Source organism: Falco biarmicus, chromosome 1 (assembly GCF_023638135.1).
Source record: "Falco biarmicus isolate bFalBia1 chromosome 1, bFalBia1.pri, whole genome shotgun sequence".
Taxonomy (NCBI): Eukaryota; Metazoa; Chordata; class Aves; order Falconiformes; family Falconidae; genus Falco; species Falco biarmicus.
Window position 1 is genome coordinate 73,767,435 of NC_079288.1, and position 144,179 is coordinate 73,911,613.

General features: G+C 38.1%; 1 protein-coding gene across 2 annotated transcripts; it reads left to right on the top strand.

Annotated features, from left to right (window-relative positions):
- The first annotated feature begins 14,718 nt into the window (after positions 1 to 14,718).
- On the top strand, positions 14,719 to 80,933 carry RAB28 (RAB28, member RAS oncogene family). Of its 2 annotated transcripts, XM_056347538.1 has the most exons (8): positions 14,719 to 15,169; positions 22,497 to 22,593; positions 27,769 to 27,857; positions 36,542 to 36,671; positions 69,944 to 70,047; positions 72,868 to 72,945; positions 79,238 to 79,338; positions 80,230 to 80,933. In XM_056347538.1, exons 1-7 carry the CDS (start codon positions 15,092 to 15,094, stop codon positions 79,331 to 79,333), a joined length of 672 nt encoding a protein of 223 aa, XP_056203513.1. In that variant the 5' UTR covers positions 14,719 to 15,091; the 3' UTR covers positions 79,334 to 79,338; positions 80,230 to 80,933. The 2 variants fall into 2 exon arrangements, with proteins under 2 accessions (XP_056203513.1, XP_056203517.1); XM_056347542.1 differs by lacking the exon at positions 79,238 to 79,338 and having other exon boundaries at positions 14,723 to 15,169.
- Positions 80,934 to 144,179: the final 63,246 nt, after the last annotated feature.

Sequence of the window (144,179 nt, forward strand, 5' to 3'; positions counted from 1 at the left end):
TGGGTCTGGACATACTGGTGTGATTAAAGGGTCTTTAAAGGTTGTTTCCTCACTGAGGCTTTGCCAGGTGTCTGGGCTCCAGATAGCTCAATTAATGCCAGGTTTGGTCTGGGGCTTTTGCCATGTTTTAGATCATGTTTGCACCTTCTCCACTCTGACCTTCCCATGCTCGCCCTCATTGATTATAGCGAGTTTCCTAAAACAAGCAACAAGGCAAAAACGTGGCATTTAAAAACTAATAAATTTTCCTGTATGTCTTTGACAAAGATTAGGCTCTTACTATATGTGTCACTCTACCCAGCTACAGAGACTGGTGATATATTTATTTTGAATTAAAAAAAAAAATTAAACTGTGTTTCCATGCTCTGCTAGGACAAACCCAGGGAAAGAAAAAAAAAATGTTCCAGCGACAGAAGGTCCATTTTCCTTGATAAGTTTGTATGATATGCATTATTTTACATCTTAACACACCATCTTAAACCTGGAGATGTCAGAGATCTTTGTGGGAGCAAGACCTGTTCTGCAGAGAATACTGTTTCTTTATTCCTTCTGCAGGGTATTTTCTAGGTATTGTTGGAACAGAATTTTCTAGGTATTGTCTCAGCTTCCTAGCAAGAGTTCCATAGGGATATCAAGGAAAGCAGGAGGACCTCAGTGCTGCTTGCTTCTGCCCCCACTCCCAGGAGACCCGGCTGGGCCAGGCGGCATCTCCCCGCTGCCCGGCGCTGGCCTGGTGCCTGACACCGCCACCTTGTGTCCCACAGTTTCAGCTGTTGTTCACAAATTCTATTTCAACGAAAAGGTGTAATTTGCAAAGAAAATGGTGTAGCTGAGTCTGCAGACAGTTGAACATACGCTCTCAAAGGGAGGTGCCAAGTGCCTGTTTTAAGACGCTAAATTTGAGTGTTTTGGCTTCTAGATAAAGAACAAATGTTAAGCATAATTGAGCCCGCTGGATCTTCTTCAAGGATGAGTAGGTTTTTCTGTGTCTATCATGGAATAACTCTGGCTTTGGTGATCGCTCAGGTCTCTCCAGTGAGGCTTTTCTTCTAGTTATGTTTACCATTCTCTAGGAAGAAACTAGCAAAGTTTATTTATCCTTTGTAGACACAAACATGAAGGTCATGTCAACAGTTTCTTGCATATTTTCTGCCTTTGCTACCACCACTGTAACCTCAGACAAATCTCTGCAGGCTCACCATGCAGTTTGGATGAATGGCTTCAATAGGTAAAACTGCATGAAAGCGAAAATCTAAGGAAAATAATTCAGATGAGGCAAGACAAGGAAGTTTTACCCTAGTTTAATAATTTGAACTGACTGGCACAGACATCTGGACAGTAAGGACAGATAGAGGTGAGCTGAGGGCAATATATCCATTTTATATCCACTAATAAACACAAAAATATTTGGGGGAGCTGGTAAGGGAAGGCTAAAATGGGGACAATAGAGGTATCTCTGAAATTGCAGAAGGGCTGTCAAACTGTTTTTACTTTTAAATCATCTAATTTTTTTCCTTACAGAGGAGGCCTAGTGGGATGTTAAAGACAATGACCCAAAGTTTATTTAATGTGTCCCATCCCGATCTTTTTTTTCAGGTGTGTTATGATCAAGTTACTTCAACATAATTTTCTTTCTCAATTAAAGTAAGTATAGATTGCTAATCACTGTATCCTTTTAAAAGTATTAAAGTCATATAAGAATAGTGTAATTAGAGTAAGTGATGAAATCTTTCTAGTCAGGACTTCAAAACATGTCAAACTAACAACGAACAACTTGAATAAGGTGTTGCGAATAATGTTAATTAAAAATGTCCGCATGCAGTCCCTTTGAGGGCATGCGAATGGGCATGTGAATAAATATCTAACAGTTTTTGCTGGGGTTTCAGTTTATACTGAAAATGAGAAAGTCTTTATAATTCATAACTATTACAGAGTCTTTATGAATGGTCTTTCTCATATTTCCCACTGGAAACCATTAGATAATCTGTTTTTATTATACAGAGCCAAACATTTGGCTTAATATTTTTGTTTTAGAACAGACCACAGAATCGTGGGGATATTAGCCATCTCATAATTTTTAGGGGTGCCTTAAAACCATGTACATTTATTCCTGTCTCAAGAGTTTTCTTAAAGTTACAATCTTTGATCCTTGTTCTCCTAAAAATGTTACCCAAGATACATATAAAACAGGCATTAAAGGAGTTTCCTACTCTACGTTTCTTCATTAACCATCTACTTTACCACCCACCAATGCTGTGGATTTAAAAGTCTACATAATTGAGTCCGTAAATTAACAAAAAAAATCCAGACAGCTGGAGCAACCAAGCAGTAGATGGTACATTGGCCTTAATGTTCTCATATTAGCACATTAAACAAGCAGAAAGGGAGCTTTTAATTATGCCTGTTTTTTTTTTTTTTTTTTTTTTATGGCAACAAGATACATGTTTTCCTTGACTGTCCTGCAAATTCAATATATTTTTGGGGCCAAAGCTGAATTAAGAGAGATAACATGAGTGCATGGATTGAAGGGTTATTCTGAGTATCTAAGAAGAAAGATCATAAGTAGGAAGCAATGAACTTCAAGCGCAATCCAACTGCTGTTCAGTGTTCTAAACTATGAGTTATTCAGCATTTCAAACTGACAGCTTGTAAATGTAAATTTTATTAAATGTAGAGCAATAAAATTTTGTAAGTTTCTGTCATTTTGAATTTTAGTGGCTCACATTGAAGCCTCCAGCCCTTTAAATCACAACTTGTACGAGCACAGCTCTAAAGTATGCACATTCTTAAATGTGTGTTTTTCAAAACTTCATTATTGCCTTTGCTCACAAAATATCCTTGTCAGGATCCAGGTATGCATGTCTCATGTCAAGGATAGGCTGACAGGCTCATGCCCTCTGTTGTGTTTACATTGTATACTGTATAAAGCTTTCTTCTCTTCATTCTCACTAGGCAGAAAATAAAACAGGGTTAACAGTGATATCACCCTTCAGACTAGCCAGATTTTCCCCTTTGATCTCCAAAAAATTTCTTTGCATGTGCATGGCAAGAGTCTGGCTCAAGGATCTTTGTTTTACACTTGAGACAGACATCGAATGATTCAGGACAAATGAAAACATACTAACACCTATCAGTTAAAGCTGAAATCTAGCAGGGATTATTTTGGAAAAATTCCTGCATGACAAAGTGGGATCAGTGGAGATCTCTGGCAACATTTTAATGGATAACAGAGCTTGAGGAGAAGGCAGTTTTGTGTAGGCAAAGGATCACAGCAACTTGGCCAAACAACTCAGACATTTATGAGACCAGTTTTTTTTCCAGAAAATTACAGCTGCCACTGAAGCACCAAAGCAAAGTGACAGAATTGCACAGCATCCAGCAAGTCTGTGTTTGCCAGTGGGGATCTAAAATCCAGCCACTTCACTTGATGTACTCCAGCAGTCACAGATACATACATCAGCGTGTGTGGCTGTGGGTGTGAGTGTACATTTGTCCATTTGAAAGGAACACTATCAACTTGAATATCATATTTTCTTCTAAAAATGCATACTCTAATTACAAGTAAGCATAGAAAATCACTCCAAAATTTCAAATTGTGTTGCACGGTGAGAAAGATCAAAGATCCAGCATCTCTAATTGTAAGTCTGAATCTGGGTTCTCATAGAACTCTACATGTGTATTTTTCATATCATTTCATCAGGTTCATGCAATAAGCCATGAAAACTCTTAATTAATTTAATATATTGCCAAGCTGAACACGAATTTTAGTCTATTATTAACCAGCAAGAATTTTGCCTGAGTGAAGTAAACCCAACAGGATCTGATCCACTATTAGATGCTAAAAGGACATGTCGCGGAATCCTCAAGACACTGCAAATAATACTTAATCTCTTATTAGTAACAGTTGCATTTTCTCAAAACCTTAACTGCAAGGTTTCATCTTGGTGTACTTGAGTACAGATTTAGATATGCAAATTCTGTCACAGTTGTTGCTTTTAAGTTTTCCTGGTATGCTTCTCCAAACCATCTCTTCCTTTCTATTTTCTATATTTACTGGTTTGCTAATACATCTCTACAGTTTGGCTAAACATAGATCTGAGATAATCATGCCATAAAGCTACTCCAGCTCCATCAAGAACGCCTATAGTTTTGGCAGCAGTAAATGAACTGCCCTCAAAGATGTAAAATTTCCTGGGAGGAAATTAGTTTGGGAGCACATAGGCTAGTGTTGAGAAAAGCATTTTGGGTGAGTCATAACTTTTGATACCACATCAGACAAAAATCAGTCCAAAGTAGGGTTTTGAAAATCAGTTATCCCAGATACGTAATTCTGATGGTCATACTCACTTATGGATTATTGGCAGTTAGTTCTGATATTAGTTTGTCATATGCAATTACAGAGATGGACAGGAAAAGTATATGAAATTTTAGCCCTTGTCATTCCAGCTGAGACACATTACCACTGAACTGTGAGCTTTACTGTGTTAAATAATATCAATAATATCCAAGACAGTATGTTTATTAGAGCTATGACGGGCCAGCTGCTGAATCAGACTGTGACGCCCAGCTGCCCTGCCAGGACATCAGCTCTCCACTTCACTGGATGTCACAGTAGCCGAAGCGGCAGTGGGGGTTTGTGCCCGGCCTCACTGCCCTTGTTATGGCTTATGTCACTGATGAAGATGAGTTCATGTGAAGGCATGAGGCTGTGGTGTGGGTGAGGTGTGGGTGCACATCCGTTGCTGCCAGATCTGTCATTGTGGTGGTAACCACGGGCAGAGGTGTGGTAGCAAATAACAGAGGGGGTGGGGATGATAAATAACATCATGAACTGCTGCAGATGTCTGCTCTCTGAATGTGAGTCAGAGCCCTCTGCCACGCTGGGTAGTGACATGAATGCCTGTCGGGCACAATAGACATTTCAAAGCTGATTGAGACATGTTATATTTAATTATTCAAATGGGGATCATTTTCTGGCAGAGTACACTGGGGTAGTTAGTGCTTCAGTCATCTTTGCCATCACTTGCTGACATGTTGCAGTGGAATGGCACAGCTGATGAATGGCTGGATGGTTTGTGACGGTAACGCAAGGCTCCATCCCTTCTTGCCCTGTATCTTATATGAAGTCTAACAGCAGCACATAGCTGAGTAGGAGGCTACTAAATGACACTTTACAGACATTTCAAATTCATTTTGGACTGTAATAGTTGCCTACTCAAGAAAATCATGCCCAGGTATCTGCAGTCAGTGCAAACCCACCTTTCCCATGAAAGTATCACAGGAAAGTGTGCATCCAGCTGACTAATTTCAGACCGAGGGGTGCACCTAACTGTATGGCTCGTATATTCACAGCAGCTAAAATCAGTAGTCAGGCATGATGATCTCAGTTTACTAAGTGATGTACACAGGTATAGCCAATAGATCATATTTGTTCCTTAAAAATTGCAAATTGCAATCTAGGGATAAGGAAAGAAACAGAAACTTGCCACAGTCATGGGGAAGAACCAAGAAACCATGAGACAATTCTATTCAATATGATAGACAACTGTAGTGGATCATCAGTACTTTCCAGCTGCCAAGATACTTATAGACAAGGAGGTCAAGCAGTGAAGGAGCAGAGGAGTAGGCTCTCTTCACACCTGAGTCCTTGTGTAATTGGGCTGGTAATGTTTTTTCCCATGCAGTATGGGAGCTTCTTGAAGAGCTATGCAGACGCATAACCAAAATAATTCGAAGTCTAGAGAAAACTCTTTCTGGAAAAAAAGCTCCTGGAACAGGGATTCAAGTTTTGCCAAGTGATCACAACCCAGAATATTTTTCTATGCTATACAGAGACTAGTAAAATAAAGCCTAGGAGTCTGGGGAACTAATTAGGCTTGAGCACACTGAAAGCATGGTTGGTATGTACTGCAGTGAACACAGAACTGCATGTTTAGGTATAACAGTCATGACTATAACATCTGCGGTTTAGTGTTGGAGATAAATGTATTTTTGTAGAAGTGGAGGTAGGAAACCCTGAGATCTAATCTTGCCTTTGAGGCTGATGTCGTATATAACTTTGAACAGGTCAGCTAGATGTGGCAGAAATGGGATTTCAGTGGGTTTCTCATGTCAGGATTCATTCAGCTTGTGTATGTGCTGTTCCTTGGATGGAGATCAATAGCAAATGATTATTGTTGGAGAGGCTGATCATACAAATGCTGAAAGGGATATATTCACTATCATGGGAGTCCTAAAAATCGTTTGCAATTAATAATTTATTCAGAAAATTGAGTTTGTTTGTCTTCTTGTGAACTGATCACAAATAGATCATATCTCCACAGTTTGATAGATTATATAAGGCATTTACTAATGTACTTCCAATGGATTTCTCTTGGCATAAAGTTCAACGCAAAAAAGAGTATTAATAAGGACCTCCAGGCAAGTGTAAAATAGGATACATTGCAACACAGGTTTACTTCATCTGTCAAATTAATGTGAATTTTCTTTGCTGAAAGATTTTTTAGACAAGGGTGACATGGTAGTATATTCGGTTTGCGTGGCAAGGTTTTGGTAGTGGGGGGGCTACAGGGTGGCTTCTGTGAGAAGTTGCTAGAAGCCTTACCTGTGTCTGACAGAGCCAATGCCAGCTGGCTCCAGGATGGACCCGCCGCTGGGCAAGGCCGAGCCCATCAGTGACAGTGGCAGTGCCTCTGGGATAGCAAATTTAAGAATGGAGGGGGGGGGGCGGAAATTTTGCACAAAAAAAATGCAGTGGAAGAGAGGAGTGAGCAGGTGTGCGAGCAGCAGCCCCGCAGACACCCGGTGGGTGCAGGCAGGGCCGGAGGGGCTCCAGGCGCCGGAGCAGAGGTTCCCCCCCAGCCCGCGGTGAAGGCCGCGGCGAGGCCGGCTGTGCCCTCAGCCCATGGAGCCCGCGGGGAGCAGGGACCCACCGGCCGCCCAGGGAGGGCCCCAGGCCGGGGCAGGGGGTGCCCAAGGAGGCTGCGCCCCCGGGGGGGGCCGGGCTGGGGCAGGGGCAGCGTGTGGGGACCCTCCCCCTGGGGGGAAGGGGCGGCAGGGGCAGCTGTGAGGGACTGACCCCAGCCCCATTCCCGGTCCCCTGTGCCGCTCGGGGGGAGCAGGGAGAGACATCGGGAGTGAGGCTGAGCCCGGGAAGGAGGGAGGGGTGGGGTGGGGTGTGTGAGGGTGTGAAGGTGTTCTTAAGATTTGGTTTTAGTTCTCATTATCCTATTCTGATTTGATTGGTAATAAATTAATTTCCCTAAGTCAAGTCTGTTTTGCCCATTACTGTAACTGGTGAGTGATGTCTCCCTGTCCTTATCTTGACCCATGAGCTATTCGTTATATTTTCTCTCCCCTGCCCAGCTGAGGAGGGCAGTGATACCAGCAGCTCTGGTGGGGTACCTGGCATCCAGCCAGAGTCAGCCCACCCCAGGCAGGTATCATCTGTGTGGACTTCGATAGAGAGTAGCTACTAAGTCAGAAAGGTACAAATCAGCAGGTAAAGTGAAGATGGGGAGAACTAGCTAAAAAGAAAATCATGATATATACTACTGAAAGAAGTATCAGGTTGCAGGGGATGGGCTACCTCAATGATAAGCTTCAGGTACAATCTTGTGTGATGCATTTCTTAATGAGCTGCCCACTAAGAGCAGCATCAGGCTGATTAACCAGTAAGAGGACGTTGGGAAGCTATATAGGAGGCTCAAGGTATTGGGCCAAAAGAACTGGATAACTCTGTGCTCTGAAACACTTGATGTGGGGTAAGATTCAGCCATATAAAGTGCAAGGTCACACACTTGGACACTACCAACTATATCGTCAGGAGAAGATATTATAGCTAACAATTTAAGAGGAGAATAAGATGGCTACTAGATCTATTGGAAATGTGATTTATTTGTAAAAAAAGCAAATGCAATTGTAGTGCTTAGTAATAAAATATGAGGGAAAGGAGAAGGAGGGACATTTGAGGTTATGGCATTTGTCTTCCCAAGTAACTGTTACGCATGCTGAGGCTCTGCGCTTTCAGGAATCATCTACACATCTACCTGCTGATGGGACACAGTGAATAAATTCCCTTTTTTGCTTTGCTTGTGTGTTTAGCTTTGTTTCACTTATTAAACTGTCATTATTTCAATCTTCATTTCTTGCTTTTGTCCTTCTGATTCTGTCCCCCATCCTGCTGAGGAAGAGTAAGCAAGTGACCAGGTGGAAGTGTATCTGCCAGGTGGGTCAATCCACCACATGGAGTCAAACCACTAGGCTCTAGAACAAGTAAGAGTGGTGGGGGCAAATGACTTCCCTGCTTTTGTGATGGAACTTGATGGTTTCCTTCAGGAATTCAACAACAGGACACCAGTGATTCAGGTGGGTCCTTTCAAACCTGCAGTTCTACATGTTAGAAAATAATCCTAGAATTATTTTCCACATTGTTATAAAAGGAAGAAAAAATTAAGGACTTTTTATTGGATGGGTAACAGGTCAACACTGTGAGAAAGACAGCTTTCTCCGTTATTCTAATGAGCATTGTGGTTTGGAGACAGAACAGTTCACAGTGATCCTCTGTGTTCAGGTGGGAAACTTCAAATTTACACAACCCTCTCGGCAGAAGTTAGTTGTACTTTGTGTAAATTCCAGTTGTCTCTTTTATAAATTAATTCTTGTTCTGAAGATCTTTTTCGCCTCTTTACTTTCTCTAACTTATTTAGACTGGCTATTGCTGGATTTTCTACTTTGAGCTGGTGAGTGTGCTTTCCTTCAACAGTGATAAAAAGTGTTTACCACACTGAAAATGTGGTGTGGCTTTACTAGTAAATTCAGCTAGTGGAAAGACCAGAAAACATGTTTGTGCATTCACACAACTGGGGAGCAAGTTTCCAATGTGGGTTTTTCATGTTAGCTGTGGCCAGAATTACTGTTCATGTCTTTAATATTAGCCAAGTGTCAGCTAGCTACTTCCCTTTCCACAATGCAGGGAAAATTTAGCACCTTACACAAAGAAAAAAGCTACTACTTACTTTACTCTTCTCTCCCCAGCACAGACAGTATAGAAGGAGGTACTTTTTTTGGGACCACATGCCTTGGTCACTCTTGCAGGAGGGAGGATGCGGTTAGCCTTCTCCCAGACACTTAGCTTGGCCTTCATAGCCTCATGCTTGGTGAACCTCACTGGTCCTGTTTTACTGGATAGTTTGTGGGGAACAGCTGGCTAGTGGTTCTTCCCTGTTTTATTAGGCAATGTAGTTCATAAAACTTGTGGCCTTCAGTTTAACCATATTCCTGTGTGGAAAGTCTTGTTCACTGCAGTGTCTGGGCCAGAGACGTTTATATCACTGTAATCAACAAGCACTTAAAGCAGTTATTCCTTAAATGACCTTAGGCTAGCAGGAAGCAAGATGGAGGAATGCCCTTCCAAAAGCAAGGATTTCCAACTTGAGCAGGAACTGTTTTTTACATGTATAAAAACAAGTGATTATTTACCATTTCTACTCAGTCGTCAGTCTAGTCAGCCACATTAATCATTGAGTCTCACTCAGGGCACAGTAATCAAGCAGTGCAAAAGAAAAGACTATCTGGTAAAGACATTAGAGATGACACTGATGAAGAAGAAACAGTTAATTTTTTATTTGCAAATTTCTAATGCAATTAAAAGTAATAGCTGCTTTCTACTCTGCTCCAGAGTTGAGTGGCAAAATCAACACAATAACACAAGTAAATCTCCTATATATTTTTTAAAATGCACATTGCACTTTTTTTGGCAACAACTTTGCTTTTCTTTTCAAGAAGGACACTTCCCTTCTTCAAACATATGTAATGGCAATTTTCACCTTGAAGAAAGGGAGGGTCTGTGGATCCCAGCTATAGAGACCTGAAATAGAAAACCTGATATGAATGAAACACAAAAGAAATTGTGTTTGTATAAGCACAGGAAGAAACAGCAGAACAGAAGTTAAAAGATTGGCTTGTATTGGTAACAGAAGACACAGCTCCCGTTGACCACTGCACAATGTGTTGTTTCCATTAAGTGCTGAAGGCACAGATGACTTGCTAGCTGACGACCCCTGCATTCCTGACGAGGATGGCAAAAAGGTTGCAGGCTCTCACACATGCCGTTCCTTTTTCTGTCAACCCAGAATTCCACCTCATTCAGCTTGATCAGCACCTTTTCTCAGAGCTTGGGAGAAGCATATCGCTATTCCCTATGTAAATAGTAATTTTTGGTTCTTTTGTAGATACTTGCACGTAAGAAATGCAACCTTATACTATAGTTTAAAAAATTCACACCTCCACAAAAGTCTAGTTTGCATTTGTACAATGTGCACTTGCAAATATAGTAGACTGTGTATGCCACAATTATTTAGTCAGGGTAGCTTAAGAGCAAGGGAGCAAAGAAACCAAATCTGAAAGTGTGCTATTTCTCCTTCAAACTGAAACTGATTACCAACAATTGTTTTCTAATTAAACTGGAACAAAATGCTGGAAAAAAGGAGTATTTCTGATTGCCAGCTCAAAACAGGAGCAGAAATGAAAAGCAATGGCTTGCATCAAAAAATGTGACCAGGGGGTGTAGGGAAAGATGTGAAAGAGGGAGCTGGTGGCATCCAAGAGAGGCACAGAAACAAACAGGTGCCAGGAAGGAAAGTTTCTTTGATCCAGATGAGGAGTAAGCTGGGTACGTGACTCTGTCTCCCACGATGGAGGAAGATGTTGCACTGGAAGGGTGGACTGCAGAGGGTGAATAGTAAGACCCCAGCACTTGTCTCTGGCCCTCAGAAATTCCCATAGATCTTTCCCAGCACTAGATTCCTTCAACACCCACTCAACACTTCCAGCCCCACTTCCCCACCTACATAAAACCCAACTCCTCCAGCACTGCCTGTCTCCTCTCCTAAACCTCTCTGGCCCCTCCTGTCACACTTTATTACCTCAGTCACCCCCAAACTCAATTCAGCAGTTATAGTGATTCCACTTAGGGAGAGCTGTCAAGCCTTCAGATACTTGGGCTTTTTCAGCTAAACTGAACTGGAACAATTTTAGTGATAATCTGAAGAACTAAATCAAACGAAAACATTTATTAAACTCGCTGCCCATCTGATAAAGGTGGAAGATTCAGCAGTGGCATACAGCAGCAGCAACCATCAGTCTTACAGACTTAAAAATCCTCAACTGAAAGTGAAAATGCATGTAGGCTAAATATAAGCCTTCTGGGTTTGCTTTTCTCAGCAACCTTCCATGGACTCCTGCGAGGTGTTTTCAAATGCCCAGGGGTCCACTGATCAAGAAGCGTTGGTTCAGGGAATTTATACCAAGTCATATAGCTCTTCCCTCCCTTTTTCTGAAGTATAGAGATAGGAAACTGTCTATACCATTTGGTTTCACATATTAAGAAGTCAATTTAATTCAGTAGAAAATGCTCAGGCCAAGTAATAGGCCAACACGTGACAGAGAATGGGAATACAATTACTTCCTTATTTGAAGCCTAAATGAAATATGAGAATTTTTAAATTGTTGGCATCTCACTTACCACTTTTTCAATTATATTTTCAATTATCAGTGGATTATCAGTGAAATTTCTTCATAAAGAAATAATATAAAGAATATAGAAAATACAATGAAAAACAAAAGAGCAAATATCAAAATATTGATTCAATGACCACTAAACAATATGCATTTATTTTGTTTCATTGGGTGACCCAGGCATTTTTCAGTGAAAGCTCTGTTCAAAGGCAGTGCTCAAGGACTTTTTTCTTAGTATTCTAAAAATGCAAAAGAGCTTCAAATTATTTGCATACTGCCATCAATGCAAAAAAAAAAAAAAAAGACTGCAGTGCATTTTTTTAAATTTCACTGCTTTTCAACATACTTCACTTATTTCCTTTACCTGTAAAGGATCAAGCAGTTCAAGACTAGTTTCCTTTAATCTATAAAATGTTCTTATTTAGCAAATAGCAAACTATTTAAGATTGCAATGACAAAAACATTTCAGTGGGAAAACCTCCCTAGGGGGGCTGTGCTGGTACCAGCAATCTGTACCACTCCACATAAAATAACCACACCACACCGTTAATGTGTTTGCTGAACATCAACAAATAAGATGTATAAAGATTTGTAGTCTGATTTCTCTGCTATGCTAGAATAAAGTGAAACAATGGTAAATGACACTCCATTGTAATGTTATTGTTAATTAAGGCATTAACTCCACCAAGCAGCTTTAATCTTGAATACCGGGACCGAGTTGCCTGATTACATTACTATGCTGTCTCCTAGGGTAGTTTCCAGTCATCTTGGCACTCAACAGCAAACATGCATGTTTATACATATCAAGTATTCTTTGTATTTCCAAAATTATGCCTTAATATCTAAGTGCTTATTTAAATAGATCAGATACACAGCCTCAAGACATCTTTAAACCCATGAATGACATATTCAAGATGAAACATTGTTTCTATATTGTTCACTCATTTACATGATGATAACTTTTAACAAGCTCTGGTGATTTGTCGAGGAAAAATGAATATATTCTAAGAAGAAATTTTTCTTCTTAGTTTGGGCATGTGTATTATAACACATATTCCTTTATCATATTTTGAATGAGAATACATGGAGACCTAGAGAACCTTCCTTTCTGATCATTCTGCTTTTGCACATGCAGCCCAGACCCTGCTAATTCTCATCTTGAAGGCTGAATAGAACCCTGTTTCTCCCTAAAAGTGCCAGGAGTCTTTGAATTAATAATTTGTGTTTTTTCTTAATGTGACTGAGGCAGGATAGGCAGAATGTGAACAGTTGTATCAACAGTGGTTTATCGATCACGTGTATTTGAGATATGGAGCTTTTAAATGTCTAATGCCAACTGTACAACTGTTCAGTATGTCAGAAATCATAAAGGAAAATTCCATGTTTGTCCCTGTGGCTCTTCCTTCCAAGAAATGCTGTTCAGCTGAGTCCTGAAGCTGATCTTGCTGAAGATCGTAGCTGAGAGAGCTTGCAGTACAACTAGGCTAAAAGATGATTTGAAGTGGAAAATAGTTGATGAGTAACATGCTTAATTTGTTTTGAAGTATGAAGAAAGTGAAAAAGATGTGTGTCTGGTTTTCCATCAGAAATTAAGGGGGTTTTTTGCCTTTTTTTGCCTTTTTTCAGAATGTCATTGGGAAAACATTTGGCTTCAGTTCTGCAAACACTTGAACACATGAGTAATAAAGAGTCTTCTTGATCCTGCTGAGGATGGAGCGAAATGGTGCATTTTTAATATTGGAAATTTCTGACATACTTTTCAAAAAGAAAAACTGAAAGACTGAAACAGCAGTGATTTCTATTCAGGCATTACATAAAGTTGTTTTAGAAATTCTTAGCTTGATATTGAATCCATTAAAATACATCTACACTTTAAACAGTTCTAGCTGTCTCTCTTTTGTTCAAATTGTGTAAACTACTACGCCCCAAGAATTGCTATCAGTTGTCATATGGGAAGGATATGTCAAATAGGGGCTTGCTGAGTTGTGGTACTATTGGTTACCATTATCAGAGACTTTGGAATAGAGAATGTGATTCTTAAGGTGGCAGATACAGCCAAGCTAGAAGGGACGGCATGCATTTTGGAGGACAGTATTATAAATAAAATTATATTGACAGATTGTGCAAGTATCCTGAAATATAGGATGAAATTCAACAGGGACAAGCAGAAAGCACTACAGTTGAACAGGAATAAAACCTCAGAGTGCCTGAAGTTCTGATAACAGGAGGGGATTCAGAAGTTTTTTAGTAAATCAGAAACAGTATGAGTCAGCAATGTCATACCGTGACAAAACCAAACATCATACTGGGATATAAAAACAGAGGTCTTGTATATAAGACACATGAACTAATACTTACACCCTGCTCAGCAAGGCCTCAACCAAGGTACTGTATCCAGTTTTTGGCACACCACTTCAAGAAAGTGGAGGGAGGCCAAAAGGCAAGCAAGGAGAACAATCAGAAGTCCAGAAAAGACAACCGCGGGGAAAGACTGAATGATGAGTTGTTTAGTTTACAGAAGAGGACAGACCGATGACACCCTAACAGCTTTCAAGTATGTGAAAGACTGCTGCAAAAGATGAACTTACACGCTGTCCTCCATGGTCATTGTGCACAATAAAATAATGATTTAAAATTCAGTTAGGGCTATGTCAACAAATTTTCTTACTGCTTGCCGGCATGGGTAGAAAAGTTTGTCGCAGATCACATAAGAAGGCTGTCGCATCCCTGTCTGGTGGGTTTAGGGGAAAGTCAGGCAAAGGGCTGTCAGGGCCATGGGGAAGGTAGGCTGGGCTCGGCTCAGCGCTTGCTGTGCAATCTGCTTGCTGTATTAGCAATTTCTTTAAAAATATTAATACATCTTGTTGCAGCGCAGAAGCCCAGCCAAGAAAGGGACTCGCCACGGACGTAGCGAGAACGCACGCAACTCCTTGGCAGACGCGGCCCGCCTCCGCCAGGCAGCACGGCTGCGCGCGGGTTTTCTGCTCGCAGGGGAAACCTCCTCAGGAAATTGCCCGGCCTCTCCTCTCCCCCGTAAGCCTCCCGGTCGCCTGCCGCAGCTGCCCTGCCCAGGAGGCCTGCGGCCAGCGCCGGCAGCAGGGCGAGAGCCCCGCGCAGGCCGCCCCGCCCCGCGCCGCCACCAGCCCCGCCCCCCCCACCTCTGACCCCACGTTCCTTAGTTACCGCGCGGGGCGTCACTCCGGGGCTATGCCGCTGCTGCGCGTGGCGGCGAGTCGGGCTGAACCATTCACCCCGCCGCTGGGGGGACAGCGGAAGTGAGGGCGCGGCGGGTACTCCCGGCTTGCGCCGGCAGCGGCGGTTGGACTCGTTGCTGTAACTCCCTCCTGCGAGCTACCCTCTCCCCCTCCTCTCCGCGCTCTCGTTGGTTTCGTCCCGTAGGGGCCATAGCGACGGCGGGCGCGCTCGGGGAAGATGGCGGCTCCGGCCTCTGCGCCGCTGCCCGCTCCGTGAGCACGGCGTTCGCTCCTTTCCCCCTTCCCCTCCTGGCTCCTGCACCCCGTCCCTCCCGGCTGCCCTCCGCCTCTTCTCCTTCCCCTCCGGGGGCGTAGGGATCATGTCGGACTCGGAGGAGGAGGAGAGTCCGGACCGCCAGCTCAAGCTAGTGGTGCTGGGGGATGGCACCACTGGCAAGGTCAGTGCCGGCCCCCGCCGGCGGCACCCCGCTCTTCTCCGTCGCCGCGGTGCCCCGATCCCGTTCCCTGGCCGCCCCCCTCAGCGTTTCCCGCCAGCTCTCCTGCTCAGGAGGGAGCAGCCCGCCGCGGCTTGCAGTCTGTCGCGCAGCCGTTGTCGCGATACCCGGCGGCGTGACGCCGGCTGACCGCTCCCCCTTCACTCCCGGCCCTGCGCTTCTCCCTCTCCGTAGCGTGTGGGGCGGGGGCGTAGCGGAGCGCCGGGACGGGCCCCGCCGCTGCCCGGCCGGCGGGCTGAGGCGGGCGTCTCGCCGGGGAGCTGCGCTGCCGGGCCGCCCGCACCTGCTCCGTGCTCGGCAGCGAACCCCCTGGCAGGGCGTCCGCACCCCCGCGGAACCCGAAGAGGCTTCATCAGCCTTTAGACGTGTACGACTTTAATCCAATTTTCTTGAGCCTTAATAAAAGGAGCGGCTAATAACGTGACTGACGGTGGGGCTGCCTGGTACGGAGTTTCCGGCTGATCCGCGCAGAGCGGGTGCCTGGAGCGGCCGGAGCGGCCCGCGGGTGCTGCCGGTGCCGGCGGGGGCCGAGGCCGGGCCAAGCACGGGAATTCGCGGTTCCCACCGAAGCGAGGAGCCGGGGAGCTTGTTTAGATGGGTCTCCACGCTCTCCTCATTTGGGTTTCAGAGCTCGTACCCCCCCCCCCCCCCCCGAGGTAGACAGAACAGTTTGCATCGGTTTGAGTTACTGTTTCAAAGTTTGGAAAGGTACTTCAGGGTCAGTTTGCTTTTTTGTTTGTGACTTTACGGTTTTTTCCTATCTATAATAGACATAATTAAGTACTATTCATAAAAGCTTTTTCATAAACAAGTTATACTTGTCTTCTTAAAAGAGAAATTTTGACAGAGACCAAAGAAGGCAAAAGGGAGGCTGCTTTCTTACCCATTTAAATAGTCACTGTACTTTACACGCATGAACATACCTAGTGCTGTATGTAGCCTGAATCCTTTTGTGAGATACACCTGAAAAGAGCAATACTATTGTGTGTGTGAAGGAATACAGTTTTTCTTCCATCATTAACTTTTGAAAACGTGGGGAGACAGAAAGTCTGCCAGCATCACAGTTTATATGAAAAGTAGAGGTATTAGTAGAGGTGGTTTAAATGTACTGCCTGCCATTAATAGAAATAAGCTCTTAGGGAAAGTTCATGCGTGGTTTTGCTCACTTACTTATGCAGAGCTCTATGAGGAAATAAAACATGTTTTTATCTCCAGTGATTCTAAACCCAGTCTGAGGTGGTACTGTATTCATCTGAGTCAGTAGATGGCAATTCCAAGCAGCTATGTGATCACAGGATTGACAGCTGAAGTGCTGTTTCATTGGTAGCATTCCCCAGGAGTTTTCAGTTCAAACTGAGGAATCCTTTCTCTACTGCTGTTTAGCACCTTGTGACAAGACCTCTCGCCAAACATGGATTTTCAAGCGTTCTTGAGTTTTGATGTATATTCCTTCTGGTTCCTACCTCTCTCTTGGGAGCTGCCACTCACTGGATCTCCTACGGGCTCTAAGAATACTGTGCTTCAAGTGCAGTTTATCTTGCATGAGGAGCAGCTGTGCTATGGTGGGCTGCTTTTCCTTCTGTCCCCCCTAGATGATGCTGTAATAGAGGCTTCTTCCAGCCATCCTGATAGCCTAGCAGCAAACACTTGCAGTAATAGATTTATTGTAAGATCTTGTAAAAATACAAGAAGTGATTGGGTCATAGAATGGAAGTGTAAAATGTACCTAGTACTATTTGAAGCACCTCAGAAGATGAAATTGTTGAGGTTCCTCTCCTTTGTTGGCTACCTGCTCTGCTTACCTGTTGAAGTGTGTATGTCTGTATGTCTTCAACAATATAAATAGTCTGCCTCATATCTGGTTCACAGCTGATCTTTACATGGCTGCATACTTAGCCTCGCATTTACTGTGCAAGACATTGGTTTTTCTCTTCTGTCACTGGGATCTTTGAACAGGAGGCGTGTGGGAAACAATGGAATATATCTTAGAAATATGTCTTGTGTTTAGTGGGAGATGTTGATATTTGACTTCTTTCTATTGTTTGCCTTCCTGCCAAGAAAAGAAAAAAAAGTTTTATGTTCTCCCATTTTTCTCCCATTTGGCCATCTGGGGCTGCCTTGTCTTCAGTTCTCCGGGGGTGGGGTGGGGGGGTGGGGGGGGGTGGGGGGGTGGGAAATGTCCTTGTGAGTCAGCTGGCTGAAGGTGTAAACTTGTTTTCTTTTTCCTTGCTCATTGTTTAGACAAAACGTGATTCGGGTTCTATGCAAGGGTTGGTAGCAGTTTAAAAACAAATCAGTGTCAGTTCAAGCTAAGAGTAATGTTTACATTTCCAGTAACTAGGGATTGCTCTATCCATGAGGCAAGGGAGCGGTATCATGCTGCTGTTCATTTGTTTTGTGGTGGCTGAATGGATAATTGGATTCTTCAAATTTTAAGGGTAGGAATAAGCACTGCTGGAGCAAGCTGTAAGAAGAGAAGAGTAAAAAGGGAAGAAGCAATGAAAGGAGTGAGACAGAGTAGAATCTGAATAAGTATTAGGGTAAAAGAGATGGTAAGGGAACAGTAAATTGTTGAAAAGCTGATGAAGGCAAGGTTGGTTAGTAGGAAGATAATAGAGAATGATTTTAATGAACTAGACAAACTAGGAAAAAAATCTGAAATCAGAAGTAGGAAAAATATGAGATGAAAATAAACAGCAGTTATTAATAGCAGTTGGCTCTTTGATTTTGATTACAGGAAGGAATGTATGCAACACAGCAGCCTTATGCATCTAGATTTTAAATCAACCCACTCTTTCTGAGCCAAAATGCTTTTCCTTTAAAATAAACCAGCAGTACTAGTATGGATTGAAAAAAAATGACATTATGGTCCAGGTATTTCTACTCTTGCTATGAACAGGTTGGCTTAGCATTGTTATATACTTCAGTATTCATTTGAGCTAGAACTACTCTGATTTGCTACTGTTGAAAAAGTTTTGGGCCTCTGGAAACAAATCTTGGAGCTATTCATGGGAAGGGAGGTACTGAAAAATAGGTATGCAGGAGGAGCAAAGCAGCCAAGGTTCTGCCTTTCTGCCATCAGCTGCAGCTGAGACTAAACTATGGTAGCAGAAACATCCTACCTTTTCCTTCTTTTAACAATGGATGGTGAAAATGAAAGAGCAAATGCTTGACCTGGTATGAGAATTTGCAGGAGCAGAAGCATAGGCTGGAATACAGAGTGGTGTCCTGCTTGCTTTAGGATTTTTTAGGATGTCAGATTTTTAAGCATTGAGCCAATTTTGGATCTTGTTGTTGCACATGGTCTCAAAAACTTAATCAGTGTTGACAAAAACATTGTTACTGTTCAGTCTTACAAATGGAAAATTGCAAGTGTCCTGTGCGGATTGGCGTAGCTTCATAGATCCATGTCTAACGTAAAAAAATCTTGGTAATTTTCTCTTTATTCAGTACTTGGGAGTGGGGTGGAAAGACATCAGCTTCAGATGACAGAGCTACTTCCTTTGTTTGCAAGATATTTTGTCCCCCCATAAAGCCAGACTGTTCTCAGTGAGAAGTTCCCTTGTGTTGGACAGTTAATGCGTTTTTATGCTAGTTAAAGCATTGTTACTTAGTCTAGCATTTCTTTTCATTTTGCTTGTCTTAAAATTCTTGCCAGTAGGGATAGGACATGACTGAGGGATGAATGTTGCTGTTCTTGGAGAACAGCAGTGACATTCTGGAAGGGAGTGAGGGAAGGGATGGATAGATGTTTGCTTTTTGGAGAGTGGGTTCTCAAATGGCTGGTAAAGTTGGTATATGAATAGAAATTCATAGCTTTGGAACTATGTGCTTGTATCCCATTGAATTTTGGTTTTAGTTTTCTTTCAACTAAGATGCTGTACTTTGGTGTTGCTTTCTGAAAGCTTTCTTCTGTAGGATTTTACTCTTAAGAATTGTCATTGATGGGGTTTCCTCTACAAGCTTCCCTGTTGACCTGGTGAGTAGTCAGTGTCAGTTAGAACTGGCTGTTATTGCTTGTTCTGTTTGATTTTCAATTTATTTCATAAATACTGTTTGCTATTTTTTTTTCAATTTACTCTGTATGTAGGTGTTTAGGAACAGCGTGTCAGCAGTTTGTACTGTTGATGTTGTAAAATAGAAGCAAGAAATTGTCTTGCCTCACCTGTGAGGTTTAATTACATCTGTTTCCAAAAGAACCTTCCCAAATATCCCATTGTATTTTGCACATAGAATAGTATAAATGTTATGTACTATTTTTTATAGCTGTCTTGATTGCTGTATGTTAGAACCAAAAGATTATTTTTTTTGTCTGAAAGGAGAGGGTTTGTAATGCCAACCTTCAGTAGTGTATTGCTATTTAGAACAGCATGTGAGTGTTTGCTTTGAAGTATTCAAGACAAATGTGTGAACCTGCCAAACTTGGTCTCATGGAAAGTTTGCTATGAAAGATGGCGTCCTGTTTGTCTTAGTAGAGATTTGAAGGAGCAAGGTCTTCTTGATATCATGCTGTCCTCTGATCTCTACATTAATGGCTGAAATTTTATGGATAGATGATAATTTTTTTATAAATGGTCAGTGATCACTGATTACTCTTTACAGCTACAGTTCTACTGAAACATTATTTAACTTTAGTTATTTTTTATGTAGATTGTACTCAACATATCCTTACAGGCAAAACTGTCATGCAGAGTCTTTTATGGCAAGCATGGCAGAGAACAATTTTAGGATTAAAGGGAGTATTTGTATTGTAGGGGTACTTGAATATGCATTGACATAACTTCTTTGCTTACTGTTGTGGAGAAGTTTGAACTGTTGCTCTTAGCTTAGTATTTTGTGGACAAATACTTGTTCTGTGAATAAATAGAGGACTCTACTCTGGTAATTCAACACCTTCCTTGAGCTCTAAGGTTTATTAGAAAAAAAAAAAATTAAAAAGGAGTTAGTCAATGATTTTCTGCTATAAATTCCTTTGCATTCAAGAGCAGAGGAAAACTGTTTAATAGAACTTTGCCATGCTGTTGATTACTTGCTGCTCTTATTGGTTGGCTGTTAATTGAATGTATGTTGTTTGTTTTTACTAACACCCCTAGAAGCCCTCAGGGAATATTGAGTGTCACAGAGTGATAAAGCTAACATTTACTGAGCCCTTAAAACAAGAAGGGAGTGGTTGCTTATTTAATGGGGATCTAAATTAGTGTGTTGGAGAACGTAGAATTCCATGATATAGTCAGATGACATTTTAATCTGTACTCTGGGTACTGGTTACTTTTCTGAAAAGGATAATTTCAAGAAGACTGGTATACTCCTGCAATGCTTTTATTCTTATCTACATTTTTAAGATCATGATGGATTAAAAATAATGTCTTTGTAATCTTGACATGCTAACTACTGATTAAAAGAATCAGTTCTACTGACTTTTTCAGGGCTACAGTCTAAATCTGTATTGAATTTTATTTTGTGCATGTTGTTAGTATTACTGTCACATAGCTGTAGGCAGAAGAATCTTCTCACGATTCATCCTCTGTGGTCTTCACCCTCTCCACAGTGATCTAAATATATAAGCATACTCATGCTATTTCTAGTTTACTTGCTTTTTTTTCTCTATTTATTTATTTTTTTTTAATCCTCTTGGGGTTTGAGTTCAGTGAAGTAAATGAAAATGTTGCCATAATCTTTAATTGATTTTTTGCATTACTTCCTAAACATATCTTCTCATATCAAAATATATTTTTTTAAATACATATATATATATGACAATGGTAGGAATATAAATGTGAGATAGAAACAAGAAAACAGTAAATGTTATGTTATTTACTTAACAGATAATTTAATAGTTGAATAAATGTTTGCCTATTCGTACTAGAGCTTTAATGCTGGAGCTCTGGTGATCGTGTTTTCATGCAAAAAAAAAGTTACAATTTCTTCCTGTGTACATTTGACATTATCAGTATAATTTAGATCTGTGTTATAACTGTTCTATTAATAGAACTTGCCTATTCTAATTTTTCAGAACTATTGGCATTATTTTGCTATTGCATTTTGAACTAAATGTGCTCCAACAATAATTTTTAATAAAAATTTATGTGACTTATCTCTTTGGATCTTGGTGAATGGAAAGCTGACAAAAAAAATTCCTTCTTGCCCATTTTGAGTTTTCTCTGACAGTGTGGTTTTTTTTGGGATGTTAGGATTTCTTTCCCCTGTTTATATAAATGCATATTTAGATTTTTTTTTTCTGCAATTACTTTGTTTTTATAATTTCACATCATGTCAACATGAGATTTTTAAGTGTATGCCACTGATTTGATATAGGATGTATTGTATCTGTGTCATTCATTTTTAATATAGTATTTAATTTTCTCCACAATACAAACCTTTGTATGCTTTAGAATTGCACCTCTCTTCCCCCTTCCCTGCCCCCCCATCCCTTTTTTTTTTGGCTTTAAACTTTAGATTGTGGGACGCCTTTTTTTCTTTCCTTTTTTTTACCCGCCTACTTAGAGAAGTTAAATTGCTGGTGAAAGAACTAAATGCCTTGCTCCAATACATTGTGTAGGTTAGTTGTGTATCCTTTTAGTAGTATGTAGTAAAAGCTGATTATTATGTCAACAGTGTATTGTTCTACTTTCATAAATCCACAAATATAAATTGAAGAAATAAGTTTCCAAAGTTCCCCTTAAAGGAATGATTCTGCAAATGTGTGTTCTTAACATGAATTTAGTTTTTCCTGTGTCCAAGAAAGTACTTTTCATATCTTAGATTTCATGTGATCCTGAAATTCTGATGTATTTCTGACATACTTTGGAGCCCCTGTGGGACTCTGCATGATGCAGATTTCTGTTCCCTCCCAGAAAGTTCATCTGGGATCAAGGTGTTCTGTACCAGAGAAGGAGCCTTTTTGCAAATGAATGTTTTTTAAAAATAACAAGCTCTTCATGTATGGATACTGTCACTTTAGATTTGTGTCTGTTTGAGCATACTAATGATACCTCATTCAGTTTTGTGTAGTATTTTGTAATATGACTGTCACAGTACCTTTGAAATACAAAGAAAATATGCACCTTGCTGCTTTGTGCATAAATCAGTAGCCTTTGCCACCTCCTCTTACTGTGTTGAAGCTGGCTGGAATGCTTGTCAATCCAAATCCATGAACGCTGTTACCATGCATTGATGTAAAAAGTGCTTGACTGTATTTCATGCTTCTGGTTTGACATCAAGATTTTTGCTGTTTAAAATGACAATTTAATTTGATATTGTTCTGTTTCAGACGTCCTTAGCTACACGTTTTGCTCAAGAAACGTTTGGAAAACAGTACAAACAAACCATAGGACTGGACTTCTTCTTGAAAAGGATAGTATTGCCAGGTAAGAGAATAAAAACTAACACTGAAAGGTTGGGCAGAGTAAGACTTGCACAAACAGATTCTTCAAAGTAACGTGTACTAAATAAGCTTAGTGCAGTGCTTTTTATGGCAAAATAGCTTATTCAGAGAAAAAGTTGTTAGTATGTTCTTGCCAGGTGACAAAAGGTTATGCATTTACAACATAGATCTTAAAGTAGAACACTGGATTCAAATAAAAGGAATGTTATCTATATTAATGATTTTTATTAGCTTTATTTGAGTGTACTTGCTGTCCATGTGGCTAGTGTAACATACAACAATGAACTGGAACTTTAAAAATACTCATTGAAAAAGTATATGTGTTTTGAAAGAAACATATATATATATTTTTAAATGAAATATACAACTTATATTTGAGTTGTGTGAGAGAAGCATAATGCAGCTATGGAATTGCAGTGCTCTAATATGTGAATGCTGTTTTATGCAAGGCAGCATGAAATTGCTGGCATTTAATAGACCACTAAAATTTAGGGTCCCTCGGCACTCATAAAAATACAGTTTGAGCATTCAAGATGTTTCACTTCACGACGGCAAAGAAACTATTTAGATGCCAGTTGTAGCACACTGCATGGAAAATGCAAAGAAATAATTAAAACAGAATAGTTGCTGGTAGAAATTTGTCTCTGAACAATTGGGGGTTTGAAATAAGTCTTTTCACTGATTTGTGGCTGCTCTAAGTATGAAAGTTTTTCATTAAATGCATTTTCTTCTGGCTTCACAAATGAGAAGAAGTTAGAAAAAGTATAGGTAATTATTAAAAGTTGTGAGATTTGATGAAGTTGATGCAAATTGGGTAATTCTGTCTTTTTTTCCTTGCGGAGAGCGGAATGGGAAGCAAATCCAGAAATGAAACATTTTAGCTATAACCTGAAGTTCTAAGAAAATATATACAGTTCTTAAACTTATTTTGTTAAAATTATATTGCCAATAATTTCTTGATTATGTTTATATATTTTCTTAAGTGAAACAGAATAATATTTTCAGACTATTCCTGCATTCACTATTTTGGTTTGGCCATTGCTGTACTTTTTTAGTATCTGGTGAGTGATAAAGTACCAAATTTCAGTGCTTATTTATCCTTAAAATCAACAGAGAAATTTGTTATTGTCCTGGTTATGCCTCTAAAAATACCAGTGTACATAATACTTAGCAGCAGTACTTGCAAGTGGAATGTGTACACAAATCATGCAGTGTGCATGCTGAGAACTTGTATTTTGCAAGTTTTTTTCCAGCTGTTAAGCATACAGAAGCTAGTAGTACATTACTGGGATTCTAAATATCCTTGTTGTGTAGAAAATTTGGAAAAATATCAACTATTGATTCATTCAAGTTTTACTTTTTTTCTAGTTTATTTTGTAATAAAATCAGAAAGTAGATGAAAACAGCACCAAACCAGCAACACTGTCTGCACATCTATTTTCCTCATTTATCATTAAAAAAGTAATAACTTTCATGGAATATATTCATATTCAGGAAGAAGCATTTTTGGTAGGCTATCATATTTTTGCCTATGTGTTTAGGTAAATGGATTTCTCTGTTTTATAGGTAAGCTGAACTGGTGGTGGGGAGTGAGAGGGAAGGAAGAGGGAGGGAGTAAAATTTCTAAATACTGGAGTGGGAAGCATTACTTAAGGAAGCGGATTTTTCTAATTTCTTGATTAGTTCTGGGTTTGCAGAGCTGCTGTGTTTACTTGAAAAGTTAATTCATACCGCTGCACAGAAATTATGTGTGTATCAGTAGGAAAAAAAAGTCTCAATTTCTTTTCTTTAGTAGGGGAACTGACAAATAACTATGGTTCAGTAGTTCAATTTTTTTCTCCTTCTTTAAATATCAGCAAAGATTCCAGAAGTTAAAATTACTGATTTCTCAAATTGTACAGAAGTTTACATTAGGCTGCATTAGAAATGCATTTTAGCTTGTAAAATAAAATACTGTTTTTTCTGGGTTTTTTTCTTTTTAAAAATAATACTAGTGTTTTTCTCCAGTTGTTTTAGTAACTGGTGCAGTTTTGCAGTGAAGTAAATATTTTACATGGTAATACCATATGGTTTAATACAAATCATAAATCCTTTGACTAATTTTGAACAATGTAACTTTTAGTGTTCCACTGTTAACAAATTCTCTTCATGCAGCTTGTTCAAAATATGTTTTTCAAATGCAAATCAGTTTCAGTATATTTGTTGATGCAGTATCTTGTATAGTCTGGATGCAAACACGGTGTAGATTTTACTGTTTAAATAGTGTATCTGTTAGTCAGAGGGTCTGCTGATAGAGATTCTTAAGAGCCACAGTTGAATACTTTTAGGAAGGCTGTGGGTTCAGTTCAATAAACGGGATTCTTCTGTTAAAATTCTTTTGTCAGTGCAAAAAGTGAGCAGACTTGTGTTTTTAGTTCCATCTTGACTGTGCAGCACTTGAAGTAAGGTTAACCAGTGCACCAAGTATACTTCTGCAGGATCACTACTGAGTCAGCCCAGTGGCTTCAGTTCATACTAGAAACTGTCTAGGTACTTCCACTGTGTTGCCTCAGTTATTTTAACTTCACACTTGTGTGCATTTTCTACAGAGGAACGTGCTAGTATTCTACAGAGCGCTAGTGTTTTCTTGTTCCTTATCAATATATTACTTATTATTTTTATGCCATTCTTCAGAATTGTGTATGTTAACCTTATTTCTAAGAACTGTCTTATTATTATGTTGTCATTCTCCAGTTTCTGTGTTCCTCTTAAAACTGTGGAAAAATAGATTCCAATTTTTTCGCAGAAAACTTTATGTGGTAATATCACAGTTGTTAATTATATATTTGCTAGGGAAATTGTCCAGAGTTTTTCCTCCTGTCAGAATAATCCTAACATCCTTCTTTCTCTCCCAAAATCAATTTGAGCACAAAGCAGATATTACAGGACCCAACTGGACAAAAGGGAAAATGAAACATTTTGCACTGGAGAGGATCAGCATGGATTTCAGTAGTTAGCGAAGTCTTAATTAACAACCATGTCACCTTAAATGAACATTGCAACCCTTTTTTCCCAATTTCTTGTTTCTGTTGTTAGTGAAGTAAATTATTCGTAATGGTAGATTTTTAAGTTGAACAGTCACTGTTACACAATTTAATTTAACTTCCTGCATGAAAGTTTCTCAGATAATTTCATGGAGTTATCCAGATACTAAGCCCGGTATGCTGTGCATGATTGCTGCTCTTAAGAGCAGATGGAAGTTAGAAACTTCCTAAACCATTTGAACACAAAATTAGGCATCTAAAAATTGTTGAGTTTGAAAGTGATAGTATTTATAAAGCGAGAATATTTATAAAGCTTTTTTTCCAAGTAGCTGGCATGAATGACATAATAAATTTCCAGTAGAATACATACAACCAAATTAAGGGTAGAATACTGCAGCACAGTGAGCTTTTGTGCATGTTTAGTTTGTTTACCCACTAAGGATGCATAGTCATTTCAGACTGCGGATTCACCAGTTTATCCATGCCAGATGCTTTATGGAAGGCTTTCCTGCATTATTTGCAGTCACTTATGTGCTAAGCTTTAGAAGTAATTAATATATAATACATACACTGTCAAAGCAAGTAAGATTTTTATTCTATGAAAGGTTGCCTTTATCAAACTGGAGTGTTTATGATGTATCTACTAAGCTCCATGTAGAAATTCTTTATCTTAAGTATCAGATAAAACTCAGTGTAGCTTAAAGGTACTGTGAATAGGTTGTCTTGCATTCATCTCTATATATTTGAGACCAAAGTAGCAGTTTAGGAAATCTGCACTTTTAACTAGATTAAAGCAAGATTCATCATAAAAATATAATGTGGTATATTTAATATCACAAGTAGTGTATTCAGCTATATAGTTCTAACTTGCTGTTTATATTCACCTAGTGCTGGGATATATTTCCACAGAGCACACTTCCTTGCATAACCAATGTGTGTTAGTTATAAATTGATGGCAGAATAGATCACATTCTGTAAAATAAGGTTGTTAATAACATAAAATAGTTGAATTAAGAGTGTATCTTTCTTAGCAACTCAAAATAATGTGTTCTTTTTCACTCAAATATTGTGATATGGAATATGTTGCATTTTTTTCCCTAAATCCAGGAATAAAATTAACAGGCAGTTATAATTATTTGTGAGTACGTAGAATTGTTATTAACATGTAAGTCATGTGAGTTGTATGTAGATTAGAAAATTCGTCATCAGCCCTTAGTGTATTAGAGTTTGGTGCTTCCAGGTAGTCATACAATTTTGAAAACAGTTCTCTCCATGCAAAATGAGCCAAATCCTATTAATATGTTTGTATGCATGTGGTGACAAACTTTGTTGTGTGTATGTTTAGGCTGTGAGTTTGAGTTGTTAGCTGGCAGAGTATGTATTTAGACTGATTTCTTGTTACTTTGTTTTTTAAAACCTGTTAACAGTTTCAACATAGCTTGACTGTTTAGAGTAGAAAGGAAGATGTTTTCTTGATGTAGATTCTTTGAAGATGAAGTTATGCAGATTGTGTCCAATTTAGTTGTCTGCTTTGGGGTGGTGCCTGGAGGAAGTAATCATGCTTTGCATCTCAACTTGTATGTGTGTCAGTATTTCCATTTTTTAATCTGTGAACTATATAATTCTTTATAGTACTAAGAGCATCACTACCAAAATGCAATTAGTGTGAAGTTTTTCTCTGCTTCGAGATTTGTAAAGAAAATTTGTAGGGGTGTGTATGATACGGTATGAAATAATGTGGTCAAATTGACATTTATTGTGTTGCCTTTCAATTTAAAGTACTGTGCTATAGAGCTTTGTCCAAGTTTTACATATTTCTCTGGTGCAATATCTTATATAATTTCTGGTCAGAATGTTATACTTTATATGATTCCAATTCTTTTAATATTCAGCATGTTGATATCTAGCTATAGTTTTACTGCATCTTAATGACTTAACTGGACACAAGTGACTTTTTTCCAAATAATACGTTCATCTTTGTGTTGAAATTTAGTTACTATTTATTGAATACTGGTAAAAAGCTATTGTTATTGATAAGCTAGAGCTGTATTACCTGCTGTGATAATATATCTTTAATTTTATTAGGATCTAAACTTTCCAGGTTACACTATATCTGTATCATTTCTTTTTCCCAGGAAATCTGAATGTTACTCTTCAAGTGTGGGATGTAGGGGGACAAACGATAGGAGGCAAAATGCTGGATAAATATATTTATGGAGCTCAGGTACAGTATAACTGCTACTAATAATTGTATCTATAGTAGTTATATAAAATTCACTGAAACATTTTTCTTAAAATTATATGTATCTTACAGGTTGTTTTTTTTTTTTTTTAAATCTCAAAAATGTTGAATCTCTGCTTAGGCTAAACGTAATTTATATTCACATGCAAGTCTAATTTTGGTGTGTGGTTAGTTTTTTAGAGTTGACTTAAAAAGCAATGCAAGAGTGCATTTGTAGATCTGTGTAACTCTCAAGAAAATATGTATGTTTTCGGTGCTTTGTGTCCTGAGTTAAGAAAAGCACTCACAGTAAAGAGTAAAGTCTATTTGGATATCCACATGGTAGATAGAGTGGCTGCTTTAGAACAGATGCCCCCTGGGGGGAAAAAGTAGAAGGAGGAAATTAAGAGCAATCCTACACCGTTAAACTCATACATGCAACTGGGGTTATAAGAGGGCAAACAAAAGGAGGCAACTAGGTAGCTAAATATTTTTGCAGAACTTCTACCAATGAGAATTAATTTTATCTTGAGGCTAACTAAGCAACTTAAAGTGAAGGATTAAGTAAGAGCTAAAGATTATAACAGTATCTTGGGTTATGATATGATTTAGGAGGATGTACTATATGCCAAATTTCTTAACGTGAGTGATCCTAGAATGTACTCAGTTCTTTAATTTGGAGTTTGTAACAAGAACAATAGCCATAACATGTTTTATTATGTATTGTTGTATTTGTCTGAAAAGAAAACAAACACACTTATTTTTTCCTCCCAATATTTCAAGCAATAGGAATGAGGAATCCTAAAACTTTTGTTGGACAGAAACTTTGTACTAGTAAGTACAGCACAGGAATGGCTAATTAAGGAGATTAGGATTTATTAGTTAAAGGGATAAACCCAAACTTGTCTATTTAACATTTTTTCACTTTCAAAATACGTCTGAATGTTTTAGCTGTTGCATCTGTTTTATAGCCTTTTCTTATTTTTTAATAAAAAATGTTGTGCTGTCCTGTTAAAGATCTACCAAGCAACAGGAGAAAGTGGCTTCTGTGACAGAGGGAATTTGATTAATCACAAATTGTTGCCATATGCCCAAAGTAAACTCAATGAAAGAAATAAAAGGCTATTAACTTTTTCTGTATTGAATTTGGTGATAAACTTAGAAGTTTCTTATCAGCAATAGCAGGTCAAAAAGTTAATAGCAATGCCCCAAAGTAGTGAAAAAGTTGGTATCAGCAAGTTTAAAGTTACAAAAGTTTGATTTTTGATCATTCCAAACGAATTATCAAGAAAACCCCCTACATCTAATCTCTTCTCCTTTAATCCTCCCCCAGCCCTCATTGTAACCCTAATTTTTTTTAATGAACTAATGGCTATTCTGTCTCCCATTGTTGGCATGTGTTGCCAGTGTCTGTAATAGGCTTCTTACCATCAAAGCTGGTTTGTAACACACTCTTCTGCTAGCTTTTTAACAGCACCTGTTAAAGACACATAAAACTATCTTCATTTTCCTCTATTCATGAAACAGCATCAATAGTTCAGAAAGGCACTGCTTTCAGTTTATTTCTAGGCAGGAGCTTATTTCATGTTGAACATCTGTAGCTTTTTAGAAGAAAGTTTTTTTTAAAGTATGTATAAAAATTCCTGTGAATGGGCAGCAAAGCAGCAAGAAAGTAATTGGGAAGAGCTAGCATGGAATTAGCAAGGGTAAATTGTGCCCAACCAACTTGATTGCCTTCTGTTGTCAGATGATTGTCTCTGTGGAGAGGAGAGCAATGGATGTTATTTACTTTGACTAAAGCAAGGCCTTTGACATTATCTTCCACAGTATTATTACAGAGAAAATGTAAAGATAACAGACTGAATGGGTGGGTCTTAACGTGACTGAAAACCTGAATGGACAGCTGGACTTAAAGATGGCCCATGGCTGAATGTCTGATTGGTGCCTGGTTATAGTTATATTCCTTAGGGGCTGGTACTGGAGTTGTGTCTTTTTGTTAATTCTTTGAAAAATGGAACAAAACATTATTTGTAAGTTTGCAAATGGCACCAGACTGGGGAGAAATGGTCATTGTGCTGGAGAGTAGAACTGTTATTGAGAGAGACTATGACCAGCTGAAGGAGTGGACCAACAGAAAACTTGTGAAGTACACTGAAGACAAATGCCAAGTCCCCTGTACCTGGAACAGAGTAACCTTATGTAGGCTGGAAGTCAACTGTCAAGTGTCCAGCGAAGGGCCATAAAGCTGAGTAATGGACTGGAACATCTCTGCTATGAGGAAAGGCTGAGAAATCTGGATTCTCAACCTGGAGAAGAGAAGGCTTATCTGGGGAAGGGTGCAAAGAAGATGGAGTCAATCTCTTTTCAGTGATGCGCAGTGACAGGACAAGAAGCAGTGGGCACAAACTGATACAACAGGAGGTTTTGTCTGAACATCAGGAAACACTTTTTCACTGTGAGCATTACCAAGCACTGGCATAAGTGGCCCAGAGAGGTTGTAGAACCTCTGTCCTCAGAGATATTCAAAAGCCATCTGGACATTGTCCTGGGCAGCTGGCTTTACGTGACACTGCTTGAACAGGGGCATTAGACCAAATGAGCTCTAAAGGTCCTTTCCAACCTCAGTCATTCTATGAAATGGCTTTGAAGAAAAGAAAGCAGAGGTCCTACTGGAAAAAAAACCACCCAACAGTTGATGAGTCAGCAATGCACCCCTGCAACAGTAAAAGCTAACTGAATACTGGGCTGCATTAGTAAGAATGCAGTAGGCAAATCAAATAAAATTATTATCATCCTGCCTGATATATTTGAGGCTATATTTGGAGCACTGTGTTCAGTTTTGGGTTCTCCGGTACAAGAAAGCCTTTAAAATACTAAAGTAACTGTAGCGAAAGTTGCTATAAAAGAAGTATGCATACCTATGGTGTGTTGCACTTGGTCAGCATGTGTGGTGCAACTGGGATTTTAAACATCTTGTTTGTAAAGTACATAAGCTGTACATACATAGAGTGGATGATTTGGACCTGTTGCAGAAATGGTGTTCATCTGTATGTATTTTCCAAATCTCAATCATTCAGAGTTAAAGTACGTGGGTAGAATAACTTGTAGCATGTCTACAGTATGCATCATGCTTTTATCCCGTATCTGCTGATGTCCATAGTCTTGTATAGACTCATCTGGTTGATCATTGTAAGGTTCAGAAATCACAAGTGGCTGAATTCTTGGTTTTGTACTCAGAAATCCAAATGTATGATAGACCTACTTATAAAATACTATGATCAACTAGAGATGGAAGTTTTGAGAATCTACAGTAACTGAAAGGGTTATCTACAGTCTACAGTTCACTTGATCTCTGCTGAAATTTGATCTAATAGTGGAGCATCCATCTATACTTTGCTGCAAACCTTGGCACTGGAGGTTTCCTTCTTTTTGAATGGGAGCTGAATCAATTATGTAGGGTTGATCTTTTGGCTTAAGTTACTGTTAAGGTGCCATTTTTTGACTGAGATCCCTGATTTCTTGTGGCATGTTTTAAATAAGAGTGCTAGATTTGAGAATGAGAACCTACTTAATTTGCTTGCATGGTTGCAGTTGGAGAAATTGCAGTTCACTTGCTGTCTTGAAGCAGTTGTTCTTCTGCCCCCCCCCCCCCCCCCCCCCCCCCCGTTTTTTTCTGTCTGGTGTTGCTCATCCAGAACAATGTAGTTGCCACATCCCGTCTTGGTAGCTGAATTTCGCTGGTGGGTCAGAACAACTCTGCAAGTTGTGGGGTAAAGGAGCTCTTTGATCTTTATAAACAAAAAATGCTAATAAACAGCTTTCTGTCAGTGTTGATTAAAACTGATATCTCAGAATTGAGAGAGGCTAAGAGTAGTTTCATAGTCCGTTACCACAGCTGAACCGATAGTCAGTAGCTTATTCCATTATGGCAACTCAATTGCGTGTAGTTGCGTGACCATATCCTCAATATCAGCAAAGACAACAGTGGTTAAGTATATGTAGACTGTAAACTGTTTTCACTTGTAAAAATAGCATTTCTGCAGATGGGCAAGATATTGTAATGAAGTTACTCTTTGCTAAATAGACTATTTTGTGACTAGAAAATGTATTTTAGAGTTTTGGTCTGATATTTAATGAATATTAATAAAAATTTGAAAGTTAATCTAGTTCCTTCATACTAAAGTCAGTCATAGAATGAGGGCAACTGAGGATAAGCCTGAAGAAGAAAACATGGTTTCTGTAGCTTTCTTTTATTGTGACAAATCTTGACATAAACTTGACACCTGTTAAATGTTGATTGCCTAGTGTGAATATATTGCCTAGGTGCAACACTTCTGTAATAGCAGTTCTGCTGTATAGTAGCGCTGCTGCTGTTTGTGTGGTAAATATTCCAGAACAAGTCCCATCTCTTACCTGTAACTGCTGCCCCTACCCGCATATCTAGTTTAAAGTATCCTTAAGAGGTGGCATATGCTACTTGATAAATTGGCTTGTTAATAGAGAAAGAGTACTGCAGACTCTACCTTCTCCAGAGACCAGCAAATAATTTCTGCAATATTCTCAGTTTCCAGTGACCTATTTTTGAAAATGCTGTATAATTCCAAAACAAAAAGCACTCGCATATACACTAATGTAGGCAAAACTCCTCTTACTAGAGGAGTGCAATTATGTAAGCAGGGACTATTTGCCACGTCGCTGGAGACTAGAGAATTAACGTGCTGTTCTTGGCATGTTGTCTGCCATGTGTTGCAAACCTTTTTCAGGGCAGGGAAATGTGCTACTTTTGTGTAAAAAGGCCAGTGTTCATTTTCTGTCTTAATTCCTCATACATAATAGGGAAACAACAGCTTTAATCCCCTCTACCCGTTCTGTACTCCATATACTGTAAGTGTGAAAAATATGTTGTATTTTTGTGAAAGCAATGATGGAATTTGTGTTAAAAAAAGGTAAAATAAATTTTACTTATGGATCCATTAATTTTCTGTATCATACTAAGTTGCTTATAGAGTGCTGTTGTGGCAAAAATCTAAGCAAGGAGTATTCTTTATGACCTGGATGCCAAGCTGCCTTTTTTTTCCCCCACGTCTCTAAGATGTCATACCTGCTGTCTGTGTTTCTTAAGTATAACAAATATTAGTAAGATTCAAAACCAAGATGGTTAAGGAAAGAATATGCTTTAGAGGCAGTATTTTAGATCATGGAGAAGTGGGGGGACCAGAAGGAAGTTAGGTGAAGCTTTAGTTGTGAACTTTGTTCGGTGATTTCTTTCATGATAAATCCACTGTAAATGCCCTCTCTTTTTTTCTTCCAAAGGTGCAGGTAGGCTGCAGTTGGCTACAGGACGTGTAGCAGAGTAGCATTTTGATGAAGAATTAGTTACAGATAGAGTTGGCCAACATTAAATGCTCAGCTTTTGTTAACTTTATCTTACATTTAATGCTGATTAAACCCTTCAGTGCTGAAGATGGTTTAGATAGTCTGCTTTGCTTTTCTGCAAGTTGGTAAGAGAACTTGACTACTGGTGAAAGCAGCATGCCATGCACTTTTTCGTTTACAGCTTTCAGCCTAACGTTTGTTTGGGTTTTTTTAACCTTTACAATACCTGTCCCTCAGTTTGAGTTTCATCTTTTCCACTGAGCATTCAATAACATCAGTATGTTCTGCCTAGAGCAAGGCTTATATTATGAAAGGCAAATATATACATGCACAGGCATTTGGGTAGTTAGGAAAATAGGTAGGAGAAGTTAACTGAGATGTACAATTTATTCCTTAGTATCTTGCAACAGTTGGAAGAGTGAAGTGTATGTTTAATACTAGATTTGATTAGTAAAGTGAAGGAGGAAAGATAGCAAGAGAAAAGATAGGTGTCATAATTCTTAATTTTCTTGAAGGAACTGGTGAAAGCTGTTCCTCAGAAATTAATAGCAGCCATATAAATATAAGGAAGAAAAACTAATTTTGCCAAGGAGTTGATGGCATCAAAGGAGAAGAGATAGATTTTTATTGCTGTCAAGGGGAAGTAGGACTTGAAGGGATCTCAATAGGATCTCTTATACCTGTATAATATCTATTTCATTTTTATCAGCCTTCAGAAATCCTCCAATGTTGGTGACTCTGCTGTCCCTGAAGGTGTATATCAGAGCTTTGCGATTCTTACTGTCTACGTGTTTGTGTTTTTTTTTTTTTTTTTTTTTTTTTCCCTAGTATGTACCCTTGCTATAATCTTCTTGTTGTAAGTTAAACCTATTGCTACATGCTGTATTGAACACAGAATAGTAAGAGAGGTTCAGGATGGAGGGGATCTTAGGAGGTCTCTAATGAAACCTTGTGCTCAAAGTAGGGTCAGCTATGAGGTGAGACTAGGTTGTTCAAGGCTTTATCCAGTCCATTCCTGTAAAGCGTTAAGGATGGAGACTAAGCAATGTCTTTGGCGTCCCTATTCCACTGCATGATTCTCCTCATGGTGAAGAAGCTTTTCCTTTTATATCTAGTTTGAATTTCTCTAGTTTCAACTTAGGTCTGTTGTGTTTCATACTCCTGCCATGCACTACTGTGAAGAGCCTGGCTCCATCTTCTTCATAGCTTCCCCATGAGTATGGGAAAGCTGCTTTTAGGTCCTCCCAGGGCCATCTCATCTCCAGGTTGAGGAATCCTCATCTTTTCCTCACAGGACAAGTGCTTCAGTCTCTCTTCATCTTGGTGGCCTTCTGCCGAACTTACTCCACTTTACTGATGCCTTGAGGGGCCTAGGCTGGGTGTATTACTTTGGATATGCTCTAACAAGTGCTGGAATAGATACCTTGGTCTAGTGGCTGTGCTTCTGCTAATACAGCCCAGGCTCATGTTGTCTATCCTTGCTGCAAGGGAACATTGCTAGCTCATATTTGGCTTGCTCTCTACCAAGACCTGAGGTAATTTTCAGTTGCTCCCCAGCCTGTGTTGTTTATTCCTGCCAAGCTGCAGAGCTTTGCATTTGTCCTTGTTGAATGATGAAAGATTCCTGTTTGCCCATTCCTTGAGTATGTGTACATACCTCTGAATGGCAGCCTCATGCATGTTGGCTGGTTCTCCCAGTTTAGTGTCAGCTGCAAACTATATATGAGCATTTAAAAAGAGAATTTCTGTTATCTTCTTCTGAAACTTTTGACAGCATCATCATGCCTGCTATCAGTCTTGTGTTTGTTGAAACAGTCCATTTTTTTCAATTTTCTGATGTCAGTCATGGTTTCTAAACCTCTGATGTTACTACTGGTCTCTTCTAGTTTACCCTTTTTTTGACTTTCAGTGTCCAAAGCTGGATGCATTATTTCACCTGGAATGTTTCATGCCAGTGTGAAATTTTCCTTTTTGCTACAAAATAAGCTTGACATATTCAACTGTGATCTATTTTAACTCCTTGATCCTATGATATGGAACCTGTTCCAAAGCCAGATGTTTCCTATTGTGCAGTTGATTATTGCTTCCTTTGAACTTCATGGTACTTATTGAATTGCATCCTATTATTTTTATTTCTCATCATATAATGTAAACTCTCCTCAAATAATCTTGCAGTCTCTACTAGTTTGTTGTCATCTGTGAAATTAATAAGCTTCCACTATGTTCTGTGATCTAAGACACTCCACATGAAACTATCAAGTAAAACTGGGCCCAGACAAATACCTGAAAAAAAATTTACTTGAAAAATCTTTTCTCTTCACAGTGGGTCATTGAACCAGCTGATTTTGTATGCATTGTATTGTTTTTTTAGAATATTTGTGAAAATTTCATGTGAGGAGCAGTGCAGCTGCAGGGATTTCCACCCCTCCCCGCCATGTGAACTCCATGAGAACAAGTGCAACGGAAGATAATTCTGACATTATTCCTTATTTACGAGATACTGCCTTTAGTCTAGTGGAAGGCAGGGCAGAAGACTCAATAATTGAGAGGAGAGTGATTTGTGATTGCTGATCTTAGAATTATGGAGGGAGAAGGTGGATATTTGGGCTGTGCTTTATAGTAATGGATATTAGCTTTGAGGAATCCCCAGTAAAGCCTGTTTTGAGTATTTGTTACTCATACCCTGGCCCCAAAACCTATGAAATACTACCTTCTTTTTGACTTCTGACCATATCTTTAGTTTATCCTTTGAAAATGTAAAGCTTGCCAGCACTTCTTGCTTGTCTTCTGCAACAGTGAAGGAAGGGATCTGGCCTTTCTCCCTCAAGGAGAGCAGAGACATGACAGCTGGGCAGTGTGCAGAAATGTATGATTGAACTGCTTTTATTTTTATTTTTTCAAAAAGGGAATAGTGAAAGTACAAGTAATATTGGCTAAAATAAAAGTCCTTCTCTAGTGTGATTTTTATCTTACTATTAATGTGAAGTGCTTTTTGGGTTTTTCATAAAGTATATGCAGTTTGGATTATTTCTAATATAACTAACTGTGCTCTTTACTAAATTGCTATTTCTTTCTGCCCTTGTAGTTCAATTAGTATCTGAATTTGGAACATATGGAATGCAGGAGAAATACTGTAATAATATCTGTTTATTACAGAAACTTATAATTCCTTTAATATTTCCCGAAAAGATACAATGCCATTATTTCTCAGTGCTATATTTTATGATGATAATGATTTAGACTGAAACAAATTTTACCATGTTAATATGTTTTTACAGTCTGTTACACTTTAAATATATCTTTTTATTTAGGGTATTCTCTTGGTTTATGATATTACCAATGGCCAGAGTTTTGACAATTTAGAAGACTGGTATAATGTGGTAAAAAAAGTGAATGAAGAATCAGAAACACAGCCACTTGTGGCCTTGGTTGGAAATAAAAGTAAGTTATTCATATTTAAAAATTAATTGAAATACTCTGAATGTTGCACTATTGAAGAAATGGCACAGGTCATATACCTTTAGTAAAATGAAACTGAATATTGTCTTGTGTGTTGTTGTGTACAGATGATATTTGGGTGTACCTTGGGATTCTTGTTGTGGGTGGTTAGGTTGAGGGGCTTGCTGCATCATGCTTTGCCTAGCCTGCCTCCCTGTTTTCTTTTCTTGAAGAGATTTCTCTCACCCGTGTTTGAATTTGATAGGGCCTCAGGATATAGCCATAGCATGCATCTAGAACACAGAACTGGGAAACATTCCTGGATCTAATGACAGGTATATTTCATGGTTCTGTATGTCCAGACACTGCTAAATTCACTGCTGGTATATATTATTTAACTAAACTACGCACTATGCATAGTACTTATGAGTTGCTTATTGGGCTTTTTTTGCCTGTTATCTGTAGTTCTGCATGTGAGGTTACTTAATTCCTGTTGTTTTGGGATTTTTTTTTTTTAACCTGTCCTCTTTTTGATCATGTAAGTATCATATAACTGTTTTCTTCCGGCCACCAGAATATGCCACTTTAAGTAACCATCACCTAGTTAGTTTCCTAATTAGATGGTTTCCAATTTCCCTCATTTCAAGCTAAGAAATCTTATAGAAACATCTTTATTAGTATACCTGAGGTCTTGATCCTAGCTCTTTTACCCTTTTTCTATTGAAGATGATAAAAGCAACATAAAGCCATTTCAGAAAGTGGTGGAAACAGATACAGAATCTTTTAACAATGTATATATATTTACTTGAACAACAAAAAACAAATATTTTTTTTGACTTTCCAAGTAATTTGTGTTTGTATCACAATGTCTGAATCATGAAGAAACCTGAAAAAAAGACCTCATTCAGCCAGTTAGTGTTGTTTAAAAGCATTTGAAAACAATGTAGAGACATCACTTTGATTCAGAACCATTAACTGTAATGTTGCTACTGTGATGCTGCAGAATTTTATGATATTAATTATGAAAGATTACTTATTTTCTGGGAAGAAAGCAGAGAAGCTCTTGGAGTAAAATAGCACTTCTGAAAGTATAACTTAAACAGTGTTGTACTCTAGCAGACCAGAGTTAATAGTACGGATTCTGTTGAAATTAAAATGAGAAATATTTTTCACTGATTTATATTTTGCCCCAAAATTGGACTTCCTAGCTGAAATTCTGCAAATCTTAGGTAGTATTTATGGTAAGATGCACTTTAACATAGGAATAAATAACATTCTTTTGCTGGAATGACACCATAGAAGTAGAAAATCAGACACTAGTTTCCATTTGAAAGAGTTTTATTTCTGTTATATACCTTAAATATATATCTTTTTCTCATATACATACCTGCAGTTCTTTAATATCAAGTATTTTCTTGGGAGCATCTGCAAACAGATTCTAGTTTTGTAGGTGAGTTTTCAATTAAAGACTGACAAAGGGCTTTAATTTTATGAAAATAGCAGTTGAAGGAACAGTGTGTTTGCTAGCTTGTTTTCCTTCAGAAGCTGCATGTAAAGAAAAATTACAAACTGTTGCTTTCATGTGATCCTAAGGATGTTTGTTGTTATTGTTGCACATGTTGAGCATGCAGGGGTTGCTGTTTCCAGAGGTCTTTTTTCACTTTATTTTTATTTCAGCATGATAAAAATTGAGCCTTTAGAAGTGTATTGCTTTTCTGAATTCTATAATAGGAGAAGAATATCTAGGAGGGCTTCTACCCCAATACCTTAATGGCCTGCGAGAGGTAACTGTAGTCAGGCTTCTATTGTTACATAAATAGAAAACAAGGTAAGTATTCATATAGAAGCATGGTGTTGACTCTTGCATATTATGAAAGGATAAAGCTACCAGTAATAACAAGTTCTTCAGCTGGAATCACTGTGTTCAGAATAGCTCAACTTCTTTGCTCAGTAAGTGACAAGACACTTGTATGCAACGCAAGAGCAATAATAGGTTTAAAGCCAAGAAAAGCCATTTGATGAACTTACTTGACCTCATGCATTGTACAGGAGAAATACTACAGTCAGTAGTTTCTGTCTCAGGATTGTACTTGGCTTTTGAGCTATACATGTCTTTTAGGAAAATACCTGAGTGTGCTCTATTAAAGACTAGAAACATCTATATCATGGCAAGTTATTCTAACACTTTTTCTGATAAAAAATTGCCGGGAATGCAGTTATTTTCATTCATAGCAACTGGGAAGCATTGGACCAGTATTTAGACAACTGGGTAAGAATTTGGAAGTCCAGCTGAAACCATCCATTTTACAACCTTGGCCTGAATTCAGTGCTGCTCTCTTAAGTAGACTTTGCTTGAGCTTAGGCATTCATTTGCCCATTTTCACTTCCTAATACTGAATAAAATGTGTACTTTTCCGTTTTGGGGTACATACACCTGGGATCTCTGCTGTAATGCTTTAGAGCACAGCTACTAGCTGTTAAATTATCTATAAAACTGCATGATTTATTAGTGGTTTTTTTGTATCAATTTGTAGTCATTCTATTAAATGTGTTGTTTGCAGGAATTTCTTCAGTATTCCACCAAACTTGAAGAAATTGTTCGGTGCTGTTTTAAATGAATCAGTGCTAGTTTTGACTACTCTATTTTATTGTACATTGCAATAGATTAGAAGCATGAACACAGTAAGCTACTGTGTCTGTTTAAAGCATGATAATGAACTTTACAGTGGGGGCAATTTATTAAAGTGTCCTGTTCTGATTTTAAGAGTTTTAAGATTTAGTCATGAAACATTGGAAAGGTAATTTCTACATAGAAAGCTTCCATCAGTCTCTAGTCTTTCATCCATCAGAAATTTATTTGAAAATAATAAGAATAGTATGAATTGAGATCTCCTAAATTCCGGACCTTCCCACCCCTCCTTTTTTTTTTTTTTTTTTCCCCCCTCCCATCTTTTTTTTCTTTTTTTTTTTTTTTCTTCAGGACTAGCTAAAATGAAGGACTGTCATTGACCACTAATTTATTAAAAATAATTGGGAGAACAAGAGCTTCAGAGATGTAGTCTTCCTTTGTGAAAGCAGTACTTTATTTAAGGTGACTGTCTTCCTCCTGGGTGCTTAGTTTTATTTTTCATTCTTTCTTTATTCCCATACATTTATTTTTTTTTTTTGTACATAGTCTGACCTACACATTTGGTCAGAGAGAGTAGAAAACTGATTTGAGCCAAGATCTTGCCAGATCTGCCTCATGCACTCAAGTTTGACTATCAGTTAATTCTCTGTCTTTTCCCATATATTTTTGTCTGTGCATTTGGTAAACAGTAAAAGGAATTGTAAAATTGAATGTAGAATTTTTCTTTTTCATATTAATTGTAAGTCATAAGGTCTTAATAATCCTAAAATTTACAGTTGGTGTTGAATCTTAAATTTAGTTTCTTTGTAACTTTGTGGTATTTTAATCTTATTTTAGACAAAGTATATTTGAAATGTGCTTATTTCTCTGTTGTTAACACCGCTTCATTTGCACCAAAAATAGGAGAGTAAACCTTATGAAGATTGACAAAGACTTTTGAATTTCATTGCAGTAACTTAAAACTTGTATAGATATGTTGCTGTCAAATACTTTGACTTATATTGTATAGTATAAATGAAACTATAGTTACCAAGTGAATGAATTGTGTTTTGTGCACTTAGTATCTTTGCTTAAATTTGGTGTTGACAAAGTTCAGTAATTGCAATGGATCACACTAGTTGTTAGTGTGAATTAGAGAGGTTTTACTGTGTTTTGTATGACTGATGTGTTTTTTTCCTTTCTACCTTGACTACTTTATATATTTTCCTCTGCACTAATCCGTAAGTATGCTCCTCAAGTGTCGTACCAACATTTTCAGTGGATATATTGCAAACAAAAATTAACCCAGATTGCATGGGAGCTACACTTACTTTGATTTATAGCTACCAAGATGGTCTTAGGGCGGTGGTTATCTGTAGCTTATATAGGGGGTAGGAATTATCAGGTACCAGTGTATAGTGGATGGATGAATGATTGTTCTTAGAGATATTAACCAGATCCACTCTTCAATAAAGACTAATAACTCAGATTGTTAAACAGTATTCATGACAGATGAGGGCACAGAGGAGAATGCATCAACACTAATTAAGAATGTTGACTGTTTGTTCGTCTTAGCTGTGATTAATTGATCTTGGAGTGCTATCTCTGAACAGGAAGTGGTGTGCTGTTACATTGTGAAGTTTAAAGGTTACATTTTAGTGTACCCTTTAACTTGCCTTTACATACAACATAAAATGTTTTTACCTATCTTATCTGAACACAGAAAGAAACATTTTCCAGCCCAGATGCGAATGAATGTTTGGCATACTGTGTACTAATGTGAATCTGGCTGGTAACAGGACATACCCAGTCTGCTTTTGGACTCTGTTACTGCCTTATATACTTAGTCTCCCCAGTTGTACTCAGAAAATATCTTCATTAATACTGGTTTTGAGATTCTGGCTTATTAAAATTCAGAACTACATGTTCATTCTCTTGTCCCTCCCAACCTTCCCCAGCTGTTTTCTCTTCTTGTTCCCTGTGGGCTTGCACTTGTTAGGTCCTTCACCTGTAATTAAGACAAGTGTTGAGCAGCAAATGCAAAGACCCCTGTTCTTTTGAGTCTTATTGATTAATCTAAGGTTCCTGCATGCCTGACAGCAGATCCAGTCACCTGAGCCTCACACAAGCTCCTGGGATGGGAGGGTAAACTACATGTAGAGACTCCTTTAAAAAGAAAACCTTGTCCTGTGCTACGGTCAATTTACCAACTAATTTGAATAAATGTAGAATGCTACCCTGTTTTAAAATATGTATAGAATGTTTGTTTCAACAAACTTGTAAGATTAATAGAAAATAGCAGTCTTATGGATTTGTGTGTTTCAATGGTCGGGTAACTTTTTTTAATAATTATTTTTAACAAATGTAAATTAATGAAAGGGAAAATCACAGGTGAAAATGATCTTTTATTTACCATAATAATATATTTCAAACCTAGTGTCTGAATGTGCTCTGTATTATTTTAGGGATGGAAGCAACGTAGAAACATACATTTTTGAGTGAGAAAATTACCTTGCTTGTCTGAGAAAGCATCTGTCTGGCAAGGTTTTGATCCTAAATCATGCTTGGCTTAATATTGATGGTGCTGGCTATGATCACTGCCAAAGTGACCTATTTATGTCTGTTAAATTGCCACGTGGGTAGGTCTATTAAGCTATGATATATGCCACACAGAGATATGTAAATGGAGTCTGAGCCTCAAGTATTGTTCTTTATAAAGTAGCTGAGCTCACAGAAGATTATACGGAACAAAAGAAGGAAGATTTATTGCTGTTGTGTAATATTTACTTAAACATATTCCATTGGCTGAGAAGGGAAAACACCTGGCAGGATAGATCACAAGGATACGGGCATATGTACTCCATTCAGGCCCCAACCTTCATTTAGTCTTGCTGTGATAAATGTATCTGTTGCATCTGGTTGCAAATCAGCCCATGTTTTACTTGGACCTTTCTTTCAGAATCCTTCATGAAATGATCTCTTGGATGGCAAGTCACAGTGGACACAGCGCTTGCTAAATCACCTGGTTAAAAGCAGACTTTTAGACTTCTGATTTCCTTCCAGTGCTGCAGCCATTAGTGGAGCATGTATACAGGATAGGTTTTGATGGTGGCTCTCAAAAGCCAAGTATCCAGTGCCAGAGTACTAAATAAAAATAAAATAAAAAGAAGAGGAAATTTTTTCTGTCCTGCTGAAAAGATAATTAATAATCGTTATCAAAATTGCTGCCCTGCCTGTCTTAAGACCAGTTTCTGATACTCAGCACAGATAGGATTAACTATTAGTGAGCTTGCTTTTTGATTTGTGTTCTGCTGCAGTATGGGATTGAGTACAGGGGTGAAGCTGAATAATATATACGTCTTGCACACAGAAGATATATTACTGTTACACCACTTGTCTGAGTTTGAGATTTGTGCAGCTAGACGAGACCTGATATAAAGAGGTGTAATTCTGTGAAAATCAATGAATTTGCATTCATTTGAACCAGGGCAGATTAGATACTGTACAAACTGTTTGCTGAAATTAATGTTTTCTTATGCAGATCATATGGTGCTTTAAACAGAAATTGAGGATAGTTATGAACTAGTCCAACTGATAAGTAGTTTTTATGTTAGGCTTTTTTATTTTAGTGACGATGAGTAACCTGGTTTCTTCTTCCTGCACTTAAAATCTTGAGGCTGGACTTCAGTTTTTTATTTGCACACATAAGTTTTGCCTGTTAAGACCAAGTTCAAGGACCTGACAGAATACTGTTAGTGTAGTTGAACTCAAATGCCAATATGACAGAGGTGCCAGTAAATAATATATTCTCATTCACTACCGGTTATGCTTATATTCACAAAAATCTTTAAAGATGTCATTGAAAAATTGAAGTAGAAGTAAACCATTTAAATACAAAGGTTAGAACAGCGTATGTATCCTATTTTAATAATAATCCCCAAATGAAATGCTGAGAGATCTCTTAATGTTTCCATGGATTTTGTCTGTAGTTTATTTAGCAATGTAGACATACGTCTAATAAAAAAGATGCTGCATAAACCATAGTCCAGGCTGAATGTGCTTCTGTTTTTGGTTTAGGTAGAAATGTTTTTTCTGGCTGCGTCCTTCATACTTGGGTCTTCTTACAACAAATGGAAAGCCCTTAATTGTGCCTAAGGGAATAGTTAATCTACGGTGGACATATGGTGGACAAAAGCTGAGTCTAGTAAATGAAAAAAATTATAAACAGAGAATGTGTGAATGTCTGCACAGTCTGAGTCATGGGAGATATGGTACTGTTGGATTGTAGCTTATTTTAAATTAATTTTCTGTTCTTTTCTATTAGTATATTAATAGAAGTCAGTGCAGCATAATATATATAGTTTTAAAAACCAATCAATTTTGTGTCTATTTTATTGGATTGAAAAAACAAAAACAAAAACCCAACACATTTTTAAGACAGGACAAAATTTCTTTGCAAGTTGTCCTGCTCCCACCTTTGCCATATGACATAAATGCAATCTGATTTCATTAGTGAAGTGCTCTGAAATTTTTAAAAGTTAAAACATTTGATTGGGGGCAGTTAATCAGTGTTAACCCTGAGCAGCTCTTGGGCTTTATGGATTCAAGCATTATATGTGGTTGCACTGCTCCAGCAAAAGGTTAAGTATTAATGGAAAATGTTCACAGCTCTTTTACTCAAAGAAAACATGTTACTTGTAAGTTTTCTTTTGATTTTACTTTTACAGTTACATTGAATGTCTTCATTCATTTAGCCATCCATAAAGCAAATATTGTTGCACATGCAGTGGATAATAAGTCTTTTTAGGACTACTTGTGTGGTATGTCACAGATCATTAACTGCAAGTAACCACCTGACTTGAGGGAAGTCTGGAAGCATCATTACAGTGAAATAAGCTTTTATTTCTGTATCACTGCAGCACATTGATTTGTAGGAATGTCTCCATTAGCTACTGTGGAAATATATTCTCATATATTATTATTGAAGTTGATGAGAGAGGATAACCAAATTTCAAGTGTGAATAGGGCATTAGTATTAGGATTTTGGACAAAGTGGGGAAAAAGAGAAGTGCTATTGTAGCATTATTTTCTATTTAAAAACTAGGTAAGTCAGTAGATTAATCTTTTTGTAATGCTTCACAGTTTGAGTCAGACACATAGTAACAGTTATGCAGTATTTATGTGTACACTGCAACTTCAACTGAAATGCATGTAGTAATTGAGTATGTTTACAGGCAGAAAGCGTAGAAGTTTCTTCCTAATCAGCAGGGAAAACTTAAGCTTTTTCTATTTATTTCAATGAACCAGAAACGTTAAAGATTTTTATTGGAAGTAGCCGGTAATTATTTCAGCTCAATTTAGAGGATGGATGATAGCCCGTGTTAATATGGGGAATAATCATAATAGATGACCTCCATTAATATGATTAATAGGAGTTTGTAGTATGAAAAGTGCAATTTGAAACATTGTCCTGAAAATATTTTAGAAAATTTGAAGTTCTTACAGAGATTCAAGTTAGGATAATACTGTAGGATTATCTTGCTATGTTGTTGTCAGATCCTGTAGGAGTAAAATACAATAGAAGATGGATAAATGAGTAGAGTGTTCAAATCAGCCTCTCTTAGTGGTATACTATGAACTGTGTGCGTGCAGACTTAAGAATGAAGAGGAAAAAATATGGGGAATGCATTATATGTATATTTTAAAATTGTGTAATTGTAGGACATTATAATGTTTATTGAGGATTTGCAAGAGAAGCAGAAATTAATGGTGCTTTTTCAAGTTTAGTCCACAATTGTAGCTTCATATACTTGATGTAATGAGACATTCTGAGTTTATGATTCCCATTTCAATATAAGAGCATGTATACTCTGCTAAATGTGTGGCACTTTTGATAGATCTTTAAGCATATTAATGTCTTAATGACATTAGCACCTCTCGTTATGAATTCTTCATTGTTCCAATATTTGAGGTGGTACATCTTGAGGTTCTGAAAGAGCTGCCATTTCTTTCTGCTGTCTACTTTGGTTTATTTTATAGCTCAGGGTTTTTTGAGGGGGGAAAAAAAGATATTTGAAAAAAGGTATTTAATTATTTGTCTGTGTAATACGAGACTGTGAAGATGTTACTATGGGAGTAACTGCTAGACCAGTATCAAACTTTGTTTGATCTTAATAGTTCACTGAGATAAATCAGGTAGTTTAAATGCAGACAGCGTTGTTATTGCTGTTATTTACACTCTGTGCTTTCAGCCCTAATGATATGGAGGATAGCCTTAAAATACGTTTGTTGTTTTCAAGAGACAGATCTAAGATTATCTAGTACCAAAAAATGAATGTTAAAAATCAATTAAGATTTGCTGAAACATGTTGCTTAAGGAGGTGGACGACAGTGGTGATGAATGGTAAATTAGAAATCTACTTGCATTATTTAAAATAAGGTCTCACAAGAGGAGGGCTTTATGTGCATTGTACATAGTTTCTATTTAAAAACCACTGAGTTCCCTATGAAATTTTCATGATATATTTTAGGTTTTTAAATATTTTTTTTTTTCAGAAGTAGTGCTTTCAGAGTTTTCTTTCCCTTGTTTAACAATGCACCATATAGTTTTCTGGATATGAGAAGGGAATTATAAGTATGTAACTTCTGCTGAACCTTTTCAGGTTTCATTTCATTCCATCCATTTGTCCTTTGACGCTCTGACCAGAAGGAGTAACCATCCCATCTCATCCACATTAGTATTTTTAACAAAATTTTTTACAACTGTAAAATGAGTTATATCACATTTGCCATACCACATTCTTTTGTTTAGTGTGGGGAATCACTGACCATAAGATAAAAATTTTGGCTGTTTACACAGGTGTAAATCTAGAGCACATTTAGTGATTTCAGATGAGCTGCTCCAAGTTTACTCTGTTGTTTTCATGACTAGCCCCTGAATTAGAATATTCTTTTGGATTACTTTTTTTATATATATATGTACCATGTGGTCTTTCTTTTGTGGTGAGTGTTGTCCAATATGTTTATTTAAATATGTGTGATAATATGAATATATCGTACTCATATAATATTAGTATATCATGGTAGAATTCATTAAAGTTTTGAAATATGTGTATGGAAAGAGGAACATTACCTTTTTCTGACTTTGACTAGAGAACTCATTCCCAAGTTTTCTGACATAATGCCATTTGGAAACTGCCATCAGGATCATTGTCCTTTTGATTGAGATGCTAAATAAACACAAATTAAAAAAAAAAAAAGCTGCAGACTAAATGGTTGAATGGAACACAGAGAATAGTAAAATGTCTTCAGACTTGCTTTTGAAAAATACTGGGATATAATCATTATATTTATTGAGGGCATCTTCAAGTTTAAAATGGTAGATTTTGCAACCTTAAGCATTTTTTGTGGTAGATACTTTAAAATGGAGGCTGGAATGAGTAAGTTTTTTACAGATGTACCTTTTATACTGTGGAAAGAGATACTCTCAGTTACTAAGAACTTACTTTATACATTTACAGGAGAAGTTTGAAAAGTAATTTTCTGTAGGCATGCAGAAGGAAGAAAGCAGTGTGTAGGAGTTGGTCAGGCTGTTAAGTTGAACTGTTTCAAAAATACTTTTATGTTCTGCTGCCCACATAGAAAATGGTGGTGTTTTGGAGTCTACTTCTCAGTCCCCCTTCAAAACCATTACAGAAAAGCTTGAAGTATTTTAGTTTGTATAGGTGCCACTGCTGTGTCTCATGGGAAATGTAGTGCTGATGCTTCTCTTCCCATTATCCTATGGTCTGCTCCTGATGCTATGGATATAAAGGCTGGTTTTGTTTTACTTTTCCCTTTATGTCTTCCCTGATGTATCATACCCTCTTAGGTATGACAGAACTTTGAGAGTAATGCGTTATGGATACTGTCCAACTTGCAAATCCAAACTTGTGAGAAAATAACAGTATAAGACAAATAACCCCCCCTGTCATTAGGCACCATACTGATCTTTCTGAATCAAATTGTTCTGTTCTCTTGGTTGGAATTTTTTTAGGGATTTAGTTCTATGTGGAAAAAGGAACCTTTTTGAGCAGAAAAAGCAGTTTTCAGTGTAATTAAAAAAACCCTGGTAGTTCTGACTGATGATTCTGGACTAGCCAACAGTGGAGAGTTTCCAGAGTTTTTGGTTTTGATCCACTGTTCAATTCTAAGAATACTGTTGTGGTAGCTTATTTTAATAAATTACCTTGTACTTGCAGATAGTAGAGGCAAAAAAGCCTAGTCTGGTTATGTTGCAATTCTGTGAGGTTAAAAATGGTTCTGGATGAAGAATATTGAGAATTCTTTCACAACAATATTCAGTAAACAATGCTGTAAAGAAATTTTCTAGAAAGCACTTCATAAAGTTGTGAAATATGGAATACAAGTTCAGGCTGTAGAAAGGTTCTGAGTTTTCCTAAAAGTTACTTGTTATATTCTTTACTCAGTTCTTGTCACGCTACAGTAAATGTAATTTTCTACAGCACTAGTGATGTCTATCAGGAAGAATTACTGAAAATATATGTAGACTTGGTAATGTTTGAGTTTACATGTTTTTATTTTTAATGTGAAGGGGTTTTATTTCTGAATTTTCTCAAGCTACACATAGAAATACAGGAAATGAGGTAATGAAAGAATAAAGAACAGTTGTTGCAGAGATCTCTATTGCCAGCTATTGCATTGCCCAATTAATAATTAACAGTTTTCTTAGGCTGGCTTTTAAAAGTACATATGTTACGATGACCTCCTCTTACACTGTAAGTTTTGCAGTTTCATTCTGGGAATGGTGTATCTGAAAGGTTTTTAGAGAATAGTTACTGGTGTAGTTGCATGTTTAAGTGGTTGATCACTAGGGCAATAATGCTGGTTTCTGAGCACAGCCAGTACTTTTTCCAGCTGCTTTATAGTGATATCTTGAAGCTTAAAATGTAATCTATATGGGTAAGCCACAAAAGCCACTATATATTAAAGCAGACTCTGACAGTAAATCAAAATTGAACAGCTGGCAACACTACTAAAGTCATAAACTTATTTATTAAAAAAACTAAACAGAATTATATTAAAAAGAGAGGAATATGCTCTACAGACCAGTGGATATAGCTTAAAACCTGGAAAGTGCTGCAGATTAAGGGCCCAATTTATGAACATCTGTTCTGGCAGTTTCTGTGAGATTCTCATGTTCTTTACAATAAAAGTGTGAAACATGTTTTTCCCCCCATACTAATCATGCTTTTCTGCAGTTCATAAAACTTGCATTGAGCCTTACGCAACTGGACCTGTCTGCTTTACACACTTGCTAGAGTAATTACTATTCATGAAAGAGCGAGTACTATAGCAACGTCACAGTCCCACGGTATATACTTATCCTGACTTGTTCCAGGTAGTCTCATTGGCTTCAAAAGCAGAGAAAGAACACTGAAGTTTCCTTCACATATTTAGCTTAGAGAATGGCAATGAACTAATAATGGAAGCAGGTCACTAGAGAGCAAAATGGAGAGAAAAATGTCTTGTACGTGTTTTCTCTGAAATTCAAGCATACTTACAAATCTGCTGTTTTGCTTGTTAACAGTCAAAAGTTAAGAATCCTCAGGACAGGAGAATCTCTGTTCTCCTTTTGGGAGATGGCTTCTCATGCATTTAGGGTCATACTGACAGCAGGGAAAAGAGAGAGGTGCTCCGGTATCCTTTGGACAAAGAAATATCATAATTTTAAAATGAATGATCATAGAATCATTATTTTAGTTGTGATGTTTACACTGAGTAGCACCCTACGGTTTTGCTGTATTGACAAGAATATGAGGATAATCTTTAGAATATTCTTGATCTGCTTTGGGAGGGAACTGAAAAATCACAAATTTAAAACCAAGTGTCTAGTTCCACTGCCAGTGGCACTGTTTTGCCTTTGGTGTCAGTGTGACCAAGATTTTAGCTACAGGCCTTGTTTTATAATCAAGCTTGATCTGCATGGCACAGGTGGTAATATTTTGCTCTCTAACTCTTGCTTCAATCAGACTGAACTAGAATAGATCATTGTGAGAGGAAAGGCCGTCAGTTTTTCTCTCAGGCAGCGCAGACTCTACTTATATCCCAAGCCCTTGCTGCCATTACAAGACAAAGTCAGTCTCTCAACAGTCAGAGATTAGGAAACCAAGGTGCAAAGGGAACACTGAGCAAACATGTAATAAACCCACTTTCCTTGTCCTGAGCAGAGTATATTGCTTTATTGATGAAAATGGTTATGCTTTCTTTCCATTTGAAATTGATTAGTTTCACTGTTTTATGCCTTTATTTATTAGCTTGCAGAACCACATGCTTTTATAGTTGTTTAACCCGAGGAGAACACGTCCAGCTAAGAATCCTCAAGACAGGAAGATCTCTGTGCTCCTTATGAGAGAAGGCTTCTCATATGTTTCGGGTCATACACAGCAGGGAAGAGAAAGAGGATTTCTGGTATCCTTTGGATAAAGAAATATCTTACAGGAACAAGGCATTTTCTGTTTCCATGCCATCCATTTTTGAGCGTTTTATGGTGCGGGTGCATCTCTGTGGTCTTATTTGTAGCGTGTATCCATTTCTGAGGTTGCTTAGCCAACTTTTTTTTCAGCTATCTTGTGGAATATTAAGGAACTGTGTTTCTGCCAAATGTATATTGGTCATTGATAGTTCCTCTTGTCTTTTCATTTAGCGTTAACTTTTATAATTGATTTATGTATATTTGTAGTGCTGAGGGCAGTACTGTTAGGGAACTAAACAAAAAGTGACTTATAACCACTCCATAATTATAGAAGTTGAATTTTCTTTCTGTTACGTCTAATATGAAACGTTTTGTTAATTGGTGCACCAATTAGTGCAATATAAAAAATCATTTTATCTGTCAGTGGCATGTAGTATATTAATCTCAGTTCTTAAAGCATGGTTTTATTTGTAGAAGGTTCAGAAACATTAATGCTATATTTGCTTTATTGGTGTGTTTACCAGTGGTGAACTTTCATTTGTTATGTTTGATGTGTAAAAGTGCACAAATGTAACTTATATGCACCTGCATAAAATGTTTTACTTGTGACCTGGGTTTCATTTGTCAAACTGTGCTTTGGATTCAGCAAGGAACTAACCCAACAGAAATCAAGGCTTCATATCATCAAAGACAATATCAAGTTATGTCCCAGAGGAACCCTAGGCGCAGGGATCCAGGTTGTAGTGTTTTTTATTGGAACTGACTAGAATATTCTGGATTCCTGGTTTTGATTAGCTCAGATTTTCATATTTGTTATGAGTGCTTTGTTTCTCATCCTTGAGTCTCTTATGTGTGGGTGGACAAGAGAGGCAAACAATGTCTGCATCACTAAATTTTCCACTTGCCTCCTGCTATTAGGCTCTGCTGTCCAGGCTGTATTACGTGTGTCTTGCACTTTTTTATCCTCTCCATTCTCTGTACGCCTAGTCCCGTGTGCTGGGTGGAAAGGGAGTGCTTTTAATGTTGTTGGTTTTCTTTTTCATTCATAGATCTCTGGGAGCGGTGCTTCATCAGCCCACATAACCCGATATGGACACCAAGTTTTTGTTCTTTTTTAAAAAAAGTTATGTTTTGAGAAGAGTGCGTTACTTTGCATACTTTTTTACTATATTAGGCATCTTATAAAAATGCTAGCATTTTCTTTGACTGAATAAATTTGATGGATGAACTACTAAGGTCTTTTGGTTTGAATAGTAGCTGTACTAGGGCACTGGAAAAGATTTCTTTTGGAGCTGTTAGTCTACAGGGTATATAATCTACATGGATTATTGTGGCATTTCCTTCATAATCCTGTGAATTTTCTGCCTTAAAAATACTTTTATGTGTTTCTTAAGAGTTTTAGTCGAAGAGACCATTTAAATATGTGGCAATATCTAGAATTATTATATTGGCATTGTGTGCTTTTGTGTGTAAGGTATACAAGTAGAAATAAATAGTGGCATTTATATTCTCCTGTTTTTTCCGTGGGTTTTTGTTTGTTTGAACTTGGTATCTAGTGCTATGTATTAAGTAATTAGGCCAAGAGGGCAGAACTTTTGTGAGTATGCTGGTGCTTAAAAATGTAGACTGCTGTCTGGTGGGCTTTTCAAACATGGTTAAACCATTGCCAAGTTGCCCAGTAGTTACTTGGTACTTTAAAAAGTCCCACTAGGAATGCCTACTTGCATCTTTCAGTGTCTTAGTACCATTGCAAATCTGATTCTAAAGGTTTAATTATTCCAAGATGATATCTAAATGCAGGGGAAGTTAAATTCTTTGGAGAACCCAAACCAGTAAATTTATGGCAATATCATTGAGCTAGTTCTGAGTTTTGTGTCCGAGTTTTCTGAGTTTCTAGATGTATTCGGGAAAAATATTGGAACCTGTGAAGCCACTTCATTCTGGAATTAATTTTAGGATTGCTCTGAGGGAAAAACATAGTAGGTAGAAAAATTCTATTATATTTCTGAAGAAACATGAAGTTAACTTTCCATTAGCTAATAAAATTACTTAAGTGTGGTGCGCATTTAGTTTTTGAAACTTATTTTGTGTGTTTACTCTACCTCACTTCTTGTTCTGGAATTCTTTTCCCTAGCATCAGCACAGCTGCATCATCCATTTCCATGGTCCTTTTAACCTCCACTTTTAATTAAAAAAAAATTAAATCAGATGCTGTTTAAAGCTTCCCATTTAGTTTTGGGAAAATAAAAGTTCACATCTAGCTTAGGCGTGTGTGAACAGCTGTTAAAAGCCACAAGCAAAACGATACTTATAAAAGTGGTGGGGGGAATTTTAAGAGCAAGCTGCCAGTTTGACTGTACTTTTCAATAGCTCTTCACTTTCAGCCAAATGGTTTTAACAATAATTTTCTTTGAAAAAAACCTGTGTTTTATAGAAGCAGCAGCCCAAGCAGTTAGGCCAGTGGTAATAGGAGGCAACTTGCCATTTCTCTTTAACTTTTTATGAAATTTTTCTTTGAATCTGGGGAAATTGCTCATTAGTGAGGTTGGAGGGGCTGATGTCCACACGTGCCCACCCACCATGTAGGTACATCTGTCCCCATCTGATTCTAATGAGGGATCTTGTTCACTGAAATTCCCAAGTTCCAAGACTAAGTGTAGAAGGATAATACTTCCCTTGTGCCATATTTTGCAGGCATTATAGTCCTGCTCATGACTTAAGCATTTTGAGGTAATCATAATATTTCTTTTTTGGTTCTGAGTTACCAAACCTGACTAATCACTTGGACAGAAACATGCAGGGAATTTATCAGATGTTGAATATTTAAAAGAAAGAGGAAGGATTTAGACTGTTTTTTCTTCAATCCAGTTTCTGTACTGTAAGGAGCTTTTTTATTTATTTTTTTTTTGGTGGGGAGTTTCTTCAAGAACACTTTGTCTTTATGGATGTGGGGTGGGGGCTAGAGTATAAATTGGTCTGTGACTTAATAACCGTATATATGTATATCTGGAATTCATTTAGTCAATTTTTTTTGGGCCATTCCATGAGCGAGATGTCATTGCTGCAGTGCCTTCCCAGATCTATGGTGTCAGTGTGTGTGAACAGGCGTGACGTGTCCCACCAGGTTACCCTGTGGTAGGGTGACAAGAAGTTCACATAGCTCAAGCGTACTGTGTCAGTATGCACTAATATTCATTCAGAGCATGCATCTGGATGTGGAATTGTCTTCATACAGTTTGGAGGCCTGGCAGAATCAATGGCTGTAGTACAGGCCTGGGCTACATGTGGCATATAAGGTATAACCTTGTATGTGTGAGTGTGACAGAACAAGCTCTGCATGGTAACTTGTGCTGATTCACTGAGGTGTGATGTCATCTGAGCTGTGCTGTCTACTTAAATCATTTTACTTTTTCATGGGGCAGCAGAATGATAAAAATCATAGATGCTTTTGAAGTTTCTTCAAAGTGGCATTTTTTTTTTTTCAAATTGAGGTTGTTGAGGTGTCTCTCGTCTTTTAAAATTAGCAGATTATAGCCTGCATTAACTGGTGCCATCACTAAAATAGTCTGTCTTGGTATTTGTTGCTTTGTTACATTTCTAACTGCTGTGTTGGGGTTTCCACGCTGGTGTTATACCTTCAGTATCGCTTTTGTCCCCAGCAGTGTTGCCTGCATTGTGCAGCCTAATTTCAGGTTTGGAGGTTTGGTATAGCTTTCATTTGACACATCTGTCTTTGCAACATGCACATGTTCTCTTTGCATGGGCAACTAGTGAAAATGAGTTGGGTAGCAATGTAAATTCTTGTAAAGCTGTTTTGTTATTTTTTTCTGCTTATATGTGTAACTTCCAGTTTCTTGGATGTCTCATTTTTGCATTGTTTAGTTAGAATTCCCTAAAATTTTCCCACTATCATTTCTGAAAGGAAAAGAAGAAAGAAGTAGGACAAACAAAATGCCAGATGCCAAATTTTCTTCTGTTACAGTGAGTATCCCTGATGTAACTGTAAAGTTCTTATAGGACTCTGTCTATGCTTATTAGAATTTTGGGTATAAATCACAGAATTGTCCTCAATAGTTGGGAGAAGTTTAGGTGGTTCCAGTCAACACAGCGCAGGGCAATAATGACCATGGGAATGAAAAAACTTTATAGGGAGGTGGGATGAGATAGATTGCATTCCTTAGCAGTAAGAACAAGGCAAATAGTTGCATAAAACCATGGAAAGAGACTAGAGAATACACATATAGCATCTTTTCAGTACAAACCTGAGGAAATGTCGTGCCTTTTTATTAAACAGCAGGTTTAAAATAAACAGATTAAACTAAACTACTTTTTCACATTGTGATTAATTTGTGGAAGTCCTTTTAATTGACTGTTGTAGAAGCCAAAAGTGCACATGGGTTCAGAAAGGAACTGCAGAGATTTGTGAAGGGCTGGTCTGTCAGTGGCTATGAAACATTTCAGCTCTATTCATAGCAACCTGGAGATGTAGTGTTAGGCTGAGCAACGCAGACTGCATGAAAAGTGAAGTGTGTATTGAGGAGTGATCATTTAGTTTTACTGTTTCTTATTTTCCTGCCTCAATACCTGCTGTTGACTGCTCCTTGAGGCAGGTTACTGGCATGGATTATACCAGACCTTGAAATATCAGATTTAAAATACCAAATTCCTGACCTTGAGCTGTTACAGCTCCTGATCCTCCATTCCACCTCAAACACCCCCCAGCCCCGCCCCCCATAACAGCAAGCAAAACACCTGCCCTTGCCATTTTGCCCCCAGTGCCTTAGGTTGTGTAGCTGTATTTATATATATATATATATATATATATATATATATATATATATATATATATATATATATATATATATATATATATATAACTTTGTAGCTTGTTGATGGGAACAGTGCAGGTGAGAGAACGTGACTTGTATTCTGGTGGTTGCTCTAGTCTCATTTATTTTTCAATACAACAGTCATTGGATAAAGCAATTAAGGCATCTGTGGGATAGAGGGAGATACTGAGTATCTGAGTAATCCCTAGTGATTAATTGAAGGCCCTCAAGGTCTTTACAGTATCTGCTCTTAACAAATTCAACTGTGTTAGTCACACAGACCCTTCTGAAAACCCCACTTGCCTAGGCTTAATTTAAACAAGTTTGTTCTGCTGAAATGTTCTAAAAATCTAACGTTGTTCAATATATTTTTATAAATATGTTTTAAATGGAAGTATGGTGGTGACAACATTTTTCAGAGTGCTCAATGATGGCCTAAACAAATGTGTCACCATTAAGTGAAGTCTCTACTATCCTAATTCTGAAAACTTCGTCCATGGAAATTACACCTGTGGAAACTCCATGCCCTCCTAATGTGTATTAGGAGTGTACTAAGTCACAGAGAAACTAGGTCATAATCAGGGCCATGCTGAAATTTTAATAGATAATATCTTGGGATTATTTGCCAGGGACTTGTTAACTTCTTGACGCATATTCTCCCTTTAGTATTCAAACCTAACAAAGGAAGTGCTGCTTATTCTTGAGGACTCCTGACTACAAAAAATACACTGGGTTTGTTTAACTGCTTGAGGTCATGACTGACCAAATTATTTGGCAAGATACACTTTTAACATCTAAACTCTGCTGTAAGTCAGATGTAGCTGATTTCTTTAATGTCAATAAAAATTGAACAAAGCAGGAACTGTTAAAATCATCTTTGGTTTTAGGAAGTGTTAGGAAAAAAAAAGTTAATGTTTACAAAAAAAAATCCCAACTGAACCGTAACTTGCTTGCTTAATATTTTCAAATTAAAGTGAATCCTGACAAAAATTCTTAAGAGTGCATACATGTGTCTGAATTCAGCTGTTCTCAGTGTTGCATTCCCAACAACTCTCAGTCCAGTTTCAGGAGGTGGTTTTGCAATTAACTTAAACCAGTTCATCTTTTGTCAACTGTAGTTGTGGTAGCATTGCCCAGAGAGGTGTTTCAGTTCACTGATCCAGCCTAAGCTGAACAGAACAATGGCAAGAGTTCTTGTTTGAATGAACTCCTGGATTCCTTTTATTCTGCAGTGGTACTATCACACGAGAAGGTTTGGAAGTGCTTAACTAGCAGCAAAAGGAAAGCCAGGACCATCTATTTGATTTGCAATTATGGTAGCTTAAGAGCTGCTGAAGAAGCTACCACTTTTCTAACTCTTAATTTCAGGCCAGCCCCTTTCACTGAACTATCTACTTTCTTCAAAAAAGTTATTTTGGTGTGAGGTTTTGTGGGTTTGGTGGTTTTTTGTTATTGTTTTGTTTTTGTTTGTTTGCTTTTTCCTTGTGTGTGTGTGTATGAGAGAGACAAGAAGAAGGTATTAGAGGGAGCTGGATTGCTCTGCACAGCCAGATAGATGGCCATGTTCGCTCTGAGAAGAGTATGGACTCTGCTTTGTTAGATTGCTAACAATCAAATTACGTACAAAGTACTTTTCTTATTCCTTTGGGTCCTTTATGCATTATGTAGCTTTAAGTCTTGGACAAAGTTGTTAATGATTTCTGTTCAGCCCCTTGAGTTTGTTCCTCTTGCTCAGCTGAGACTGGTTAGTACTGTAAGGTTGCAATATTAGTATATTCTGTCTTAGTATATGCGCTATTTGAAGTTTTTAATTTGTTTGGAAAAATAGTAGATACAAATATTGCAGAAGAGCTTTTGTAGCTTTTCCTCAGTATCTGACTCAATTATAGTCTTCTGTTAAATTGATGTCTTGGACCAAAGCGTTCACATCATAGTAGAAATTTATGTCAGGAAGAATGAAGCTATATGCTCATTCTGCTTGGAGACAAGAACAGTTCTTCAGTACAATGGTGAACCAATGATTGATATATTGATTTAAAATCAGGTGGGTTTTTTTGCATGGGTGACTAGTTAGTAATAATGAGATATCTGAGTTGGCAAATTTTACAGTCCCATTTCTGCTGTCTGGTTTGAAATCATATTGTTGAAATATGGTTTGAATTCAGTTCTTTGTAGCCTTTGAAATGTTGTGGCTCAATTTAGGAAATAGCTGATAAATTTACTATCAGTGATCTGAATATGTTTGGTTTTCATTTCTCCTTTTATAGTTAATTGGAGTATGTTACCTTTCTTTACTAAGCAGTCTTAATTTTTTCTTATAAAAAGTAATTTAATATAAAGTTGAGTTGTACAATTAATTTTTTAACTGCCAGTTGAAAACAGTTTGGCTCAGTAGTAGCTAGTTACAAAAGCTTCCAAATGGAAGAAAAATTGGGCTGCTGTCAAACAGATTTGATACACATGGAACAGTTAAGCAGTAATAAATTGCCTAGTAACTGAGTAATTTCACTCAGATATGTGCCAATCTAGCCTCTACATTGAAGAAGTTTGGAAGAAGAACTGATGTTTGAAATTGCTTAATGCTGGAGGTTTATTGTAATAACAATAATACTGACTTGGCCTGATCTTTGAACATTTAAGGTTTGTTTTTATATCCCAGTGAATGATTTCATGTTCATTTATAATTTTTGTTGTGGGAGAGCTCCCAGAGGGGTATGTGGGAGAAGCACTAAGTATCTCCAACTCTTTATTACATCTGCTGGAAGCAACAATGGAATCAGGCATAGAAGGGCCCTGGAGGTGATCTGGGTTGGCTCTGTTAGCAGCAAGTAATTCAGAGTACTGGATAAAAGCATCACACTTGAGATGATAGCCAGTTTTTTAACATGGCTGTTTGACGTCAAGTCAGCAGAAGTATACCTGTGGAAACGGTCTATATAGATGGATGCAACGGTGGCCATCAAGAATGCTAGAGTGGGTCCTGTGTGGAATTGTTATTTATTAAGTGAATGCTTTTTATAGGAAGAAATTTTGTATTAATAGTTCATTTCCATGGCTTCATGAAATATATTGCTCTGGGATATATTCCTATGCATTATTTTGAGAACACTGTTTTAGGAACTGCTATGTAAGGATAAAGCTTTTTGCTTGATGTTATCCTATGTCCAGATTTACTATTTTTGGAAGAAATTACTTGTACAACTGTACCTGGTTTGCAAGGTGCTGTAGAATGTTTGAATTATAGGCAGTGCTGCAAATGTGTCTAACATTTTATGGGGTTTTGGAGCGGGAAGGTAGTTGAGGTTTGTTTTGTATTCTGTCTATAACTACAGACTGCATGTAATTTCTTAATAAGGAGATATCTGCCTTTAATAACATGAAAAATATAGTTTTTCGTATGCAGTAGTGAGACTGACTTGGTTAAATTGCCTGCCCTTTTGAATGCTGACCAGGAATTCAGCCCTTGCGAGCTCACAGAAGCTTCAGTTCCATGATGGCTGGTTTTGCGGTGAAGCCAGTTTACAGCTTGAAGTAAGCACTGCAACCCCATGGGAAATCAGATCTGTGACTTGATCTGGGTTAAGTAGAACATTGCAAAAAAAAAAAAAGAGGCTGTTTTTAATGTATGAGTTGTGTGGCCTCCGAAGTAGGTGAGGAGAGAATAGTGCGCCGTGGCATGAGGGTGGGAATGAGCAACCAGGAGTGGGACAGGTTGGTGAGATTTTCCGAGCTTTGGTGCTGTCATCGGTAGGTCTTGAAACTGTGACTGGAAACTCTTGCTGTTGACTGCAAAAGGGGACAGATGTGAGTGATTAAAGATAGGATCTAAGAAATGTTGTATGAATTTTCATTAAGACCCCAAGACATTGAATTTATGAAATTATAGTAAGCTTTATATTTTATGGCTGTCAATTCACTAAATCTTTGTGAATTTTAGAATGAGAGATCATTTAATAGTGTTCTTCGTATTTAAATGAAGATGACTGTACCTTGTCCTGGGATTGATAAATTCAGTGATGATGTACTAGATACATCAAAATTAGAGAAAATATTTGAGAGATGAAAAAAAGCTGATCTATCCATGGCTTGCAGATATATTGGACTAGCACCATCTTCTGAATGTTTAGTACATTACAGCTTTATGTTTTCACTAAGGTGTTAAAGAATGTTTAAAAAAAATTAATTCAACTTCGAATATCAGTAATCACAGTGCTGTCATATGTTTTTGACACTGTTAAGTTTATGAAATTATTAAATTAAACCAAAACAAAGGATATCTATTGTTGAATTAGTGAGAAATTAAGATATTTTTTTAAAAATACTTTTTAAACTTCTGTCCTAAAAAGTAGATTTAATATTACAAGAAGGGGAACTATTGTTTGAAAAAAAGCTATTGAAATCCAGCAATTTGTCACTAGCAGTTCAGATAAATCAATTTAAGCAGCTTTTTGAAAGTTTCAGTTATCCTGATAAAAATTGTTCCATGTTGAATCAAAGAAGAGTCTGTTGTTTTTCTGTCAGCAAGCTTTGTTTCAGAGTGCTTGGGCAGTCATTAAATTTTGATATAGTGAAGTTTGGAAACTACCTGCAAAAATGGTAGGTAATGTGTAATGGAGAAATGTATTTTTTGAAGTCAACTATTATTTGGTCAAAATAATTTGTCCAGAGGAGTTCATATTAACATTTAAAAATATGTATTGCAGTTACTGTAGTGTTAAAAATATTATTACAAGACTGTGAATCAAGTAATTATGTGTTTTTCATGTGTTGCTTTGTAAAGGGTAACGTTATATTGGTGAGAGGTGTAGATTGTAAATGGTGTAACTTTTTTATTTTAGTGACTAAAACATTGGCAATGAGAAAATGACATATCACTTGAAACTTGTTTTTTTCCAATTTGTGTGTTTAATTAGTGTGTTTGAAGTATGCTGGATCCAAAACATGAAATAGTATGTTTATTACTTGTAAAAACTTTTAAGAATGTGAGAAGAAATGCTGCAGCTGGAGTTTCAGATATACAAAATAATTATTACATATGTTTATGCTCTATTGTATTTGACTTATGGTACTTAATTAACAAAATTGTAATTTCTCTGAAATGGTCACTGTAATGCTATTACTGTATCATTTATAATTTCATTAGATATTTCATTATCTAATGCCAGTGTGTTAAACTGTGTGCCTGTGAGGACTGGAATTCCAGCTGTTGTTGGGCATCCTGGGTCATGCTTTGTGTGAGTACAGGTTAGTTTGTTTTGTTTTCTCAGTTCATGTTCAGCTGTGTTCCTGTGCTGTGCTGGTCACTGTGACTGCCCAGTGATTTTTATAATTGAATAAATACAGTGAGAAAAATCCATCTGGGGGGCCCATCCCTGCTATTTTCTCATTTCTCCTTGTCTCCAGGAAGCAGCTATTTATAAAGATGTTTGAGTCCAGATTAACAGCTTTAATTTAATAAAGAAGTAAAACTAATTGCTATCAAATTTCTCATTGGCACAAAGATTAGGAAGGCCGAATAGAAGTGTTGAAGAAGATGAAAGGAAAGATGATTTAGTGCACAAAGCAATGAGTTAATGGTTCAGTGAAACTTCATGTGATCTTAGGCAAGGCTTTAAATTTATCTTTTCATACCATGTTTCATTTTTCCATGTGTAAAAATAAGAATAGTATTTGCCTAATTTACTGGGAAGAGAATTAATCAGCAAATGATCTGTTGGTAATTGCGGGATGCTTTTTGCAGGGAGGTAATTGCAGGCCCATGTGAGTCTGACTGACTGGATAAAAAGCAACAGTGAACAAACTGTCTTCTTTTGAGGAGGAGCTTGTAATCTTAGGATATGTTTCTCTATGGAAAGTAAAAAAAATAACCAAAGGTGTCAAATTAAAGATCATTAAAGTCCTGTGAGATGATGCTTTTCAGAGGCATTAATTTGTGGAAGCTGGGCTGTTCATTCTCCATAAGTTCATTGTCCAGTATGCACAAAAGAGTTTGTTCTTTTGTTCACATCCCCACTTCATTTAACTTACCCTAAGGGTGTGTTTATTTAGGTCTGTACACTGCAGACAGTAAACAGGTAAAATGTAGTAAAATCATCTGCACAGAAGTCTGTGCTGCCACCTCTAAACTCCTAGTGCCCAGATTAATGCATTTCAAGTTGACTTGGTCATCTCTTTGCGATGCCACTGTCCGCTGTCTAGATAAGTCTTCAGTGTACTCAGTCACTTGAGTTGCAGGGTGGGGAGATAACAGTCAAGACATGCCTTTCACCCTCCTCTCTTACTTTCTGTGTCCTTATATACCCTTTTAAAAAGGCAAAAAAGGGCAGAGTTGTTCAAATTACGTTTTAATCCTAAAATAATATTACAAGGTGACTCAGTTGTGTGTATTTGTTTAATAATATGATCTTTTTTGACTATTTGTTTCAAAAAATGCCTGCATTAGGGGTAGGGATAAGGAGTATAGGTACCTAACAGAAGGGATCAGATTCTGTTAGTGTAATCTGAAGTCTGTTTGTCAAATGATGATAAATGCTTACAAGAACTTCTGCCAAGAATTTATTAAAAAATTTAAATGGGAAATGTCTAGCTGAGGGAAAAAATATTCTTATTTTCTCTTTATGTATCTCTTCAAGCTGTGTAAGCCAGTCATCTGTCATCCTAGTTTTGAAAAGAAACTTGGGTGTGTTCTTTTTTTCTTCATAAGAATTTTACTCTCATATGAAAAGATGCCTGCTGTTTGTATTTGTAAAGGTTAACATATCTTCTTAAAAATGACCTGTCATCTACCAAACATACATGCTTGTTATTAGGTGAGAATCTTTTCATGGTATGTCCTCTATATTTAGTTGAACATGTGCTGAGATGGAGGCATTTGCTTCTGGGTGCTCTTGTTTTTTGTTAAAACCTGTTTTAGATCTGGGAAATGTTAACCTCACTAACCTTTTGTCTTCTAAAGATACTCAAGAACCACTGTGTTTTATAGCTTTAGAAAGAAATGCTGTTATTCTTTATTGTTTAATAGTTTTAGAAAGTCTCATTTAAGATGGGCTGTTTTTATCTAGAAAACTTTAATATAAAGACTACAGCTACTTCTATAAATAAAAATCAAAGAGAACCTGTCCTGCTGAAACATTCTTTTTTATTTTCTGTGCTAAAACACTTTTCATCAATGTAATTTTGTGTGAATTACCCTTATTCTAAGAAGCTCATCGCAGATTTTGTCTTCCTTTGTCATTCTGTAAGAGGAAAGAGAATTCCACATAGGCTTTGTAAAAATAAGTGGAGGCCCATAAGAGAGGTATGCATAAACCCAGGCAAACCTCACTTCACAGGCAAAAGATGCCTTTCTGTTTTTAATTGGAGACCTAGGAATTGGTCACCTTTCCTTTCCCATATTAGGCATACACTTTCTTGTTTTGTATCTGTAGGAATTTGTGTTTTGGTTTAGAAGGTGCTCAGATCATAGATTAGGCATTTAGAAAGTTATATTTTTCTTTAATAATTGAGAAGAATATTTGCTGATAAATCTGGGGGTTTTTTTAGGGAAGCGTTAGTGTTTTGTGTAAATTACAAGTCTTTAAGCTATCATTTTTTTTGCTTTCTGAAACCAGTAATTTCCTGTTGTAACTGGAAATGTTAAGTATAGTTTTTAAAGTATTAAAATGCAGCACCAGCTATTATTATTCTGCCTTAACAACTCTTCTAATACAACATCTGATTTGTTACTGTGTCCTCATAGGGAAGCATCAGGAGTAGTGTGCATGACAGTGAGAAAGTAAACACATGCTTGCAATCAAATTAATGTATTTCATCTGTCTTCAACTAATAACAATCTGTCATGCTATCTATCTGAGAAGAGGCATAAACAGTTTATTTTGTGTTTGGAATAACTTCCTGGAGGTAGTTAATGTGACATGTAGTTTGTCTGACATGAGTATAACCAGATCAACACTCTAGATGTTTTCTTGATAACCTGAAAAAATTACTGAGAAAATCTGTACTGGAACTATATTTATATTTCTGTTTGAGCTTCCTTAAATCAGAGTAGTGGCATAGTTTTCAGGACTTCCATGAAAGAATTTCCTTTTCTTGGTGGTTATACAATTTTAGTGCGAGGAAAAAGATTGAAAGTATTAATAAAAATTTAACTACAAAAAGCTGCAGTTTGCACTCTGACATTGAGGTTTGAGTATTTGAGAAGTGTTTACTGTAGTAATTTAACAGTACCAAGTCAAAACTGATTTTTAAAAAGCTAGGTAATACATAAAGTGTGATAGTACTGCAGACTCAGTAAAGTTTGTTGTCAAATTAATTATGATTTCTGCATAACTCTGGTTATGCTTATGTTATATCAGATAATAATAATTAATATCACTTATTTGTAATGTCAGATTATTTTTTTATTTACACAGAAAGAACCTTTGTGTCTAATTGTGAAAGTGCACTTGCTTGAAGTTCTAAGTAACCCATTCAAATATTCTTTAAAAGCTAAGGCATAGTGAAATAGCTCCATCTTTTAGTGGGAAAGCAGTAGGTTACTGGTAAGCTGAGCAATAAAAATCTGGGGAGGTTTTTTTGTTGCTTTTTTAATCTTATTTTCTTTGGAGTGATGGTAGAATTAGAATTAAAACTGGGTTATATTGCTTATGGCAGAGGAGGCCTGAAAGGGGTCCCTTCTGGCCAGAGCGGTGGGACCGGCTAAGCTGTGCTCTGCTGAGGTGCTGTGGGGCAGAGGTCTGATAAACCAGGCAGTGAAGCCAGTAAAGCCCAGAATGCTGCCTCCAGTCTTCATCCAAATTTCTGGTTTGTCCCTTAGAATAGTAGATATTTGGCACCTCTTAGAGAAGTCCTTCTTTTATTCCACTTTTGCTTGTGCATGGGAGAAGCAGAACCTTCACGCTCTGAAATTAAACTGACTGCAGTTGTTGAGCAGTGTGTACTGCACGAGGGTAATTCTGTGTAACAGTATTGTCGTCTTCAGTTTGTTAGGTTTTCAGCTGTTCAAGCTGGGTTTGTCCTTAAGAAATCATTGTGAAATTATAGCAAAAAATAGGATGAAAAAAAGGTAGTCATATACAGCCCCCTTTTCTATGACCCTGGAGTATTTTCAGAAGAGAAAATGTGTACATAATTTTAAGCACATGTAAATCAAATTAATAAATTATTAAAGCATTTTACTTGTCATGTCTGTGTGAGCTAATTGTGATAGCTCATTATTTAAACATTATGTAATTGTATACCTTGTGTGAACAGCTGCAAATACTTTGCAGAAAGATTTATATTTCATTTTTCACAGCATACTATAAAAGAATATATTTTTGTGTGGTACCATAGATTAATACAGATGTTTACTCATAACTTCAAAACTACCTTTAATGATATTAAAAGATGAAAAAGTTATAAAATGCACGATAACTGCAAAACTAGATAGTTGTAAAGTCATTTATGTGTTAATACCAGTTTTAATGGCAATTACTGTAATTATGAATGAAAAAAAAGTTCAGCTTGGACAGGAGAACTGCCCATTTGTAACGGACTCCCTCGTGGTTACTGCAGTTGCAAGGTTTGAAAGTGAAAGACGGTCAGATCTGGGTGGATAGGTGTCCCTTTACTGAAATTCTCTGAACTGTCTCTTTCATGTTGCTTTTCATACATATGGTTTAGAAAGTGGTTAGGTTAGTTATCACTGGTATAATCATCTAAAATGTCTGCATAGTTTTCAAGTGTAATCTCATGATCCAGGAGAAATACCCACAAACTATTAAACAGTCGGACTTGCTTAACATGCATTATGCATGCCACTCAGCTGTTTAGACCATTCTGAACAAGTACTGTCACTATTTTTTCAGCTGCTTGGAAGTACCTGTACAACTTTTATATTTGTGTTTCTTCCAGAATTACCCGAAAGGAAGATTCATGTAAAATGGATGTTTTCCGACTTAAAAAACCCCTGTAGTTTTACATGGAGTTCTTCTCCACTGATGTTATGAAAGAAGAGACTGGCAGCCCTGTGGGAAAGGGAGATAAATAGCATGAGGAGCAGCCTTTACATTTTGCAAAAATGGTGTTCTGTTGTCTTTTTAGAGTATGTGCAGTTATTTGCTTGTGTGACAATATTTAAATCAAAATATTCTATTATTACATTTTTGGCATTTTGAAAGAATATAAAACTGGAACATTGATCTCTTCTAACTGTTGATACATATTTTAAAATTCTTACTGCCTTTGTGTTTGTGCCAGTTGTATTACTCTGGTAAATTGTTACACATATTTTATTATTGCCTTAATTTGAAGACAATACAGCTGTGGGATTTGATACCACACTTTATTCCTTGAAGCAAACTCTGATGAGCTAATCATATTTGTTCTAGTTCATTTCAATGAAGCAGGTGAGCTAAAGTGGTATTTAAGCTGTTTGTTGGTTTTCCCCGTATATATGGTGTAATGGAATGGAAATGATTGTCCCTGCACAGTGGTGCTATGTGGCTTGTTGCAGGCTTTTTTTATCTTATGGAATGGTACGTATATCTGAATAGCGTAAGAGAAACATATTTGGCATTATTTTATTTACCATTAGTGGTTTCAGAGTCTCAGGTAAAAAGTAGCAGAATCATTCAATCAAGACTGAATTGCTCTTGAAGCACCCATTTGTGTTTTATCCAGCACTTCCTCGTGTTTTTCCCTTGCTCCTACCCAGTAAACTAAAATTTCAGTGACTTACTCTTAATTTCTCAAGAAAAGTTATGTAGAGATTTTTCTTTGAATAACTATTTATACTGTCTCAAGTGTTTGCTCAGAATTTTTCTATTTGATATCTAGCCTTTCAGACAGTCATTGAAAATAGGGTTTCCTTTTCCATTTTGAGTTACCACTATTAGCTTTTCACTGCAAATAAGTAATGTATAGCAGCAGTTCAAAAGATAATGAAAATGTTTTTTGTATAAATCACCTGAAGGTGTGACCTAATCAAATCTCTCTGGTCCTAACTTAAAATGACTGTTTTGTCCTTCTTCCAAATGTCACTTGCTCTCCACAGAGGTGTTTACTTCATGATGGTGTTTACTTCGTTTTCCTTACCTAAATTCTGCAATATTTTTACCTATTTTTCTTCTCACATCTTCAGGAATGCCTTAAAGGGAATATCTTTGGGATTTCTGTGGGAGTTCCATACTTCTCTCATAGGATTCTGTTTTCTTTTTTCACCTCACTAGAACTCTGTTTAGTCTCACCTACAAATCAAAACGGAATTCTCTAGAGTTCATGAGAAGCAAGTATTTTAGTAAGTCTTACCTACTTTTGCTACAGCAGACACTGATCTATGCTGGTTTCATCTTTGAGGGGAGATTTTCACTTGGATCTGTTTGGGTTGGTGGCAGTCGTGTCTGAATTCCTGAGGTTCCTAATCTATTTTTGTTGTGCCAGTATCTTTATGGGATACCTGTACATACAAACGTGTGTAGATCTGTTACTTATGGAGCAGCAATTTGTCTTGCTAGTTTTAATTAAAATTACTCTTCACACTAGACAAGCTTAAAGGTGAATGTTTAATTGTATTCCAGGGAAGCAAAAAGCTGGGCTCTTGACTAGTTGGTTGGAAACAGAGTTGCAGGAGGGGAAACATCCTCCAAAAAAATTCTCCATTCTCTCCATATATCTGTCAACTATGGGTTGCCAATCAGGCGAACAATACTATGACCTAGCTCCCCTCACCATTGTTCGTGATGTCTGTCTGCTTCTTCCAATTTCAGTTTTCATGTGGTTCATTTCAGTATTCTATTTAATGCAAATAAACGGAGTGGTTCCTCTATAGTCAAGGAATTAGCAAGGTACTCCTTTTACACTTTAACTATGGCTTTGGTAACTTACACCTTTAACTGCCATTCCTACATGTTGGTCCCATTTTTAAGAGCTTTAGAATATTAGAAGTGCTAGATCAAAGAAATAATCTCACCGCATTCTGTAAGATTTACACATTTTAGGGTTGCTTTAGCTTTTCATGATCAGAAAACATAATTTATTAATGTAGATAGCAGTTTGTGTTCCAGCACTTAACCCAAAGTACTAATTTGTAACATTTGTGTTCTTTAGAGAGTCACCGTTTGCAAATGGTTAAGTCTCTTTTCACTTTTCCAACAAAAATCCTTGTGTCACCTTTAGACATCCCATTGTGAATTTCTAGGCATCAGTTTATATTCTACTTGGTAAAAATGGAGCTATTAAGTTTTCCCCTGCTATTGTAGTCTTTCTCATTCTGTTCAGATGAGGAGGATGACTGTACCATCTGGCATGTAAGCTTCATTTTGGGCCGTTCTCTAAATGTTTGTGTTTGATGTGTATCCAAATCTTACAGATTCTTTCTTTGAGACCTTTGTTAGATATGGCCTATCATAACCATTACCACAGTTCAGATGTTCTTATTTTGCATCTTAATTTCAGTATTTCCTTTTCCTTGGCCAATGCAATGTTATCTAGTCATTTTAGAATATTCTGCAAGATTGTTTTCTTGGTTTGTAAAAATCAAAATGTATTTATGTATCTGATTCTCTTTCTTTTTATCCAGAACTTACTTCTCTTTGCCTTTACACTTTTCATGGCTTAAGTGCCTTCTAGTACCATCCTTCATCCCAAGATATCTATTCCTGCTGTTAATTGGCTCATCATATGAGCCTGCATTGGCCAGCTGTTAGTTTTCTGTCTATGAAGTCCCTGCATTTCTTCTAAACATCTTTTTAGAAAATCATTTTTCTCCCCCAAATTCCTCCTTAAAGTCTTTTTGCTGCTATGTCTAAATAAAAGCTGGACAAGACTTATCTCCTGGTGTGCTAAGAATTCTGCCTGTCGAGCTGACCAATGTCAGATGTTCAAAAAAAAGGACCACAGCATACCATTCACCCTGTTTTAGCTGATCTTCAGTAACTATGATCGTGCCCTTAGCCTGTAGCAATGCAAAGTAATTTGAACTAGCATAGTCATTGACTGCAAACTGCAGCTTTGTATGGTTAAATATTTATTAATGCTTGAAACCCTTTTCTTGTACTAAAACTGTGCTCTCTTTCATTGAGAGCTAATGTAACATGAATTGCCTTGCATTTACAGAGGACTGAGAGTGTGCACATGCACAGCTATCTGGCAGTTATCTAGCATAACAGTAGCCATACAGTTCATAGCAGGCTGCCCATCATTCAGAAGGCACAAGGTGAAATACTTGTAAGTGGGGAGAGGGACTGAGAATTATGCAAAATTCAGAAACATAATTTAATTTAATTTTCACTTCCAGTCTGTTAGACTTTTAATTTCTCTACTGTAGTAAAGTACATGCTCCACTAACCATCTATTATTATTGATGTTTCTTTGAATAGAACATAGGAGGCGTTTGAGGATATGGTTTCCGGTATGGCAGTGACATTGTCTTCCTGGAAATTCATCAACCTTTTAGAATGCTGTTGTGTTTTTCTACTTCCTTTTCTTTCCTTCCTGGGAAAGAGAGTTTGAGAGACTGTAACTTGTGAGCTTGTGTTTATGGACTTACATAAGCACACCATGGTATTTTAGAGCAATCAGTGTAAATGCTATCTATCTATTTATTTATTTCTGTTGTAATCGTGTGTAGGTTTTTAGAGTTGGGTATAGTTGAAGAAATACAGTGAGTGAAACTTGGAGGTGGGGTTAAGGTTCTTTTAAGAAGCTCATCAAATAAAAATAAAGAAAATATATTTATTTTTCCCAAAAGAGTAATCTCACTGTTGTGCTTTCCAAGCTGCACTTAAAGCTAGTATGTGAAGAGTAAAAATAATGTTAATAATGATATGGTTTAGGCAGTATGCTGTGTTTTATTCTTAAAAGTGTTTTAAGAGGCTCTTTTCTGGTAGTTATTTTTCAGAGAAAAAAAGTTAAGTAGCTATTACATAGACTGCTTGAGTTTTTAACAAAATTGTTATTGACTTTGGGGTTTATCTTAGTAGATGTATTTGTTCTTCCTATTTTTTGTGAAACTATATATTCTGCGTTTAGTATTACGAAAAACTGTACTGCAAACATTAGTGTTAATAGCTTAGTATTTTAGTCCTTCACAAATTAATGCCTGTGGTAACTGGATGATTTTAGGCCTGTTCTTATAAACAAGGCTTTACTGATGTGCAAGGAACAGTAATAATTGGCAAAAACTCCACATTAACCAAGGTAAGCAGTATAAATGGGGTGTAGGAATCCCCTGTTAGACTAAAAATCTCCAAGAGAAAATCTCCAGAGCTTACAAATTAAAGACCTCCAGTATCATTTTAAAATAAAGCCTTTTATGTAGTAGGAGAGCATTTTTTCAGCTGATAATCAAATGACACTATTATGCAGACTTACTAGATTTGCAAATTTACAAGTTTTTACAAGTCAGTTGGGTCCCTTCCTCAGGAAATCAGTTTAAGTTTTTTTTTCCTGTATTGACTGAAAGAGCCTGGTTGTCCTTAAATCCTTCTGAATATATTTGCCTTATAATTTGTCAGCATTGAGTCAACACCCTTATAGGAACTGTAATGCAATAAAAGAGAGAAACTGTTCAATATAGTTTCCAGTTACCTTAGGATCAGATTTGGAGAAACTGGAATGTACACAATAAAATCTGTGCAAGATTTGAGTTCCATGTTGTTTTGGAAGCAACTGGTGTTTTTAAACATAAAATACCATTTGAAAGCTTCGCTCTATTTGCAATGGTTGTAAAATGATAAAAATGAAAATGCGTGTGACACGTGAAATTTTACTGTTTTTAATTTTCTGAACCATACCTTTGTGGAATTGAAAGCTTCATGTGCAAGTAACTAAGCATCAGTGTTTTTACTCGGTTAATTTTTATTATAGGGAATGTTTTTGCTCTACCATGTACTACAATAAAGTTCTTTATAACTTGTTTACATTTTTTACTGAGGAAAAAATATGTAGATTCAGATGTGCTTGGTGAACTCTGTTTTGTAAAAGTCTTTAGATTACACTGGAATCTCCAATATGCATCATGCTTGCAAAAAAGAATGTGCAAAATTTAGTTATGTCTCAGATTTTTGCATGTAGTTAGCAGTAAAATTGTTACAAATTGTTTGTGTATCCAGAATTATATTTGTCCTTTATTTCAGATAAGAATTTGTTGCATTTGACTGTACAATTTAAATTGTGGTTTCAATTTAGTTTGCAAATACAATTAATCTAATGTTTTTACTTATTTTTATTTTAGCAAATGATTATAAAAAGAAAGAAACTTGGATTTGCATACACCTGTGAAGGAACAGATTACATCTCATATGTTTCCAATGAAAAATTTCAAAGACAGGTAACTGAATGGGCTCCACTGTAGTAATTTTTCCTTTCTTCAAATTATTTTTAGTTGACCTGGAGCATATGCGCACAGTGAAAGTTGACAAGCACCAGCGATTTTGTCAGGAAAACAATTTCAGTAGCCATTTTGTGTCGGCCAAGACAGGAGATTCTGTGAGTAAGAAAAATAAAACCCTTGTAGATTTTTTTTGTTTTTGTTTTAAAGATGCTATTTTATTATACTCCACATATCAAACCATTGAGAACTTGGGCTGCTGCAGGTCCTTTTTGCCCTGCCTAGTTCCATGAAAAATAATCTTTGTATGAGTGTATATATTCTTTATTAGTTACAGCGGCTTCTCATCTGATTTGAAGTTTGAAGTATAGATTTTAATATGGAAATGATCTAGTTTATACATCAACAAGATGACTGAGACCAGCTGGATCTCTGTTTGCTATCTGTCTGTAGTTAAATGTATTTCTTCATTTCAGATGGATTCCCGTCTTATAGACTATCAATATAGGAACTTTCAACAGTTGATAACATCACAGGACCCTATTGCAATCAAAGTTTTTATTATGGGTCCTGAGCCATGAGAGACACTCCCTCTGCAGGTCCATTGAAATATGAACATTATGGTATTTATAATCCTTTGCAGAGTATGTTTATGAAGAGTCTTTTGACTCTGAGCTGAGTGGTTTGTTTTAGTTGGAAATGTATGGAAGAAAAGGTTCTTTTTCAGTTGACTGTATCAGTCAAATTAAATGACATCATATTGTTTTGCTAGATATCTGTCATGTGCATAATGTCACATTCCCATAAAACAGTCCTGTATCTATCTCCTTAATGTTACTTATTGACAACATAATTTATTTTTAATGTTATTGAACAGTAAGACCATGTTTAATTGTATGAGGGTATAATCCATAATCCTGTAATAGAAATGGAATCCTTATTATAAGACCTTTGATGAAACTTATACAATGGACTGCCTAATTTTATAATGTAATGTTTTTTCTGTGAAGTCTAACAATACTGCTATTACAAACACAGTGAGTGCTGATTCTCCTTATAGTTTGTATAAAATCTTCGGCATAATTTTTAGTTTTCAGTGTGAAAAGTTGAGCTTTTTTGTAACTTTATAATACTTCACTCAATGAAATGTGCATCTGATAAAATATCTTCCTTTCTCAAGGAGACAACCTTTTTGTGGGATTTGGTAATAGGAAGAAAAACCAGTTCTTTTTATAAGGTTCAAATCTTTAACATTAAAAATTATGAATGAATCTATCTTTTTAATTGATTCATGAATTACACATCCCACTATATATGCTGATTGTACTTTTTTAAACTGTTTAAAAACAAAAGTGAATGTGAACATACCTAGAAAGCATTAGCCAGAAATCTCTGTTTAAATATCTACTAACAAAAGAAGGTATGAGTTTACAGTCATTCATTTTTAGTTTCAATATAAATTTGAATGAACTCTTTCACTGTTACCGCATAGTGGCCTTTCAAAATCTTCATGTATTTTGGTAGTTATGCAGGAAAGACAGGGTGTTTACCCTAGACAGGACAGAAGAAGAGGCCATCCATTGCTGCTGTGGATATAGTCTAGAAGAGTCTTAAATACTCAGTTAAGACAAATTATTTGTTTTGTTTACCTCAGATCTTTCCAACAAAATTGTTTGCAAAAGATAATTTAATGTACATAGAAAAGCCCGAAAGTCTCCTCAGGGGAGAAAAAAAGTCAGGAAAGATTTAGTATAGCTGTCATACTGTCCATCAAATTTCATAGCTAAAGCACTGAATTTGTGCCTAATGTTTTATGCACAAAGCATCCTTGTGGCAGACGATCTAGCTCAGTACACCTGAGAGCCTGATGCGGGTTAAAGTAGGTGTCTGGAGAAGGGAAGCCTGTTCAGGATTTCCTTTCTTGCTGTGGGGATGCCAGTAGAATAGACCAGGTAGTTCAGAGAAATAGAAATTATTTTGGAATTGACCATGGTTGTGCCATGTTGGTTGGTTGTGCCACTAATCCGTTACTGGTTTCAGTGTCAGGTATAAGGAGACATTGTGTAAATGGTAATTTTTTGATTTTTCATTGAAAATTACTAAAAGCCCTTACACAGGACTTCCCTTTTGGGAGTGGCAGCTGCATGATGAAGAGCAACGTTAGTAGTTCAGATTTTGAGCTCAGTCAAACAACGTGTAGCTTGACAGTAGTGTTCAGCCGCAGTGCAAGCTTAAGCTCCTCTCTTTAACATCTCTTGTGTTCTTTAATCTCATTTAAAATCCAGCTGCCTAAACAGTAAGATTGGTGGACTGGATTGAGATGAAGTAAAGGTGTTATTTAAGATAGTATTGCCACCCAATGTTATCTGTCAAACCGTGTCCAAACTCTAACTCTGCCAGGCTGCTGCATGCCATACAAATCTTGTTTCTTAGATGCTTCTATTCACTGCAACAACCAGAATGTTTTATAAGACTTTTCAGAACAAATGTATTATTGCTTGGCTTTTGTAATGCTAATGTTTTTTAAATGTGTGTAGTAGAGATTTTGGTGAACTTGATGCTCAGTTCTGTTGTTCTCAATTCCAGAAACCTACACCTCTGTTGCACAATATGCTGGTGATATATTTTTGTGCTAAACGTTAGTGAATACCCTTATTCATATTTTATAGCACTGAGAGTAGTATTTGAGAGGTGGGTTGTGTAAAAGCTTGTTTAAACTTCGGTCTCTGGAGGCACAGTAGAAGTTTTGCTTAACAATCCAGCATACTGTTCATTCCTTGTACTATTGTTGAGTTATTTTCTCCAATTTTTAAACAAAATTGAATGTACCAGATGAGGTTATTTTCAGATCTGTTTTGCACAGGTCATAATTTTGTATATCCCATTGTTTACAGTTCAAAAATGGTATGATACATTTGAAAGAACCTCAAGGATGTCTGTTTTTAATCATTTAAATGCAATTTAATTTTTTTCCATAGGTCTTCCTGTGTTTTCAGAGAATTGCTGCTGATATACTTGGCATCAAATTAAACAAAGCAGAATTGGAACAATCACAGGTGATTTTCCACAAATACGTATTTTTTCTTAGTATTTTATTTAGTATTAAAGGACAGTTATTTGCAATGAGTTTTTTTTTAAAGCAGCTGCATTTGTTGGTCTGAAGACAATTATTTACTTTCACAACAGCTTTTAAATAATATAATTCTATATTTATCCATCATGATAAACTTGATGAAAGAAGAAAATATATGTTCAAAAAATTAGAATAAAACCCTTTAGTTTGAGAGCTGTTTCTTTAAAAATAGTGCTTAGAATTGGTTTAGAGGTTAAAACATCTGTATGTATGCATGTAATGTACAGGTAGCATGGAAGATACTCTTATGTATACATTAAATACTGTATATTGATGTCAGATACAGTTTTTATGACAATTGTTCTTTTTTAATTCTTTACGTATTTAAAACCAAATTTCATTTTAGAACACTAAACATGTAAGTGATAGAGCATGTAAGCTTCTGTGAGTAGAAATTTTCCAAATCTATCTTCATTGTAATTATACAGTAAAAATATTAGTTGTCAGAGAGTCAGGAATTAACTATATCAAATCTTACGTTCGATAATCTCAGATTTTAGTCTTCATTGTGTACCTGTATAATACAGGACCTCAGCTGTGACTGTCTGACTCTGGGAAGGGATATTGACTTTGTAAGGTCACTATTTCCCATTTTATCCTGATATGCAAATGAGAAATTAATCCTATTCTGATTCAGTATACCCATTCTTAGTGGCAGGCAGACCTGTGGAGTCACGCGTTTGGGGAGCTATTATGGCTCCCTGGCATCTATGATTATTTTTCTCACCCTACCAGTCCCAAATAATTGCCCCCTAAAGGAGCAGCATGATTTCTGCTCTTGCATTTTGTGTTTTGTTCTTTGCATTATGAGTGTTATCTAGGGGATTTTCTGCCATTTCCTCTGCAGTTAGAAAGGACTGAGAGAGGGGAGAACGTTCCACTGCACTAGGTGGGAAGGTCGTCAAGAAGATTGTCTCCCATTCTCTTAGATGGGTTAGCAGTCAGTTAGGGATGTGAATATAGTGATTTCACTGTGAACACATGGCAAAACCCTGCTCCATGTATGTCCTGCTGTGGACTGTAGCAGAGCTTTGCTGCAGTTGATGCTGTTCAGTAATTGCTGTATGCAAAATGGCCCTAATGAAAGCATTGTTTTAGGACCTTACAAATTAATTGGGAAAAGATGGTTTTGCCGTTTTTAAAAATTTGAGCTGTAACTATGTTAATTAAAATGTGAGTCCTTGCTTTACTATGTCTGTCAGAGTTGGAAGTCACTGAGTTTTTACCACGGAAAGTTAGGAGAGCAAAAATGTGTTAATTGTTCAAGAAAGCAAGCAAGCAAGAGCGTTTCTAATATAACCCCCTTTTTCTTACCACCACCTTCTTCTAGTTCCTGCTTCTAAAAATAATTTTCCTGCCAGTAAGACTGTGTGCATAGGTTTAAACCAGAAAGATTTTATGCGAACCCAGTTTCAGAAACCTCAAAACCAGAAGATTGTCCTACTGAGGCAACCCTTACTATAATGACGTTTGAGATTACAATACACTTATTTTAAATTTACTTACTGAACCAAAAAGTAGCTGTTCTAGTGGTATAATATACTGGAACTTCTAGTTTTACCAACATTAAACAAGTACCACAAAATAAGTCAACAAGTTTATTTAAAAAAAAAAAAAAGCAAAACATTTCTTAGGTAAGCTTGGTCTCCTGCTTTTTGAAATGTACAATAAATATGTAATTTCTGAAAGTGTTTTGCCACAGCAGTGTTTACAATCTGTGTTGAAGTGTTGAAGTTGAAGAATACACTAGAAAACTGTATTGCAAACAGTAAAATGGTAAAATACACTTACAATGCATATCTAACATGCAAAGCTAAGGTGCTTTGAAAAGATGTAATTTATAGGTAGAGAAATATTGAGTGTGTCTTTTCAATAATCCTTTACTACTAAGGCACCATCCATCTATTGTTCTGAGCTCCATGTTTATTTGCATATAAATAATTCAGCACATAAGAGTTCTTTAATTTTTCTTCGGTTGTTTAGCTAGCACTGGAACATTAGTCTTAGACCTCTCTGTGCTGTGTCGTGTTGTGTTCTGGTAACTCAGGTGTAAGCTTGTAGACAGGTATTCAAATACCTTAAAAAGAGAATATAATAAATGGGGTTATACAGAAAATGGTAGCTTTCTAAAGAAAGTGTGTATTTTTACGTTTTTTTTTAAAGTAAGAATCTTAATACAGCCCTGACTCAAGAATACATAGCTACTTATGTCAAATTGGTATCAGCTTTAAGTAGGCTTCCTCTTACCTTAGCATTGTAATTACAGTTTTTAATTTTGTTGAGCGGATCAATGCAATATGCAATACGTGGATCAGACAAAGTTTGTATTATGCAAAACTGCAGTAGCAATAGCCTATGAATAGCTAATATGCATAAATTAAATACTCACTGTGGCCCACATATTGCTGTTAATGCGTTTCCAAGCTATAGTGATAAAACTAAAAAAGATAAAAGAATTCCCAAACCCTAAAGAACCAAGAACAACAAAAGAAGAAAGAAAGAAACAAAGCCAGAAAACGGAGCTGGACAGAAAAACTTCATTGTCGCCATTCAGGTACAGCAGAAGTCTCTACGTGGTGCTACACTGTGCATGCAGCTAGAGAGAGAATGCTGGAAAGCAGCTGCCTGACTTTGCAAAGTTCTGCTAATCGAGCATAGCTTCAATCTACTCCGAACAAGCAACGGTTGTTACCAGTAAAACATTTGCTTCCTTTGAGAGTGCTATTTTGAGTGGGCTGTAAGAATTGCCCCCATTTAACTTAGTGAGAAACCAATGGGAACTGTATTGGAGGGTCTGTTGGTTGTATCTTAAGATTCATTGTTGTATGGAACCAAATACCCTGGTCACTTAAGATAGAAAAGGGAAATCTTTGCATAAAACTGGAGAAGGAAAACTAATCTTCATGTCCTCAGGGAGATGAATAGAGGGATATGTCTTGAGAGAAATTAATTAGTCTAGAGTGGAAAAGCCTAATTGGAGTAATGTGTAGATGCTGTTTCCCAATAGCATGGAGCTGATCTCTTGGCTGGAAGGACGTGGTGTGAGATGATGTTGTCATTACTAGGTTTCTGATTGACCACAGACTTTCCCTCCATCTGTAGAATAGGCATAGGGCTTTCTTAAGTTGTGGAACAGTTATGTGAGTGTGTTCCTTAAAATTTTTAGGCATTTAATACTCTAGCTATTGGACTATAAAAGTGGATAGATGGATACTAGATAAAAGCTATAAAGAAACAAATAAAACCAATACAATAGTAAGTGTGACTCATCCTTAAATCAGTAAGTACGCAAGTGTTGACTTGGATTTAATCTTTAAACAGAGTAAAATACATTTTAGTTTTTACAGATGTGCACTACTTATATGCTGGATTATATCTTTGCATTTTTCATATTTGTGTAACATGAGATTTCCTCATTTTGAAAAATTACAAGGTTGCTGCTTGAATATGCTTGTCAGAGAACATCAGATGTCTTCATTCAGTCTAGGTGGTAACAAAATATAAAATGAAATACTAAGTTTGTGTAAAATGCCAACAATGAAATCCTACATGTCAATTAAGTTTTATTACATATTTCTTCATTGTTACTGATTGTCTAATATTGAGACTACTCTTTAAAACATTGTTTCTAGCACTTTTGATTTTATGCCTGAAAATCATATTTCTTGTGTTTAAAATCAATTATAATTGTCACAGTCACTAGGAAGATCTTAGAAGTGACTTACAGGTGGCTAGAAATGAGTAATAGGAATTACAAACAAATCATTTTAACTTGTATGGATTTGTAGGGCTTGGCTCATGGCTTTTGAGCTTTGATGACTGGCAGAACTGCAGAAGCTCTGTGAAAAGTGGATGGGGTTCTTGGTTCCCTTCAAAGTAACAGTGCAACTTCTGTTAATTAACTGCAAGAACAAGCCTTAGAAACTGAATTATTTACCATGCATTGTTTTAGAAAACAGCTGCAGCAGTTTAAGATATTAATGCAACCCAAGCTATTTGTTACTGCCCTTTTGCTGGAATTTATCACTCCCACAGCAGAATCAGAAAATGGAAGGTGAACATGTGCCTTGGCCACATCAGGGTGAAGTTGTGCAGCTTAGCTTAAACTGCTGCTGAAAGTTGTTTTTAAGTGAAGCTGCCAGACTTTGTGCTGAAGCGGATGAGGTGCAAGTACACGTTACATTCCACCAGCTCTCCTTTGGCAGCAGTGATCTCCAGCAGAGGAATAGGACAGACATTTGGGGGTGGTAAGTTTTTAAACTATCTCAGCTAGAGCTACTAAACCTTGTCTGTTAACATGCTGAGATGACTGTTAATCAAACCTTTATTTGGACAAAACTGTGGTGAAACAAAGAACTAGGTTACTTTTTATGCGTGACTGGAAAGTAGAGCATGTTTTTGAAATGGAGCAGTTCCAAAGTAAAAAATTTGCAGATTCTGACTTTCAGTCCTCAAAATACTCTCCCTTTTAAATCACAAGGATCTGATGAAATTTAAGGAAATAGCTCCTTCACTATAATGAAATGGTTTTTTTCTATATTTTGTACTTTCAACCGTACTATAAAAACTGCATGGGGTATAGCTTTGTTCCTTGGCATTGTCAAGAGCTCGCATTTTTGTAAGTGATGTGTAGTTTTCTGTTTAACTAAATGCCAGTTAAGCAAACTAGGGTGTGTGTGCCAGCTTTTTACAATAAAATATTTGGCAGAGAAGTCAGATCTGGAATTCAGAGAACCTGCACCAAGAAAGGTTATTTCTCATTATTGACAGTGCTTTGAACCATGGCAATTATATGCTTGACATAGAAACTGATACAAAGACGACAAAATTTTTAGTTACCATGACGTTAATAAAAGAAATATTGCAGCAGTATTTTTTTACTCTTATTTAGATGAAATTCCTTTAGAAAATCCAAGTCATTTATGATAGTCAGTTTCTTGCTACAGCATGCCTAAGCATGGGTCACTAACCTGCCTGTGTTTACAGGATGGGATTTAGACCAATGTTTCAAGGAACAATTAATTGCCTATTGATTGCAAGACTTCCCTCCCGCACCCACCCCCACCCCAGCTCCAGTCAAAAGATTGGTATGAAGAAACTAGGTCTTGTGAGGTCGGATAACACTGTTTAATGCTAAAACTCCTACTACTGCCTTACATGGGATTTAGCAACCTTTGCCTTGAAAACATCAGGCCAGGAGTCCAGTAAATCATGAGTGTGTCCCCTAGATAAGATAATATGAATGTGATCAATTAAACTCAAGAAGAATACATCAGCAGCTAATAAATCCAGATCCCTTACCAGTCAGTTCACTCTTGCTTGACGGATGGGTTTTATTTGCAGAGGTATCTTTAACATACGTGGTTTATATATTCATATAATCTGGTTTATATATTGTTTCCTTTAAAAAAACAGTATTTCTGCATTTCTCCATTCAGTTTATGCTGGAAAATATGTTGTGTAAAAGTTGAAGTATTTAAAAAAAAAAACACTAAACTGGTTTAGGATATCTATCATAGCAGACCTACCTGTTCTGTGACTTCTTTGCTGAAATTGTTCTGAGAATTTTTCTCCCCTTTGCATGAATACTACTAATAGCGACAAAACTTTCAACAGTTTTGTTTGTCTTTAAGGGGAAAAATGAGAGCCTTTTATTTTTATGTGAAGTAAAGAAAAACCAAAGCTTGCAGCACTCAGATGTGAGGTTGTTAGTTTGTTACTGTTTTTTATTCTATATTTGGTTATAACGTGATAGTTAATGTGATGGAAAAGATCCATGTGTACATCTAATGCACTTGTAACAATTGTTGCTAGGAAGCTAACTGATGTAATATTTAGATACCCTAGACTGAAAAGATTAGGCCATTGTCATCTTTTCTTCCACTGAGTTGCCTTCCTTTTTATTCCCTTCCTTCTCTTGCTTTAATACACTTTCATTGGTTGCACGTTTGAACGTTTCCCTTCAGTGCTTTGAAAGGGCATGTCCTTGAAGAAGCTTGAGAAGCAGCCCTGATGCTGGTAGTGACGCTTTCGGCTAGACACACTGCTCTTGTATCATATGGCCTGAAAACAAATGTGCTTTTGTTTTGCTTTGCGTAGTCTTATATCATTCATTCATTCTTTGCAACTACTGATGAATATCTCCATTTTTTTTCCTTCTCTTTTAACATTCTTCTCCTTGCTCGCTATCCATTACGTTGATACATGATTAACAGCATGTTGTCAGGGCAGAACTAGTGAAATATCCTGAAGAAGATAATCAACAGCACAACACTTCCAACTGCCAGAGCAAAGTCTGCTCAATGCAGTAGTTCAGGTATTGATGGAAAACTTGGGGTTTTGTTTTGTTCTTGTTTTTTCTAAGCTGCATTACTTTTACCTGTTGCAATACGTTTGATTGGAAAAATATATTTTGTATTTGTAAGCACTTGTAATACTTAACATATTAATTTGGAACTCTGTGTACAATTACATGGTGTTTCTGAGAGAAACCATGAGAGTTCATAGCAAATTTGAAATACTTCATGTTACTGTATTAGGAAGGTCCTTCAGTGCTGTATATTCAAAATGTTAGATAGCTGCCTCAAATGGACACTAAATTGGAATCTCATTTCCTTCTTATATAGGAGAGACCAACAGTCTTATCAAATGCTTTGTAAATAGAATGGGTAGTATCTGTTGGTTCTGTATTAGAAAAGAAACATTAGTCAGTTTGACTATCAAAACTTGTTTGAAATATAGTTATGTTTGGAATTTACTTTGAATTCTGTCCATATTTTCCTGTGAAGTGTTTGGAGTAAAGATGGAAAGACAAACTTACATACAATTTCCAGTTACAATTTAGGCAGTTATTCTTAAAGAATGCATACCATAGTCTTTGCAAACAAATACTGCTTTATGGTTTCCATACAGAACAACTTTCATGGAAGTAAAACTGTATTTGTTGCTTTTGCAAAAAAGTCATGTTCCATTTGTAGTGTTGTGAAAACCTACCAAGGCATTTCCTTCTGCTTAGTGTGGATTAACTGGTATTTAGAATGAGAATTAGCATCTGATAAGAGTTTCTGTGAAGTAATGAAAAAAACCCCAAAGCAGTGGCTGTTTTGCCCAGTTTTTCCCCCCTCATATTTTATAGTAAAATATCTGTTGAATGCTTTGTCAGCATGAGGATATTATCTGATTGTTACTGTGTTTTCTTTTATGACAGAGGGTGGTGAAGGCAGATATTGTCAACTACAGTCAGGAGCCTGTGACAAGAACCGTTAATCCTCCTAGAAGCTCAATGTGTGCAGTTCAGTGACTGTGCTATTCTTCTCTGGTTTGGTACTTTTGGTGGTCCTCCTACCTTAAGCAGGCTCTGGAATTACCAGAAAGAAACTTTGTTTTAACAGTGACCATTGCAACAATGCAACTAGAGGTTTCAAAAACATATTGCACCACCGTACGTTGAGAAGCAGCAGGCAGTTTTTTGACCGGCTGAAATTCAAACGTGAGACCACACACTTTGAAAAATTAAGACCTGTATTCTTTAAAATTATATTTAAATAAAGCAGTATAACTGTATTATATATGCTTCCTCCTATCTATTTGACAGATACTGGAATAAAAATGGATGAAGAAGTCCTGCATTAAAAATACTTTTAAAGACATCAGCATGGAAGGGTATTTTACCAAAGCAGTTTTAAATTTTTTTTCTCTTTCTTTTTATTTTTTTTCCTCCTGTGATCTGAACTAGCACTCCGCAAAATGTAACTTGGAAGAGCCATTGCTGGAATAATTTTAAGCACGTAATATATTTTATCTAGGGATGATTTTTTTAAGTATTCTGTTAATATATATACATAGTGGAAAATGTGTAAATTGTATCCAGTAAGAAATAGTGCTTGAAATAAAGCTGTAATATAAAAATAATTACTTTTCTGAAGTCTCAAGTTGTCTCCATGGATGCTCTGAAGTATGCTCGTGTGTTTGTGTATTTTTATTACTACATCAGCTTTACTTCTTGCAGTAGTTGTTACGCTCATATATCTTCATGAATATGGATGAAGCTCAGTCAACAGTTTGGGGTGTAAATGTTGAGTGATATATTCAGCATGCATTAGAAACTGTTGATAGATCAGTTAGCATCAGTCATTTTTAATAACTAACTGAATGACTTTTGGCCTGGTACTCTTTTCTTTCTAGTTCAGAGTAAATGACAAATAAAAAGCTGCCTGCTCTGTGACCATCACATTTCTCCTCTGTTCCTTTTCTAGCAGTCTCTTTCAGACATGCAGTTCTTTGCTGGCACATCTGAATAGAAAGCTAAAGAGAGAAAATTTAAGCAAACTTGATTCCGAACTAGAAATATTTTCCTATTCTAACTCTAGAATCTATTTTCCTAAAAATTCCAGCAAAACATTTGGAGATTTAGAAAATGAATGAGGCTGAGTGAAGGAAGCTTGTATATTAAGTGAAAATGATAAGGTCCTTCAAGTGAGTGTTCCTATTAAGCTGTTCAAGTAAGCACTTAATAGTTGGAACTATTAACCTATTAGTAGTTTAATAACATAGTTAAACTATTTTAAGCACGTTAAATAAAAAAAAGATTGCAGATGGTAAAATGTGCTATTTGTTATTATTTTGGTATATTCCAAGTTCATTGAAAAGCTAAGTTTGTTTTTAAACTATTCCACATGCAACTTGACACATAATGTTATAACTACATGATAATGACAGTGTTGTAATATTTTGTCATTCAAATGTGGGAAATTTTAAGAAACAAGCTGAGATATTGAGAAATTTTTCTACACTAAGGTAGGTGTGAATTTTTCATTCTAGGGTTACAGTCTGTGTTCTTGCTCCTGTCCCATGGAGTTTGTGCCCTACTGCATATCTTTACTTTATGGTTAAATGCAACTGAAAGGTGAACTATCTTCCACTAGCAGCAGATGAGAACTTCTGTTCGAACAGTTTTTCTGAAGTAGCTGGTAAGTTTACAAGTTCATGCCCTCCAAAGCATGTGGTAAGTTCTCTTGAAACCTCAGGTTTCTTGGTGTATGTGTGTCCCAAACTCAGCTTACATATTCAAATATCCATGAGAACTGCCCCCTCTTGGAGGAGCGGAGCAGACCCTGGCTCAACTTGGTGGCCAGAGCCATCTTTCTCTAGTGCGTGTGAGTCGACTTCATAAACCTGCTTCCCAAGTAATATGTTGCATGATCTTAGAAACAAAACAGTGTTTTTCTCTAAAAAAATTATGTAATCTTACTTTTCAGAAGAAAATCTTTTTTCATAGTTTGATATGCAAAGCCCATTGTTGCTCTGAATAATGAAAAAAATATTATTTTAACATTTGGGGTAATCTTGCAGTATGAAGGCTGTGATACATGTCCCAGTCCAAGCTATTTTACAGATGGATTTTATGTCTGTCTCATCACAATCTTTTATTGTCAGTGCCTGTTTTTCTAGCTGTCTTTGACTTGTACAGCCCTTTGTGCTTTGTTCCCATTGATCTTTTCACCATTTTCTATGTTAAAGCCCTACCTCCCCTGAAGAGATTTTTGTTTACATTTCCAAGCTGCTCTCATTCTTTCTCCCTAACATACATGTATATTATTTATGCTAACTGGGAATCTCTTGTCTTCTGTGCCCCCAGCCCCTCCTTTTGCTGCCCCTCTTAACCTTCTCAGATTTTCTGTATTGTATACTGACTTCCACTCTCCCTGCCTTTCCCTACCCTTCTTGCCCCATTTAGATCCATTACCTGTCCACCTTTTAATCCTTACAAATGAGCTTTGCTCTTTCTGCTTGGCCCTGGGGACCCCACCTTGAGCCTTTGGATTCCAGCTGCAGCCTAAATCCTTGGCTGTGGTGGCTGCCTTGGAAGTGAGGCAGCAGCTGTGGCTGAAGGTGTAGGGGCGCCTTTGCCATCGCCATGGCCCGAGTTCCACCAGGCTAGAGCAGAAAGGTCAGAGGGAGTTCTGGAGGACTGCGTGACACGGAGCGAGGGAATAGGCACTGTTTGCAGGGAAGGCAAGGGCTCTCAGGAGACTAGAGGGATAGAAACAAGTCCAGTGAGAGAGGTGTTTTAGGGGAGGCAGGCAAGCCACCGCCCAGTGCCTGGGCTCCCTCCCTAAGTCATGTCCCTCTCCTGATCCACACGATTCACATATGGTGGAGTTTAAGCATGTGCCATATTAATGCACTTAAAAGTTTTTTGCAAGATGAGAACTGGTTGAAAGCAGTTCAGCAAACAGTAATGAAGTTAAATAAGGCAACACTTTCCAAAAGTGAGGCAACATATGCTTAATGTCCATTGACATGGGGAGAGGGGGAAGCATGTTTTTTCCTGAAGCTGAGGCCAGATGAAGGGAAGAAATGTGTTCAGGCCCTGATCTTACACAGATCCACGCTGGTGAAGTGATGTGCCTGCTTAGAGCTGTTGTAACTAATCATTTCAGCAACAGCTCCACACCTAAAAATTGTTTCTAAGTTCAGCTCCTTGCTAGGGTCAGTCTGCTGTGATGTGGTGGATGCCGATAGGTATGTCGTGTCTGGCTGTACATTAGATCACCAGTGCTTTTAAAACATGTGTTTGATGCGTTACTAGATTCATGCAGCTTGTCTTTTGTGATTCTGAAACTTGGTGGGGTCAAGTTGAGTCTTTCACAAACAGAAGTGTAAAGGCATTTTATTTTCCCTTATTAATGGCTGCTGTGAGTGCCAGAACCTGCAATGAGTTCATGATCTCCTCTCTGAATACATCATTATTTTGACAGTTCATAAAAGTTATGAAAACATGAGGCTTCTTTTTTAACCAGAATAACTTTAAAAAAAATTAAAGGACACATACAAAATCACTAGAAAAATTAATGCGGTGTGCTCTTTTGAGGGATTTGAAAATTGTCTGTGCCATCTACCTGCAACACGAGGTGTCTATTTACCAAAAAAAACCTGATCCATAAAGCACTGTTTGGGTTTCATTGGAACTAAAGGTCTTTTCCATCAAGTGGCTTCTTTTAAATGCAGAACTAATTTGCTTGTCAGAGTAAACACTGGCAAATGCACCTGATAATGAATGTGGTAGCCAGAAATTTATAATAATTTTCTAATGAAAAATATTGTAGCAATATTTAAAGCTGGCTATTCTTTTGGGTTTTGATTATGATGGCAATTCAAATAAGTTGAAATAACATTTTTCCTTTTTACATTTATTTTATATTAGGAATATGGCTGCTTTTTCACAAAAGAAGGTTTGTTATCTTTGTTTCATGACAATCATGACCTTTTCTTACAAGCTGTAGTAGAGAGTACTGCTTAGAAGATGTCTGTATTCCATGTGTTGATCTGAGACCAAAGATGTAGGTGTCGCAGGGAAGACGAAGTGGCGCCGAAGCCCTGTCAGGATGTCCCTGTGCCATGCCGGGAGCACTGCTCCGAGCTGGCCTGGCCGCTGTAACTGACTGCAAGCAAAACAAAATCCCCCATAACTTGTTGTCTTCAGTGCTTTCAAATTAAATCTTGGTACAGCTGACTAGAACCGTACTATCCCATGTATCTTTTGTCATTGACAGAAGACTAAATTGCTGCTCCTTAACATAATTAACAATTTTCTAATAATGGGAAATTTTCTGCAGAAGATTTTTTTCCTCTTTAGAATACTTGCATTCATTTCTGATGCAGCTTAAGAGTTTGTATGAGGGGCCTGATAGATGTATTTAAAGCAGCATTGACTTTTATAGAAATTGTATTTACAAAGCTGACGTTGTTAACTACTTTTCCTTCTGGAATTTGAGCATTATTTCCTAAGCAAAGAGGTTATTCTACAATGTTGTATTCTTTTCTTTCTCAGTTCAAGTACTACTGCTCAACATGTTATCTGATTTCTTTAGGCTGTCTTTATTTAAAAGCAACTCATAACCACTTAAAATGTCAAAATAGCTGAATGCTGTTGAAAAGAAAAAGCCAAAATTTATCCATGTTTGCATAGGGGTAATGGCATACATGTGAGATTAAAACTCTCAGTCCAGGTAATTATCCATAGGAAGCAAATTTATACTCTTGATTTCAGATGCTATGAATAGAATGAGATTAGAATTTAATGTGTTACAGTTTTATTTGCAAAATACACAGGTCCTATATAAAACCTCTTTTTATAAAGTACTCTCTAGAAGCCTTGGGGATCCCTGTTTAACTTGCAAATGCCGAAGTTTGATCTTCCCCAAATAGAAGATAGTGAAGCTCCTGAGTTCCATGAACTGATTTCTATTTTCAGCTTCCCATAGAGAGCTGACTGTTCAGCCAATTTAAACTTTTTTTTTTTTTAACTCCACTTCATCTTCGTTCATTTTGGCACTATTTTGAACTGGAAAACTTCCAGTTAGCTAATTGGCCATTTGCCTTGTTTTATGTGGGGGTGATGTCAAGTGCTGAAATAACCAATTGACTGAAAGCAATCTTGTTTCAAAGGCTGGTCAGGACCAAACCTCAGAAGGTACCAATTTCAGGTTTGTTTTGTATTTAACTGTTACACAGCATTCCTTATCCTAGTGGACGAACCTCGGAGAAGAATATAGATTTGAGGTCAAGAGCTTGTGTTTGCTCAGATACCACATTTAGAGCACAGAATTCTGGAGGAAATAGGAATCCAGATCTTTTTTTAATTTCACTTTCAAGACTTTTTCTGCCTCTGCTCTCTAATGTCATATTGGCAATCAATGCTTTTATAAAAATATTAATTCAAGTCCCCATTTAAAAAACAAGATGTGGTAATTGTGCTTTGGTTCAAGAAAGTTTTTCTTTTAAGGATGAGTGGAAAAAACTGTTTGTTGTATGAGGTATCACTGGCATGGATGAAGGTGTTTAATACACGTTAATAGTAATCTTCATGTCTTATGGTCTGCAAAATATCCTATATTCTGCTTTCTACTTTACTTATTTAAAATAGTCTTTAGAATGATAACGATTATAAATACAAAATAAACCACCGAACTGCTTTAAACTAATCTGTGCCTCAGAAAACTAGTCCTGTAGACTGCTCCAGGCAAACATTTTTTCTTTGCTAGCTAAACTCCATTTCTGCCCTTTCCTGGGCTGATCCATACCAGGTAGCTTGCAGGATCATGACCTACTAATCCTTTTTGATTTCTGGTGAGCTTTTAAAAACAAAGTAGACTAAGCAACATCAAAGGAGGATTGAAAGACACACACCGTGCTTTGGAAAGCATTCTCTCCTCTACAAAGAGGTGAATGCTGTGGTTCAATACTATTCACTAAAAGCACTTAAGCGTATCTCAAAATTAAGCATGTATTTAAGTTCCCTTGAAGTCTACATGGTTTAAGTACACACTTGAAGCTAAATACATTCTGGCATACTTTGCTGACACAGAAATTCTGGCTCCATTGAAATAAATGCCTTTGAGGCTAAAGTTCTTCCAGGAATTTCAGTGTTGTTTCTTAAATTTTCTACCCATTATGAAGGGTATAAACTAAAGCCACTCCCAAGTTAAAAAGAAAAAAAATGAAAGGAGGTGCTTCTCATATATTGAGTTGTTTTTCTGATACTCTTGCCTAGCATGAATGATATAGAAGCTGCAGCAACAACAAAAAAAAGTTGAAATGTGGTTTGGTTGTGATCAGAGCATTAACTTGACATTGGGCAAGTTGCTGTTTTTGGAACAAATGCTCCTCAGATCCATAATATATCAGAAACAGAGAATGGAATCTGAAAGAATAGAGATGCTTGGCAAGTCTCACTGCAAACTGAATACTGACTGATAGTGCAGGAGAACATATCAAGCTCCCATTTTGTGTCTGGATTGCAGATCTGACATGGAGGATAAACAGGAGCTGGTACTTCTTGCTCAGATTTGGGGATGTATTTGATCACCATCTTGGAAAAAATGAATTGTGATTTCTGGATATATTCCAGTATTTGTCAAAGATTGGTGAGGCAATGTTTAACTGCATAATGGAAACTGGAGAGAAATTTTGACATCCCACTCATCAATCCAATTGCTTTTTTTATCTCCCCACTGTCTTGGAAAGAGAGCAAAGTGTAAACCAACATTTGGCACAAATGGGCTGCCTGTGCCATTTAGCAGCAATTTGCATGTAATTGGTAACAATTATACAGACAACCCATTTATAACAGCGAGTGAGCTCTCAACCTAGGGTAAACTACAAGAAAACTAATCATATCCCCCAGGAATCACACACTGATGTAAGAAAGGAAATGGAAGTCTTTCAGTTTAACTTCTTTCCTGCTTTTATTACCCAGAAAATCAGGCATGCAAATAAGTCTGTACTCAACAGGTTACACATTCTCAAATTAAAAGCACAATTGGTGTTTGTGCCAATTAAGGTTGAATATAATCAAGAGTCTTAAAGAGATTGCTCCCTTTTTTCATTGTGGTTCTGCTAATCTTTCTGACTAAATGGCCAGCCTTTGAAGGTCAGGGTTTAACTCTGTCTCCTTGTGGTCAACATCTGAGTTGGCTGGACAGCTTTCCAATCTCCTCTGTCAAGGGCACTTGGTGGCCAGCCAGGTCCCCAGAAGCAGAGACTGGGGTGACAGCTGGTGGTGGTGCTGAAGCACAGCTGAGCATGCTTAGAGAAGCTTCAGCCAGATTTTGCAATCACAGAAATGTAAGTTAATTGAGATATAATTAGTTTGATTTGTACATATCACTAGCAGTTGAATTTATTCCATTGTCTTTTGGATAAGACACAAACTTACTTTTAAAAAATATAATTTTTCTTTAGGTGAGTGGAAGTTTACTGTAGTTGTTTAGTTGTGACGAGGTTGGATGTTTCTGCACTCTCCTAGGTGTGGGTCTAGTCTTTTTTCCTCTTTGGTTGAGAAACTTGTTGCAGTGCAGATCACTAACCGTGCTGATTCAGGTTGGATGCTACCCAGGCTGTGCAAGTCTGGAAACAGCAGGTGAATGTTCCCATTCCACGTGCAGAGCAAATCCAGTTCTTTGCCGCTGTTATTTAGCTACTTACATGACACCTGTGCTGCTGCATTACGTCTAATGCTATCTGCTATTGCTATCTGTGTATGTACTGCAAAAAGATGGATTTGAGTTCATATAATTTTGCCCTGTTAATAGAGTTTCATTAAAATACATACAAGGGGAAAACCTCAGCATGATTGATACCGGGGAGTGGGAAATCTGTGCCCTCCAGAGACAAAACAGACTCAAGGAAAATGCTACAATTTCAAAATAAAGGTGGATTTGTGCATATATACTCATCTCCATAGCAGTATAAATCATGCACATGAAAGAAGGCTGTTATCAGGGTCCATGCAGGGTCTTCTGTATCATGTAAGTCCTACACTGATCTGTGGAGTGGCGTAGAGAAATGCTCAGTGGGATCAGCACAAGAATTGGTCTGTTGGCTCTGCATTTTGTTATACGATAATGTCCTATAACTCCTTTTGTATTGAGATACTTCAAAGTGGGTGCTCATAAATTATTACTACAGCCTGTGCACATGAAACTCCATTATTCAGCACATTTTGTGGCTTTTGTGAGCAAAAGTTCAGGTTTTCTGAATCAGATTCTTAGCATTTTGCAGTTTCCTAGGCTGGAGTAGCAGGGCTGAGGCCAAACCTCTCCAAAAAGAGTAAAAATGTTGATTCCAATGTCTGTTGTTAATCTGAGGAGGAATTACTGGTACCACACTCCAAGTGTGCTTGGAGATATTTGTCCAAACAGGTAAACACAACAACTTTCAGCATTTTCTGACAACTAACCGGAAACCAGTATAAGAGGCACAAGTCTGCTAAGTCATGGCACAGAAATTTGCAACCATGGATTTGCCCATTCTGGCAAAATGTTTATGCTGCCAACAGAATAGGGTAGATTATGGCAACTGTAGGGTCCTTGAAGATCCCCAAATGATTAACAATAATCTTCTACTGATAAAAATCTTGTCATTTGGCATATGAAAAATAACTTTCCTGGCAGCTTACAGAGGGCTACATGGAAGCCAAGTTCTTGGAAGCATCGTTATTTGTTTCTGGATATGAAGTTAATCAAAGCTGTGTGCTGTACCTGGCTTGAATCATCATCAGGGAACTTAACGGGGAAGAAAGGATGAGAGTGAAGGGGCTTGTTGGAGATCAATTTATGTGTGGAAACTGCATTTTGCAGCTTACCTTTATTTCTCTTTGGAATTTTACAGATCCACAGATCTGTTACCATGGCAGGTTTTTCAGACATTAAAGATTTCCTACAAAAAAGAGGTGAATTATTCTCCAATATAGAAGATATTCTGATCATGACCACTGAATGTGACTCAGCTTTGAGAAAGTTTGAATCCAGATCCTTGTGCGGGCACTGACCTCATTAGCCAGCTCTGAGTGACATTCAGTATGATGCTGCAATATGCATTAAAAAAGGATGATATAAGTAGCTGGTGGTAATTCTGATCATTGTGATTGTTTCTTTATTCTTCCCCCCCATGCCTTACTCCAGCATGGTGGAAGTGCTGGGCAATGAAAATTAACAAATAGCTAAATATTCATGGGCTTTTCTGTTGTTGTGTTGTTGTGTTTTGTTTTCCCTGCTTATAGGACTTTACTAGTCTAATTGACACTGACTAAGAAATTCACATGATAACGTGATTTCTGTAAGGTTATTTGGAACGGATATTCCGTATGAGTGTTTTCAACAGAAATGGGCAGAATGGCTTGTCTGGCTTTGAGCTGGAGGAGGTGCAAATGCTTCCTGTGTGCCTTTGTACAAACCCCTTAAAGTGCCTGTGTCTTGGGACTGTGCAGGGTGACCATAACGCTCCACCTGACAGGACTGCTGTGGGCACTCGTGGGGATGTCCTGTGCTTGTGTACTGTGGTGAGGTTGTAGTTTTGACTGATACCTTGTTCAGACATGGGAGGCATCGAGCAATATTATCTAGGATTCTTGTTAATGCTTCCGTTGTGCAACTGTGGAGTCTGGTGGTGTCCATCTTATAGCCAAATACATGAGAGAGACCTGTGTATTTTGGGTAACAAACAGGTTCAAGTTTGTAAAAGTTATCCCAGCAAGGATAGCTGACTGCTTACATCATACAAGCCATAAACATTAAAAAATGTCCATTTCTGCTTAGAAGACACGCAAATGACAGCTGAAGGCTAATGCAAGTGATCACTGGGATATTCTGGCGTAGCCTAGGGATGGATGGATGCTTTGTCTGACTGGTGAGTCATGTAAATCAATCTTGGGATTCTTTTGAATTAATGAAAAAAGATTAGTCTTTTTAATGGTCCTTAGTTATTCTAGTAACCCCCAAAAAGCTACCAAAACCACTTCCAAAACCACTTTTTTCTTTTCTTTTTTTTTTTTCTTCTTTCTTTAAATGTTCAACTCATTAGACCAGTGGTTTGTGTTGTATACTTGTTGTATACTTGGCAACTGCAGTCATCCCCAATAGCAACCATTCTGAGCCTGATTCTTCTGTTGCTGTGCACTTCAGTAGGATGTTATATTGCTTACACACACATATGTCTATGTGTATATAAATACATATATAAGCCTGCATACACTTGTGCACATATATATGTCTTTGTAGTTGGTGCTAGCAAAGTTGTAGATAGATGTTTGGTTCTTTCCTCACTTGTCTCTATTTACTATTTTAAGCTAAATGCTTCAGTACTGCTAGAAGCATGTATTAGATCATGTGGCTAGAACTTGGAAACCTACAATTATGAAATAGTATGTGTTAAATATAGCTGTCTCTAGGCTATATTAACTACATCAACACAGTAAATTAAGGAGGTCCTAGGAGTTGTGCAGAGCATGGGAACATTAATGCTCACAGTGCTCTGGTGCAGAAGTGACATGCCTGCTCAGAGCTCACCTTCTGCTTTTAAGTACATGGTGTAATAAGAGCTGCAGTGGAAAGCAGGGAAATGGAAGATGCCTGGAGAGTAGATATGCAAAGTAGCTCTCAGCATTTCACCAAAGCATTTGGACTTGGATGTTCCCAGTAGTATCAGCCTACAGCGTTTCAAATCCTCCCTCCACTCCACTGTCACTAAGGCATCACATTTATATGGCCATGTAATAATCTGGACTGGAAAGATGATCCAGCTTAAAAAAAATGTGGAAGAGGAGCATAAAATAATCAGTTTTTATTAGAAGCCATGATCAATGTGGCCTGGCACACATTCTCTAAGCACAGCTGAGGCAACAGTGAGCTGGGGCACAGCAGCACCACTGGTCAGTGTTTAGGTGGAGACAGCTTCTCATGCATTCACAGACCTGGGAAAATGTACAGCTCTTTATGGCTTGCATTCCTCAGGCCATGCAGAAGTAAAGAAAAGTGACCTTTTTCTCATCCTGGTCACCATTGTTGGACCTCCTCTTGACATCAGTTCCACCTGGAGAAAGTCAGTCTGCAAACACGCCCTTTCCTGGGCTCCCAGATACTCAGTCCACATTGTTTTCTTTGGATGTTGCTATTAATGGCAGAAACACAGCAGATAATAATGATTTTCAAGATTTTCCTCCTTTTTTTGCCAAGCCAGCTGCCTCATCAAAGAACATCTGGCACCAAAAGACAGACCTGACTGTGTGCCATATAGGGGATATTTCAGAGATGCCTAAAATGAGACACTGAATACCTGAACATCTGATTACAGGGCTAAGGTTACCCCAAGTTTTGAAAATTATCTCCCTAACTTCTTTCTCTTTTTTTTTTTTTTTTTAATTCAGTGAAGAAAGATTATTACCTTAAATATAATATGACCTGCCCCTTTTCTGTACCTCTATAGTGGTTTCTTCAAACAGCAGAGTAAAGAGAGAAGAAAGGCATAGGGATGTCCTTTCAGCTGCTCTGAAGTCTGTTGCAAAGAAATATGTTATGTTCCTCCTTGGGTTTTCTGGCACTTTTTTCACAAAAGGGGCAGTTGTTATAATAAATGGAGCTGTTTTTAACATACCTGGCTTTTCTCTTCTGTCTGATGGTAAGTGACTTGAGGAAGGCAGTGTAACTTAATGGCAAAGATGGCTCCATACTGATTCGAAGCTTTCTTATGTAGTTTTGCTCGTGAATTAAAAACTTCTTTGTGTGAGAAAAGCATATGTGTTTAGCATATGGGTTCAACTGACACTAATGTAATTGTGCCTACATGCATCAAAGCTGGTTGCCCTCTTATGTGGAAGATACAATCCCTGGGCCTCTTAATTTCTATTTGCTGTGTAAGTATGTTATGTATGTAAATGCTTATGCCACGGAAATGGTATACATTTGGTCAAATCATTCAAATCTAAGCAATCCTCTTTCTTTTGTGCTTTGGTGGGATTTTGTTTGTTTGCTAGGGGAAACATGGAAGGATAGGTATTTTTCTTTATCAAAAAATGCTAAAAACCCAACTGTGATCTGGAATTCCTGAAGCCTGATGCTGTTCAAATGCAGAAGCAGACGGTGGTCTTGCCCCGAAGAGCAACCATTGTAAGCAGGAGTCAGGAGCCAGAGGTGGGTGTGGAGAGGTAAGGGTGAGGTGAGGTACACATGCGTCTTCAGAGGTGGAAGTGAGAAGCTCTGTAAGTTGGATTTTGACAAAACAACACCCCACTCTTCTGCAAGATCTGTGACGCTTTGTGACACTGATTTTGCTCATTAAAATTACCCATATGACTGGTAAAGGCTGAGTAGCCTTTCTGGTTCCACTTCTCAAGGTGGAGGCCAAATGAGGGCTCCTGGATTCCCAGAGAGACCAAAGGGGGTGCCTGTCCTCAAATTCCTACTATTCAGAATGTGTAGTGTAAATGGTAATAGCCACAATACATGTTCAGTGTGAAGAAGCTGCATGATGGTGTTACAACACTTTTGGAGTAGGAGGCAAGAGCTGGGACACGACTGGCACGTTTGATGACATTGCCTGGGCCATCATTGCTGGGATCCGAGATTGCGGTAACTAACTGTACAGGAATTTCTGTGGTATTGACTGAAAAATTTCAGCGCTAAACAGTGATGTCTGGGCAGATAACCAGTCAGAAATTCTGGTTAAATGCTGTTGACCAGGTGTTTAAAAAGAGCACCAGCTTCCATGGATGGAGCCCTCAAATCAGTGCCAGGAGACCTGGGCATGCCGTTAACACCTTGAGAAATCCATCCCTGTTGTGTGGTGAGATCACAAGGTTTCTTTTCCTTTGGATCAATACTTCACAACCTGAGGAGATAGCTGAGAGTATAATAAGGAGGGCTCATGCCCCTCACCTGATGAGAGCCCATTTTAGAAACTGTTAAAACCACAAGTGGTGCAAGTAATTATGGCAAAGAAGCGGATGCGTCTTGATTAAGGTTTTTTCTACACTAAGCTGGCGTGGCCTTCAAAACATGTGCTATCTTTTAATAAACACTAGATGCATAAAGGACTAAGGGCTTATCCGTGCAGCTACACAGTACTTAATCTCCTACTTATAGAGTCGGGAGATGGATTTCATAATAGTTGGAGTCCTGCCCTTGATTACTAATTGGTTACCATTTAAACTCAGAGTCATTGACCTTTCAATTTGTAATTTATGAGAGAGTCTTACATCTGATGATACTTGAAAATATTTTAGATCTTACTTTTTATCCAGTTCAGCTGAATAAATGTTCTAAAAACTCACTGGGATTTCATAAAGCTGAAATAAACCCAAGCCCATCTCTTTTTTTTTTTTTTTTAACTTGAGATATTATGCTTGGTCTTAACATTGTAAGCAGGGAAAGTTTATCTGCCTTGTTCTCTGATGTTAGGAGGGTAGGGAGGCTTCCCGTGAAGACTGAGTGCTCCTGGTTGCTGCGAGATCTTTAGAAGCTGACATTGCAGGGATGATTCTTGTGTGAATTATTTGATAAAAGAAAAAGTTAATTTTGCCTCACACCTCTGACAGAGGTTTGCTACCAGAACTGGGACTGCACAATGGTAGGCCAGTACCTCTGTGCTGTCATGGCATTGTTTGGGCTATGTGAGTTAAAGTGCTGTGCTGCTGATCGTGTTGGGTGCTTGCGAGGTGCTGAGCTGCACCGTTACCCCAGGAAGGGGGGCTTGCCAGGGACAGCAGTGGCTGAAGGAGTGCAGACAGGCCCCCAGCCTCAACCATTTGGATTGAAGGCCTCCAGTCTTGGTCCTTGAGCATCTACAGGGCCGAGCATCTATACTCAGTGACCTCTGAGATGCAGAGGCAGTGCCAGGATTTACTTCAACTCCAAGGTTTAAAGTAACTGCTGGAGACTCTGAGAGGCATTTGCTCAGAGGTCAGAAGAGCGCAGGCTGCTAGGTTTTAGGACTGTAAAGATTTAAATTAGCACAGTATTCCTCACACTGCTCTATGGTTTCCTTTTAGGAGCTGATGTAATTTGTGCTCAGAGATACTGCAGGAGAGACGTGTCTGACCCAAGGTGTGCACACGCAGCTGATCTGTCTGGGTTATCTGAGTTGTGTCCTGTTGAGGAGAACCTGCAGACGGGGATGCAGAGAAACACAGTCTTTACAAAAGGCATTTGGTTTTGTGCGAGTGAGCAGCTCATGAACGCAGGTTGTTCCTTGACATGCAGGAGTGTGTTGATTTGACCACCAAAACACGTGATAATTGGAGAAAATTTCCAAGAATATTTTTTCCAGTTACTGTAGAGACAAGAAGTTTTGACATTACATTTGAACTTAAAAAAACCCCAACCCCAAACCCCATTTTTGAGGTGTAATTTCATATTACTGTTATTACATATACATAATCTGAAAATACAGCCAGTTAATTCAGAATATGTAATATATTTTGCTTTTTGGATTAGAAAATACTCATAAAAACCCACTTTTCACTACAACTGTTAACTTTGCCTGCTTTGCATAAAATTACCTTTCTTTCTGTGGCATGTTTTGTTGGGAACTGGCCCTTAACGTGGTGCAAAATGAAGCATCCCTAACTTTGAAAGTGGCTTTTGTGAGTGCTTCTCTCTATCCAGGGGGTGTTTTTAACCCCATGTGATTTTTATTTTTTTTTTTCTCTGTTCATATTCCTTTTTTCCTAGAAGCTGGTGTCTTCTGTAAGAACTGTCAGCAGAGCTGCTACAACTTCTTCTGTAAAGAGTTACCATGTTACATTATCCCTTCTATTTCCCTGTATTCAGTTAGTAAAAGCTTTGCTAAATTTTGGCTGCTCAAGCTGGCGTTTCTCCTCTTGAGTGGGTCCACAGGAGACCAAGAGGAGCTTCATCAGAAGGGGTTCAAGGAAGTCCAGATTAAACCCCACCTTTAATTTTTTTTTTTTTTTTTTTTTTTGCTGGAGTTATAACTTGGATGGAAACCTCATTCTCTAGGTGTGGCTGAGACCAAGATTACATGAGAAATTGGGTAACTGGGGCGTGAAACTGTGGAAGGCAACAGCCTGCCAAAGGGATTGGGACCAAGCAGAGTGATGGAGGATGGAGACCGGGTGTTGCAAAAATACGTGCGCGGTTGAAGGACTCAGTTACTATGGGGATGTGCAACACCACACTCACCAATCAGGAAATTAATCCTGCCCTCACAGCAAGGCTTTCACACAGTAAATAACAGAACGTGTCGCAGCTTTCTGGGTGAGGCAGAGAGAAAATGTGCAATATCTGGGGAAGAGTCTCTTTGGGGAAAAGAGTAAGTGGTCGTGTAATGGAGACAGTGCCAAAATGTATCTCCATGAGCAGGCAGTGCTGTGGTGGAACAGAGAACTTTAACTCTGGCTTTTTGCTAATTTTTCAGTGTTTGACTTCAGAGCCTTAAGGTTCTTACATAAGATTTTTTTGAATATAATGTAATACAATATGCAGGTATAAATAAATACCCTATGGTGGAGCCAAGACTGCCATGTGATGCTTAGTAGACTTTAAAGTAAATTGTCTTATAGTTTAGTTGGTTTTTCTGTTAGAGTGAACTAATAAAATCGTAAATAGGGACCTTTTCAGCTCCTTAAAATACATCCCTCAAGATTATTCCAAGTTACCACAAACAGGTTGAGCTGGGACTGTGTTCTTGTTCTTAAAGTTCACTCAGTAATCTGGGTAAATTCATTTTAGTCTGTGGTTTTTTTTCTTATACTGGTTGCTGCAAGTTATTCATGCCATAGGATCATGTGTTGGTTTTGCATATAATTCTTTCTGTTTCCTTATAGAAAGCTTAAGAATGAAAAATGTGTTATCTTGTTCTCTTTTTCCAAGTTGCTTAAGGATTTGTGACGGTGATTTCTATGCTGTGAAATAAGAGCTTTCTTTTTTTTTTTTTCCTCCTGTGAATGCAAAGGTTGACTGCATGCATCCATGGCTTGCAGGAGACAGCTTCTGATCCATGCATAGTCCCACTGGCTGGCTCCCTGTGAGCAGTAAGTTCTGAACATAAGGACTAGCAGGAATCAAGGCTGAAGTAAACAAGCAGGGTGCAAATACCAGTGCAGTGAATCAGAGGAAGAAATAATCAACAAGGGAATAGTATTTGCAAATAAGTTTTGATGTATTTGTCTAGCACTATTAAATAAAAGATCTGGAAAAATGAACCGCTATGGTTATCTGACAGGCGAGCAAAATTGCCAATAGGCAGTACCCGTTGAGCTTGGAACTAGTTAGTCATAGCAGACTTGAAGGGTAAAAAAATTAAAGCACCAATATAAAATGCCAAATATAACTGCAGATAAAACAGAATGTTAAGCTTTATTTTTCTTCTTTTTTCTTTTTTTTTTTTTCCTGGCCTCCTTGCCCCTCCCCATCTGGTATTAATTTTGATTTGATTTGATTTTAAATAATCTTTAAGACATCAAGGACTTTGTAGCATTAGAGCACTAGGTCTGCTTTTCACATTGAAGTGAAAAGAGCATACCTTTGAAGTATACTCATGGTTCAGAAAGGAGTACCCTCACCCCCTCTTTTAGGGTAGAACGAACCTCAGATGTTTTTAAATATTGGCTTGATATGTTAAGTTTGAAGATGTTTTGAAGCAGTTTTGTTTCCTCTTGAGCTATGTATCAGCTTTGAGGGGTGTGCTGCTGACTCAGAGTATTTGTATTTAAGAAGTAGAAGATTTAAATGAAATTTTTGCTCCCATCCAATTGTAGACTGCACAGTCTGGATTGCACCGCGTGTTGCTGGCTCCTTAATTGTCATCGAAGCCCCTGTAACTTCTCAGAGTGCAGAATGCTGAAGGTCAAAGCCAAGAGACTACACTTTTATGCCAAACCTCCTTCCTGTGGCTTCCTGTTCATGTGCTTTAAAAAGTATTACCTGTCACTCAAATGTACCTAATCTTAAAGTGTACTGTGACAGCAGCAGTGTGCTCTACTAGTGAATAAGGTTTTATTTTAAAGGTTGTCCAAATAGTGCATGATTAGGCACTCCACTTAGACATGGTGCTCATTCTCATAGCAGGGGAGAGATGCACATTTTATTCTTTCCTTTTTGCTGAACCTGTTAAGCTGGTCCATAGGAACATGCCATTACTCAGCGGGTCACCAGCATCTCTGTACAAGGCAGCGGTTCTGGCTGTTTCTGAGGCTTGCAGGAATTCAGCTAGAACAGGAGCCCCATCCTCGGTGGGACCCGCAGTTGGTCAGGTGTCTCACGCCTCTGGAGGAGGATGGCCCAGAGTTCCTGTGGGTGCTGCAACTGTGAATGTCTCTGCGGTTCAGATTTTGGTTTTGTATTAAAATTTTTTTCATTTTCCCCCCTAATTTTAATGGAAAATATGAAATCAGGGAAGTGTCTCTGCTTTGATAGTGTGCTGTGATATTAAATGGTAACTGTGGTGTCTGCCTTTTGGGCAATTTTACTATTTGCTTATTAGTGTTAATGTGAATTAATTAGCAGGAGTGCAGAGCTATGAAGTTCTTTATATGACTAAAAGAAAATGATTTAACAAGCATAATCTGTATTTTAAACTTATCCTTTCTTTGTCATGGTTAAGAATGCTACATCGTTAATATTCTCCATTTAGCAGATAATTTTGTGGGGAAGGGAGCTATTGTAAATGTAAGATTTACAATTCCTTTGTCTAACTTTGTGAAACAATATCAATTTCTCAAGCTACTGCCTGAAAGAAAACATGCCACTGCTGATTTATAGCCTTTCGTCAAATACTGGTGTAGAGTTTGATCTGTCTGTTAGATTGTGCAAATTTTTAGAAAGCTTAATTGAAGCATATAAATTACATCTTGTTGAGATTTCTCTGTGTCTAGCTACGCGTCTGTCAAATAGATAGTTACACTGATTAAGTTTGTCAAAGAAAAGGAATTCTAACCAGATGTATGAATAAATGTTTTGTACTGTTATAGGAATTAATATCTTCGGTTGAGGCAACAACTTAAGGAAGCATTGAATTTATTAGATGTAATAAAAAGGGGGTATTTCCATGAAACCACCCACGAGATTTTATAGCCATGAAAATATTTAAGATATTTGTTACATTACATTACGATAGTTTCATTTTTCTCTCCACGTTTCTCTCAGTGCATATACAAATACAGTACTCTGAACAAAAAATTGTTCACCTGTTTTTGGTAATCACATGTTCAGATGGGTAATGTCAGACCTGTGGTACTAAATATGTTATGCAGTGGTGAGTTTATGGAGTGGATTGCTATATTTATTTGGGAAGCAATAAAGTCCTTAACTAATAACAGAATATGAAACTATAGGAATCTCATAGACTTTCATACCCTATGGAAAGCAGATGGGCCTTGTAGACTCTGCATGAAGTCTTTCCATAAAGACTGATCTAAACTTCTCAGCAAATGTTTAATACATTCTGAATTTCTACCATGACATTGTTTGGTTATCAGACAAATATTAGAGCATACTGTTTCCCAGTGAGGAGCGAGAAGTAAGATTCACAAAGTTTAAAAACTTATGTGTATAATTTTGTCATTTACAGAGTTGTGCTGGGGAAAGGCAGCCTGGATGTGTTAAAGCATAGGAGTGTAGTAGGAATGTGGAGACTGAGAACAACAAACTCAATTATGGGCTCTCAGAGCCAAATATTTCACGCTAGCACCATGTGAATTTTACTTTCAACTTCAGTAAGAGAAAATATCCTAGATCTGCTATCACATCATAAGTAATACAATGTACAGGAGTTCGGAAGCACATCTTTACATTTACTTACAATTGGGCAAGAACATCTTGGCAAAAGGAATTTTATATAAGAATGTAATAAAAAAGGAGCAAAAGGTGATTCTGTTGAATAGTGAGAAGGTGAGAGACTAAAACATGCAACGATAATTGTCCTGACTTCTTCGTAGTTTGATGTGAATAGTTCCAGTAATTGCAGTGAGACTGCTTATGGCAGTGAAGTGTTTGCCTGCACTTGTGGCTCTGTTCATTTATTCTGTTGCTATGCTTTCACAGCTATATGAGACACGGGAAATGTATATTAGACACAGGAAATGTAAGGTTATCTGTTGTATATTCTCAATCTTCTGAAGTTAGGTCCGAGTCTGTGTCTGCACCCCACCCCCCACAACTTGTATTGAAAAAGCCTGTAAGATTTTAGCTGTAAGATTCTAGATTCACCACGAATGCAGTTTGGCTAATTCAAAATCTGTATGTTTCTGTTGGATGCCTTTAGAAGGTGAGAATAAAACTATTGTCTTTTGAGAAGACATGAGAAGCTCAGCAGAAGTATTTAATCTCCAAATTTTAGTGGGAATTAAGCATAGAAATTTGGATATGAGCGGATAAACATGCTTGTGGAATTGGCCCCAGCTGAATTTCAAAGAAACCACTGAAAAAGTGTGTGCAAACACAACAGACTGTTCGGTATCTTCAGCTGGATGCGTGCGTAGCATAAGCTCAACAAAAATAGGCTTAAAAATAGATTATTCAGTTAGTTATTGTGATTTAAAAATAGTATGCTTATGTTTCTGACTGTGCACTCCAGTAGAATTTAAGATAACTGATCCAAACACTGAACTCCTGAATCCTTCTGGAAGAATACACGATCCTGCTGTTTTGGATGCTCAGAAAACTGAGGAAAATATTTATTGCTTTTACTGTAATTCAGTACTGGGAATGGAATATTGTGTTTAGTCTTACAACTGGATTTCATCAAAATGACTTAAAGTCCTGTAGATCTATCCTTTTAAGGGAAGTGCTCTTTTGGGGCTAGTTTTGCCAGAGTTTATTTCAGCACTGGGGTAACTCCACCTTTAATAATTTGTTATAAGCTATCTTCGTCTTTTGAGCAAAATTAATCTTTATTGAAACTCCAAATCAGGGACATGTATCATGCAATATTTTTCTTATATTTGTATATGTGGAATAATAATAATTTCTGGCTAATACTGTATTATTATATAGAATTCAGGGACTTGCAGTCTGCTTGCTTGTCATTCACGGCATGGTAAAATTTAGTCTTGCTGAATTGCTAACCGCTATTTCTGGATAGAAGAACAGAAGAATTTGAGTCAGTTGGGTTTTTACAGTAAACTTGAGAAACACTCAGCTTCTAAGAGTAAGTGTAACTAGATTATGTCGATGTGCCTAACAGTACATAGAAGACAAATTAGTTATTTTTAGTCCTGTCAATCATAAAGAATTTTACATGACAGCTGGCTGATGAGGCATAAATTGGCATTCTTCAGTGTAACTGAGACGACCCTTCTTTGCTTCCAATCTTTGCAGTGCCTCTGCTAATCTGACAGCTCAACAAAGGTGACCGGTGTCTTTGGTTTTTAAAAGAGTTCAGGTGATCTAAGCCCAACAGCTGTGTGTTTTCTCCCATGAACATCTGGCACTCATTGTGGTATGTATTGTTTTATGTTTTGTTTAACATGTGCCAATACTGCCTTAAAGCTACTAGAAGGCCAAAGTTTCTTTTGGCTGAGTAGTCAGCTATTTAGAATACACAATAATATAAAACTGCTCATTTCCCTCCAAACTCCCACAGCTGTTTTGATAAGTTATAAAGCAAAGAGGAAAAACTAGACATGACTGTAACTATAAGATGGATTCTCTGATGCATCTGCAGCAGGCTCACAGCTTGGGTGGTTGCAGGTCAGATATATAAAGGAAAGGGGATCGTTTCACACTGGTATCCATCATTAGTAGTACCTTAGGACAAATATTAATATTAGTGAAATCAAAGCTCCTTGAGTTTTAAATGGGCTAGTTACATGTAATAAACTACTTAAACATGACAAATAGCTTTAAAATCGTAGCCTTTTCAGCAATTAAATGTCCATTAAATAATTTTTTGGATCTCTTCAATCACCAGAACCAATTATTTAAAATTCAAGATATTAAGATGAAAAAGCTGACGGCAGTAAGGGTAAACCTGCCACTGGTTAAAACGTGGAGCGTTTTCCTGAGCAATGCACATGTGACAGAAGGATGATTCTGAGGTATTCTTTCATCATAATGACCTCTAAATAAATTGTGACTGTAATAGCTTCTCTGATAGGGGAAGAAAAGATAAATTTTTAAACCAAGTAAGAATCTCCACCAAGGATAGATTTATGCAACTTCGATCCATGAGTTAAACCTTCAGTCTAAATACGATTCCTGAAAGAAAAAGGTCAAGTCATAAAAGGTCTGTTAGTGGGTGATGAAGAGAAACTGTTCTGGTCTGTTCTGCAGAAATTCGTATTTAATGTCTTGGTATGAATTTACTCAGTGGTCTGCGATGGAAACTTCAGGTGGTAGACTCCCTTGTTTGCTTTCACATATCCATCACAGATTACAGACCTGCTCAGTTCTGTGTGAGACACGACATGGAAACAGTCCCTTGCTCACGGAGTTCAGTGCTTAAAGGTGTAAAGAGAATATGCACTGGAACCCCCCCTGGAAGTATTAATTTTCAAGTTATATTTTTAGACAGAAGACGATGGAATTAATTCAGAAGTGAAGGTGGCATCATATTTATCATAAACTCCAGTTTTGTTTCTCTTTTATGGAATGTGTCAAGCTGTCGGTTGGACCAGCCATTTCGGAATTATAGGTCTTACAGGACCTGCCATCTTTGGGTATACCGTAAGACCAAAAAAAGGCAATTTAGCATAGCACAGAAACCTCCTCGAGCTTACATGTAGGAAGGAGAAACTAGTTTGGGACAGAAGTATTTTAAAGGGGATTCTGCCTGACGTTCCAGTAACTTTATGGTAGTGTGGAAGAAAATACAATCAGAAATGGGCAGCTAGAAGACACTGCTGTCTGGGCAAAGGAATGAGGCGATTGTTAAGAGATGCCTCGAAGGTAAAGACAGGCTCTGGTTTTTGTTGGGAAGGCTTAATGTCAAGGTGTTAGGAGAAAACAGTAGTGGGTGTTTGTGTTAAATGGACTGCAAGGAAAAGGCATGGGAAAGTTGGGTGTGTTTTAAATGTTTCTACATTGTACTTTTACTTTCAAAGCTGTTATCCTGCCTCTTGGGTAAATAATATTTTGAACGTATTTATAACATATACAGTCAACTTGATGTTTAGGTCTTTCAGAGCCTAGAAAATAAAAGGAAGTAGCGGTAGTGTTAACATAGTTCAACCCTTGTGTACTTAAATTGTAAACTCATGGAGGAAGAATTTTACAGGGATATGTTTGCACAGTGCTTGATACAGTGGGTCCCTGGCTTCTGTATCATATTATACTACAAATAGCAGACAAGAAGCATAACTACATTACAGTCACTGTATTTTAGAATTATAGTTCAGACAGTAGTGAACAAACCAGTGGTAAAATGGGATTTCAGTCTGTTTTTGCACATGTATAATTTGAAATTAAATCCTCAAATAAGCCAGGAGAACTATAGCTGTAGGGGGAGCAGATGATGGGAGTTCAGAGGCCAGATAGTTAGTGGAAGGAAAAATGGGCTCTGGGGTTTCCTTTGTTTCACCCATATATATCCATAACCCATACAGCTGCAAAATTGCCTTAGTTTGGCCATCTACTGCTTCCCTCTTCTCTTCCCCTCTCCCAGCACATGGCTTCTCTCTACTCACAAACTACAGCTGTAGAGCAAGTAGCGTGCAACAGGGTGACACTAGTCTTGTTGTTCCTATGCTTATTCTTTTCAGTACCTGTGTGTAGCCTTTGTGTCTGGATTTTCCTAAAGCCTTATCCATTTTTAAGCGCTTTTGGGTAGTGTTCTTAACACATACTTGAGATATTATGTTGAAAGACACAGGACAGTATCTTTCCTCATCCAGCAAAAATGTTGTGTGTTATTTGTTTGGTTTTTTTTTTAAATGATAAAATTAGCAGACATAATCTTGGTGAAGCAGCACAGTCAAGCTGTGAAATCTGTTCACAAGCTTTTCCTGTTCTTCCATGTGTATGACTGCAACGGGGGTACTTGCATTTTTGATGCTGGTGGGAGGTGGGTGTTTCAATAATAGTACCCATTCTAGTCATCCTGGGTAGCATTGTTAAAAATCTAACTTCTTCCCCTCAGGAATCACAGAGATCTCAGCTCTGCTATTCTGCCTGCTCCACTTGAGTGGGAAACCCCACCAGCTCTGCCCACAGGAGGAGAGCAAACAGCAGAGAGATGAAACCCAGTGTGCATGTGAAAGAGAATTTTGCTTAAGGCATCTCAAGTATTGTGGGAGGCTTAAGATAAAAGTTGTTTTTGTGTTTGGAGTGCAGCTGTGGAATATCTGACCTCAGGCTCAATAGCTACCAGGGACTTTTAGCTTCATCATTTGATGGTATAAAGTTTCAAGAACCTTGATTCTGTACTGCTAACATTTTAGATGTAGTGGATGTTCTTTAGCAGAGTTTGCTGGAGGGCATGAACTCAAGAATTTTTCTTCTTGTATTATTGGGTAGGAGAGACTGACACTAGCTTTACGTGCAGATGAATTTTAAGTATCATTTCTTAAAATTCTGTTTTTCCACAAAGCCTACAAAAAGAGTAGCAGGAACCTGGCAAGCTGAGACTGCTGCCCTTCAAGATGACTCATGCAGTTTTCGTCATACTGTCCCATCTGCATTTCTCTGTACCTTCTTGTTTGATACTGGAATTGCAATGTTTCTGTTGCAGCAGTCATTCTTCTGCTCAGGGTCAGGCTACACTTAACACACTGATGTCCATGTCCAGCACTTGCTTTCCCTGCAGCTAATTCAAATACAAACAAAAATGGGTTGAACAACACTTCAGGAACTGCAGTTAGCACCTCTCGCTCTGCAGATGCCTATGATTGCTGTTGCTTACATATGCAGGCTAAATCCTCACAGATTAATTCCTCTTGTATGCATATTTATGCTCATATGAGACTCACTACAGTGCTTCATGTTACTAGAGACCTGAGACTGTACTATTTTCAGAGGAAAGCAAAAAGATATTCCCTGTCTTTGCAGGGTGCACAGCCTGAAGCTGGCCCTATCAGGCCAAACTGCAAAAATGGTACTCGTGGTATTTTATCTTTTGCTTTTTTATAGCCACCATCCAGGAGCGATGTGAGCTGGTAGACTGATTGCTTAAAAAATGTCTATATTCTTTAAGAGTCCCAGATGAAGTGTGGGCTCTGTATGAGCTCTCTCAACACTGGAAACTCTCTGCAGTGAAGTACAAAATCCTTCTGCAATGATTCAGTATCCCAGATGCTGCACACGTTGCTTGTAAAAATATTCTGTGTTTTTGGAAAACATAAGTTGGTCTCCCTATCTCTGTAAACAGGTTGACATCTTTTCCCAAGCAGCTGAATGAGGGGAAAACTCATTTTGTCTAATTTCAAATCCACTCAGATATCATCACTTTCAAGGTTCAACTCAAGCTTGAATGTTATTAGGTTCATGTTTCATTTCAAGATTGTCGTAAAGGGTCAGGGGAAAAAATCAGTGACAATATAAAGCAAAAAAGTTTATGCAGTGCTTCTCTCTGGAATAAACAAATATGGAGCTTGAGAGTGATAAGGAAACAGGACTAGGAAGGGCAGAAATTTGCAAATGTCAGCAACTCTGTACTATATGGGCCAGTGACTGTGCTGGGTTTGGAGAAGTTTTCTTATCAATGAACAACAGGTTTCTATTTAACATCACAGTTAACAGAATAAATTGCCCCTAACACAATAAAAAAGGTTCCAAGATGGAGGGAAGACAAATTTTGAAAACTTTGATCTCTTTTACTACCAGTGTTCACCAGGAAGATTTTTCACAAACTCTTGGGAACAAGAGCTGGGAAAACTCCAGCAAGCTTGGGAACACTTGTCCATCTCATTGATTTTTCTTTATTTCTTTGGTATTCCAATTGGGCAGTTGCTGCATGTCCGAGTCTGGCTGGCTAAGGTGGGATAATACTAGCTTTCAACACTTACTTGAGAGTCTCAAGTATCTCTTTTGCCTAGTTCTTACCCTTCCTCACTGCATAATGTGTTATATGGCAACTCCAGTGCTACTTGTTAAATTTCCTTGGTAAAAAAAAAATAATATGCAAGTATATTTGGCTTGCATATTTTGCTGGCTTGCTTGTTTTATTGCAATATGTTGCTTGTATTCCTTACTTGCAAAATTGTCATGATTTCTTGCTTGTGCTGACTATAGTGTAGCTATATCCAAAGGACTGGCTGGGAACAGCTGAAGGTGGGAAAATTTGTTCTGCTTTCAGCTGAGCTTTCCTCTGAACTTTGCCTTACATTGTGGGATCTCTCTTCTGTTCAGGTGCATGGTGAGGGAAATGTGGAAGCCCTTGGAAAGAAGATTGGAAGATCCAGGATTTGATACTTCAATGAATGTACTCAATTCTTCTCTCAAAAAAAATATCATTTCTGGACCTTAATATTTTCTCCATTTTGTAGACCAAGCTAGCTGGGCAGGTTCATAGTTTTGTGACTGCATCTACCCATTCTGTACCAGTGTCAGCCTGGCAGAAGAGTTGACAATAACCATGTTTTTTTATTCCCACTGTCAAAATATCATAAGGTTCATTAATCTTTTCATCCCACACCCCTAGATTTTACTTTCACAATATATTTTAACCAATTTGTAATATAACAGAACCTCTCTCTCTATGGACCCTGATGCTATAATCCTGTAATGGTATTTAGGGGCAGTGGTGTTCTGATTAGCTTCCAGTGGTGATTAATCCTTTTTTTCCCCCCAAATGGCAGTTGTTTATATCATTGGCAGTGTTCTCAATTCTGACCAGCCTTTTTTTATCAGTCAAAGCCTTTTTCAACACCTGGACCTGGGAATGGATTTTATGCATCAATGCCTAAGAGCTATTTTAGAGCCATTAACCACACCAGTGCTTAGAAATATGTGTTGCACTCTCCGAGCAGCATCCTGCTTCCCAGTTCCCTATATTCCCCTTCCTTCCTCTCCTCTCCCTGTCCCCATCAGCTCAAATTATTTTAAAGTAATCCTGTGATTCAGACTAGCCTGAGATCTTCAGCAGTCTGTACTGCCTTTCTAGTTTCCAGCCATGCATTGACTTCGAGGGGGGGGGGGGGGGGGGGGCTGGGGAAAGAAAGAAAAAAACAAGAAGGAAACAAAAAGAGTTTTTACTTTACTGAGGCTAGCTTAAACGTCTGCCTACACTTGGCACTGTCATGACCTGGAAATTTAACAATGCTGTACTCTGAGCTGGCCAGTAGGTGTCAAAATAACCTGTCATTTGAACAACTGCAGTGTGTTACTGATGGGAAACATAATCTTTTGTCTTGTCTAGGGCTTATGAAGAGCTGGGCTCAGCGGGTATCTTTTGTCTTTACCCAAGAATAGAGCTGATGTTGCAGCAACTTACTGAGAGTTTGGCGCTGCTGTAAATGATAGTATTACAGATGCTGTCTTGAGTCTAGTGAAACCAGTAGACACTGGAAGTTCACTCAGGCTAGTACTGCTGTAGAAAACCGTATACTTTTCTGAGTGCCTTTCCCTCTCCCCCAGTAATACTTAGCAAACTGGATATATGCTTTCTAATAGTCTGCATGTAGTGCTGTGATAAACTGAGATGAACACTTCATTTGCTGGTCTTGTTGGCTTTGCTTTCAGTCCTTTTGCCCCACCACATTCGACCTTGAACCCAATTTTTCTGAATGCCTTGTACCCGAGAGCAGACCCGCGAGGATGAGTTTTGCCCTCAGGGGTGCAAGGTGGCTCCTGCTGACTTTAGCACTCAATGTGACCCAATGAAGTGAAATAGTTTAGGCATTGCATTCAGTGTCTCACTGAAAGGTTAGTTTAGAACAGAGAAAAATAATTGATGTTTTTGTGCTGTCCTCAAAATCAGCAGCTCGCATAACATTCATGTATGTGCTTATGCTTTTCAGCCTGAAATGTTCCTACTTGCTAATGCATAAGGATACATTCTGCAGTCTTAGTTTACCAGGATGAATGTAAGCACAGGTTTGCTGCCCTAAAACTTTACATGCTTGTACGATTCTAGTTTAGTACTGTGAAGGAGAAAATTTACCTAGGTCTATAACTGCAGACTTCATAAACCAATTTTTTTGCTGTTTCAGTTTACTGATGAAACAGAGTAAAAACATAAGCAATGAAGAGAGATTTAACTTTTCTCCTCTGAGCTGGAGTTTTATCTGACTTTCTAGTTCCCTCTAAATGCTGTATGTGAGTCTGTATATAGTTGACCTGATCTTTGTGAAGGGCACTGTTACTATTGAGTTTATTTCAAATTTGGTCACCCACATGTGGCAAAATGGGCAGCCAAACAGCAGCCCTTTGGCTTCAATGGGGATTCCAGGCACAGGTCTGCCTGGGAGAGGAAAATCAGCTCCCCCCTGCTTCTGTTCATGATGGTGATGCACCGAATTAGCTACAGTAAGTGAGAGAACTAATGCCTTAGCAGACGCTTACTGAGAAGAAAATTCTGCTTCTGTTTGGGCTTTTCACTGGGAGAGAAATTAAAAGCCGAGAACTGCAGTGACATGAACAACAGACAGATGTAGATTTGTCATAAAAATGCAGTCAGGCTGGAAATGAGAAGGTTCCCACCCATCAGAACAGTGAATTTCTGAAACAGTCTTCCAACAAAATGAATGGGAGAAAACCCCATGAAAACGAAGCAAGCCACAGATTATTTGAGGCGATTTATATAAAAACAATTACCTGAATTGGTGCTTACGAGAGCCAGGACTGGGTCTGATGACCTGAAGGGTCCTTCCCAGTCTGTTTCCCTTGAAAAGAATGCCGGAAGCCATGTGTTTCCTCTCTGAGGCTACAAAAGAGCCTGTGTTCATGCCACAGGATTGCCTGGTGCTGGGTACATGCAGGCTTAGATGAGCAATTGGTTGAAATCTATTGGTTCTTCTCTCTGTCAGAGCATGTCACACTGGTGGAAAAGAGGCATGGAAACATCTCACCCAACAGTGGGCAACTTGTCAAAACCGGGGCTGTTTATTGTTGGTCTGACCTATGCCACCTCTTCAGCTTATATATTTGTGGCTCATCACAGTGTGGATTCCTCCTTACTGCTTTATGTGCATGGGTGATTGTGGTGGAAAACTTGTTTTCAGTTAGTACAAGACCCAAACCAGTAGAAAATATTAAAGTACGGGGGAAAAATTAACCCAAGACAAGTCCAGAAAGTGCCTCGTGTAGGAGGTGAACCAAAGCACAGAGGCCAGTCAAAGTGAGTCTCTTCAGCTGAGCAGACTGGCCAGGTAGGATCTGGTTTGAACCAGAGAGATCTGATTGATGAGATCTTAGAAGATGTCACATGTCTGGAGGATCTGTTGGTTCCTTGACCTGATGAGTAAATATAATTTATTTCAGTAAGATTTTAAATTGAAATACAATGTAAATTGCCTCCTGCACTTTCAGCTTTCACTTATTTCAGAGGAGTGTCTGTTCCTCAATGCCACACTATAGCAACAATAAAAAAAGTCTTTTTAATACCTTATAGTAGCTGCCAGTAATAACACTGGTTTATAATGAAGCCAACAAATACTGAAATTTGAACAATTTGTGAAGTCAGTAGAAAATCTGTAACCACATACTCAGGCAAATAGGCTTTTCTTATATAATAATCACCCTACTCTTATAAAAAGCAGATGCAATTTCAAAGCAATAGAAAATGTGTGCTGCATATCAGAATATGCTTGTTTAAGAAATCATCTCCTGAAAAGTCCATGGCTTTGTATTTACTGTCTCCATCTCCTTTTCTCAGTGAAGTTGTTCCCTGGTTCCCCCCTCACCCCCCATCGGAGGTGCACACCACCCACCACGATTATGCTCCATTAAGCTCTTGTGCTAAACAAAAAAGTTCTACAGAGCTTTCATTTACCAGCCTTCCCCCAAAGTGCTTTATGTGTTTCGTCAGGGAATTGCAAAACGATTCACAGCTTCAGAAGCACGGCACTTGAGCACCATGATAGATAGGAGAGGAACTCAATAACCTCCCAATGCTGATGGGCAATCCTGGTAGCGGTTTGGGACAGGAAGTGAATGAGCAGAAGATAATGAGCTAGAGGTAGTCGATTAGGACCTCATTTAAAATGGATTGGGATTTTTAAGTGCTCTTGGCAGTTAGAGCCTCCCTTTTAAGTCTCATTCAAAAAATGTTATTTTTGAGAAAAATTTAATTTAGCACATTGCTGGGTTTTGGTTCAGGCTTGTCACAAGTAGGTGTTTTACCTGGTAAAGAGGTGAAGTGAAAAAATACTGAATTATCACAAAGTACCTCATTTATTTGTACTCATTTTACAAAGATGATATTTCACTGAAGAACAGTGATAAATACACATGTAAGATCGTGCACAAGGTGGATAGTACTGTTTCAAGGAACAGTGGTGCCCTGTAAGCACAAAGCCTTGTTATCTGGATTTACCTTAGTGCTCTCAGAGTACAGTTGCAGCTTAGCACTGCTGATTTTAGCTATCCTATTAAAATAGAAATGCATTCATAGGCAACACTTCCCCTTCCCTCTTTCAGAGGCAGGACTGGTGTAGCGTGGTGTGATCTTTCAATCCTGGAATAAAAGGGTTTGCTCTTGCGTGTGTCAGTCTGAGCTCCTTTATTCTGCACTGTAGATGTCTGGAAAACTGCTGTGTCTCCTCAGCTGGGTATTCTCATTGCTTAGCACATTCCCTGCAGCCCCTGACAAGAATGTTACTGTGGGAACAGGGGAATGTCCAAAGCACACGATGTTCTGGCAAATCCCAGCTGGCAGGCAGCCCTCTGGTGTCACAGCTAGCCAGATGTGACATGGGCTGCTCTAAATCAGACCATTGGCAAGCTCGAAGGGCCAAGAAGTCTTTTGCTGTATCTACTTACCCCCAGCAGATACAGGGGCAGCTAAGGTTAGAGGCTAACATAGTGCTGCTTAGCAATTTTGAGGTGGAACATCTATCACTGGTTTCCATGAAGAATTAAATGGTATGTTCAGTTTATTGAAGTGAGAGGCTATATAAAAACATGTTCTCTCATACATGAGAGAGAAAATTATGATGCTTAAAGCATTCATTTAATCCACAGTTTCTATCACAAAAACAAGGGGCTGACAGCAACGTTGTTTACAGTTTTCTTTAACTTGGAGTTAAATGGAACTGTTCTTGTGGCTGGCCACAGTTAATGATGAAGTCGCTATAATTAGAAGTTGAATTTCTGAATCTCATAAGCAGGGTTAGGGTCCTGTTGTGCTAGGTTATTTATAAACACAAAATAGAAAGTTCTTTCTGGGCATCTAATGGCAAAAAAAGACAAGATGTGACATGAGTAGATAATCAAACAAAATACAATAATTAAGTGAAAGTAATTATATGAATGAAGGAGATGATCCTTACAGCCCTATGTTAATGTTCACGATCATAGGTGAAATTGTGATTACTATGAACACTCCATAGCTGGGTTTTAAAATTGCTGTACATTCTATTTAAACAAAATACTGTTCGAATGAAGACTCTGAAGAATTTTATATTTTCTTCATTACAGTTTTTTAATTCTTATGCAGACAATATTTGTCTTATATTATAAATAGCTATTTGCCATATATTTTATCGTTAAATCAGCCATGATTTTTATTGTCTTTTAAATTTCTTTGAGTTGTTTAGTTTAGTTGTGTGTTAATCACAACCCTAGTCAAGTGGTAAAGAATAAATAGGAGATAACAATGACGAATGAAGTTGAGTATCACAAAAAGTAGGTGTCTGATCTAGTTTCTGCTGAAACCCAGGAATAGATTACTATTGGCCATAGTGAAAACAAATGGAGAAATGATCTTTCTATTCAAGTTGCAAGCTCTATGAAAAATTAGTCTGTATAGTGAAATCCTCATAAACCCTCAGTCAGGAGTCACAATAGTACTATAATTTTTAGACCTGAAAGGGCTTATTAGCTGGGAAGCAGTTTTATTTGTCTGAGAATAGTAGAGTTGTCCTTTTATGTTATTGATTATGGGTAATTTAGGAAGACCTGGGTGGTCTTATAAAGGACAAAATAAGTTACGGCAGAGTAGAAGTATGTGTAGATGAGGTTTAACTGTATGGCATGCCATGTAACTGCCATATGACAGTGAAATATATATTGCTTTTTTAACTTATTGCCTAAAAATACTGTAACAATTTTCAGATTATAATTTTATATGATAAGAGAACAAGAATGGAAAGAAAGAAAAAAGAATGGTTCTGTGTCCTGTGCAGTCTAGAAGTGTTGCTTATTTACAGAATGTAATGCCACTTATTTTGAATGTTGGTGAGTTTGCTTCTTTCATACACAGCTGATAAAATCATTCTGCTCAAGAACCTTACCTGGATTGCAAATATAACTCTAGTCACATTCTTCTTCTGTTTTTTTGCTGACCAATCTCTCTGAAACAAGTTTGTTTCCAGCTTTGAGACAGAGTATTTTCCTGCATATATCTATTGGCCATACAAAACTCCTGAAGTTCGGTTTGACAAAAGCCAGAATTTGTATATGACTGACCTGTTTTCATGCTGAAGACTGCAGCAGCTCTAGGAGAGAAGTTGAGGTAAGTGTTGACCAAAGGCTCTTTGACACGTGGCAGAAAATTTGTGGAAACAGCAAAGACATGAAAAGCAAAGATATGAAGTGATGTACACTTAAGGAAAGCTTTTGGATCAAAACCCAAATGATATTTTGACGATGTAAGAAGAAAGCAAGTGGAACACTTTAGACACAAACATTAAATGTATAACCTGGCCATAGTGAAAATTATTCTTACAAACAAGTAAAGGACATGGCAACTTGATAGAGAGAATAGATTGTGCTAAACTTATTATGGTTCCCCACATAGAAGAAGGCCATCCAGTAAGTGGTTTTGGACAGATGAAGGCAACTCTGCAAGGGGGATGTAGGCTGGAGAGATGGTGGAGATAAAAATGACAGATAAAGATAGGTATGGAAGCTGAAGGAGAAAAGGTATAGGCAGAGGATGGAGTCTTGGGATCCTTTGTTGAAAGTGGGAAGGAAAAGGAAGGAGAGATATTGAATAAGATGTTGAATGCCTAATCAAAAGGCAAAAAGCAAAGGATAGTTGGATGTAAAGAGGAGAAACATGACCATGAGTTTGTAAGAGCAGATGAAGGTTGAGGGGCAATGAGGGTGGAGCAAGAACATGTGGGTTCAGGTGGGAAGTGTGCTTCACTGTAACTGGAAGGACGTAATTTCAAGGGAGAAGCGAGACTGGACTGAGTGAAGGATGAGGTCAGTGGGGAAGAGTTTGGTACAACTGCTCATGGAAACTGTTGAGAAGGCAGGATAAAAGGATGGAAGCCAGAGAGGTTTTTGTGTCTTTCTTCACACAGTGTAGGAGAGTAAGGCACATTTCTGTCAAAAATGCTGGGAAACCAAAGAGAGTGAGAGGTTAAGGAAAGGCAGGGAGAGTAATAGGACAGCAGGGAGAATGGACTGGGTCACTGTCTGATGGTGGGAGTTACAGGGGTAGTAGCAAGTCCTGCAGATACTGTGGCAGACTGAAAGGAAAATAAATTCAATATTAATAGCCTTCCCTTCAAATGAGCTGCCATTTCTCTAATGGCTTTGCTTTACAACACTGCTGATAGCCTCGTGACTCTCCCTGATGTCACAGATAAACCTATGCACAGGTCATAGGCTCTTCCCCTGCTATGCATACAATGCAGACTGTTCCCGTGTTGTGTCCAACATTAACATTAAAGGAAGGCTCTGCTTTTTATTTGCAAGGACTTGGGCTTTCAAGGATTTAGACTGAGTGCCAAAACCAATTCATCTTGAATGCTTTACAACTCAGTGATACAAAACCTGTTTAGGGTACAGATCACCCACAAGACAGAGTTTGGGGAGGAAGTATGTAAAGCACTGGTTGACCTCAGCATGATTAATGGTTTTTAACACATTGAACTCCATTGCTTATGATGTGAGTTTTATGCTGGATCGCCTATGGTTGTTTATTTTTATTTTTTGAAGGACGGGGAACTTCCATTTGTGAAACTTTCATTCATTTAGAAGTTAATGACAGTCCATATTTAACAGCAAAATATTTATATTGAGACACAACTGTCCCAGCTGATTCTACTTCTCCTCAGCAGTTTGTTCCCTTCAAATGCAGCCTTTAGAAATTACAGACCTTGCAGGGTTTTTGTCAATCATGTCTTTTGTGAAAAGGTCATTTTTGGGGTGTGAAGCTCATTTCTTGGACTGGAGAAATGGATGAGATCTCTTCTATAACTATAAAGCCACCCTGTCTCAGCTCCTTGGGTGAAGAATATCCTGAGTTGGAAGGGACCCCCGAGGATCATTGAACCGAAATCCTGTCGCCACACAGGGCAACTAAAAATTAAACCATATGTCTAAAAGCGTTGTCCAATCGACAGGCTTGGGGCCTTGACCATTTCCCTGAGGAGCTTGTTCCAGTGCTTCACCCCCTACTCAGCGAAGAACTTTTTCCTAAAGGAGACGAAGTAATTTTGATTTCCTGGGCTAACACAGGCCCAGCAATGGTTAATAGGCCTGATTAGGTCAGTGAGACTCAGAAAGCCCTTTATTTGTGCCTCAGGAAGTGAAAAAGCCCCAGTTACTACAGTTGCATTTGTTGCCCTACATCTAGTGTATCTGTATGATGCTGTCTGCTTGTAGCTATGAGCTACATCTATTTGCATGTAGTGAGTGAATTCATCCTTCCTCCTGAGCCTGCTTACCCAGGAGCTTGCTCCTGTCAACTGCTGGGTTCATGTGGCTTGCCAAGAAGTCACCAAACAAGCAGAAAGTGCTCCATGGTGAAGAGACTCATCATCTTGCCTAATCCAGTCCATCCTTGTACTCAGTCTTTCTAAGTCCTGACACATGGGATGACATAATTTTCAATTACAGACCATTTAGAATCATAGAATCATTTAGATTGGAAAAGACCTTTAAGATCATCAAGTCTAACTGTTAACCCAGCACTGCCAAGTCCATCACTAAATCATGTCCCTAAGCACCGCACCTATGCATCTTGTAAATACCTCCAGGGATAGTGATTCCACCACCTCCCTGGGCAGCCTGTTCCAATGCTTGACCACCCTTTCAGTGAAGATTTTTTTCTGAATACCCAGTCTAAACCTCCGCTGGCACAACCTGAGGCTGTTTCCTTTTGTCCTGTTGCTTGTTACTTGGGAGAAAAGACTGACGCCCACCTCGCTACAACCTCCTTTCAGGTAGCTGTAGAGAGCAATAAGGACACAGTTCGTCCTTCTGGTTGCAGCAGATCCTGCATTCAGAGGCACTTGGTCACTTGCACACAGTGCGTGGGTTTTGCTTGTGATGTGCTGTAACTGAAATGAACAGGGCTGAACCCATTTCTGCTGACAGTAGATGGATCCTGCTTTTCCTGTGTTCTTCTGGGATGAGGCTGTGAGGCAGCTGGCAGCATGAGAGCTTCCAGCCTGTGATTCAAACACTCCAAGGCTGTCCTGGACTGTGCACTGTGCACCAGCCATGTGCTCAGTTGTCTTGGTACCTGCACAGTGGAGGTAGTGCTGCTGCTTACGCCTTCTAAGCTGATTCATCGTCTTTTTGACAGGACTTAGGAACTTCCAAAACCAAAGGACTCCTTGCCTTGTCCTAGTTTCAAGGAGGCCAAAGAGATCATAATTCTTTCTGGGCTTAGCTTCAGAGGGGATATGTTCTCTTTCTTAGCAATATTGAGAAGGGAGAATAAACCAGGGGTGTGCTGTAGCCATGAATCATGTATGCAGTCAGCTGGAGGGCTGGTTCTCTTCCAGAGGTTTGTGCATCAGGTTAAAGAATTAGAGCTCCACCCTCCTTCAAGGTTCTTCAGTGTCACAGTAGAGAAAACCAGCAGCAGAAAAAAACCTACTGTATTCAAAATGCTCTGGTATTAGGCGAAAAGGAGGAAACTGGCACCTGTTTCATAGGTATGTACCTTTAACCTAGAGCTACAGCTTTTGTCTTACATAAGCAAAAAGTTCAGACCTGTTCCTGTAAGCTCATACTATCCATTCATCTCCCAATAAGACAGTCTCCACATTTCACCTTAGCTCTGATTACTGTTACTTGTTAATCCTGAGCTAAGTTTAGCAGAGTGAACTTGTTACACAAGGCTTATACAAGCTAGTTGAAGTCCTTTAGCAGCTGGTAACTTGGTCAATTCACTTAATGAATGAGAAAAAAAAGAAATTTTTACTCTCCTTCCTACTTTTTTCTTCTTGCAAGTGTTAAAACTCCAACTCTTCACTTTTCATATATGCATTGACATTTTTTATAATTGCTTAAGTGCAAGTTCAAAAGTTACATGTTCAAGCTCCTTAGAAACAGAGATGTTTCTAGAAACATTACCTAAAATTTTGGAGAGTTTAATGCCTGCTCTTTTTCTTATGGAAATCATGCAGTTGAAATCTGAAAAGTGCTTATGCACAGGAGTATCCATTTGATGTTTCGGGGTGGTAATTCAGAGTCGTGACGTTATGAGACAGTATTGAAAAATATTAAAATCAATGTAAAAAAAATTACGGATAGTTTTTCAAGTAGTTAATACAACCATCATCACTGTAGCATTTCATACCTGTTTTCTATACAAACCATCCTAACCATGTGATCTACATTTTAAATATCAGGCATAATCTAGAAAAAAATGATATTATACAGAAATATTTATATTCTTTTAGGTGGTGACAGCCAAAGAATAATAGTGTCTCATCAGACCTACAACAAATTGTTTTGCCAAGAGCCCCCAAACTCCTGAGTTTTATCACATCATCTACCTTTCCTTCTGAAGGTTTCCCTGGACTGCATGTTTGCGCCCAAACGTGAGGCTAATGCCTAGAGAGAACATGGAGCGTGCGTGTGGACACAAGGGGAACTGGTGAGAAATGTAAATTTTGTCAAGCAAAAAAGATAATGGAGGCACTGAAATGAAAGGTCATGTTTCAGATGACGTAATTGCCTTGTGATGTCAGTGTGCAATAGGATACTTTTGGGGAGGGTAGGGAAGAGGGAGAGGGCATAATGCAGGGCAGAAGCCTTGAGGCTTATTTCAGGATTTAGGAGTTGCCCAAGGTAGGCCGCTGCTTTGTTGAGCACTGACACCAATCAGATATCTAGGTTCTTATCTTCTCAGTTCTGGAAATGACAATTACAGCTTATAAGATATATTCTGATTACACATTTATTGTTGGAAAACAACAGAATAGAAAGGAAAGCAAATGACCTTATCTAAAGAATAAGGTTACAATTTTTTTTTTAAAAAAAGCACTTGTTTTTCCTGTTCAACCATTTTCCAAATGAAAGGTTTTTTTTCTTTTACTTCCAATATAAAGTAGGTTTGTTTTGAAACTTTAGTTGGGTTGTGAGGGGGAAAAAAATCCATATATTTAACAGGTTAAACAGCAATCAGCATGAAGCATTCAATTGACCTGCATGCTATTATTTGTTTATTAATGTTTTCAAAGTCATGGCTTTTCATCCTGTTTTGGACTGGGTAGCCATTTTGTTGTCTATGTGGAGCACTTTTACAAGACCAATGACTATTTAGAGTTTCTGTTCTATTTGTGCTTAGAACTCCTGACTTTGTACGTATTTGCTGCTTTCTGAAGCAAAGTAAATGAAAAAGCTAGACTTTTTCTTTGAGTTACCTGCTGTGAATGGGATAGGGATGTGACAGGTATTATAGGTGAATGGACATTTTGAATTCTGGAATATCCTCTGCGTTTTGTTACAGCCATCAGAATACGAGACCATGGTTTGGTTTCTGGTGTCCATTTGTAAATGGAGGGTGGATACAGTGGCAATAAAGGTGACGTACCTTTGGAGTTAACAGAATGCCATGGTGACACCTGGTATAAATCCTGTCTACTTCTGGTTCAAATGGGGCACTGAAGCAAGAGTAAGTGCAAATGCCATGTGTCTGTTCCCCTCCTCTCTCTGTGTTTTGTAGTCTGAAGTCACCCAAATTCAGGGTCTGGGTACTGCTGAGCCCTAGCAAAAGGGTAGGTTACTGGTTGATGGCAGACTCCTAAGTGTTGAGCAAAAGGTGTTTCTCCTAAAATTCTGATTGTGCACCATGAAAAATCATGGTATTAATTTCAGCCCTGGTTTATGTCTCTAATTTCTCCAAAATACTGGGCTTTCTTTCCTTGTAAGTCTCCCATCTTAAAGGTTGATCACTTTAACTATTAATTCAAAATGAAACTCTGGCCCACTATGTCTGCTTCTGGAAAAGGGAAGGGAAAAGAAAAATAATTGAAACCTCAAATAGAGGATTCACTTCCATTATTGAATTTTATAAGGTGATATGTGGCATATAAAAGTCTGTATTGGTAGCTTGGGATCACATGCTTGTGCTTCTGCTCTCTCTCATCTGGAATGAGCTTAGACTATCAGTGTTATGGTTTGGACTGGAGATGGTTTTTCCCTTTCTCTTAAATTGGTGACTACAGGATGTGGCAGTTCTGATTATACTGAAAATTGCTGTAATTGTTATCAGGCAATAAACATTCAATATATTTTTGTAAGATGTAGAGCTTAGTGGAAGTTTTCCAGTATTTGAGAAAATAACTAGAAGCAAAATGGTAAGGATACAAATTGAATTTGGACTTTGAATACTGAGAAAGTTGGCCTGACTTATTCTGTTAAGAAACTGAGGATTACTGTAACACTCACAGCAATGTAAGAAATCTTCTCAGCTAGGAATTAATATGAATGTCTTTTTCATATAAAACCACATTGTAAGTAGTTCAGGAATGTGTACCTGTCATAAGCACAACTGCTGTACAGAAAACAGAACACCAATGTGAATTAAATGTCCATACAAAGGACATAATTTTCTTCTTTGGTTCTCTTGTAGGCCATATATGGTCAACTTCTATCAAATGAGCCTGCAATAAAAACTGTATTCTGCATTCACCTTTAAAGTGACCAAAAGATAATCTCAAATAATTTAGGTGAGAGCTTTTATTTATTGCTCTGCAATTATATTACTTTTTAAAGTACTTCATATGTGTAGATGGGAGTGAAGATTCTTAAGTTGTTAACATTTGATCTCCTGTTATAATTAATCAGATCCAGAATGTAGCTTAAATAATGTGTTTATATAGTGTTGTCTAAGAGTTTTACTTACAGTCTTGCTTTGGCACTGTCTGTATTGAATGGGACTAAATATAGGTGTGCTCTTTTTTCCTTTTGATAAAACACATTTCCACCGGATATTCCTCTTACTTTATTTTAAGAACTGATGATTTTAGAAAAGGCAAAACTAATTCAGAAATCCTGTAAGTATTTTATCGACCTAGTAATGTCCATAACTCACTACTTGAAATGTTGCAGGATGAGAATTAGGTTCTTGGATTAAAAAGCTCCTTTTAAAAATAAACAGGAGGAAATGTAGGGGAGAGACAGAAGAGTGTAACTTGTTTGACATTTAACAAGACTCTTGATCCATTTTCTGGACCAGTTGCCATACTTTTGAAGATAAAAGCAATTGCATTGGATATGGGGGTGGTTTTCATGCACTGGGGGTTGAAAGAATTTTGGTTCTTTACAGAAGCAGGAATGTGAATGCTTGGCTCTGCCTCTAGGGTGATTTTTTGACCATTTTTCTGAGTACATCTGGGAAAGATCCAGACCTCACTGAAATCAGTGAGACTTTGCTCGTTGCCTTTAACAGGGCCAGGATTTTGTCTGTGAATGTTCAAGCCTTCAGTCACTGGCCAGCTCCACTGGAGCTATATTTAAGCTTTTCTTTTTTACTACTGCAAGTTGCCTCATCCTGGCCCTACATTGGAAAATGACTCCCAAGAAATTTTCTTTCTGGAAAGTACATCATTGATGATCTTAGCATGGGTCCTTGTTAGCTGAAGCATGCCGATATTTTGATGAAAGACTGGGGGCCCAGTGATGAAGTCTGAATATACACTAGACAGTAGATTATATTTGACTGAGTTGGGTCAAAGCGCTGTCTTGTACATCTTGGCCAACCAGTGGGAAGCTTCTGCATGGGAACCTAATGTTAAACAGAGGGCCTCGGTCAATATTGGGATCTCTGACAATGCTGTAACAAAACTGACAGTGATAACGGGTCATGCGAGAGGAGATTTGAAATCTGTGGGTGTCTAACAGAATGAGGGTTTGCTTTATACTGCCTCTGCAGAGAGAGACATACGTGACTGATGCAAATTCATTCAGCTTGGTCCTCTGACGTGCTTGGCTCCAAAAGGGTTTGAAGGAAAAAAATTACAGAAGTCAACTTGGACATGTAGAAACTTAAGACATGGTTTTGAAAGTTTCAGGGGTGTTTAGACCTAACCTTATTGCAGATCAGTGGATCCTGAGGTCCTTGATGCTTAATTTGTGTCTGACAAATGGAGGTGGACACCAAAGTCATCTATCTACTGATAAGCAAAGATAAAGAGAGGATTCAGTGTTCTTGGCATTGTCTATGCCTGACTTCTGGGCTCTGTTTTTTTGAAGAGAAATTTTCAAATTAAGGTAGATGCCAGAAGTCACCCCAGACACTGAGTAAGGGTGCCCAGGAATGAGTTAGCAAGAGGTGACTGAGAGATGAGTTTTTTTCCATTTGTCTACCAAGCTGCTGTTTGGTCCTACCTGAGACTTGGATGTAGAATTCCTAGTTTGGAGGTCTCTTATGAGGTTGTGCACAGGAGGTTGCTGCTGGAGATATTCAGGAAGCCAAGGTGACCTGAGAGCAGGTGGGTCAGGCAGTGCCCTGGCCATGCAGGCTGCTCACAACACTCACCGCCAGCCAGTATGTTTTCCCTGTTCAGTTTGTATTCCCTCTACTTACCATTGGGCTTCCGTCTTTTCAGGTCTGACCTGAAGGTTGTGGGTTACTTTCTTTGGATTTCTTTAAGGAAAAATAGGGTTGAAGGAAAAGTGAATTTTGTAAGTCCTTTCCTTGTGATGTATATTCAGCACAAGAGGAAGCTCTCTTCTGAGACAACTCAAATATCATTCAACACAATGGTTGTATTCAGATTTCAAGTTACTCTCCTAATAAAGTTATAACTCCATTGCACAGTCATCTTGTGGTTGCATATTATAGTAGCATTTCCCAGGAGTTTCTGCTGGTCACAATATGTTCCATCATTCTGGGGTGTTATGCAAAATTCAGAGGTTGGTTCTGGTATCATTTTCTTATCTTGTATAGTTACTGGAAAGCACGAAGAAATAGGTGGTGGTATGCAGTTCTGTAATATAGGGGTGTTGAAAAGTTAATTTTAAGTTGTTCTGAGTGCAGAAGAAGGTAAAATATATTGGAAGTTTTTTTTTTTTTTTTTTAAAAGCAGAGCTCTACAGTGGACACTATCTAACCTATGGCTTTCAGTCACCTTAAGATAAGCAAAGATTTAAAGTTCTGAATACTCTGTGTATATAAAATTGTATGTTTAAAATGTAAGCCTTCAAGAAGACACGTCATTTGCCCCTACTATCTTCCCCTCAGAACTGGTAATGTGTTTTGGATTAAACATACTCAAACAATTTATGTGTCTGCAGAAACTACTCCAGTCTCCACTACGTGTTGCCAGTTTGCCACTCTGCCATTCAAGTTTCAAATCTGATGCAGTAAATAGAAATGTGAGTTTTACTTTCCTTAGTTTCTGTGCAGCTTACCAGCCTGCTGTGTGTTAGCCACACAAGTAACTCTGTGGCAGGACAAAAGGAAAGTAGGCAACTTTACAGCTAGGACACCCTTTGCAAACAACGTAGGCTATTCCCTTCTCTTTCCTGGATGGCACTGGAGTTTTCCAGGTCCTTGCAACTCCTGGGTTTTTTTCCTCCTCTGCTGAGTCTCTCTGCCTGTGCCTTGGGTTTCTGGGTTCCTCTGTTCCTTTACCTACCAGAAGCAGCTAAGGGCAGGTCTGTGAAGGAAGGCAAAGTGCTGCTTGTGAGGGGACAGTGTTTTTCAGATAGAGGAGTGAAGGGTATGAAGTGGCTCGATATATTACTCCAGGAGGGGTTTGCTGGAGCCAGGAAAATCCAGCTCGTCCAGACTGGCTCTGCTTTCCTTTCACCCCCTCCTGTGAGTAATGCGAGTTGTTTATTTCTTCATCCCTGCCCTTGCAGAGAGCAACTAGGCATTCATTCCTCTTCCCACCTCCTCCTCTCCTAGGCCTCTCTTTGTTCCTTGGAGAAGCGGGAAGGGACAGGGGAAGGGAAAGACTGCAAGAAAAACCACTTTCACTCCTTTTCCTTGCTGGATCACAAGCCAGCGGGGGCAGAACCAGATGAACTGGCTGAGCATGGGGAAAAGCAGGGCACAGTGACATGCAGAGCCAATGTCTCCCTGGCTGGGCCATGCCACCTCCCCCAGCACCGCTCCTTCTTCCAGCCCCTGAGCAGTCACAGCCCCTTTGCTGTTGGGTTAGATTCCTTTGCTGCTGCCTATGTGTTTCCATGCAATACCCTACTGGAGATTTCAGCTAGAACAGATTTTAAAATGAATTAGAAGCTTAGATTCCTCTTCCTTTAATAGTTCTCTCTTGTAATTTCATCCATCTGTTTTTAAATTTCTAAGTAATTACTGAAATAGATGTTCATTTGATAATTTACAGCTTAAAGAGGAGTTTGAAAATAAATGAATCTCATTAAATGGGAAGACACTATGTAATCTTCTCAGACATACCGAGTTTCCTCTTAATATTTTACAGTCTTTTTGCTGTTTACTTTGTATCTCTTTTCTTGAAAGTGTTTATTTTGGGAAGGTCAAAACAAAATTCTCCCTGTGTCTCTCATCAGCTGTAAGATGAATGCATACAGTTGGAACAAGTTCCATTGAAGCTCTCATGCAGAATAAACAAAGTCATGACCAAAGGCTTGACTTATGATAGAACTTTAATGACTATTGTCATGAAAAAGTAGTTAACATATTCTCCACCAAAAAAAAAAAAGGGTGTAGCTTTGCTGTGGAGTCAGCAACACATCACGATAGGGGCAGCCGAGGGAGAGATTCAAAGGGCAAGGCTGATACGGAGCCGATGGGCATTGGAAAGAACATTAGCAGCTGTGTGTTCATTAAAGAGGGCAATGCAAGTGTGCTGGGGAGGTCAAGTATGTCACAGGGAATTTCTGCTGTTACGGGGTCAGGCTTTTCAAAGGGAATCGGCCTACAGAAACGGGTATTACAGTACGGTGTTGTAAGTGTGTAGTCACTACTTAAGCTTTTGTAGGCTGTATTCATACTATCTTGTGGTAAAGCAATTTTGCCTCAAATGTTCCTGTGCTCTGTGGGGAATCTTGGGGATTATTTTGGGAAGGGAGGTTTGGTATTTCTGTAGATGGAGCTAGAGAGAAGGGACATACCTATTAAATTACTGCACATCCTTAAACAAAGCAGATCTGTTTCCACTGCCTTTTCTACTTGTGTGACAGTTAGCGTAACACTTGGCAGTCAACAAACGCTGCATGCTGCTCTTGTCATCATGTGGTGGGGCAGGAAAACTGCTGACATGGAAAAGTGCAGACAAAATCAAGCAAAATGATTCATGGCTTGGAAGGCTCAGTGTCCTGGGGAAAGATTAATCAAAACTGGCCCCGAGAGCTCAGGGATAGTAATATGCATGCATATTATAGTTACTGGGTGATAGAAAAATATCTTTGGATGAGTTGGGCCAGATTCACAGATGCTATTTTAGGAGGTACATTTATTACTTTTTGCTGTTAAGAAAGGTCTCTCTTGTAAAAGTCTAATCTCTCTGTGAGTGAGGGGCTAGGAAACCTGTGTTGTATAGCTTACAGACCTATAGATTTCACAAACAGTCCTAAGGAGGACTGAGTGGAAAGTCCAAGAAAATTACACTTTCAGGCCATTGCTTAGTGAAGGAAAGATGCTATGAGAGCTGTGGGACAAGCTTATCAAACGGAAATAAAACACTTTGGTCCTTGAAGAGTTCAAGCATCTGAGAGTGGTTTAGACTGTGATCTCATTCTTGGTGGCAGTGAAAAATTAAAAATCTTATTTTAATTTTAGTGCTATATGATAACTGATATATTTTGGAAGGTATGCGTTTATGTTTCTCCAGCCCTAACTACCTTTGAGATGAAGACGACGGTGATTGGAATGGTACTACTTAGAAGAATAAAAGAGGAAGCTTCCTTTTAACTGAGGGGAAAATATACAAGATGGTCTGAGAAGACTAAATTTCTGAAGGAATGTGTCTAATAAAATAATTCACTGAGCACGATTAGAGATTTTTTTTCCAAAGAAACTTCTGAACTCATTGGCCAATTTTAATTGAATTTAAGTGCCACTGTTTTCTCAAAATTCTTAAGTTCCTGTTTACTGCAAGGAAACTGGAGCTAGGAAAGACATTAGCACACCTATAGAAGGAAAAGTTTCAGCACAGATATCCTGGCCAAGTAACCAGTATGCACAGTGTTTGGAAACAAGCACGGTGTGTGCTGCCTCTTGCTTGACCTGAAGCTGATGGATATGGGAGGGATGGAGGGCAGTGTGGATTGTAGGGTGGGGAATTTATCAAAGGAATATGGAAAAGGGGCTTGAGCTGTTGCAGTATGGAGGGCGGAATGATGCAAGCCACAAATCTGTAGGAAACCAGGCTTTATTAGTTCCACTGCTTTTGGAACAACTTGTTTAAACTTCCCTTGTAGGTAATTAACTTTCTAATGGCACTGTGAGATAGGCCACCTGCAGAACCCTTGGGCAGGGGGATTCACAGGCATGTACAGTTCAAAATAGGGCCTCATGGAAAACTAGGCAAAAGTGTGTTAGAATAATATTTACGTTCAGTAGCATTAAGTACATCTGTTTGTTATTAGTGGGAGGCTGAACTGGCTAAAAATCTTCCACAAGAGAGTGACCCAGCAGCAGAAAGCCAGGTACCTCTGACAGCTTTTGTACAGCTACCAGTAGACTGTTTTCGAAAGCATGATAAGACTTCCCTCTCCACATCAATTTGAATACAAAGGAGATTAAATTTTGATTCCTGGAATATATAGATGTTTCAGTTCTGTCCCTTTAGGTCTCTGGTTTTGTACTTATTTTCTCTGTCACTCCCGTGTTTACGTGGGTGTGAGGTTTCCTTACAAACTAAGGGAGTGCAGCTCTAGTTGAAATCAGGGCAAGCCAAAGATGGTCAGCCTGTTTGAAGAATCAACAGTGATAGATGACAGTCTTAAACCTAATAATTTTAAAATTCCCTAGGATATTATTCAACGGAAAAATATTATTGCTGCTTATTTAGTCAAACAAAGACACAGAACATGAGATTTTTATCTGTTCAGTACTCTTGACATCATAATTTTGATGTCTGAAGATTGCACACAATAGCTAACAAGGATTACTGATTTCAATGTAGTTATGATGATTTAAGCTACCTGGAGAGAAGGTTTGACTTCAAGTAGAAAAGCTTTGGCATAACGAAAAATAGAGTCTAGATCTTTTGATCCTATGTCTTAGACATAGGTTATGTACGTGTGTGTTTGCACAAACCAGTTTTAGGGAGATGGGCTATTCTTGCATAAGGTTTAAAGGAATTCCACTGATCTGAAATTCAGGCAATTGGGTTCAATTTCCTGTTCCACTATGGATTTGTTCAATGTAAAATTTAGTAGCCATTCCCCCAACTGGACTGTTATCTGTATCTCTTTCTCTTTTCTGTTTAAATTTGTAAGAGCCTGAAGGACAAGGAAGAGAAGGTATTCTGTATATGTGTGTTTATACGTAGCACACAGCACATAAAACCATGAAGACCCCCCACCTTTGCTAATCAACTTTTTCATTAAGTATCCACAAATTGCAGAGAGATTTCTAACTCTGAAAGCTGTTATAGTAAACTTCTTTAACCACAGGTTATTGTTGTCTTTCCTCTAAACTATTAAAAAAGATCTCTCCATCCAGTCCTTCTGCATGTTTCCTTTAGCTTTCCCTTTAGATTCACACTCGCTGTCAAGAACTGCCTTGCTTTCTGGTCTAGCGTCTGCTGTCTCCAATCACTGAATGTTTGTGTCAACCGGTATTTCCTGGCCAGTCTACATCTTAAGTGGTCTTCAAGGTATAAATATGCTGAGACATTACATGGCACCTTTGTCTTGCACCTATAAATTCTTGTCATGTACACTCTGTGGGATGAAGGCTGCTCAGGTTTTTGTTTGCACAGCATGTTGAAAGCCTGATATAAATGGAGTGACAGGCATCATATAGGAGCTCTGAAGGACTCGGGTGCCACTGAAAAGGTGTGTCCTTTCTTGGAGACGAGGGGATGCCCAAAGTTATCTCTGGTGGCACTCAGTGCTGTTACTCACTCACCTCAAATCACACAAACAAACATTTATGTATCTTCCTACAGTTAAAACCTGCCCTGTGGAAATAATTTCTGAAGTGAAGAATAAGCAAAAAATCCTTTTGATTTGGCCAAATCTGGAATAAATCTATCTCAGTTATGCTCAAAGAGAAATGAACATTGGCAAGCAAAACATCCCCAAAGAGAATTAACACAATAGCAACAGATGTAAAGAGCTAGGTGTCTGGAGCTTAGCAGCAGAAGTAACCACCTTATCATGAGACTCAGAGTGTTGTTTTGTGGTTTAGGAAAAGCAAGTAGGTATGACCAAAATTTCTGTCCTTTGGGAAGATGGAGTCAAAGGGCACATGCTTGAGAGCCACAAATATGAGCTATTCAGAAAACAAACAAAGACCTCTAAACTAAAATGTGCAGGTGACTGAAAAGGTCACCCTGTGAAAAGCCCAAAGAATGAAGCAAAGGAAGGTGATGAGGTGTGTTTGAAATGGTTGCTGCATCTCCGGTGTAAGTGCACCAGATAAGGAGCAATGTGGGTCAGTAGATCCCACACTGAAGTTGGGATACTCCAAACTCCTCCAGTCTGCATGAGGCCTTGGGACACAGCTGCTCATTTAATGACTAGTAATGTGGGTGGGTAATGCCTTCAAAATGTGTTGGTTTCTAGAGCTATGCTATTTAAACAGTGCAGAACGGTAAGACTTTGAAACAAATCTTAACATTTTATAAGCTGTGTAGCTGTCTGAAAAAATGAAGCAAATATTAATTAAAAAATGGGAGACCACCTACTTAAAATGTAACTCTGCAAGTAAAACAAGCATTTCTTAAATAAACTTAAATGCAAGCAATGAGTCACACTTTTGCTGCTAAAGTATTTTGTGTATCGTGTTTCTATTGAAAGTCGCTTGGTTTCAAAAGGGTGTAGGCCTGGTTCTCTGCTTTTTTGTACTAATTGCTATTAGCACAAAGTAGGTACATAACTCATTCGAGGATTTTTCTTGTGGAAGGACTTCTCTTCATCTCCCTGCCAGCTGAAAGCTTTCTGTTCTGATATTGTCCTCTGATACCAGCTGTAGGCATAAACTGTTTTCATGCTTATGTGAAACCTGATGGCTCTGCTGAAATCAGACATTCTTTTTGAAACCAAGTGGTTTCTTGGTTTTATATAAATAAGGTGAACTGGGTTCCACTCAGACCTACCAGGCCTGCTGTAGCATAGTATTATGCTTGCTTTTCAGATTTCTTTTCTTTACTTTACTCCAGCTTTTGTTTCCCTCTTTTTTTTTTGGTGTTTATTTTTTGTTTGTTTGTTTGTTTTCAGACAGTTACATCTGTTCTATTTTGATGAGTCTCATTTTGTTATGTGTGGTCACTTATCTGTTGCAACTGCTTACTGGCTTCCACATGTTGCTAAAATGTGTTTGGAAGAGGGGATTAAGTTACTGTTTCTAGCTGTGAGTTTGTTTGGTCACTTGGACACATTCACTGGGATGTGAGATCCTAGAGTCCATACAGAGCTTTCCAACTGGAGATTTTCTATTTTCTTTCTTCACTGTGGGGGACCTCACACAGGCTTCCCCTGTGAGCCCTGCTGCAAGGAAATGCACGTAGCTTCATCCCTTTACTAAAGCAAAGTGAAAGCTCTTCAACCCGGCTCCTGGTATTCACTGTCTTTGCGATATTACTTGACATGCCTCCCTCCAGAGGTAAAAGAGAGAAACCAGGATGTTGAAAGCTCTCTCAATGCCCATAATGTCCATTGCAGAAACATTTCTGGAATAATTCCCGACAAAACTGGTTCAGTAAGTAAAGCCCATCCTTGCTTTTGGTTGAGTTAAAATTGAGGAATTAGGAAATCAAATAGCATGTTTACCTACAACTGACCAGAAGAACTCCAGTTTCCAGAAGATTTTTAAAAAAATGAATGTTCCTTATTAGAGTTATTTCCCACTAAATACAGTGCTACTTTGAGTATATCGGTGTTGTAAGTATTGATTAGTTTATATTTCAAATATGTTTCCTTGTGAATGCTGTGACTGGTTTAGATTCCACTATCAGCTTTTTGCTGATGCCTTCATACGACCATTTTTTGTACTTGAGTGTTTTTGGAAAGATGGGTTTTCTTGTGATTCTTAGCAGTTCATAAAAATAAACAACACACAGTGAGTTTGTTTTTGCACAAACAGGGATATTTACATTATACGGTTCTGTATAATTGGCTTTGAGCATAGCTTCGGGAGTGAGGAGCTAAGACAGAGGCAGAGATGAAGAATCTGTTTAACCTGCTTGATTATTTCAAGCCAAGTAAATATACTGAAGCAGCACAGCAAAGAGAAGACGACTCGTTGGTCCCCCCTCCCAGTGGTGTTTTGCATGGATTATGCACATGCCTCAAGTATCCACAGTGTAGCCACACGCTAGAGGAGAACCCTCTTCACAGACAAACGTAGCATTATGCACAAGGTGAAGTCACATAGGTTTATCCTTTCTATCCTGTTTCAAATAGACTGTTCTTCTGGGTTTTCTACAGTTCTGTTCTTCCAGCATCCTTGGAAGATACCTTAATTACTTTTGCATGATGTTGTGTGAGATTGAACTCAGTACCTTTGAAATTAAAAAACACCCAAAAGAAGCTACTATTTTCTTTACAAATGTTGTATATGATACAGCAATAAATGGTTGCTAATGAAATGCATACCAGTGAATTCAGTCTCTGCTCTTGAGTGGCAAAGTATCTGAATATTTATAATAGCATGAATATGTCAAGAATTTGAAGGTAACTTTCACATCTAGGACTGTGTATGCACAGGCAATTACTTGTGTGAATGCGCAGAGGAAAACAGAATGTAATGTCTGCTAGGTAGCCAATAAACTTGAATTATATCTTTCTGCTTCCCTCAGCCAGGAAGCCACCCAGCTATTTTTAAATCTGTATCCATGAACATAGACATAAAACTCTTTCTTGAGGAAAAAAAGGACAGGAAAAGATCTTAAATATCTTGAAATTTCCCACCCCTCTTTATCTCTTGCTGCCTCTCTCTTTCTGTCAGAGGGTTTACAGGTCTTTCCAGCCTAAAGACAAGAGTCCAGGAGTTCTTCCCAGCACCCCTGCATTTGGAAAGGGTCCCTATAAAGCAAATAGGCAACCAGTGAATCTTTCACTCAAGTGTTTCTACCGCTGACATGTGGTCCATCTCTTGGCAAGTTCCTAGGAAGTTTGCTAATATTTAGATACTAGAGGATGGTGATGACAGTCAGATGACAGCAGTTTGTCACTAGATTGTCACTACTTTCTAGAGTACTAGACCATGAGGAAACACGGTGTATGAACTGTTCTGTCATCTGCACTTTGCAAATGGGAAAATGAGGATTTAAAGATTTGATCTCTTAAAGGTTTCACATGGAATCCACCTCTAGGTTTTCCTTCTGTTTAACATTGTAAAAGAAAGCTGAGCAGGTTAGTTAAATCTCTGGGCTTTAATTTGGGCAATCTAGGCTCATTTTCTAGCTCTAGTACAGATATAAGATGGGATTTTGAACAAAGTTATTCAGAACTCGATCACATAGTGGTAACTGTTAAGGTAGTGTCTATAACTTGTACAGTCCACAGCACAAATGAAAGTCTGTCTTCAACAGTTATCTGAAATCACAGAAAAGGCAATCGTAATAGGAAAAACATGCCCCATGGTATATGATATCCTGTTAGTGTATGTCTGCAACATCTTTGTAGCAAACAAATAAGTGTGCTAATGAAGGGGAATACCAAAAAGATATGGAAGGACCATGTGAAATCAGGAGAGGAAAGAGGTAGAAAAGAAGAGTCAGAGAAAAAGACAGTAGACGATAGACATCTGGGCTGGTCAGTAAGTCTTTGATGTTTCTTACTTGTTTCTAATACTGGAGTTTAATTTTCTTTACATCCATATGACTGGTGCCCAGGGTGGAAGGCAATCTTTGCTCTTTGTGAGCAGAATGCCCCTGCATTCTTCTGTGCATTGATTTATATTCCTATCACTGCAAAATCATTGCTTTATTTCTGACAAGCAGGATATTATCCTCACTGGGTTCATGAGAGGTTCAAATTTGCATTAAGCACTCATATACTAGTGATTAGTGGACACTTGGGTATAAAACCCAGAATCACATACATAAGACTATTAATTTCTTTTACGGTTCAACTTTTTTTTTTTTTTTAAAAAAAAAAAACAAAACCTGACCCACCAAAACCTAACCAAATACCAAAAGCAAAGCTGGAAGGCCTTCTCATGACTTGTGCAGAAGTTTACCTGTATCTTTGTCACAACACTACTATTCACATGGGAAAAGCTTAAACTGTACAGTCTTTTCAGCACTCTATAGACTCTATTTTTAGTGATAGCTTGGATCCTTTGCACCCTTTCTCATTGGTTACTGAATGGATTGTGGAGAGCAAGGATCTGGGAATTCCTGGATCCTCTCAGTACTTCAGGAGTGCTAGCCAACATCAGAATATCTTGCCTGAAAATAACAGCCCCACTCAGTAGATGTTTCTACCGTACCACATTGTTGTTATTCTCCTGTGCCAGGCTTTCACTCTCTAGGGTCTGGAATGGGAAAACACTCCATTAACAGCTCACTTGGAGAGAGTTACGAAGCTGCTACCTACCCAGTCCCCATACTCCAATGACTGGCTGCAAATCTGTACATCGGAATTATGCCATACCCTATTACACTATCAGGCATGACAAAGGAATCTATGGGCTCCTAGAAGAATAGTCTTTTAGCACAACAATGGTCCCAGAACCTCAAGAAAAGAAGAGTAAAATCATAAACCCTTTTAAAGTGTGCTCATTAGAAATGGTTAGATAGTCTGAAATATGCTAAAGTTAACATAATGAAGACTTAGGAATTTTCTGGTGAAACACTTTACATCAGAAAATTCCAGCTTGTGGAAAGAGAAGCTGTCTGTGAGAAAAATACAGTTTAGTTAAGCCTCCTAAGGTGATTTTTTTTTTTAAGAGTTATGGAAATTTTGAAATAGCCTTCTGACCTTTCTGGAAGCAAACAAATCCCTTTTCCAGAAAACTTTTTTGTTATGAAATTGTTATGTATAGTTCCCTAAAAGTTTTCTTGATCTGAATTTTTGTTCTGATTTGATATGGAAAAACATTCAAACTATTGAAAAACTTTTATGGAGTAACAAGCCAGATTCAACATAGTTGTTTTGAAGGTCTAAGCTCAGAGATTATCTGATGGGTAAAAAAATGTTTTCCTTTCAAGCAAGCTGAGTTAAGTCAGATTTCTTTATGCATGTTTGATAATTCTACTAAATATTTTAAATGAAAAAAAATGATTTACAATAAATGTGTTCATTTTAATGTCGTTAATTTCCTACCAAAGGCACAGAGATGTTGCTTGCCACAAAGCGGCGTTTATTAGTAGTTATGGAAGGATGGGTCGTGTTCATTTACAGTTTTCTCAAGGTTTATTTTCTAAGCATGGACTTGCTTAAAAATCTGTACTATGAGTGATCATAGTTTAATAGCAATGCATGTTTGTGCTAGAACTTGGGCTAGTCATGGGATATGTTCTGTCACACGTCTCTGCATGTTGTAGTTTCTGTTTCAGTCTGGATTTGGAATCTATCATCTCCTAATCTACTAGTTTAGTAACTGAATACAGTCAGGAGTTCTGAGATGTTCTCAGTATCACATATCCCTGGCCAGATGTAACTAAAAAATATGTATTTATTAATGAAAGCAATTATTAGTTATTTTTATGAAATACACATTGCTCATGTAGTTACTTAATATGTGTATCACTCATATCGTTAGAGAGGAACTTTCACATATTTCAGTACTCAGTGTAGCATATATTAAAAATACCCACCTATGAACCACTTCTTTTGCCTTCTCACATGGTGAGGGCTGTCAGGATTAGTCCAGCATTGGAAAACGGGTTGATATTTCTGTTTAAGAAGCAGAGTAAATAAAACACAGTCCCTGGAGTGGATACCTCTGCCATGTTCCCTTGGAAGGCTCCTAATTGGACAGAGGTGCTCTCTGTACACACACAGAGCCCGGTGATCAAACACACGTGGGGAATTAATTCCAGCAGACTTTATAGCCACCTCTGCACAATAACAATAAATAATGAAATAAATGCAGGGCACTTTTGCTGGTTGGTTCTCAAAGCAGTCTACAGACCACTTAAACAGTAGAGCATTGATTTTTCTCACCCTTGGAATACAGCAATCCTGTGTGAAAACATGGCTGCTGTTTAAAAGCACATAGCAAAATTACACAGTGTTTGGGACAGGAATTAATACTCATGGTAAAAACTACAGGATATTTTTAAGGATGCAAAATATAAGTGTTATAGTATAAGGGCTATGCCTTTTTTGCTGTATGTCTGTCATTGCTGTTTGACTTCAGAGCCAGAAAAGAATTTTGCAGAAAATGGCTATGTTATTGATCCTTAGTCACTTAGCCAAGGAACTTCTCTTGCTCTTCTGTGGTTTCTTTCTTTCTTTTTTTTTTTTTTTTTTTTTAATTTACAGTTCTGAACAACATACATTGTGCATACCTACAGTGTAATCAATACCAATAGCTGAACCTGACCAAGGCTGGAAAAAGCAATTGTAGTATTGTTGGCCAAATCTCTTAATTTTATCAATCTAGTTGGATACTGGAGTCAAAGAAACAGAGGATGGGAACTCCAAATACCACAGGAAAGAGCCTGATCCCCATCTGTGCTTGAACAGCCTGCAATGAAGTCTGTGCTTTCAGTGCTTAGCTGCTCTTGATACCTAAGCTAGGTTGATGTAAGTTGTCTGAGCACGGCATGCTCTGTTGTGACCATGCTTCCGAGAACACTGTGAAGCCCATCCCTCGTAAGGTGGTTTTGAATGTGTCACAGATAGCATTGAACTCCTTTACAGATGTTACCGCGAACTGTCAGCCCTTCTCCAGGAACTTGGAGCTACCAATTAAAAGGCCTTATTCAATATGCCTTCTTTGATCCAGATGTATTTGTTTGCATTTTCTTAGATTAAATGCAGATTTTTTTACTTGAAAATCTTGGTATCTTTTGGTTCTTCCACATCTATCTTAATATTTCTTTTCAGTGTAGTCAGAGGTGCCTGTGATAATTTCCTTGGTTTTCCTTTCCCTTTTTCATGGGAAATTATCCCAATTATTCAGTTTATAGGAAGATACCCCAGTTTGTTTTTCAAAACTCTCTTTCCAATAGTAGCTTACAACTTTTCCTAAGCTCTGAAATCCTGCATTAGAAATTTGAATTTCAGTACTTTATGGTTTCTAGTACCAAGTTGCCTCACACCACCATGTTTTCCGTTGGCTTCTCACTTATTTATAAGAAACCGATGGAAAAAAAATGACAAAATTGGCCATGTTTTTATTTTTTTACCATTAAGGGGATGAGAGTGTCAAAGTCTGAGCAGTGTGTTTTTCTCTACTCGTGTTTTCCTTGAGCCCTGAAAGAATATCCTTGATAATGAAGGCTCTATCATTCATTGTTCAGAAGTAATACAGTTTAGACTCTTACCTCAGATTAAAGTGTAAGATATTATTGATTTCTATTCCCAGCAGTTTAAAGATGCAAGGTTTGGGTGTTTTTTTTCATGGTAAGCTCCAATGACACACTGTTAGAGGAACTACTGTGTGTTCAGTAGTGAGGAATGAAGCTCTAAAGGTCTGGAAGTTTGGAAAAGTTCAGATGCCTCAAAATGCTTGGATTCCTCTCAAAATTTTTTTCTTAGCTGTATAAATCTACCACCCAGCTGTCATCCTCTGAGGAATTAGCAAAAAAAGTGTATTCATAAGACAAATCGTTTGGCTGATGGAGAGAAATATGTTAACAATATTTTTTTGATTCACATTTGAAAGTAGAATATTTCTTCCATTGCAGTCAGAAGTCAGGGCTACAAGTAGGTTCTTTCCAACAAACTTACAAAAGCCTTTTTCTTTCTGCAGGCATTTAGCCACACCACCACGGGCTGTGATCTTGTCAGTTCTCATAAGCTAGTAACACCAATGGTAACAAAATACTTTCCCTAGTTATAGGATGTACATTTCCATGAATTGGTTTGGTTCATCTCACATATGAAGTGTCAAATCTTTTTTTTTTGAAAGCATGAAGAACAGTGGAGGAATTTTGAGCAGTTTTCTCACTATTAAAAGCTGGTCATGCGAGAGGAAGCCATTCCTTATAACTGGTTCAGTAATGGCAAAAATCTGTTGGGCGCAGACATAGCCTGAAGGGCTGGTAGCACCTCTCTCTGTGGCTGTCCTGGTGAGGCAAACTGACTAAGTGGGACAGGATCAGGCCCAAAGCATGTAAACAAGCTGGTAATTTGTGGTGCAAGATTTTGCACCTTCTGCAACGCAACCCAGCATCTGCATTAATAACATGAGAAAAGACAAACTAAATGTGAACTCTCCCTCCTTTGCTATATAAGCAATTATCATTCAGGTGGATTTAAAAGGGCTTTACAGCCTAGCTCATTTATACAATGTGTTAATGTGTGTTACTTCTCCTGCCACTGAAAGCCAGCCACTTACGAACTGAAACATGGCATTAGTTCAACAGCATGTAGCAGCAAACTGCAGCATGGCAGGCACCGAGCACAGCAAACATCTCCAGCTGAAACAGCCCGGAGAGCGGCAGGAGGGAGAATTTAAATTGAGCAGTGTGTATTTAGATAGGGCTTGCAACTTGATGTGACTGGTGGAAAAAATTACCTGGGGTTGTTGGTGATCAGTGATCAGGACAAGCTTGATCCTGAGCTGCACTTAGATGATGGCACTGTTAATGGTGCGGCACTCCCTGGCACTGTAGCGTGGCGGCGTATCGTTGTTGACTCAAAAGGAAAAGAATCTTTGGAATATGTCGCCAGCACTGCTAGCAAGAGCAGCTGAGTTTTCTCCTCTTAAATAAACCCTGCAGACATAAGTAGAGCTCAACATCTGAGTTTCTCTGACAACTTTATTTTAATTTTGTAATATTTCAATTGGTGATACTTCTTTGAATAGGTAGGTTATTGAAGAGAGATGCATTTGCTGCTCTGCAGCAATAGGTCTCCCTGTGAAAGCCAAGCATTATGAATGCAAAAGACTTTTCTTGCTAACACCGTTGAGAGGATGGAAGTTCTGGTGGGAACACTTCCAAGTGAAACTTTGGCTTCACTCAGCTGGAGTGGCACAGTCTCCGTACTAACAGCACCTTTCCCTGCCTCCCACCCACTCCCCCCCCCTTTTTTTTTTTAAACCACAAACTTCCCCGTGTCACAGCTCTGTGCAAATATTTCCCATATGTCAGCTGGCTGATCCAGTAATCACTTAGGGCTGGAGTGTAAATTACACAAGCAGCAACACACACACAAATATCTGACTTGTAGGATTCTGTAATTTGATGAAATTTAACTATGGTGAATTGAACAAATGTTAAATTTAAAACTTTCTTTTAATAGCTGTATAGATTCAGTGCTAGAAGGGCTGTTATTCTGTCTCTCACTTTATGCCTAGCCAATGTAGAATGTCTTGTTTGTGTATTAATGGTGCCTCTCTTGCTGTTTGCTTTCTCCATTTGCTTTCATTTCTATCCAGTGTCCTGTCGTTATGCCATGAACTAGATTTGTTCAGTAGCAACTATCTTTTTCGAACATCTAGAATATGCATGGCATTTCATTAATTAATTAATAGCGTATGCTATTGTTTATTTTACATCTGTAATACTGCTCTTGAGCACTTGACTGTAATGTTTCAGATGGGGTAACAGCCAGAGAGTATTTTGATTTTAGGGAATTCTGGGAGGCTTTAAATTAATCTTTTCCTTCAAGGTGGTGGGAGTGCACTCCTCAGCACAACACTGGCCGAGTATACACTGGCATTCATGGGAGGCAGAAGAAATATAATGGTGTGGGGGACCTGGGATTTCTGAGAGTTTTCAAAAAGAAGATCTTTTCAGAAAAGTATGCTTTGAACAGCCTTGGCTGTAGGTTTCACTCTCTGCTTGTGTGTGCGTGCCTGTGTGCACAGGGTTCCTCTGTCCCCCAGCAGTGACCATGCCGCATGGGGCTGGGGGGAGACGATGGCTGGCTCTGGGTAGCAGTGCAGGGGGCTGAGGAGCCCCTGCTCCTAACTTCACAGCTGTTAGGAGCAAGACCTCTTGCTGACGGACTCACCTTCTCCCAGCTCATCAACCACTTTTAGTGTTACTCTCTCTGAACCCACAAAGATTTAAAAATATCTTTGCAGACACTTTTGCTGACCAGTCTTTACACTGGCTGTAGCAGTTCCCATGCAAGCCTTATGCTTGTCCCCCTTCCCTCTTGCTTTCCTTTCTTCAGTTTCCTATTTTTCTTGGGTTTCCGCATTTCCAATTTCTTTTATTCTGTCTCACTTTTCTCCCTTTTTTTAGTTTCTTTTTCTCCCTTCTTCCTCTTTTATTCCTTTATTCCCCAACACTTGTTCTTTGTAGTACAGTTGCAGGCATGGACATTGAATGCTGCGGAAAAAATAGAATAAAACTGTTTTCTACATTGGAGATTTATTAGTCTCATTTGTCCTTTCTCACCAGCTCACCTTCATGTTCTCTTTCAGAGTTGTATCAATTAGAAAAGCATGTATTTTGCACAGAATAGTACTGTGAATGTAGCCAACAGTATGTCGTAAGCAGATTCAGTCACAAGGACTGAAGGTCTTGTTGGGTTATAGCTGTCAATAAGAGGTTGTAATTGTGACATTTGAGTTGTATTGCTTAGCTGCCATTTTTAAGTCTTTTCTTTTCTTCTTTCCTTCTTTTTTTTTGTTTCTTTGTTTCTGGAAGTAAAAAAGATGCAAGCTCTCTTCCATAGTTTTGGACAATATTTTTACCTGATTGTGTAAAAGAATCAATGATTGAAGGTAGGCTTTAGCCTTATCCTCAAGATTTAGGAGGAAAAAAGCCCAGGCCCAAGAGGCAACTTGGTAGTGTTTCCACATTATCAATCACATTTGATATGAATTGGCTGAGCAGCACACCCCTGATAAGGACAACCACCTATGTGGACCTCTACATGATGTAAATCTTTGAGATGCTTGCAACTTTTCCTTCTCTGGGTGGCTGCCACAATCCAAAGATTTAGTGGAATTGGCTTAGATAAGATTACCTAAACCAAGCTGGCTGCTACCAGTAGACAAGGCTTGTTCTATGCATCCCCAGGAAGATTTCTGCATTGTCCTGAAGCTTCTTTGGGAGTGACTCTGAGTTTAGGGGAGCTTTAAAGTGTGTGGGGAAGTGGAAGTGCTGTGTGATTTTTCCTTGGGTAGAGAGGAGCCCTCGCAGACAGCAGTAGTCCTTGATCATGCCTCAAGGTGCAAAGTGCATCCCCCTGCACCTGCTGGAATAAAACTGGCCTTAGATGTGCTTTTTAGAAGTTTCTTTTAATGTCTCTGTAGTAACTCTGTAGAAATCATGTAGGAAAATGAAATTCCTGTTGCCTTCAGTTGCAATGGGAAGAAGCAGAGCAATTCTTTACCATACTTTCTATAACTTGGAATTATTTACTATAGCAATCATTTCTGGGAGTTCAGAGTAATTTTAGGATCTCTTTTTTTTTTTTTTTTTTTTTTTTCTCCCTGGCAAAAAGCCTGCAGAGATAAAAATGGCTCTTGCCACACTAGTACAGTGGCAACCACTGCAAAGCAAAGTGCTCCCCTGAGATGTGAAACTCAGCAGTTTCCCACTGAGTGCTGGACCAGCTGTGGAAGGAGGTGGAATAAAAGGTGATATGAGTTAGATTTATGCTGATGTATGAGGTGAGTGTAGATTTTTTGCTTAGAAGTTGCTAGAAGGTCATGGTATTTTACCAACTGAGATTTATACATTTGAAAATGAACCTCCAAATGGGAATGTTTCCAAAGTCTAATAAAGCAGAGCTATGCTCATACACTGACCTTGGCAAGCCTGCAGGTAAGTTCCACAACTTCTACCACCTTATAAACACTAAGATGGGTTATACAGAAAAAACTATAGAGGCTCTATTTAGAGACTTATGGTAGCAAGTAGGCAGAAAAACTTCAAAACCACCAATTTAATTTATTGAAGGTCTCAACAGGAATATATAGGAAAAAATTCTGTCTTCCACTGCAAATATTCCCCCAGTAACCCAATCTACCTGCCAAGAGTACCCAGAATTGAAGGCAAGGGTTGGGGGAACCAGGCTAAACCTATTCAGTAATACCACTAAACAAAACTCAATGGGTGAACATGAACCTGAATCTGGATTTTACCTGATTAGCTCAGCAAGGAAGCATATGGCTGGGAGGTTTTTCGAACTGCACTTTAACATTTCTGTGATTGTATATCATGGTTGTAGACAACACAAGAGAACACCCTTTGGGACTTAGGTATATTTTTTAAAGTTTTCCAGTCTGTCTCTGGATTTCATAAAGGTTCTTAAAAGTTCCTTTTGTGGATCCAAGTTAGGAAAACACAGGTGAGATCAAGCAGTTGTTACTAGTTCCAACTAAAATGCAGGTAATGCTGTTTTAGGGTTCAGGATTTCAGCTTCCAGGGAGGCAGAACATGCCAGAAAAGTAGATGCAGACCAGAAGTGGAGCCTGGACCACTCCAGGGCACAAATTAGAGCAGTTTCAGGAAATGGCCACTCCCACCAGCATCCTCCCAGCTTGCTGGTGCAGCAGGGCACCTTGGCTCTGCCTCTGCTGGCTGTCTGCCACTCCTGAACTCTAGGAATTTCTAGAGGCCAATTTATGCTGTCTTTGCTATATTGCAGCAGGATAAAGAGGCCACAGTGTGTGAGGGAATTATTTACCCATATAATTCCAGAAAGTGACAGGAATCAGAGTCCTCACACCCATTTGTAATGATTTTTTATGAAACCATCACTAGGTTCTTCATTAAATCATTTTTTGAAGTGTATTTTTTTTTCTTGCATTGCCTTTCCATTATCAGAAGAAAGCCAAATAATAATTTATAGTAGTCAGGCAATAATGGTGTTTTAAATCTTGGTATATCTTGTGACATGTTTTGTTTTTAGACTTTGTAAACCCAAGATGTACTATACCTGCGATACATTTCAACGTGAAAAGTACTAAAAGGGGCTCTTCTAAATAGCTAGGTACTGGTAATGGGTCTATTGTGTTTGCATGCAACCTTCTGCTATAATAAACCTGAAAAGCTACCCCCTCCATCACCTTCCAAGTTGTTTGTCTCAGAGACATATAATATTTCAGCACGAATAAGAGGTAGAGTGCACAATATGATCTGAATAAGCATGTGTGCTCTTTGGAGCTGCCAGTGTACTCTGCCTGAGCAGAAGGGATGGGATTATGGACATGGTCCCAACTGCAAGGATTTTGCTTATATTAGCAACTACTATAACTGTTTCCTAGTTTTTCCTTATTGTTTTTCTATAAGTTATTTTTTGTTATATTTTTAACTTAGTAAAATATACAAGAGGTTGCTGTTCAGCTTAGGAGTCTATCTTGTGTAGCTCCAACAAACTGGTTCATACTTTAGGGTTGGGTTTAGTTTCTGGGGGTATATTTCACTATGAAAAGTGATTTGAGTTGTGGACTTTTGCCAGTACTACTCATAAAGTGGACTCTAATGTAACATAAACTTTTTAGGGCTTATCCTACATCTGCAGTTCACAATTTGTGGAACACACAGACCATGTGCTGGGGGATGTATGGAACTCCCAGCTGGTTTCATTAATGTAGGTTTCCAGTTGTGTGTTGGAGATCTACTTTTGTCCATGTTGAGCGATGTTTTTGCAATGATTTTGGCTCTTCTAGCAGCAAGTCTTTGAAATGGTGAAATTTATACTTGATTATATTAATAGAAAAAAAAAGGGCGGATTTTTTTTCCAAAGTCCTATTATTGCTCTTGTAAAGGAAGCATCATTCACCAGATATTGATCCCTTTCCTCTGGTTAGAAGGCCTGGTCTTCCAGTTCCATGAAACAGTTTCTGGCACAGCAAATAGGAACCTTTTGCATTTAAATGTAATTGGTCTCTCATGAAAACAGAGAATAGTACCAAAGAGGAGTTGTGCCTGGACTCCATACCTTTTAACAGAAAAGACTGAAACTTGCCTCTCTTTTGGTGTGTGGTGGTGTTTTGCTTTTTTTTTTTTTTTTTTTGGTGTTTTTTTAGTTTTGGTTTCTTTGTTTTTGTTTTCGTTTTAAATTTTTATTTAAACAATATTTAAGTAATACAGCCAACTTTGAGTAGGAGATCTTACTTTATTCCAATGCTCTTTTGAGTCTTGCTGACTATATTGGCTTTGTATTTTTGGACTCAGACCTGCACTCAAACTCAAATTTGTCTTTTTTCCAAACTGTGTGAATGTAAGCCCATAAATTGGTGTGGCCTTAAGTAAACCTCAGTGCATGCCAGGTGAAACATCCTGGGACTATGATATCTATCAGTACAGATCTGAGTTTGTCCCTCTCTGGAGAGAGGAACTGCCAGGTGCATTGCAATCACAGCTCTCCTGTGGTACTCACACATGGTTCACGCCAGGCAGGTAAGGTAGACGCAGGGTTCTCCTAGAAGAATACCAGGGTGATAAGTGGGGTATTTAGGCAACATGTGCCAAGGCTGACCTCATAGTTTAGAGGATACAGTGCCCTGAACAACAGCATGGCAATTTGGGTGCTTAAAGCTAGATCAAGTTGTCTTTCAGGCTTTAGTATATTTTTTTATTTATATATTATATATATATATTTATATTTAGATGCTTTCCTAATCTGCAACAACCTTATAAAGCAACACCTTTGTAACCAAAACAACTGTTTTGTGAAATGCAGAGCAGAGGGAACTGAAGGCTATAATACTATGTCTCACTTTTTGCGATCTATTTAATTTCTATTTCCTCTCTGCTATACTTTTTTTCTCTGGAATTGGAGGTAGAAAAGGTCCTGGTTTTGTCTTTCCTTATATTTTGACATTATTTTAACTCAGTATTATTATTATATTGCCTCATTATTAATGTCAAGTGTACTTGCACATTATTTCCTCTCATTTCCACAAAATCCATGATTCTTGACTGGTACAGAATTTTATATATCTTCTCTTATATTCTCTTTTTAAGGTATTTAAAACAGTGAGGCCTAGTATGTTGTCAACAAGTGATTTTGCAGGTCAGTCTGAATTTACTCTTAGAATACAAAGAGGCAGCAGCTTTGAACTGCATGGCTCACTATATCATGTGCAATACAGAGCCACATATACTAACCTTCCTGCAGATGCTTCTCCTGTAGACTTCCACTGTAATTATGGTTCATTGAATATACAAATTCCACATCATCAGACTTTACATTAAAGGCCTTGGAGTTAAAAAACCCCCACAGATTTTATACTTCCCATCAATTTTTTTTGCTTGTCTTTCTGATATAGTACAAAATCTTTCGAGAAGTTTGAATATACTGTCTATATAAATACAGTTTCACCTTGGGAGGCAGGTACTATAAAAATGAGAAGGTTAATTGCTCATGTCTTTGGAGATCAGGGTAATAGTTCTACCTTCTCTCAAAGTGTGCATCTATGTTAGTAATTTAGTGTCCTGGAAGAGTGCTTTTGGTGCAGAGAACCACTTTCCTGAAGGAAAAGCGTGTAATGAAAGTTGTGCTATGAACTGAAACTCAGCAGTCCGTCATGGGGCAGCACACTATGTCTGATATTGCTTGTGTTATACTCACAGAAGTCATATGTAGATTGAACTTTTTAAACAAAAAATTTATAACTTCAGTGAGAGTTAATTAATTCACTAGTAACAAATAATTAAAACCACTGAGAGACTGGACTGAAAAACTGTTGTCAGCGCTTGTGAATGACATATAGGATATCTTCGTGAAGCCGTTTGATAATCTGCAACACTACTTTCTTGAGAGTAAAAAAAATCATTTTTCCCATTTTCATATATCTGGAACTTCACATCTAACTGTTCTTAATCATTCTGACAAATCATTCAGACAAAATTATTTTATGAGAGATCAGAAAGAAGGCATCTGAGGTGGGTAGGGTGTGCTTTATGAAAAAACATCATGGAGCAGGTTGAAGCTGTGGATGTGTCAGAGAGTTCAGACCCCTGACTGGGAAGCTGCTACTAAACTTTGTAATGAAGATCTTTTTCCCTGTCCTGACCTCTCTCCCTGAGTCTGGCATTTGACTTTATACCATGTTGGTCAGTTTTTCAGTCAGCATTTCCTCAAACGTTTATAGCTACACTTTAAAGGTGGAATTCTCATCCTGAAGATGATAATCCTTCATCATGTGAAATGACCACACTGTAATAAGATCTTGCAGGGTGCAAATGTGTTATTAGGTGTCAGTCTGCAGGCTCGGGTCATCCACCAGCTGTTATACTGCACAGGTTGTATTTTTTTGCAACATTTGGTGGAACATTTCAGGACTCTGGGATTATCTGAACCAGATGTGAAAAGCCATCTCCCTGACACAAGTGTGCAATTAGTCATAAGTGATTACCCATGACCCCTTATGTGCAAGGGGAGGGAAACTCAGGGTTAGCTGCTGTCTGTACCTTAACTGAAGAGGGCTATAAAAGTTCCTCTTTCTTACTTCTCAAACTTCGTCTAGTTTTCTGCTTGTTCTTGCTTTTGAGATTTTTCAAGGACATGTGAACCAGGAGAAACCTAGAAATCTGAGTCCTGCTTGGAAAACTGTAACAGAAAGTCATTGAGAAAGAGACCTGAGTCCTAGTATTTCTGCACCTTTGTTGTTTGCAGTTACAAAGTCAGCCTCAGTTACAGTATCTCAGCCTCTCACCAGTGAAGGGACTGGATCTATTGGCCCAAGGGCAAAAAACACATTAAGGACCTCCCTCTGGCTGGATAACCCTTTCAATTTGTATGGAGTAGGACTTCATTTGAGTTACGTCTGCTGCCAACAGCTTCAGTAATACAACAAAGGGAGGGATGTGAGGCTCTCATGGGGCTTTACCTGTCAACATCAACACCCTAACTCCCTCTGGAAACTGATAAACAGTCAGCACAATTACTAAACCACTGCTCACATACCATTTCCAAGACTTAACACAGGCCAGCTCAGTTTCTGGATAGATCTAAGTGGGAGCTCTATCCCTGTATATCCATAGAGCTCCTAATACCGTGGGCTTCCCCTATCTGCTGAGACATATGTTTGCTGACATAATTAAATAGATGACTTTATAACAATGTGGAAACATTTGTAGAAATCCATTTACATAGTTGTGATGGCATTGGGAACTGTGTGAAGCTTTTTATTATTTGGAGCTAAACGGAAATCTCAAATGCTTTTGGCAAGCTGTATGTTAACTTATGTTCTTTAGTTGATTAATGATTTCCCTTTGTAGGACTGGGGTTCATCTTTACCTCTCCAGTGTGGTTTTCACACCTGCTTTCCCTCAGTTATGCCTGTAGGCTATAAACTAGTCAGGGAACTACATTTATTTAGGAAAGAAAGGGCCACAGCTCAGACACAGTAAGAGAAAAGGTAGCTGGTGCTACATAGGCTTTGAGCAGCAGGTGGAGATATAAGCCCCCACAGGTTGCAAGCTATTGTCACAGAAGGTAGTAGTCAGTCAAAGATAACTAAATTGAATTGTCTTCTACTTTCTTCTCTTCAGCCAAAATTGCCTCAGTTTTATCAAAATTGAACTTTACTTATTAGTTCCCACCTGTGTGTTGAACACAGCTAATCAACAGATAAAGCAGGCTCAGAGGATGAGGGGTAATAGAGCAGTATCATCTGCTTTCTTGGAGACATTGCAGGAAAGCAGAGCTGCTGCCTGACCCTTTCAGAGCACCTATGGCCAAGGAGCCCAGGACAAAGTATATCTTTCATAAGATCCTCAACACTAAGGACAACAATTGCCCATGACTGGCTTTGGAAAAGGAACAGACCTTCACAATTTTGCTGTGGTGGGTAACCTACCCTACAGCACTGCAGCTCCTGGAGCAAATCCCAGGTGTAGCACCAGTCTTTCACCCTCAGCCATGAGGATATGGGCCAACGGACCAGATCATACCTCCTGCCCTATTCAGGCCAAAAGCATGTGGAGAATTAGTTCTTGTGAGAGTTGTCTTTTGTGGACAGTGGAAATTTGGATTGTCTGAATGAAATGATGGTTTCTTAAGTGTTTCCTTTACAGGAAACCAAGAGCCTACCTTCCCACAATGAGCTATTTACCAGCCTATCTCTTCTCTTCCTTCACCCGTCAGCGTGGGGTATAAACCACAGCTTGGCCAGTGAAGTCTTCCAGACAGTCTTGGGTTCCCAGTGCTGGCCAGGCTCAGACAAAGAAGCTTTGGCATTTGTCCCCTGGAGAAATTTTCCTTCCCTTCAACAGTGGTCAGTTCTTTCCGAATCTGGATGATTTCAAGTAAGAAGAAACATCTCAGTTTAGATTTAAGCCTTTCATCATCTTTCTTGAAGGTTTGTTTTCCCCTCAAGCGCTTACCATCAAGGCTAGGCTACATGAAACACATTTAACTTCTGAGTTTTCAAGCACTGCCTGCACTGTAAAATTTAATGGACATCAAGGGAAGAATATTTGTTGGTCAA

What these genes read in the sequence shown, in the direction of transcription:
- RAB28 (XM_056347538.1), top strand. Translation starts at nt 15,092, where the DNA reads ATGTCGGACTCGGAGGAGGAGGAGAGTCCGGACCGCCAGCTCAAGCTA. An exon ending in GAAAAGGATAGTATTGCCAG is followed by an intron (nt 22,594 to 27,768) that starts GTAAGAGAATAA and finishes TCTTTTTCCCAG; the next exon opens with GAAATCTGAATGTTACTCTT. An exon ending in AATATATTTATGGAGCTCAG is followed by an intron (nt 27,858 to 36,541) that starts GTACAGTATAAC and finishes CTTTTTATTTAG; the next exon opens with GGTATTCTCTTGGTTTATGA.